This window comes from Pyxicephalus adspersus, chromosome 3, assembly GCF_032062135.1.
Source record: "Pyxicephalus adspersus chromosome 3, UCB_Pads_2.0, whole genome shotgun sequence".
Taxonomy (NCBI): domain Eukaryota; kingdom Metazoa; phylum Chordata; class Amphibia; order Anura; family Pyxicephalidae; genus Pyxicephalus; species Pyxicephalus adspersus.
Window position 1 is genome coordinate 11,014,929 of NC_092860.1, and position 113,202 is coordinate 11,128,130.

At 38.8% G+C, this 113,202-nt stretch overlaps 1 protein-coding gene and 1 long non-coding RNA gene across 2 annotated transcripts; one reads left to right on the plus strand and one right to left on the minus strand.

Moving 5' to 3' along the window:
- The first annotated feature begins 39,351 nt into the window (after positions 1–39,351).
- Positions 39,352–87,614, plus strand: LOC140325635 (uncharacterized). Its single transcript, XR_011919708.1, has 3 exons — positions 39,352–39,451; positions 47,488–47,551; positions 87,164–87,614. It is a non-coding gene; the product is annotated as an uncharacterized lncRNA (long non-coding RNA).
- On the minus strand, positions 79,029–101,247 carry LOC140325633 (heparan sulfate glucosamine 3-O-sulfotransferase 3B1-like). Its single transcript, XM_072403580.1, has 2 exons — positions 100,739–101,247; positions 79,029–81,771 (listed from the first exon to the last, which is right to left on the minus strand). Exons 1-2 carry the CDS (start codon positions 101,104–101,106, stop codon positions 81,153–81,155), a joined length of 987 nt encoding a protein of 328 aa, XP_072259681.1. The 5' UTR covers positions 101,107–101,247; the 3' UTR covers positions 79,029–81,152.
- Positions 101,248–113,202: the final 11,955 nt, after the last annotated feature.

The following is a 113,202-nucleotide window of genomic DNA, read 5'->3' on the forward strand; positions in this document are numbered from 1 at the left end:
TTGTCAAATTTAGTGCGGAGTTGTCTACACAACCAAGCATATAATTGTATGAGATAATTTTTAAACATTTAAAAATGTTGTTTTTAATGGTTTCGGAAAATTGTAGCAAAACATACAAAGAGAGTAGGGTAAGGAATGGGCATCATGCTTTAGCAGCACAGGGAATTGAATCCATGCACTTAGAAAGTTCAGAACAAATTGTCATATATTACGGCTTACCAGCCATTTGGATGTGGTGGCTGCAAAAGCTCTGTTTTGAGGCCTTTTTCCCACTTATTTTCACCTCTTGACTACAATATTAGCATGCGTCATGCATGTGTTTTGCAGCAGTTTTCCAGCCAAATGGCTGGTTTTCTGGAGCAATCAGGCAGGAAGGAGGGATTGTATCAGAAAGGACATTGCCCATCCCTTTCTTAAACAAAAAAAAACACCAACACCTAATTTGCAGTATACAAAAATAGAGTTACTGAATGACAAATAGTTATAAAGAAACTAAGATTTTAAAGTATCCCTATCTATTCTTTATGGCAATATACAGTTTTATAAACAAGTATACAAATTACAAAAAAGCAGATTTTAGTCATTGAGATCTCAAGGGTACTCTACACATAAAACTAGCACATGACCCTCTGATCAAAATATATATTGTCATATATATAATGTTTTTGAAAAAATGCAGGAAGTAGACAAATTTCCTCTTGGAGTTTGTTTTTATCATTAAAGGTTCCAACACATTTTGCAGATATTTTATCCTGGTTCCTCAGGGGAAAGAAAAACATTTAGGTATTGTGTTTAACTATAAAAGTAGGAGTAGAATTATCGAATACAAAATAAAAGTGAAAGCAGAATTACAAACAACATAATTTATTTCAAACAATACAGAGCCATATTACCTTTATGCAATGTATGAGCATCAAATGAAATAAGTGGGACTTCTCAAATGATTACTTTTTTTGAAAATCAATTAATAGTCAAACAGCCAAAGGGAGCAGGAAGGAAAGGTCTTTTCCTAAGAATGTAAAGCAATTATCAAGTATATTGATATACACCTTCACAATCAATAGTTGTTTTGGTAATACCTCTGCTGCATTCATAAAACCACCTTTTTGCAAAAATTTACGCTAGGCAAATGTTCCGAATTCAGTGTCTTTGCTTTCAAAAAAGAGAGATTAGAAAGAACTGAGTGTAGCTGTGCACATTGCAAAATTTGCTTTGACTGCCTTTTAGATTGAAGAATTTTTTTATATTCTGTTTTAACAAATGGTATTTAGATAAGTGCAGAGAACAAGCCTCCAAGCCGTCTCTAATTTATCCCTCCATTAGCTCAACCTCTGCCCTCTCATTGTCCGCATTCGTTACCTTCTAGCAAGGAACTTAAACAAGCCCTGTAATATGTTTGGAGATGGCCAGAGGCTGCATTTCTGATGTCCAGTAAATGGACAGATAATAGCCAGGGTTTTCAGGCAATTACAGCTTTCAGCTAATCCCACGTTAACTGGCACATTTTCCCCCCTTTTCTTCAGCATGTACTGGCTAGTGCCTACAAGAGGCTCTTTGTAGGATTGTAGGACTGCTTGATTACTGACAATTTAATCCACGGAAAACATTGTGTCAGGACAAGAGATGAGAAGAGTAAATGACACCTAAAGTGCGTAAGTGATATTCAGAATAATGCACTTAGAGGTCAGATTTTGAGTACTGAAATTGAGGGGCTTAGACAAAGGAAAGACATTCGCTCGCCGTCACTTGGGGCAGCAGAAGACAATGGTAAATACTTCAGAATTTGGCTGAAGTGAAGCACAATTGACTAAAGAATTGATCCTTTTCCTTCCTAATATGTAAATTTTGCAAAACTGAAAATAGGCAAAGACAGAGTTCCCATTTTATGTTATGTGTTGGGGGGAGGGGCACAGGTAGGATGGGATGCATGCATGCATCGAATTGGCATTCTACTGAACTTTGCAGGACTCTTGTCAAAATGATAATTCCTCAGATTACCCATGTTGACAATGTGATAGCTACCCAGCTCTGTAACATGTGTGCACAGCTGTCAAAATGGCAGTAGTTGTATTCTGCTGGGGGGTCAGTTCCTATTAATGTTAGCATAGCTCCAGAATATGCATCTCCCAGAAGTCTTTTCCCTACAGTGTGCAGGCACACACACATTCACATATCAGGACATGACAAGTTAATTTGGTATTTAGCAAGCCTTAAAATTAGGTAGGTATGACCTCAGTTAACAACACATGACACATCGCACCCTGTAATTTTTTTAACAAATCCAAAATGCAGAAGCTTTGTGAAAAATTAGGTACACCCTTACTACTTCCATGCCAATTAAGAAGGTAGGTAACAGCCAGGTTGTGCTAATCAAATTATTAATTGACTTGATTCACTGATCACCAAGTTTGACCACCTCAATAAAATCAGAAGTTTTTGGTAGTTTGCTGGTTTTGAGCATTCAGGTGTGTGTTAACACAATACACAAGGAGACAAAACCTCAGCAATGATCTTAGAGAAGCCCTGCCCATCAATCCTTGAAGTTTTTTTTTTAAATCCATCATTCTACAGTGAGTAAGAATAAAAACAAGTGGGTAACAATCGGAATTGTTGCCAAAATTCCCTTGAATACAACCCCAAGATTAAACTTTGTAATGCTCAGGGAAACGGCAACCCCTCCCAAAAAAGCTCCATCTCAGACTCTACAGGCATTGAGTAGCATCAGTCCATACGACTGTTGAGAACAGTGGTGAGGGGCTTGTTTTGCAGCAAAATGACCTGGGAACGCTGTAGTCATAAAGTCAACCATAACCGTCCCTATATGTCCAAGTATTCTAGAATGAAATGGGAAGCTATCTGTGTGACAGCCAAAGCTTGCCCGGCTTGGGTCATGCAACAGGACAATGAGCTGAAGCTTATCAACAAATCAACAACACAATAGCTGAAAAATTAAAGAAGAAAGGTGTTCAATTGGCCAGTCAAAGTCCAGACCTCAGCCTAATTGAAATCCTGTGGCAGGATTCAATTAAGTTGATAAAGTCATACAGAAAAAATTAACTTCATTTTGTTGCTGCTAAAGGTGCTTCTACAAGTTATGGGGTGCACTAGTTTTTCTCCATTTCACACCTGGGGTTAGTTTATAAAACATTTAGAATCCGCTAAGAACCAGATGATTTTTTATTAAGTCCTGATACATAAAATTAGAGTTTAAGTTTTTTTTTTTTCTACTGATATACATTACCTGTACTCAAAGATGACAGCTTGTGTTGTGTTGATAGGTAAAGTATCCATTGTCTCGTTCTCCATTGTATGTAACAATTTTAAGGTATTTCATACTTCAAGCAGCTAAGCAAGTTAGGATTGCTTCCAGTAATCTAAATGATGAAATCCATATGCTATCTATAAGTTTTGACATATAATCATACAATGTCAATCACAACCACATGGGTTGCTCCTCAAGAGGTTGAATCGGGGCATTTTCTCCCACCTAGACCCCAAAATTCACCTCTCATCACACAATCATCAAGCCTGACAGAACAGATTGAAAACACATTGTAATTATCTTGTATCCCTGCACACTATGTCAAATAATAATACAATCTATAGTTTGGAAAGGTAAGGGAGACAAAATGCTATACAAATTGTATTCATTTTAAATCATCCATACGAAGGAAGATATTTCATCTTTAGTGACAGGAGATCTAGGAGAAAGCTTCTTCTCATACAGAACACAAACGCTGAAATGTAAATTTAAGTATCTCCCAACCCAAATTATGTTTCCCTGCATGGAAAGAAATCTAAGCTTTATGGTTTATCTCTGTCTTAAATCTCTGTTTTTTGTGTTTTCCATACACTCATTGATGCATGATGGTCTGTTCATATACATGGAGACATTAAGGTTTGTTTATATATAACAGTAAAAGGTGTATGTGAAAGTTTGCATAAAGTATAAGAAGTTCTTGGGGGCATACTTAAAGCAGACCTAAACTCAACATTTTTTCTTTACATAAAAGGGTGGAGAAACCCTTATATGTAAAGCATAAATTGTATTTATTTTTTTAAAAATGTGTGACGTTGGTATTTTTAATAAACAGTATTTATTTAGCACAAACATATTTAATGTACGCAGCTCTGTACATTAAATAGGGGTTTCAAATGACAAACAGATACCGGCAGTGACACAGGAGGAGAAGAGGACCCTGCTCTGAAGAGCTTACAATCTAGGAGGTATCCCGGGAGGCTCTGGCTTCTCTTTCTTGGGCATGCGCAGAAGGGGTATTTTTTCCACTAAGGGAAAATAGATGCAAATCTCTTGCATGGCAGTGAGAATGTCTCTCTCTCTCTTTTTTTTCTGGGCTACATCACCTGATCTCGCACCTGTTCAGTGCAAGATGGGGTGACGTAGCAAGAAGACCAGAAGTGAAGATAGAAGATCGGGGCCCGGTGTTTCCTCTGTGCTGGGACGGCAGAGAGTTCTAGCACGAAGCAGGACTGGATCAAGGGAAGATCCAGCGCCATCGAGGGATCTGGGGGATTAAAGGTAAGTGTGCTTTTTTATTTTCACTTTAGTTCCACTTTAAATATCTCTGTCTTTTATTTACCTCAGACTAAAGTCTGGGCAAAGTAAAAACAAAACATTTCCAGGACATCTGTTGCATGTTGAGTACATCTGTGCATTATTGAATGTAATTATTATTATTATTATTATTATAAATAATAATAATAAACAGGATTTATATAGCGCCAACATATTACGCAGCGTTGTACATTGTAATGCCACCCTACAAATGTCGCAAGCAAGAAAATGATCTTAACCCTGGCCAAAATCATGTGTGCTTCCTATTAATTTTTTCTGCTGCACTGAAATCCAAAGGAGTCTTCTCAGCTTTGCCCAGCTCACTTTTGTGGAATACAGAACATCTCTTCCTATGCTGTGAATATAAGGAGTGTGAAAAGTGTTTTGTAGTCCAGTGGGGGAAAGCTCAAGCAGGTTTAAAATCATTGCTTGGAATTCCAGTGCAAGATAAGACACACTCTTTTGAATGTTACTGTGCTGGGCTTCAAAACAATCTCATGGCAGCAAAAAAATATGTGGAGCCCCAAATATCACACCTACAATATGACCAAAACTATGTGATGAGGCCTCGAAAATGCCAAGTTCAGGTTTTTCCAGTGAAGGGTGCTGTTCATGTTTCAGACAATTGTGTGCTTCAAACCTTGTGGTCACAGTTTAGTGAAGACCCCTTCCTGTACCAGCATGACTTTGCCCCGGTGTACAAAACCAGCTCCATTAGGATGTGGTTTGACTAGCTTGGTGTCAAGGAACTCAATAGTCCTGCACAGAGCCCCGACCACATCCCTAATGAACCTTTGGGATGAGTTGGAACATGAGCAAATTATAGCCAGTTCTCAAACAACAACAACAACAGCATGTTCTCTCCGTGCCTACGTAGGTTTCTCCTGGATACTCCGGTTTTCAGTCCACATTTTAAAAACATGCAGTTGGGTAATTGTCGTCCCCCCATATTGACTGTAGACTTTGTTACTGACTAAAGTAGGAACATTAGATTGTGATCCCCTTTGGTCATATAATCCAGCAGTCAGCTTCAGTTTAGGTCCATTTCCAAGCTTCCTAAATCTCTGGGCATTCTGATTTGCATGCAAGTGAAACCATTGCTTGGTCTCATTGATCAATAGTAAGGCTTGCATGGTGGGAGATGAGTCAGGGAGGGAGTCAGAATCAGGGATTTGCACCAGGAAATTGGTTTGATATTTGCATTTTTTAAGGCACACAAGATGTCTGCTATGTGCAGCCAGTGTGCTTATTTTTTTACAGCAGGTTTGCTTTAAGCTGATAAAATTGAGGTTTGGAAATAATGTTTTAATTAAAAGTCTAATTTAACGGGTACCATGAAATTAGTCAAATTGTATAAATTAGTGGAAAGTGTTTGATTGGAGCAGATTAATTAAAATTTTCATAATACTGCGTTAACATTTTTAGGCTTTCCACCGTGGACTCTGGAAACACTGAAATCCTCTTAATAATTTGGGATTTAATCTCTCCAACATTATTAAACAGATCCTAGTTCATTAATTTTAATAGGCCTGGGCCCCCAAACTGAGTTTGGAATCCCACATCACACCAGGTCAGAGAGAAGTATGTGGAGTCTAGTCAATGCCAGAGGTCTATGGGGGTCACTGATTCCTGATAAAGAAAGTTTCTTCATTTCGGGGAAAACACGACTTGCTCCATCAGGGATTGTCACTGGCTGGAAATGTGTTTCTTGCTGACATTGAACAGATCTAATCAATTTCATTTTGATACTGTAATCTGTTTTTTAATTGCTTTCCCACCCCCCCTATATCCATTGAAAAGTAAATCCTGGTAGTAGACCGGAAAAGGGAGTTCTAGTTACACCAAATGCTTTACAATTATAAATGCATTTTTTTTTTAATTGTCAATTTGTGTATCTCTTCTCCTGTACTGAAAATTCTTTCTGGGATTTCACTGCAGACTGTGAGTTTATTACACTTTGCATTAGATGCTACAATAAATAGAACCTACCATCTTTCTTTGCCGGACGTCCGTCATTTTTTAGTCCAATTATCAACATTTATACTGTCCCTGGCTCACCCCTTTCACTCATTGGTTCTTAAATCTTTTCAATCATGGAGACTCCAGGTCACATGTGGGTTGTACCTAGGGTGTTCTACATGCAATTTCAAAACATCCACTTTTCTATACTGACATCAAACTACCAAGGCAGTCTTTCTTCAGGTTACGTAGAACCCAAGGTTGCTAGGGGATTCCTGAGAAATTAGTTATTTGTGGTCAGTTTAAGTGACACCAATAAACTTTTTGGCTATCTGTAAGGGTGACACTGACCCCCATGATAAAATAATGTAAGCTGTGGATATAGTAATTATAGAAGGGGTTCCCTGAAAACCTAAAAGTTGTTTCAAGGGATCCTCCATGTTAAAGGTTTGAAAAGACTGCACTTAAATTTGCATCACTCTTGCTAAGAGCCAGCTCACTGCTTATATTGGGGCTGAGGGGTCCTAAGAGAACTAGAATTCAGTCTCATAAGAATATTCTGTCTGTTCAGGGTACAAATTTGCCCATTTACAAGGTTCCACTTTACCTTGTTACATTAAATCTAGACGAAAGACCAAATTTGAGAACCGTCTGTGAAAATCATCTGGACAACTTTGGTGCAAGTCGTTCTTATAATCAGTTTGATTGGTCATTGATCTGTATGTGTTCTCATATTCCAGTTACATCAAGAGACAGCCAGTTTGATAAGCAGGATCTCTTCAGAATCCACCCACATCTTCATTTGCTAGAATTTAACTTTACTAGAAGTGTTGAATTAAAATATATTATTTGAAGTCATTAAATTCCATCCATGGTAGATTTATCCCATGTCATGTTATACTTTGTACATTGTAAAATGTGTGATCTTTGCAATGATTCCTTTTTCCTGTCTTAAGTTCAGGCCATCAGAAGCCTGACAGGTACCGGAAAATCTAGCACTTAGTAATGGAAATGGTGGGTGACTAATAAGCAAATTTTTACGACTCTACCTCTGCCCACAGAGTGAGAATTTCAGCATATTTATCGGAAGAAACTGGAGGTGAAGGAAACGGTGGCCAAGTGCTCTCCGAGGCCTGCATTATGTTGTAATGAATGGAGGTCGTTACTCTGTCAGTCGTACTCAGCGTTTACAAAGTGCTGCATTAGCTGGGGATTGCTGGTCTTTTCAACTCTTTTCCTTCTAATTACAAGATTTGCATCGTCCTTGAGACTAATAGATTCTAATGACTTTTAAAGACCCTGTTTGCTCGTTTGAAGAGCAGACTGGCTCCTGCTTATGTATCCACCTATTAAAGGGAGACCTAACTTTACAATTATTTATCTTTTTTTTATATGGTTTACCTAGGTCATTCCTACTATGACTTTTACAATTGACATACTTGCTGTTCCATATTATACAGGCTTATACTCTTAAAGTAGGCGACAAGGAACCTGTAGTACAAAATTTTCAACCTTCCAAAAACAGCCCAACTAACAAATTCATGTAAACAGCTGGAATTGCATACGAAATAAAAAGCATCAGTGGTGCTGGAAGCCATGGAATTGGGATCGTACGAGGAGCTTCACATTTTCACCATGTTCTCTATAAAGGACCCAACTTGGTTTGCTTTATAATGACCTTCAATGTTCTTCCAGCCCCTTTAGCTGGGTGGTGCGCCCAGCTAAAGGGGCTGGGAGAACATTGAAGATGTTCATCATCTTTTCAGAGACCACCTAGCTGTTTTTGGGGGGTTATTGAAGAGCTGGGTCTCAATACAGGGGCTGTCACCCACCTACAGCTGAGGAAAATTCTGGGGAAAATACTGAATCTCTATGCGTGTGCGTAATAGTGTATCTATTTATTGGGATGGGATCTATATGACCAGTCTCCTGGACTCTTCACACCCAACTTTGCAAAGTGCCCTCAAAATTCTAACAATCCACTAATCCAAGATTGGCTGATAATGATATCTGAAGCTCGAGAGAATCAGTGTTCATTTTATTAATATTTTTTGACACAATAAAAATATAACATTTATTATCTGAGCATTCAAATAATCTAGTAGAAAGCCTGTGTTGATGGAAACAAGTCCATAGAAATGCAAAATCTAGCTGAAGCAGGTCAGGAGGAGGTCAACTGCAGTGCAGTGACCTCAGAAGTATTTCAAACTGCTATTAAAACAAACTGCATTTGCACCCTAAAGCCCAACACTAGATAAGAACACAGAAGGTTTCTTTCTTTTCATAGTGTGCAATAGAAGCTACAGCAAGTCACATAGAGCCACACTAATAAGCATTCAACAACATTTAGCCCTTTCCTCGCCAGCATGACTTGCTCTTTCATTTTTTGGGCAAAACCTATGCATGCAAATGCTGTCTGCCTAGGACTTCCACACCTATAGATAAGCAGGGCACCAACTGTCAACCTATAAGGTATGTAATTAGACATTAGACATATTAAAATATTTCTTCAGTACCCACCTTCCCAAAAAATATGAATAAAACAAAAAAGGCAATATATAGGAAGATCAAAAGTGTATGTATTGGTAAATGGCATTTACCAACAGTCATTAGTTTTAGATGAAGTGGGAAAGTGTTGGAATCTCTATTGGTATTATTGTCACCCCCTTTATTTGCACAGATGACCATGGTCATCAAAATAGAATGTAAGGGTGAATCTACAATGGTAAACCTGTCACCAGAAAATATGAGGGAACATCTTTTGTTGTGGATTTCTTTTCCTATGCAAATAACAAAATCACACCCCTCGCTTTGCAGAAATTTACCCAATGGCCAAAAACCATATGATTTTTACTAAACATATAGCTCAGTATGCACTACAATAATGTGACTTGTGTGATCAGTTTATCTCATCTAAAGGTAAAACCTTTGGCTTAGGCTGTTGCTGACATCCGAAACGGTATGCAACCCCCCCTTCTATTTACCAAGGACATTTTGGTAATTTCTCTTAACCATGGCTAATCTCTAGGTAAGGGTAGACACTGATACATTGTGTCTCGGGATCTCTATGATCCATTTCAGAAGGTAGGGTTTCCAGTTTGGCCAGCTGACTGTGAACATGACACTGCTCTAACCAGTTCAAAAACAAGAGAGAAAGGCGTACAAGGAATCTTTACAATACAAACAACAGGGGCTCTTTAGAAGCCAAAAACAGAACGAGACCAGAAGTGGTTGTGCTCTAGCGGTTGTCTAAGCTTTCCTCACCAAAGTAACAAACATGATGGAGCAAGGATAACATTTCTTTTCAGTGCCTTTGCAAGAGTTTTTTGTTTTGTTTTTTAGGGTCAATGCAGAGCTATAGAAGAAGCAAAACATAAGTATACAGTTAACACTGGGAGGCCTTACATGTCGATAGGGATAAGTAGCATTAGCAAATACCAAGGTACCCAGTCAGGAAGTTTTAGCCTTTTCTTGTGGAACATCTCAGACATGAAGAATGTACATTGTTTCCACAGAGCAAGCATTTTGAGTTCAAGTAAAATGGAGTCATGGATTAACTCTGTAAGGGGCCTGTGTCAGGCTTACAAAGAACAAACATTCATAAAGCATTGGGGACCAACTTACTGATTTTACAATATACTTAAAGATCAACTGTAGCTGGACCTCATTTTATTACAATATATTGTCCAGTATTTCGTAAAACATTAAACACAGTTATGGCTGCAATATCTCTGTTGCAGTTTCTGGCATTCAGTTTCTAATTCAATTTCGATTTGAATGATGCCTAGCGCATTATGTCTTCCTGCTCAAAAAAAGATTGCAGCAGGGAACAGCAACACATGAATGCTGCTCTCTGGAACACTCAGAAACCCTTCACCAGACCTAATCTATCCCATCCCCTTCATGAATGCATACTTACCCGAACCAATAGCTGCTGATAGGATAGGCTGCAGATAGGATAGCGATCCAGTGTTTACTATCCTATCAGCCCCTGTTTAATATTTGCTTACTGACTTCGATGGGGCTCTTCTGGTCTTCAGATAATCATGTAGAACTCTACAGGACTGTATTGTGTAGAGCAGCTAGGACAGGGAAGATTGCAACACTGGATATAAACATAGAGCAGATCAGCCAGATCAAGGTAAGTATTTTTCTGTGAAGTAGGAGGATAGATTCATTTAGAAAAGATTTTTCTCATGACTATACAGTATACTCTGGATGTATTTTGTATGGACACAATAGCACATTTTGTAACCACAAAAAACAAGAAGCTTGTTGCCGATATTGATATACAAGATTTCAAAGTAGTTACCAAAAGAAAAACATAAAAAAATAAATCCTTTCTCACGCTATCCAAACCTAAAGCTGGAGTTAGGCTTTAATAAAATACTTGTCTACATCTTAATGGCATTTTAATGACAGGTCAAGCTCCAGTTTACAGTTTTCTCAATTCCTCTCCAAATCCAATTCAGTGAAATTATGGCCCAGGTGTTCATAATGTGGATTTAATTAGCTGACCTTGCATTAAATAGCACAGGTGTGTCCTATTCACCTGCACCATTTACCGCTTATACACAGGTGATTAACTGACCCCACCTGGCCTGAATTACTGAATACCAGCTGATGGCACGGCTTCTTCTCTACATCTTAATAACCTGATGCCTGTTTAGATTCAATCACTAATGTCTGTATTATACAAAATTTCCATCTATATAGCTCAGAAAATGTAATAAGCTTGATCATCAATCGCCAACGCTTAACATTCTGCTACATTTTAAATACATATGTTTTTTAAAAGCCAATCTTTACAAATTTGTCAATCTATTTCAAATGTGTTTTTGGAAAGAAAAAGGACGGGCTACCATGTTAGGTTTGTTCTGACGTCTGTTTTCATGTTGGGGAGATTTCTACTCATTTACTATTGTACTAACCACAAAAAAGAGAGGAAGATAGAAATCTATCCAAATGAGAAGCAAACGGCAACAACCACACGTTTAGTTCTGAGACCTCATGATCTAACTAAAATATAATAAGGTTTTGGAAGTGGCTTTAGCATTTTATTTTCTTATATATTTTGGATAATTTACGTCCCATTCTATTTATGCTTCTGTAGACAGAAGGGGAGGGCAGAGATGAGGACCTAGCTCCAGATTCATAAAAGGGTACTTTAAAGTCCAGTCGCTGAGCCAGTGACACCAAAGCCTGGCATTACCTTTATGCTGTTTCATTCTTCATTTTTCAGACTGATTAAAATAAACCTAATATTATTAAAAAAAAATTGCAGCTGATTTTCTGCTTCTGTAGGTTGGAAGTTGAGAGTGTGGGAACATACGCTGCATTTAATAGTGGAATAAATGACATAGTCAGCAACCAGAAACTCGTTTTTTCATGTATAGTATGCCTAAAATAAAAATGCCTAAAAAAATCCAACTAAAATAACTCCTTGCCCATTTTCAAAGAGCCAGATTTATTTTGTACACTGAAATGCAGAAGCCACATCCAACGTATAATAAGGGATTACTGCTTGGAGAAACACTTTGCTAAATGTAGACATATTTCGGTGGTGACTCATGGGTCCAGGACCCCATTACAATCAGACAATAGCTCACCACAGCTAAGACAAATCCATGCTTCTCGAAACTTTCCTTTTTGTACAGGCCGTGGTTAGAGAAGATCTTCGCTGCTTTGAAATCCTTGTCCAAAACCAAGGCCTGTATGCAAAGTGTAGGCATTTTGTGGTGGCGGTATATCTTCATGGTGCCAACCTGAAAGCCAAGTCACATATGTCATTGACTTTGATTTATTGGCTTGCTTATGGAATGTAAGCTAGGATTTGAAGTTCCGTGACTTTGTATGGTTACTTAAAGTTTGCTAGGGAGGAGAAGAAGGTTGGGACAGACAGGTTTTGTGATGGATTTTCTGAAAAGACTCAAATTTGTAGAATACTGTGTTGAATGAATGACTCGGATAAATCTATAAAAGCCAATGATAAGCCGAGCATTCATGGGCAGAGGGAGTTGGACACCCAAGACTTCTAAATGTGAACAGCCCGATATACAACTGATTTGCCAACCTACATTATAGGCCAGATCTGATACATACTATTTAATGCCCAAAATATGTGGGAACAGTTGTACAAACAATACATCCATGTAAAGAACAATTACTGCTAGAGAAGGTCCATAATGACCCTTTTTGGATAATTTTTATTATGTAAATAAACATCTTAAGATATGATTTAGGTTTGGTTATAAATGATTTTTACCCAGCACAGTTTTAACTCAGGATATACATGTTTTTCTAATTTGGTTCCATAGGAAAAATGTGTGAATCTTATGTGAAAATGAAGTGCAAAGACCACTTTATTGTGGGGTTAACCACCTCTGAGACTGGGCCTGGAGAGCTGCCAGCCGCTGTGGCCCAGTGTGGGTCCTCCCATTCAAGCATTTGAGCTGCTGTCTCATATAAGGATACATTACATATGTACTGGGGTGCAATGCTGGGTTTGAGGAGTCAAAACATAAGGCCAGTGAGGAGGACAGGGTACAGGTGATTGTTATAATTTAATTGCATTACTGTCCCCCCTGGATGTTTAGCAAGCAGGTCTGAACGTGAGATGGGGGCGCACCAGCCAGGTAATTTTTCTCTGACCAACACTGCTTTAGAGCAACCCTTTTTTATTTTAGATTTAAATGGCAAAATGCAACACATCGGTCCAAAAATTCAGTATTTTTGGGAGCTCAGTGCACTGCAACACGATAGTGCATTATCATGCTGCAAGTGTGATGCGATGGTGCTTTTGGTACTTCATTGCCACAATGCAATAGTGTAAACGGGTCCTTAGATCTGTGTGGTGTGTTATTTGTACTAGATTATGGCAACCCAATAATAGTATACTATAATATGGCAACCCAATATTAATAAACAGGCTTGCCATGCACTGTGAGTTGCTTAATAATAAAAGCACACAACCCTTTTTGTTCTAATGCAACACACTACCTGTGCATTGCAACACACTATAATGCAAGGGTGCCATCTGAATAGGCTGGAAGAAAAATTTTAAGTGCCTGACAAGGACCATTAAATAAAAAGTAGGTGTTGAGCTGCTACCTGATTTTTATAAGATGTAGATACTTTGGGATGTCATTGAAAATGAATGGTACTGTTAATGAAGAGAATCAACATTATTTGTCTACTGAAAATAAAAACAATTGTGATGTACGAAGAAGAAAAAGCACAATGGGCAAAGTTGTGAAATTGCAATGTACACAGTGGAGTTTTGCTAGAATTTTAGCTTTCCCAGAGGTTGTTTAAGGATGGCATCAATAGCAAAGTGAATGGGATCTCAAGTTACATAACTTACCTGGTGTGATGAAATAAAATCTTTGAATGCCTTTTGAAATGGAGGAGGCTGGAAATGGCAGACACTGATGCTAAGTAGAGGTCAGTGTTTCTGTTCTGTATTCTTGATAGTAATCTGGAACCAGTTCTCGTTGCAACTGTCCTCAGATGCCCTGTTATACGGAGGCTCATGCAAATGAGAAACTACATTCATCCCACCTGCTGTTAGCAGTACTAAACTTGATGTCCCATAAGGGGAAACTTGCAGGGTTTTGGTGCACAATTTGTTTTTATATTTACTTGCACCATGACTACTCCTGAAAAGGCGCTTCCTACACAGCCACCCCTAATTGCCCTCCATGCTGGTCCAGCTGCTCTGCCCCTTTTCTCCCTATATAATCTTTTATGTACCTTCTGTGGAAGAAAAAAAGAAGAATACGACAGAGCAGGGGTCTACACAGGATTTTATACTCATTCTAGCTGCAAGTCACTGAAAATGCACAATTTTTTAAAGTATTTCTCATGAATCTTCAGTTTTAAGACCTTTATATACCACTGAAACTAAAAACAACAACATCTAACAAATGTAGAAGCAAAATAAAATTCAAACACACAAAATTTCCACCTGGTGAGAGAAACGTGAGCACTGCATAGTACTATATGTGTGAACATTATGCAAAATGGAAATAATTCTCTAGCTGTGCAGTTGTTTCACAGCAAAACGACATAATATAGAGGGGTCAAAATGCAGCCACTACTGATTTGATTAAAAAACGGCTAGAAATTGGATGTTTGTCAACTTTAATATTACTTCATTGTATGTGCTAAAGACCGGTGTGTGTTTGTCTGACATGACAACGATCATGGATTTCAGGCAGTGATAAAATAAAATGGCTTTGACATTTAGCACAAAATGTTACCTCAGCATTTGACATTAATTAAAAAGTAGGTTTCGGAGAAGGAAAAAATATGAAGTGATAAAAGGCAGGTTTGGAGATTTATTTTCCAATTTTTATTTTTTCCCCCACTTCCATCTCTTTCAGTTTTATTGATTCATAAAATATGGTTGCCCTGAAACTCTGACCTCCGCACAGGTCTCACTCTGAAGGCTTTGCGGCCTCACCAACAGGCTGTATATTTAGGGAGTTTCTGCAGTCACCGGATATGAGAAAATTCATTAGTTAAAAAACTAATACAACACAAAAGCAATAAAAGAGAGTGACCTGTTAACCACCTTCACCCACCCAACTGCACAGAGCCTCCTCCAGCCGGCTGCTTCAGAGCCACACACAACAGATGCAGCTCAGTTCGTTTACTGAAAGATTTAACTCTCTAAAACCCCTCTGCACCTACAAATCCTGCCTTGGATTCCCCTGTGCAGGGAAAAGATATTTTGACACATACCTGGGGTATGTGGAGGCTCCTTAAAGATGAGGTTTAATCTGCTTATACTTTACTAATCCTGGTTCCTTTCTCCACTTCCCATTAACATATTAAAAAAATGCAAAATAAACCATTTTAATGCATTAATATTATTATTATTATATTGCATACCTTATTTTAGACCCAGTAATTACACCACTCGATCACTTTGCTTCTCTATAAACCCCCATCTGCTCTCTAGGCTGCTCCAATGACCTACTCATGACTTCCTCACTCAAAACCTCGTCACATGCACGGCTCCAAGACATTTCTATAGCAGCCCCCAACTCTCTGGTCTTCCTTGTCCTATTCAGCTTGATCCTACTTTACGCTCCTTTAAAAATGCTCTCAAAACCCATCTTTTCTAACTTACCTACTTGTCTTCTTCTGTCTCCTTCACTACTTACCCACCATTCCATACCCCTTTTATTGTGTGATACTTCCCCCACCTACAAGATTGTAAGCTCTTTGGGGCAGGGTCCTCTCCTCCTCCTGTGTCACTGTCTGTATCTGTTGGTCAGTTGCAACCCCTATTTAATGTACAGCTCTGCGTAATATGTTGGCGCTATATAAATCTTGTTTGTTAATAATAATAATAATCGTGGCTGGTAGGAGCGGCCGTCAGTGTGCTGTACGTGGCTTTCTGAAAACTTCAAAGTGCCTGCTTTACTACTATTCTCAAAGCCCTGATGCAAGCAGGAATTAGAAAATATCAAAATGTTTCCATGGGTGTCAGCCTGGAGGAGTGTGAGTTTTTTGGCAGATTGAATTTGCAGTCAGTCCCCCTGGAGATAATGCCGATAATGTGATGCTGAGCCCCAGTGACTAAAAACTAAAGTCAAATGAATGGGGTGACACAGGGTGAGGAGCTCGAAGATGCTATACTTCCTCCAGCAATTAAATAAATCAGGATATAACAGATAGTTGGGAAGCTTTGCCAAGAATTTTACATTTACAAGTCATGATATGTGGATCTGCGGACAGTATGTTGATATCAAAGGATAAATACAAAAATAAGCTATGTGGAATACTTAATATATTTTACACCCAGGGCTGTCCTATCCATAGTAGTGTTAGTAGTAAATGGAATGGAGCCACAATGGTCGGAGAACACACACAATGACAATGTTACCTGGAGGAACTCTGGTGAATTCAATTTCACTTGAAAGAGTATGCATGCTGTCACTGCTATCCTGGTGTTGGTGTTCAGATTCTCTGCTTTCAGTATTAACCAAATTTTTCTCACAGAATGAGTATCCAGCTCAGGTGTTCAGTTAATTGTCACCTAATTTACACCATAGTTATCTGAATGCTTGTTTAAGGTGTGTGACCGAAACCAAAACATTCACTTTTACATTGTCATTAGCATTCTTTATAATTAGTTCAGTAATGGCAGCATAATGTTTGAAACTTTTAAGAAAGCATGGTCTAAGTGAAGAGTTTTTTATTGTACTTCTAAGAGAGGAAAAGTGATGGATTGCATCTTTTCTGTTCACAAAACTGAGAAAAATAATGGCTACATTAAAGTATAATATATGTAAAGACAAAACTTGTTTTACTTAGGATAGAGTAGGGAAGGAGCATGTCATTTTTTCTTTTTGTCTAGTCAGGAATATTGAATTTCACTACCTATAACAGAGACACGGCAAGAAGTAGTGGGTACCTTTTAAATCTTATTTTAAATTCTGTTTTTTAAAACTTTTCATTGCTTCTCTACCAGAGACAATAGAAACTATTTTGAGAGCGTAATTTACACCTACAGGGACACACACAGATAACTTGACATGGGTTTTATATCTATACTATATTGTATACAAAACAAACAAAATGTTTGGGCTTTAAATACACTTTATTACTAGCCAAGTCCTAAACCAGTAGATACGCATTAACTTGCTATATAGTTTAGGTATTCTTTATTTTCTTTAAGCCTATCCAAAAAATGTCTTTGAAATAGATTTCACAATCATGGTGTTGAAGCAGAAGGACTGTATTCTCGAAAGCTTATTTATTATCCAGAGTAGACAGCTTGAATGCGTTTTCCTCCTTCGCTCTGCATGAGCTGCATTTGTCAGGCAATGTGTATATAATTTTGTAGTAATTTGTTAAGCACCAGTGGCCCCAGGTCTCCTGTGTACAGCTGTCACTCTTGGAGAACACACAAATTTATCCAGAGGAGAATATGGCCGATGATGGAGCTGAGAACTGATCTATGCAGAATCTTGTTATTAAAAGAGCATTAAATAGGAGAATATGGGTGACCTGTCCACTGACTCCCAGTTTAATGATCACATTGGATATGGCTATGATATCCATCCAGAGCATTGCACAGGAAGATCCAGGGTATGTTTACCCACCCGACCGGTAAACCCGACCTTGGTTCGGGTTTATCGATTTTGCAAAAATCGATAAACCCGAACTTTTCTCACTGTGTAATTCCCAATCACTTACCTGGTCCCCGCTGCTATGATCCGTTCTGTCCAGCATCGATCGAAAAAAAAAATACTCACCTTCTCCCCGCAGCTCCTCCGGAGATGTCTTCTCAGTGTAACGCTTTTGGTACAGAAATCTAGACATCAGTGTAACGCCCAGGTGGTTAAATATACCAAACCCCAAATTTACCCTTTCTATCTTCACAACCTTTATCCTTTCTGGAAAAAATGCAGAAGGTTGTGCAGAGGGGGTTAACATATCTAAAGTCACAACTTTGTTAGTTTTGGATAGTATAGGGAAGAGTTCAAACCCTTATCACATGTAAACATTCATGCACAATGACAAACTCCATATCCCTAAATAGTCCATCTTTCTGGCATTAGATGAACAGTTTTTACCCGCAGACCAATCTTTGGTCATTTACACATGATGCATCAACCTCTGAACATAGCCACTAAAACCCAGGAATGCAGCACTAATCATTTAAATGCTGGTTACTCAACGTGTTTTCTTTTTGCTGTTAATTTTTCATGCCAGAGCCATCCATGTGTGTGAGATAAAAAAAAAAAAATCATGTCATGAATCTTTTCCATCAATACATTTACAATACATTAAATAAATACAGCCAATCTGCAAGTTTGCAAAGTTATCTGACCAATGGGCAGACGGAATCTATTATTATTTATACACACTATTTATATAGCGCCAACATATTACGCAGCACTTTACAAAGTCCATAGTCATGTCACTAGCTGTCCCTCAACGGGGCTCTTAATCTAATGTCCCTACCATAGTCATTAGTTGTTATCACAGTCTAAGGTCAATTTGGGGGGGAAGCCAAAAAACCTATGTGGTTTTTGGAATGTGGATGGAAACAGGAGTACCCGGAGGAATCTCACGCAAACACAGTGGGAACCTGCAAACTCCATGCAGATAATGTCCTGGCCGAGATCATCCTGACATTTCTGAGCAAACAGACCATAAGGTGTACCTGGGAAATGGCATCCAGAATTGGTCAGTCCTGGAAATAAGGCTGTAAAATGAATCTGTACCTGATGGCTCTGTATGCAGATTTCTTATTTAAGGACTCTTTACTAGCTGATGTTCATGGTTTTTCCACAATGGGTTTCAGCAACAGGCAAACTTTTTGTATTTTTTTATTTTTTCTGAATTATTCACATTCGGTGACAAAGCCGTGTCTATACAGATGTGATTCAACCAGTTTGTAGGGCATCCAATTTCCTTCACACCACAGAGCCCTTAACTACATTGAACAATTTTTGAACTGGAACACCATTTTTGAGCTGGGGCTTTACATCCAACATCAGTACCTGACCTCACAAACGTCAGGCATCTTGCCACAGGCACATAGAGTCTTGTGAAAATCGTTTTCAGAGGAATCAGATGTCTAGAACCTTTTGGCATGGTGGTGCACTAGCCTTACCTAACCTAAAGGAACCCGTGTTTCTATTAAATGATTGAATTGATTAAACTGGCTGTTTTATTTACATATTGTGGTCTCCTATCATGGACTCCTATCCTATCACCCACACATGGTTCAAAATGCCCAGTTGTTTTCTTTCTGTATCCAGATATCCAAACAAAACTATCTTTTTCGGTCACTCCTGTGGGATATGCAGAGTATAGTACTGGCCACCAAATGACGTATTGTTACTCTGTAGAAATTGCATTATTTCCTGCTTGAGGCAGCCCAAATATGCTGTATATAAAATAAAAAAAAAAACTCAAATGCATTTCTATACCATTTAGTTAAAAAAGTTTGGTAGTCATAGATATTGAAACTTTTTTTTTTGTCTGCATCACTCATTGAAGAAAAAAGTCCACAAATATTCTTTTCTATGTGCCTTTTCCTTGTGTCTAATTTGCAGTTTTGATATTGGCGTACATTTGATTGTTATTACACGGATATAGTGGATTTTTTCTTTGTGTAGTTATTTATATTTAGGTATTTGATTACATTTCCTCAATTTTGCGACTTAAAAGCTACTGGACCAGTAAAATAAAAGTGTACAGTAAAGGAATTTCAGAAAAAAAGACTTAGAATACCATCCAGTGTGCACTGTGATTCCTTCTGCTGACCCCTTTGTCCCCACAGGATACAGTAGTGATGTAGAGACGACGGATTGGTCTACAGCAGGGGTGTCAAACTCTGGCCCCAGGGGCCAAATCAGCCACCAACATCCTTTTTTTTGGCCCCCAAAGGAATCCTAAATATGAACTGCAGCTGGCCCGTCGCTGCATTGAAATAGCACTCCTACTACAATTCCTAGCATCACTCGCGTCTATAGACCAGCGAGCACTCTGCCTATGCATGACCCCACATTGGACTGTTTCAGAGACGCAAGCAATGAAGAGGGAGTTCCAGCCACGGCATTGGCCACATCTGGCATTTCCAGCACTCCCCCTCAGCTGTACTTTTCCTTGCTACTCCAATGCATGGTCTTTAATAGTTGGATTTTCATAAAATAAAAAAGTTAATATTATTTTTAACCTGTGCAAAAAGGTTACCATTTAAATTTAACTCTAATTTAAAGGTTGGGCCATGAGTTTGTCTAAGTTTTTAATTTTGGCCCTCTGTGTATTTGAGTTTGACACCCCTGTTCTACAGCAAACAGGAGACCAGAAATTTAATACTCTTTCCATGATGGCTGCATAGTTATTACAGTTTAATTGGGCATTAAATGGGATTTTTAAACAAAAAAAAATTAATTGAAAAATACCCTATTTGGATGTTCACATTTTTCTATGTCTTGACAGTGTTGTGCTACATATATGGACCGAATAAATTACCTGCCTGATTTATTTCCTGACCACGCAGTTCATGTTGCATGTGAATTCACACCTGGGGCATTGAAAGGTCAGATGAATGGTGTGCAATTGCATTGGGGGGTCATTACAAATTTTTGATGTACCCGAAATGTACATACAATACATGTTTCCAATATGATTGGACTCTAAGAAGGTATTTTTACCATAGGGTTTTTTTGTTTGTTTTATTTTGATTTTAGGCTGATTGTGGTGTTTCTGCAGGTGGAAAGCAAATATGAAGCTACAAAACTGAAAGCAGAGAAAGAGAGAGTCTAAGGGTTGGTAAGCACAGCCTGTGTTATATTTACTTTTAGGCTTTTACATTTTTTAGTGTGATATACTTATGAGCTCTAATATTCTTATTACCCAACTTTTCTCCAACACAGTCATTATCTAAATAATTATTTCTAACTAAACTGTGGGTGGCCTTGGAATTGTAACAAACAATTATATATAGCCTGTAATCAAATCATTTTCAGGTTTGCCCAAGTCCTAAAACTGCAATTATAAATTCATATTCTGGGTAGTAGAAATACAGGAATACCCAGAGTGACAGAACCCTCTAGATTCTCTTACTGATATAGGTTCTGTTGTCAAATAATGGAGGTGACCTTAAGAATAGCAATGGGTTCAGTTTTCTTTTCCCTCATTTTGATCCCACCTATGTATGTAAGCTGCTGGAGGCTTGGTAATTGTGCTGTCTAAAGGCTGCATAAACTGCATCTGGAGCGTTCATACTAATTTCCCCTCGGTATCCCTACAATTAGTCCAATGTATGATTGCTTCAACATTTCTAGGCCCTGATGAAGGGAGACCATTTCCTTTAAACCCCTAAAATGTGAATTTGTGTAATACAATAATTTGAACAGGGCTAAATCTAAACTTCTTACTTTTTGCTTTTGTCACTTTCCTCTGTGCAAGTCTTCATGTTGTCCTCAACCCTGTTTGAGCATCAAGTCATGACTTTAGAGTTTATAATTGGCTTGCTATTCCCTTGTGTCAAGTAGGCAGACAGAACATAAAGGGAAGTATTGAAAGCGCTGGAATTTAAGAAGAACCTGTTGCTTTTCCAAGCAGTCTGCAGTCATTGTAAGCTTTTATTCCGAATTTTACTGCCTCATGCTGGAAATGTGGCACTTGGAATACCTTATAGATTCCTTAACGTGAATGTTAGGCCAATGCATTCCCATGTCTCCATATTTTATCCTTTAAAGACCCTGCAGAGAGTCCAAAGACACACAGGATTCACAGCAATGGCGCCATCATTGTTTAGGCATCATTCAAAATCACCATCTACTTCCCCCTGCAACTAACTCCTATTTTGCCCAGAAATGCCCCTTAAACACAAACTGTGAACTGTCTCCCCTAATATTGAGGGCCAAATGCTGAGGTTAACAGGAGGAAGTGCAGACAGAAGATATTTCCAAGTGTAAGGAAATGCTCATCTGTCTGGTGACTCCGTGCGGTGCACCATTGTGGTAATAAACCCTCTCTGTTCTGTCCAGCAATGTCAATTGCGGCATCCAGGAGAACTGGGATACCAGCAGCCCCTGCTTTCCTTTAGCTGTGCAGCCTGATGTATTTTTTGGCATCCCCAGCATCCCTTGTTAGGCTGTGCACAGCTGAAGGGGATTCTAGAGGCTGATCAGCTCCTAACTCAGTCCTGCACTGGTATTGGCTGCTGGGACTTTAAGGCCTCTCTGCTCCCAGTCATTGGTACCTGTTGTAGCCTTTAGGTGGGCTAATCTGTGCTGGAGATTTATCATCTGATTTACTGTCGCTGACCTTGCCCTTTTCTGACATTGCCAGTTTATGCTGCCTGGACCAACCTTTGCCTGTGACCCCGACTCTGCTTGTGTTTTGTCCTTGTGTACTTTGTTTAGTACACTGGTATTCTGTGTATGACCTCTGCTCTGTATTCTTGACTTGGCTTTGTTGGAATTTGGTACTGCTATCTGTGGGCTTCTGGCTTGCTGCCAGCCCATTTCCAGACACCTTCCCTTGCGCAGTAAGTCCTGGGGGCAACCGAGTGCTGGGAGATGCAACCAGTCTCCCGAGGCTGAGCGGGGGCTTATTAAAGGTGAAGACTGCGGTGTAAGATTGGGGGACTGGTGCTGACCAGGGCCTTACACCAAGCCATTATTGCTGATAGACATTACCCTACCCGTCTCTGAGACACTGATAGGTCATATCTGCCCTTTGGCATTCTCTATTAAACTTCTGTATCTGTCTGTGCTTCTTTACCTCCCTATATGAATTTCATTTTATAAAGCAGTGCGAAGGGCAACCCATCACAAGCTGGCCATCATTAGATATTTTGGTAATGTAAGCCATTGTGTAGACGGCTTGATGAATTGCAGGTATACTGACCTCTCATACCCTTTTACCTCTTTATAATCCTGTACACATACATACATGGTATGATTCATGACTGCTTTATTTTTGCTTGGAAAATTCTGTATTACTCTTTGCCTAAGGCACAAAATTCTGAATTCTGCTTTCTCCTACTTCACTTAATGCTTAAAATGCACAGAAGAAACATCTACATTCTTCAGTCCAGGTGTACTCATACAGAAGAGAGGAGATATGTCTAACGCTGTTACTGAATGCTGAGTGAGTGCAATGGACCTAACTCAATGGTGCCCATTGGACGACATTTTTAGACCAAACTGTTGTAAAGGGAAAGTGATGAGAACTCTGAAATTGGGAAGTTTGTACAAGATATTTTTACATATTTACCCATTTGGTACCTTTTTATTCTTCACTTTAGTGCTTGCCAAAAACCCAGGATCCTTTGGTTGCTGTGTCAGCCTCCAGCTTATAAACTTTAAGCTCTGGTCCTCGCACCCACATTTCCTTTATTGGAGGGCACAGCTTTATATTTCTGGTTGATTTAGGGGGGCTACCAGTGCACTCTGGAAGTTTATGCACGCTTTATAGGTGTCTAATTGTAGTATCTTCTCTTATTTTAATAACAGAAGGCATTTTATTTTTAATGTCTGTTCACTCATCTGAGTGCAGATGTCATTTGTTCAATGTAGGTTTTCTGCTGCTCTCAGTGTTTACAGCAGTATTTTTGTATTAGAGGATTCAATGTTGAAATCCCAGACACAGAAACTTCACTGCAGAGCAACAAGAAAGGAGACTGACAACTACACAGAGCTGGATCAGTTGCGGCTGACAGCTTGACAAAAAATGACTTATAAATGACAATAACTGGATGTTTGAAGTCCATATTAGGCCCGTAGTTGTTTAGTTATTTGGATTGATAAACCAGCATTATATGTAAAAACTGGCTTGTAAAATGACGTGTGGAGCAGGACTTTTACTTATTTTCCTAAATTCTTAAAAATAAGCAATGTACTTAAATCTAAATGATGTTGGTCATACTAGAGCTAGATTTTCACTGATAAGATCATCAACAGTTCCAACATCCAAACAGGTGCAGAAGCAGCAGTGACAACATTGCAGTGATTTCACTGCAGAAGAAAACATGTTGTCACTCAATCCTAGGTAAGGACCTATCCAGTGGTTCTTCTTGCAGACTTGCAGGATTTTATGGATATCAACACACACTTATTATTAACCCCTATTATTAGTTAATATTACTTATTAGTACACATATTAGTAACCCCTTTTAGATTTCTTGTAACCAAAAATGTCAGCTTTACATGGAGCAACAGCAAAGTGACATACAAAAATGTACACTAAATATGTTGTTCTGAATTTGGGATATTTTATCTTTTCAAATCTAATTAGTATTGACCTAAGTAATTTGAACCCAACTCAAAGAAAAGCATGTAAGACAATTGCTTGAGCTTTTCACTGGCTTAAAGAAATTGTTGTGCCAACTTGTTTTTGGAGAATAATCCTGTTGTCATCAGTCAGGTCTCATTTTAATATTGTGCAGGATGAGTCATTAAAAATAAATAAGCTTACAGGCAATTTAACAATTAGGTGCGGCCAATCTCCCAACCTGTATCAAGGGATTAAAATAACACCAAGCTCTGATAGACTGTTTGGAAAATAATTATCTGCCACTCTGGAATTATTCATGTCAGAGCTGTCCTTTACTGAATTAGTTGGCAAGGAGAGGACAAAAGATATTTCCCAGACTCCAACTATAACAAGCTCTGCTTATCAATGAAATGCTATATGAATGTATATTCAAGAAAGCAACAAGATTAATTGGGACGTTAGGGCACATGCTCTGGATAAATATACCATTTGGTTTACAAAAAATGGAAAAATGTATACTTTATTACATTACAATAACTTCATTACAATCAACAATACATAAATAGTTAAAACCATACATACATTTGATTCATTAAAAACAAATTGCTCATAGCAAAAAACATACAAAGTTCATACTTCATCTCAATGGACATCGACGCATTTGCGGAAGCTATATGTCTACTTCTTTAGGATACAAATGAGACTTTAGCCTGGATAATCCTTAAAGTGTATAGAGCTTTTCTAAAATTGAAATAGGAGGCAGTTGGTTGTCAGATTTGTAGTCAACCAACCAACAAACATATGGAATAGCAGTTTGTTTGCTGTTTGGATGTTGTTCCAATGTTTGATGCCATTTTCAGACCTGGGAAAGCTCCATACACTTTAAGGATTATCCAGGCTAAAGTCCCATTTGTATCCTGAAGAAGTGGGCATAAAGCTTCCTCTAAACACATTGATGATCATTGAGATGAAGTATGAACTTTGTATGTCACTGTTTTTTGCTATGAGCAATTTGTTTTTCATTAATAAAATGTACTATTTATGTATTGTTTATTATGTAACAAAGTATATATTTTTCCTTTTTATTTAGTATATTTATCCAGAGCATGTGCCTTAAAAGTCCCAATGAATCTTGTTGCTTTTTTTAATATTTGTATTTAGGGATGTGGCACTTTTTACACTATAGACTAAGTAGCTGGAAAACGTGCTATGTTATATGAATGTATAGTCAGTGGAGAATTGGTACATTGGTATGTGCATGCTGATAACTGCAAGTGAGCAGATTTAATTACTGATTGCTTTTAGAGGATGGCAGTCCTATATAGTCTGTGCATGAGAATAAAAAAACACCAGGGATAAGTGACCTTGGCTGTGCTTCCATCAGAACCCTCACTAAATACAGAAAGGAAAACAAATTACTTTGTCCTGAATGGGAAAAGTTACAAAGTCTCTTTAAAGAGACCCTATCTGGTCTCTAAAGACATCTCTGCCATGTACCTGCAAAAGATGAGTTATTTCTACTCATCCCTCTTGTGAGTTGTGTGTCTCCTACCTTCACTGCCAGGAATGTCAGATGCCTGTCCTTTGGTAAAAGCATCCTCCTTAATTTGTCCAGTAGAATACAAACTACCAAGGTACAGTGCTAAAAAGTAGTTAGAAAAGTAGTAGGCAACTGGGTTGGTGAGTATGATGGCTCTTCATTTGCAGGGAGCTGACGGGCTGATTTCTTTACAGATCTCACCGAAAAAATTATCTATGGATTCCATTTAAAAACATCATGAATCTGGTGAAGAAAGGGGTCATTCATCAGTAGTTAAAGGTGGTTTCATGCCTGATTTGATATTTGCTAGTAATATGAGTTTGCTTTTTGGAAGTTTGAAAATTATTATAATTTTTTGTATACTACCTGTCCCCTGAGACCACCAAACTCCTTAAACCCCTTGTACACGCTCCTATCATCTCTCGTCTGGACTACTGTAACCTCCTCCCCTCTGGTATTCCACTAACCCGACTCTCTCCTCTACAATCTATTATGAATGCTGCAGCCCAATTCATACATCCTTCCCATCGCTCCTCTCCCACTGCATCTCTTCGTAGATCCCTTCATTGGCTTCCATTTCACCTTAGAATCAAATTCAAGCTCCCGTGCTTTGCCTTAAAATCCCTCCACAGTTCTTGTCCCACTTACCTTTCTGACCTGGTAAAAAACTACCCCCCAGCCGCTCTCTCCGCTCCTCCAATGACCTACTAATGATTTCCTCACTCATAACCTCATCACACACACGGATACAAGACTTTTCGAGAGCCGCCCCAACTCTCTGGAATGGTCGTCCTCGTCCTATTTGTCTTGCTCCCACTTTCTGCTCTTTTGAAAGAGCACTGAAAACCCATTTTTTCACACTTGCCTACCCATCTTCTTCTGTCTTTTGAAACCGTCACTACTTCCCCCCACTACATATCTCCCCTCCTATTGTGTGTTACTTCCCCCACTTCCTAGATTGTAAGCTCTTCGGGGCAGGGCCCTCTCCACCTGTGTTAACGTCTGTATCCGTCTGTCATATGCAACCCCTATTTAATGTAAAGCGCTGCGTAATATGTTGGCCCTTTATAAATCCTGTTTATTATTGTTAATATTAATAATGCGTGCAAACGTGCAATTTTCAGTGCAGTTATTGTTGCTGAATTCTTTTCCACTGATCACTAGTCTAAAAACAGCACAATACAGCATAGGGTATTAAAAATATTTCAGTGTTGTCACAGCACTGCTTATCATAGAGAAACAGAATGGACATGTGACTGATCTGCATTCTTTGAAAAGATGGGACATTGTTTAGGATAACTAGCAAAGGTAGATTTAAATTTCTTTTAACGATTCAGCTTCTAGATTTTTTTAAAATCATTCCTGAGAATGCCCATCTACTTGTTGGAATAAGCCATGGCTGTTGCATTGTCTTTTAAGTTTCAGAGGAATTTATCTGAAACATTTCAGGACCAATCGCATATTCCCAAATAGCCCTCATCTCACACTAGTTCCGTGGGCAAATATTCCTTGAAGGTGTGCCACATCCCCAAAATCTGGTAAACAAGGAGAGCCTAAAGGGGGTTAAGATTTGCTTCTCTTTTTCCTCATCATTCATCATTTTCTGTTCAACCATCCTAGATAGTTTTTTGTTGAGCATTTAGTAAAAGGGCAAAAAGAGTAGGCCGTCTAAGTAACAAATATTACGAATATCACTCAATGACTAATGCCTCTGCATTCACTCTGGCGAAAACCCAATGGATTGAGAAAAGGCCAAACAGGAAAGCTCAATATAGATAAATGGATAATGTTCTTTGAGATCTATAGATACCATAAAACAGTTTGAAATATGAAATCCATCTAAAATCTCTTGTAAATTGGGTCATTGGATCTTAAGTTGTCCTTGGGGCTAAAATAGTATTCCCCCTTAGGTTTTTGTTGACCATGATCTCTTTTTATTCGGTTCCCTGTTCTGACTTTAGGGGTTGGTTACAAAAAAATGTCTGGCTGAGACATTCCTTTAAATACAGTTAAAGGATTGTTTTGTATCTGTTGACCTGTCTATGATTTTCTTGAGCTTAGGATCAAATAGTTGGTCACCTAAAAAACCCAAAACCACACATTTGTGTCTTAGAAGCAGATCCCCCTTGCCAAGTGTTTAACCACAGTGCTCAATAGGCAGAATTCACCAAAGCCTTATATCCAGCAGTAATCCTAACAGATATAGCAGAGTCATCTGCCAAAGAAAAAAAAACCTATAGCTTTCAACAGAGTTGGACATGATTTCCTCTGTATGGTTACCTGAAATTATTTTCATCTGGGACAGCGAAAACTCTGCTGCAGACATCACATGTGGATGTAAAGGTCTGTTTGAGGCATGTAATATTAGATTTCCATCCACGTTTGGGGAGGATATCCTTTTTCTTATCAGCAGAAGGTGGGTATGGGTTATAATCAAAGGGAAACCAATGTTAAAAACCCTTTGAAAAAAACATTTTCTTTTCTGGTTCTGACCATTCTTTCTTTATGGACTTAGAAATGTGTTATCTGAAATGGGAAGTTTTTAGCCCTTCTATACAAAGTTTGTGGCCACTCAGCCCCCTCACACACCCCTTGCAAGCAATATTTGTCAAAGAGCATCCACAGATATTCACGATTGACCCCATAAAAGGCCTGCGTTTGATCCAATGGTGAACATTAAATTTCTCCACTCCCTACATTACTTCAGAGCCTCCTGGACAGCTAAGACTACTGCAAAAGTGATCCTACTTTGAATTGAACAATGCCAATGATAAGCAATAAAAACACTTACCACCATGGACAACCACCAGAAAAGAATACTTCAATCTTTCTATCAACTTTAGGAATAAAATTTTTAATCACCAATAAATCCTTTTGCTTTTAGAGAAAGAATAAAGCTGACCCCCGTTGCATGGGGAGGAAAAAAAACTTTTGTGGACAGTTCTTAAAAATCTACACATTCTTATGTACTGTAAATTGAGGACTACTTTATTTCTTTCTTTGTTGACTTACCCGTTAAATGTTGATTATTCTGTAATATTTTTTGAGCTTTCAAAAAGTTATCCCATTGGTTGGGACTAAACTGGATTTCACCAATCCTCTCACAGTGTTCACTTTGTAATTTCAACTCCAGTTGTTTCCCCTCCATTCTGTAAGCCTGTTGTAGAAACTATCCTGTATGTCATTTTTATACATTTTACTTTTATAAATCTTCCTATTTATGTATATCTCTTTTTCAAGCTGTAAGTAGTTTTTCTTTCTTTTATCGTTATCAAAAATAGATTTGTAAAAAAAAGTTACAGACAATGTTCTGAATGCCCTTTATAACATTTTTGTATACTCTGGAAAGGACAAAGACTAAGTACTTCTAATTCAGTGGGAGATAATTCATAGCTACACAAAATAATAACACATAATAGTGTCTTTCCTTCTCCTGCACATATTTGTTCAAAAAGTGTTTCCAAGTTCTTCTGGCTATTGGGGTTTATTGTAAAAAAATCTTCATTTTTCTTACAACTACTTCATCTTCCACAAGTGATTGATTCACTATATCCCATCTAGCCTGACCTATGATACTTGGATAAAAGCAGACACTTTAGAGTTAGCAGGTGTTTTTTTGCTATGTGCATGCTCTGCTTTCCTCCTTCACCTACCATTCTTACTCTTTTTTTGAATGGCCCCATCTTCTGAACTCAATTATGACCTTACTCATTGGACCTGTCTTTTGTTCCTTATATAGTTTACGATGCACTTTCACATAGGAAACTATTGGGTTCCTTGATTGTGCCACTTTTCTAAACATCAGAACCACATGTCTCCCAGGGCTACCTTGTTTTACCACAAATAAAACCATCTTAGTCATTATCTTTATTGCAAAGATTCCTTTCTTGTACCAGTCTGAGATCTGTTTTTGTCTGCCTTTGAGGAAGCCAGTTATTAATTCTCTGCATATGACTATGTTTTCTGCATATGACTATTCAGTCATTTGGACGATAATAACTTTTTCTGAGGGTCAGCCTCACTTCTCATTTCATTTTGCACATATAATTTTTTTTCTTTGCTACAACAGCACAAATCTTTCCTGTGTCCTAAAAGCCTCCATAGTAGAAGTACTGCACACACTGTTATCTTCCTTTACGACCAAACTTCAATCTTTTCTGGAGTCTGCAGCCCAGATTGTTTCACCTCAGCCTGAGCCTGAAGATATGGTGGCTCCCCACACTAGGCAGAGGCAACTTTGGCTCATATATGCACAAAAGCGGTGGGTACGAATTTAGTACGACTCCAAAACAAACGTCATGGAAAAGGATGCATCATGGAAAGGAAAAAATACATTTTTTTTCAAGGTTTGGAGCCTAATTACAGCAAAATCCAACAGTACAGGTGGCAAAAGTAAAACATTAATATAATGTGATGATGTTATGTGTAAAATCCCACAGTTTTCAGGCTAATAGACCAGATTCTGAGAAGGCGCAGGTGTTTGTAGAGCGCACAGATTTTAGCTAAAACATGTCATTGTAAGGTAAAATATTCCATCAGAGCTGTCTATGTTGAGAAATCATGAAGAATCATACAGGATGGCTCTGCTGTGTTTGCCATTTTTTATTGCATTATTACTTACCTGGCAAGATTATATTATACAATTGTTAGCTCCGGGTACCATTCTTTTGAGTGAGCAACCTATATTCGCTTGTGGGATAAAGTAGGGCAGCCTTTCCTAACTGTTTTACATGGGGGACCCCTTGAAATAACTCAGGTCCCAGGGAACCCCTCCCATTGTTTATGATATACCCAATATATGGTACGTTAGCCTGGTGGACAGTGGAATGAATGCTTCTTACATTGGTGGCCATTGGGAAGAATGTCACTCCAATGGATATCTAAATAAATCATTGGTGTTAGAGATAACTGACCTGAGAAGCACAAATTGTTCAAGGCAAACTCTGGAGGAACCCTGGGGGTTCTGCAGAACCCCGGCTGAGAAACATTGAAATAGGGAATAGTAAGTAAATACCAATATAGTTGCCCAAGGTAGTACCTGATGTTTCTACTGCCTATTGCCTAGAAGCAAAATACCTTTGTAGAAACATATGCAATGACTTTCTATATTTCCAAATCCAAAATGGCTTCTGCGAGCCATTCCTTAGGACTGGATGGAAGCCTTGTCTGTTCAGGTCATCTTTATAGTGTGTGAAAACTCTTTTCATTTAATCATTCGTGGTCTAATAATTATATAATCAAAAGGGTTTATGTTTTGACAAGTGCAAAACCTAACATTTGAATTTGCCAGAAATCCCTATGATCTCTTCCTAATCTCTTTGTCTTTGCTGCATTCTTATCACTTACATTATTCCCAAATATATCTGAGGACTATAGAACACCCCCCTGCTATGGAGAAGTGGAGTTTTCTACGGTCCTCTCCTAGGGAGACAATGCTGCTCTTTCATATTACAATATAGTCTATGAGCATTGTCAAGTTAAAACCAAAGTTTGTTACTGGCAGGATTACTACAAAAACTAATGCTACCACCACATATACGAGACTGGTAAGCTGCAGTATATTACATGACTTTTGGGATCTCAATATTTTTAAATTCTATATACAAGTTTTTGACCATTAAGCCTAAATTTAAATTGATTGAAAAATGTTTGTGATAGCCTGATAACATCAGAAATATTCCCTGAACATATTTAGCTGTAAAATGTATATAAAATGAAGGTTTCAGTATACACATTCTAACACACCAGGAGGCCATGTCTGATAATCATATTATAGGTTTTCAGTCACATTCTGTATCCTTTACTGGTGCTCAAAGATATTTTTAATAGCAGCTAAATAAGAAATAGACGGCACATCAAATCGCAGGTTTTTATGACAACATAATGTCATTAGAAACTTTGTTTTTACATGGGTGTTTTGCTCCTTTAAGCAGATCTTGCCTGAACTCCTATGTTTTGGGGATCCCATGGAGGTAAGAACATAAAGAAAGCTCCTGGAAGCTTGAGGATAAGAATATCGGAAAGAGATTAAGACACATTAAATACAGCATTTAATTGAATTAACACCCTTGCTCCTTTGAAGTTAGTGCACAGACAGGGTACCAGATCTAATCAAACCGCCTTTTCCTTGTGTTTCAAAGTCTGCAAATGTTAATCCTGGGAGTTCACCGTCTCCTGTGTTATAATAAACAGTTAGGAGACAGAAGGGTGTCTGTAAAAACATCAGATGGGAGAAGATCATAGGTTGGTGAAGTTTACCCAGTAGGCTAGGGTGGCAATTTTATATCAGGGCAGCCATATAAAGCCTAATTTTATAATCAAATAGATCCTTATAGCAAGTAATCCAGATGTAGTGTAATAGAGAGAATTGAATAGCAACACTTCCTATTCTGTGCTTTGCATCTGAATACATCATTCCACTAGTGATTGCATTTATGAACAGTTTTTGGAAAAAAACTCCAGAAACATACAACATAGGGTCTGATTTATTAAAGCTCTCCACTTTCATCAGTGAACCAGGTTTGCTGGATCACCCAGGTTCGCTGATGAAAGCACTAAGGGTCGCCATCTTCATTCTTCACTTCCTGCTTTTTCCTTCTTGGCACGCCACCCGATCTAGCACACTGTTCAGGGGAGTAATCGGGTGACTTAAAACGCTGTAAAGGGGAAAAAAAGAAAACCAGTTTACTGCTCTTGCATGAGATCAGCATCTCTTTCCCCCAATAGAAAAAATGCCCCTTCTGCGCATGCCCAAGATTGGGGCATGCCCAAAAGGAGCACTCAGAGCCTCTCGGGATGTATGACGTAGGTATTCCACGGTATTAAGAAAAAAACAAGAGTATTGCAACATTTAAGGGTTGTCCACCCTTTTATGTAAATTGAAAATTTTGAGTTTAGGTACGCTTTAAGTACAGAGCTGCATTCATTTTCTATTTTTCAAATCTACCTGGGGTTCAGCTTTAAATCACAACCTAACCCACAAGTGAAAACTGCAGCACTGTTAGGAGTTAACATGAACCGGTTTAAACAAAGGGAGTAAATATATTCATTATTTGTTCTAAAGAATATCCAGGCGCCGGTTTGGGTGGATGAATGTGGATTAAGTTTGTCACATGGTAATCACTGGGTATCGATATCTGCGGTGAGTGGCGTTTCACCAGATTTGGGTGGGGCGATTGGAGAAGTTGGGTTCCACTGGAATTCTGTGTGGTTTAGAGAAGATCCTTGGGAAATTGGAAGAAGACTGTATTTACCAGTCACGCTGGATTATCAGTCTTGGAACACATAGTTGTATAGAGATGCAATTCAAGGTTTGGTAGGAATGCAATAAACATGCCTGCTGTCACTGAATGCACCCACAGCCATTGTTGTAGAAAGTTGCTGTTGTACCATGTGAGTGTTGTGTTTACAAACGTGATGTACCCTGTGTATAAAACTTCTGTAAGGTATGAAAATCTGTAGTATAGGTTGTGTATTATTTTTTTTATAATTTTATTATTATTTTTGTATGCATTGTTTCTCTCAACCTTTTTAACATGGGAAACTCCTTGAAATAACTTCCAAGGACCCCCTTCTATAATTACTATATCCACAGCTCACAACACATTAGTGTGGTGGACAGTGGGAAGAATGCCTTTAAAAGTTTCGAGTTGTCTACAGAAATATGATATGTATATATATATATATATATATATATATATATATATTATATATATATATATATATACATATCTATATGTAGTTTAAATTAGGACAAATCTATTAGGGCAAGCTTTAGAACGAAAATTCCTTTCACTTTGGCAGGTTTCCTCTCGTATCTCTGAGATCAGAAATTATTATTATTATATATAGCACCAACGCATTACACAGCGCTGTGTATTAAATAAGGTTTGAAAATGACAGCCGGATACAAATTGTTGGGTTTCGTTAATTCCTGGGCAAATAGCAAGGAATTGGGTGAAAATATTTTTCAATGGCTGCATTTATGTCATACCTAATAAATACAAAGAATGATACTGGTAAATTTTTATATGAAAACTGGGAGGGAGAGAACCAGATGGGTCAGTGTACATCATCTCAAAATTGACAGGTCCTCTTTAGTTCTGCAACTGATGACTCCTATTAGACAAATATTTTTTTTACTGTACTGGAAACCTCCCGTTATTACAAATTGCTCTGAAATCAAGTAGTTAACATTGGACGGCATAACATTTTCTTGACGTTTTTCTTTCTTGAATCTCAAATATCATTCCATGATCCTCGAGACGTGCTTCGTTTCACGAAACTGCTGGAAAGCGAATGGAAACGCGTACAGCAAAATAATAAAACTTGCACTCCCCGACTTCCAACAGGTTATTGAAAGCCTTGTTTTGGGATGTTTGTCTTCCTGTGAGCGCTCCTCACATCCCCTGACATATGTATGTGGTCCTGTAATCCCAGATCTGAAATTGGCGGAGATTAATGTTGAAGCAGGCTAGTCTCTTGCGATCCGTGCATATCGTATGACCAAAGCTCCAATTTCTCCTTCAAAGACGACTGTAAAAATATACCACAATGCATGTGTTTGTAACCTATTGTGGCACATCACATGTTAAATGTAAAAAAAAATAAGGCAGACACACATTTTTCCATTTGTATGTTATCCTAAAGCTTTGTATTCATCACTTTGTATGGTGTTGTATTTGAAGATATTGCTATTATTATTAATGTTATTATTATTAATAATAAACAGGATTCATATAGCGCCAACATATTACACAGCGCTGTACATTAAATAGGGGTTGCAAATGACAGACGAATATAGACCGGGATACAGGAGGAGAGGTATAGTTCACTTTATATAAGATCTATATCCACTTTCAAATCCATTTGTAAGCATATTTTAAATTATGTTAATACAGTTTATTTAAGTTATTTTATTGTTACACATTGCTAGTGTGTTTTCCTTTCATTATATAGACATGATCAATGCAAACCCTTGCTGAGTGACTAACTGTATTTTCATAGCGCCAACATAATATGAAGCACTGTACACTAAATAGGGGTTACAAATAATAGACAGATACAAACAATGACAGAGGAGGAGAAGACCCTGCCCATAGGAGCTTGCAATCTAAGAGGTGAATATATAAATATGGTCAGTACGGTGGTTCAAATATTAGCACTCTGACCTTTGCAGCTTTGGGTCCCAAGTTCAAATCTCGTCCGGCACTATATAAATACTGTGTGATATTAAATATATATATATATATATTTATTTATTGCAGTTTTTACATTTTAATCCTTTCACCCATCCTAATGCCACTGATATCCCTCGGCCATTTTGTTTTCTAAATCTCAGCTCCTTTAGCATCAACTGCACATCTTTGCCCCATACCAGCTTCCTTGTGTCTGTTTTGGTACAGCTTTTTGCTGTACCAAAACGGGGTGAAACTTCTCCACCAAGGTGGCGGGCGATAGGGAAACAACACAGCAACACCACTGGTAAAAAATTGACATTCTCCTAACAAGAAGTGAAGCATTATAACTGATTCTTCAGGGATTATTTTGTAATGAATGTACAGCGCTGCATAATGTGTTGTAGCTATATAAATACTTTCTAATAATAAATAATAACGATAAATAATAATGTTAAAGCCCAAAATTGAATAAGCAAATTCTATCAGCAATTTATATTAGAGTAGAAATCATTTGTCCACATGAGGAGGTAAAACTTATAGTTCACAGAAATAAATGGTGAGCAATTGTAAAATCTCAATCTGTTAAAAGAAAGCTAAAAGGCAGTAGAGGATCCAGCTACGTGATCAAGTACACAGTTATATATTTTTAAAAAATTTTTTTATATTTAGTTTAAAATTTAAAATTTAGTTTCAAACCCAATACTTATAATTTTCACCAATCAACATGATTGCTTTGGGAATTGTTGGATTTTTGCTTTGTTCGAGCTTTAAAGCTTTGGTGATAAGTGATTAGTGCATGGGTTTGGATCTAGTTTAATAATTCAATCCACACCACATTCTATGCTTTTGGTTTAGGCTTCTTTGTCTGAAGCAACACAAATACCTAATTGAAAAGCCAGGTGTACCAGATGAATGCCAAGGTCAAATTTATGACTTGCGTTATATACTGCTGAGGGTAGAATTTTCCTGTGTACCTTTAAAATATTGGTGCTTAAAGTGTATTAATAGTAATTTGCTACGGTTATAAAGCCTTACTGTAATAGAATTCTGAAATTGCCCTCTAACTATCCAATATCTTGCAGGATGTTGTGTTATTTTATTTAAAAAGACTTTAGGGAAACAGATTCAATGACACCGTGAACTGGTTTTACAGCCCTCATAAAATCTTGGCACAGTTTTAATGACTCTCAGTTTTTACGAGAAAGCTTTGACAGGATAATATTCCTCTGTTTGCATTGCGTTATCTGCTTGAACTCCGGAGTTTTTTTCCTTTACAAATATTAAAGGTCAGAGGCGAAAAGTTTTGCCAAGGGCCGTGACCTCCATGTAAGTTTTGGAGATGAAAATTTAAACTGTGGTTAAACTGTACGGAGGCTGAATGAATGTTTAGAGAAGCTCATCGTAGAGTCTGAGCTGCACATTTAACTAAGAAAAAAATAATTAGATTTAGTTTTTGTTTGATCAAATGTGCTGCTGTTCTTTTGTTGTGGCTCTGCTAGAAAACTGGACACCATGCCAGATCTGCAGACACAAAATTTAGGTGTTTCTGGTGTTCCATCTTACCATTGTGCATAACCTTCCAAAGCTAAAGTTCATTATTTATAATTACGCATACATTAAAAATTGGCAAGTTTCTTCAGGTTTCACACCTGTATACTCCCAATGGCTCAGAGAAACACTAAATAAACTGTAAATTGTATTCTATCCCGTGTTCCTTTAAAGGCAACACTAAAATCATTAATTTGGTGTACAATTGCAAAATTATTTACAAGTTTTTTTAAATTTTCGGTGTGACACAAAAATTAACAATAAAAATGCAAATGTTAAAATTGTTTAAAAATTATTTCCCCCCCCAAAAAAATTAAAAAGGATAATGTGATGTGATTACCATTACCAAGAGTTAATAAAGAACTATTTAGGAACAATTTGTATGGAAAAAAGAAAAACAAGTGATGGTTGCAACTTTTTGGTTCCTTTTTTTTAATTGTTATTATGTGGCAAAACAGCTCTTGGTCGTGTCATAGCAAACCACAGAAAGAATTGTTGAAAAGTCAGTGAAAAAGCAGATTCAGTATGCAATTTTAGTTAGGTTCACACGCCTACAGTTCTACATTTTTAGCATTAAATCACAGTTCTCACCAGGAACATGCAATTTCAGCCATTCTTACAATTATCTGCAGTTGCAGTTTCAATAATTTGCCACATAATAATAATGTTTTTGTAAGAGTATTATTGTTTTTCAGTTTTGGAAAATTTATTAGATTTTTTAAGGAATTTTAGTAGATTAGGGTCACTCCCCAGCCCCTTTTAGCCGGATGGTGTGTCACCACCCGGCACTTTTCAGTAGCCACCCGGATGTTTTTTGGGAGGTTACTGAAAAGTTGGATCACAATACAGGGCCTCCTACAATTTCTTCCCACCCGGCTTGAAAATTTCTGGCTTGAACACGGTATATATTTTTTTCCCTTAAACATACATTTGCAAATACACCAAAGCTCCAAGACATTTCTGTAATATACAGCCCCTAACTCTCCTTAACTCTGAATGATTTGAAATCCCAAATGGAGCATACACAAAATATATAAAAGCAATCTTTCCTACAGGAAGCTCCACCCACAATAATTGCCGAACATTATTTAGAGCAACTGAAGACCCCAGCATTTGTCTATACCAAACCAAAAAAAAGAAGAGTAGCCAGGGCTGTTTGTTAGGCATCAGTAGCATACCATATGTTAAGGATGCTGCTAAGGCAAAGGTGCTAATGTAATGTAATGGTATGGGATATCCCAGGTTGCTCTGTACCCCAAATGTCTTCATTAAGTCTCTGCATCACAAACTCTGCTTACTATTCAACATGCTAACTTTCTCTCCTCTCCATCTGATTGGCTGCTATGGTAGGAAGAGGTGATTGGCCACATCTACAGCCTGGGGAACCAGAACCCCCCCTAAAGAGTGGGCTACTCCTGTAGTCTGCACTAACTACACATTTAGGGGCAAAGGGCACCCAAGAGCAATATGCTTACAGCATTAAAATAGCCTGAAATGGCCCTGCACTAAATCATACAAAAAAAATCTCACCCTGAACTCTCTTTTCCTTGCAAGGATATTCAGGTTCTTCTAAGCCTTTAGCTTCCATGGTAGGTACTTAGTGCAACCCTGATTTCCAGTTTTGGGTGCTATGAGAGGAGCTACAATGCTCCTCCTCTGTCACTGTATCTCTGTCATTTGCAACCCCTATTTAATGTACAGCACTGCATAATATGTTGGCGCTACGTAACTCCTGTTATTATAATAATAAGATATACAGAGGTTTTAGACTGTCTAAAGGAAAAATATTAGGAAAAATATATAATGACTGTTCTGTAAAGTCTGGATTTGGGCTTAAAATTATTTTTAGGTTAGTCTAGTAACCTAAAAATGCCTGCCAGTCTTTATGGGCCATTTGCTCTCATTTTTAAGGTCTTCAGATTTTTTCATTTGAGTGATAATCCATTTAAAGTCTTCTGTTTTATACTGCCTTATTACAGTGTAAAACAAAAAATTCTAAAAACATTTTTATTGATGCCCCCCCCCCCAATTCACCATCAGTGACACCCTAGATAAATGCCTTCTTGGTAAATATGATAACCTTAGCACTGATCAGCTGTGGTTGATGTTGTGTTGATGACAACCTTTGTGCAGAAACTCTTGATACATTTCCGCTGAATAAATAGCGGTGAATATTTCTTTTCGTACACAGCTGAATAGTAAAAATGAGTGCATCTGTACATGAAAGCAGATTTGATCTCACCTGGGGGGGAGTCTCCTAATCAATTCAGTTTTTGAAGTTTTATCTTTAATCTGCTTTGTGTCAAACATGGATTCTGTCTGAGTGGCAGCACAATATATGTCGTATGCAAATAGCGCATGACAAAGCGGCCCCACTTCAGCGGCAGCAGCAGCACGGTTTTACATTGCAGCTGTGTAAATACCTTGTGATGTCGCAGGTATCAAAAGAAAGCCGGTAGCTGCCTGCATTCTTGGCCTCAGATATGTGTGCCCGGAGGGGCTGCAAGCACCGAGAATAATATGCCAGTGACTTCACAACAGTGAGTGATCATATTGCACAACAATGGTTGTTCATTTTACTGTGTGCGTTCCTTTTATCACCTTCAAAGAGGACATGTGTCGAATGAAGGATGGCTATGCCAATGGCTTAGACCATGCCAAAAATAAAGCTAAACTCCAGGTTGAAATAAAATGAAAGATTAATGTAGCCCTGTAACCAATCTGTCTTTAAATTCTTAATTATTATATTCATTTATATGAAATATTTTTAATTAAATCTTGCAGTGTAATGTACCATAGAGCCGAGACTGGGAGAAACATCACAGAAGGCCAATAGGTGCGCTACAAGCAAAGAACAGGCAGATTGAAGGAGAGAGACCAGAATGACAGGTGAGCTCGGCAGTCTGATGCTTCTTTTTTACTGTCCAGTAACAAACTAGGGTGGGCAAGGAAACAACAGGTCAGATGGAAACTGCAGCAGCAGAAGTTCCCATCTCCACCCTTGCCAGACAAGACTGTGCTGCATGGTAGGACTGTATATTTTACACCTGGATTGATAGAAGTACAAATTTCATTTAACTTCCACCAGTTTTCTCACTCCGCAATTAGATTATCTTTGATATCAATGATTTCCTATTTACGTTGGCATTTTCCTGTGGGTTCACTGACAGAAGGACATTTCTACCCAATCTACCTTAATAGCAGAATACTGTACCGCAGAGTCATCTCATCTACTACAGCAGGGGGCCTGTCACAATGGTGAAATTGTCAAATGCAAAGAAAAGTCAGCACACCGTGTTCTAATTATTGACATTTTATTGGCGTTCCTTAAAAAACAAACATTTTCAGAGATACAGCAGCTGCCTTTCTCCAGGCAACGTACAGAACCAATCTACCTGACAGCTGACCCCAACGGTGAAGCTAGGACAACCATCATTCTGAAACATAGATAAGAAGTGAAGTCCATTTTACAGTGCGCCTGTGTCCATACTATGGATACTTAAAAATTTACAAATGATTAAAGCCCATTTCTAAACAAATATTACATCTGAATAATCATCTGAAGAGCTTTTAAATGAGACATCCTTGACCTCTCTAGCTGCGTGCATTGTAATGTAATTCATTCTTAAATATCACAACCAAAATTCTGAAATCATTTGCTGTTTCCTAGCAACTTAGAAACAATTGTTGGTTATTTACATTAGATGGCTATAATGAAGAAGAGAAAGGGAGGTTTATCTATCCTTGTATTTACAATTTTTTGCCTACCCCAAATATGTCAAATAAGTAAAAGAAGAAAGAGAAAAAGCCGGGGTTTTGTAGGCAAAACAATAGTTATTATTGAAATAGTGGGTTATTTCAGCTATTTCAGCTCCAGCTTTTTCTTTTACTTCTTTTATATACATTAGATGGCTGCAAAATAAACTCTGTCTTGTGAAAGAAATAGGAACAGCACTTTAATTCTGTGTCTATATTGTGACCTTTAAATTGTGTTTATCCTCTTAATCTATCTGTTTTGCTGTACTATGCTTTGCTGTTTTTAGGTTGCTTCTGTTGGAAAGTATTTTAGCTGGAGATAGTGCCAGTAAATTCTTTTGTTGCAGACTGAAAGTGCTAAGCCATTGCATCACATATAGCAGCAGCATTGTCGGTCTGCCGCATGCACTACTTCAGAAAAAAAATAGATTTGTTTTACTTTAAAGACACCTACACAATGCCCGAGCTACAGATATGAAACTATTAAAATCCTAATATATCCACAGGGGTTCTTTCTACAGAGGTGCCTAAAGTGTTTTAAATATTTTTCAGAATATGAAAATACTTTAATATGCATAGTCTGGGCACATTTCAAGTACTGTGATCTTCTTGGCTGCAACAAGCTGTAGATACCACTGATTTTTATAAAAGCTACCAGGAGGGAATAACCTAAGGACCATCGAGCTAACAAGGCCAATAGTTATTCCCATGCATTATCCTAATTGAGGCCTTCAAGATACTCTATCTGCTAACCGAGCCAAGTCCTAACTTCTAACCAATTGTGCGTTGGGTTCCAAAAACTTAGCGGTTTGAGTTTCTTATTAAATTTTCTCCCACACATAACTAACAAGGTTATAGGTTGGGTTAAGTGATAATTTACTGGCAGTATGTAAATGTTTATGCAATTCTCTAACAAACAGATCATATCATATAGCTGTAATGATTTAATCAACCGAAGCGTGTTTACACATAGGGGAGGCTGAGGTCTTTTCTGCTCCATCTTATAATTAGACTTTTTCTCTTGTTTATGAAATCCGCTGATCTCTTCATGCTTGGTGTATTGAGCAACACTGTGCGAGTTTAATTACCATGCTCGTCCTATACAAGCTTCACATTGTTCTGAAATACAAAGGTTACCCAGCACAGTCGCCATTCTGTAAGTGCAGAGGAAACCTGAAATGTTCGTCATTGACCTGGTGTTCCACTTGCGTCATGGAAAATGTGAAGCTAAAGAGCCACGTGGAACATGCTAATGATGATAATGAAATGTATTACTTTTGTTTGCAGCTGCCCACCCACTGTAAAGATTAGAGCAGCCTTTCCTAAGCTTTTTAACATTGGGGAACCCCTTGTAATAACCACAGCTCTAGCTATATCCACAGCTCACAGTACATTAGGATGTTGGTAAGTCAGAAGAATGTCTCTTATATTGCTGGCAGCATATGTATATAGCCTGATTGTTAGAATTCTATTACTTTCCAATTAGACATCCATTATTATTATTACACAGTATTTATATAGCGCCATCATATTACGCAGCACTGTAAGCCCAAAGTCATGTCACTAGCTGTCCCTCAAAGGAGCTCACAATCTAATGTCCCTACTATAGTCAAATGTCATTAATGTAGTCTAAGGTCAATTTTAGGGGCAAGCCAATGAACCTAACTGCATGTTTTTTGGATGTGGGAGGAAACCCACACAGACACAGGGAGAACCTGCAAACTCCATGCAGATAGTGTCCTGGCTGGGACTCGAACCTAAGACCTAGCGCTGCAAAGGCCAGAGTGCTAACCCCTGAGCCATCATGCTGCCCCAATGCTTAAAAGGGCATGAAAAGAGAGGGTAAATTTATCTAGTGGCCACACGGTGGCTCATCATTTAGCACTTTGGCAGTGCTAGGTCCCAGGTTCGAATCTTGGCCAGGAACGATCTGCAAGGAGTTTGCGTGATCTCCCCGTGTTTGAGTGGTTTTCATCTGTGTACTCCAGTTTTCTTCCACATTCCAATAACAGAGTTAGGTTAATTGGTTTCCCCCCAAATTGACATTAGATCGTAGTAATGACATACGACTATGGTAGAGATATAAGATTGTGAAGTTCCCCTACTCAAAAACTAGATAAAAAAGTTTGGCTTTACATAGACTTTAAAACTGAACTCTTTCTAAACAGCTATACAAAAAGAGTTGGTATTTATGCTGATCCAGTTGTGAGATTTGCACCACTCTGGCCCCTGGCACAGCCCTGTCTGGCAAAAAAAGAGAGCTGGTCTTTCTCTGCTGGAGTTTTACTTTTATTTAAAGCCCTCCCCAACCCTATGAATGGACAGTAAATGGAGAAATAGCACTCTAAACTCATAAACTCTTTTTTTGTCACTTCACTCAGCATTCTCTTTGCACAGTTGATTGATGTTTTATTCTGCTTGTCCTCCCCCAGTCTGAACTCTCCTGTACAGGGAATTCTAGGAGGCTGTCAAGCTCGGGTACTTTTCCCACATGCATTAAAAAATGCATTTTAATAATCTATTAATAATTACAGAATTGCATTCATGTTTTCCCATTTAGACCTGCCTGGGGTTCATCTTTAAGTTTTTAAAGCTTTCATGCTTTGCTGCTTTGTACTCAGCTTTTCCAGGCTGCGCAAGATTCTTTGTAAGCGCTAATTGATGACAATATACCGGGGCAAGAACAATGGACGACTTTTACTCCTTTGTTTCGGCACCACATTAAAGAGACATGAAACACCTGCTCCTTTGTTATCAGAAGTTCCAGATCTGCACAGCTGCTTATTCATGTCTCTTCTCTGCTCGTGTGACAAAAGCAGAGGGTGAAGCTCTTGAGAATCGACTTCCTCCTCTCTACTTAAAAGTGACGTTTTAAATTCAAAATTCAACATTGCACCAGACTCTAGGAATTCAGGGGAAGTACTCCGTGTCTAGGCTTGAGGATGAGTGGCTCCTGTTGGGCATCATTTGTAAACCTGAAGTCTTAGAACAATAACATCCGTGAATACGCTGTTTGCTTAGGATTTTTTCAGAGCCGCTAGTATCTGGCAGAGATCACTTTCTAGGTTTTTCCAGTTTGCTGTGGGAGGGTATGGTAATTCCATGTAATGCACCATTGTTTTTGTCTACAAGCTCCATTGCACAGACACCCGGAATGAGCTCTGATCTTATAGCTTTGCAATAGCTAGAAATTAAGGTGGAACCCTAGACAAATTTTTAGTCCATTTTAGGTTTTGCTGTGTATATCACTAATACTAGATGGTAAGGTAGTGACGAGACATTGAACCTACTGGGGCAAAAACATTTTTTAGTAGAGCAGAGGGTGAATTGAAACTTTTTTTCTTGCATTTCACTTTAGTCCTTATAAGTCGTAACCCAGAGTTAGAATGCTGTATGATCTGCCTATTACAGCTCATAGGCGGGTATAATGCAGACTTTTGTTTATTTGCAAACCCAAAACAGCTGTTCCCACTCTACCATCCACAATAGACACCTTTAAATTGGAGGCTCAACATTGGGTCCCGTCTCCTCACATCCAGACACAAAGGATAATGACAGATCGCACATTGCGAATCGATGTCAAGCTCCAAAATTTAGTGGTTCCTGGTGAACCAAGGTGATCACCTTGAACATTCAGAAGTTGTTATCAGTAAGGGATGTTATCCCACACATAGAACGCAGGTACATGAATGTAAAGCCACTTTACTTGTCATATGGATATAAAAGAGTACAAGTAGATATAAAAACTTGAAAAGGAAGTTTGTTATTTTTTTTACTTAGGTTTTTTTTATACTTTTCAAAAATAGGTGCACTGTACATGAAGCCATTCATTTCCCAAAGTTTACAAAAACTGCCACAGAAGGTGAAGCTAAACCTTCCTATGACTGGCATATGCTTTTATGCTTATTTTAGATCATATCTAAATGAGAAAGCCGTGCCCCAATTACCCTATAGAGATAGAATTGTGGAATGTTTTAATAGAGGGATCACCAGCAGGAGGAAGGGAGGCCTGATTCTTCTTTATTGTTAGAATCCTGGGGTGTATCACTAAATAGGTGTTTCCTAACCATTTTAAAAGGGAAACCCTTGATAAAATTTCAGGTATTCAGGAAACCACTGCTATAATTACTATAACTGCATCTCACAGTATTAGTATTAGTATTAGTATTAGTAGGGTAGTCAGTAGGAATAATAATTCTTACATTGCTGGCCATTGGGAAGATAGCCAAAAAAAAACTGGTGCCAGTTAAACTGACCTGACAGACACAGATTGCTCAATGAACCCATGGAAACCCCTGGAGGAACCCTGTTTGAGAAACAACTCGACAAGAGAGATCACCAACAGGAGGAAAAAAGTCCTGATTCCCCATATCATTAGCTAGACTTTGTTTAGAATATAGTGTGCAGTCCTGGAGACATTATTTACAAAAAGACATGTACTGCCTGGAGAAAAAAAAGCCAAAGTGGTGACAAGAATGGAACCTTTAAATACACGTTTGTGTGAATAAGGTTCACAATAGCAAAATTTTCAATATAAAGCTGTATTAATGCAATAAATTCCACTAACTTCCAGCTAACTTTTGCAAGTACACTTGAAAACCGACTTACAACAGGTAGTGAGTTTATTGACAATAGGTGATTTTTTTAACATGCTTAGGAAAACAGATTTATACAAAAAAAATTAAAAATAAAACAAAATCTCAATGGACCACTTTTGTTTTTGCTGCGACTGGTTTGGTGAATCAACGCTATTTGTGCACTGGCCGGGAGCCATTAGAGATGTACATGAGGCTTAGCTGCTGACTTTTGATTAAGAGTCAAAATTTGCATGTTAGCAGCAATCCTATTTAATTGGCATAGACTGCACAAACTGAGAAGAGGAGTGAATCTTCTACAGCTGAAAGAATGAATTTCTGTTTTCAGTGTTGGGAACCTGCTAGCTTAGCAAAGGCTGCTCTACATTAATGTGTGGTGAAATGATTGCATATAAAGAATTACCACTTGGATCCTAGGTTTGGATAACTTTACCAAGATCCTTCATTTGTACAAAAGAAACCTAAAAATTTATATGTGATGTGATTTTTGGCAACTAATCTGGTACCCAGAATTGTTTTCATGCTCTTAAAAGTAAAACCTCTTATTACATGGTTATTTTATACATTTTAACAGCGATTTTTTTACCTAGCATGTTTTCTTTCTTCTGTGACAAGGTAATTGTTTTTAGAACACGCCTGCTCATTGTGTTAATTTTCCACATCTGAATTCAAAATTTGGCAGGGTGTAGATTAGGCAAAGGGCCGCCCAGACAAAAACAGCAGCCCATGAAAATAGAAAACAATTTCATAAATCAAGTGTGAAAATTTGGAAACAAACTTGCTAAGGAATACAATAAAATTTGTGGTGCTGAAGCAGGGTTTGTTTCAGTCACTGTGGGTTTAAGAAAAAGAAATGTAGCAAAAATGTCTCAAGTTCCAAAAGTTCAAACTTTTATGACTTTCTTTTACATTTTTAGCTTTCCATGAGATTTTCAAATATGTGACAATTCAGGCAAAAGAGTATTTGTGAGGTCGGGTACTGATGTTGAACAAGAAGAATTGCATAGCAGATTGCATTCCAAATTATCCCATAGATGTTGAGTAGGGTTGAGTTCAGGGCTCTGTGCAGGACTCGTCAATGTGCATTAATGGCCTTCCTTACACGGTTACTACGCTGTAAGGGCACAAATATCTTTTATATATTCAAAATGTCTTTGTATATACTGTAGCATTACAGCCCTTTATTATGAACATGAACTCAATATTTTGAGGGGTGTCCAAATACAAGTGATTTGGTAAGGTGCCTATACATTTTTGCTATAAACTAGTTACAACATTGTGATCATCTCCTACTGTCCATGAGGCCACAGCTAGAATTGTAGGAGAGGTCCAGAACAAGTTGGAATTATATTATCTCCATGCAGGTTAATGATAATGTTGGCTTTCTACCCATGATGAAGTTTGCTGTCTGTCATCTGTTTATTAGTTGCACCATGATGGCAGTCAACATTATTACTATTGCATGACTTTTGATATATAGTCTTCTGACTATGTAATGCGTTTGATTTTTCTTGGCTGTAGTTTTGGCCAAAACGCCCATCCAGCACTGCTTCTCTCCCCTCTAACTTGCAAAGTGAGGCACTTGAAGCTGCTCAGCCTAGCGAGGCATGACCGCAGAACCCGAGCCGCCTGATTGCGACATCATGAAAAATTGGAGAGGGCTCAATCCGGTCATATAAATACCTCACATTGTGCAACTCCGCATATCCATTTACAGCTCCTAATGGAAAAATTTCAGCGCCTGATGTAATAGGTCTCATGTCATCATCGCATAGGGTATGTAATCCTCCTATCTTTTCCGCACTGGGCAAGATGCCGACCGGGCATCAAGATGCCGCTAGGAATGTGGAAGGCAGATATTATGTACAACTTCTCCACATCTGATGGGGCCATGGGCGAAGGGTAGAGCATAACCCAACGCTAAGAATATCCTCTCGATAATGGGGCTCAGGCTAATGATTTCTAAGTGTTTTCTTTTCAGCTTAAGAAAACCTCTTTCAATTTGTCTTTGGAGTCGAGTTTGTTGCCTTGTTGGATCAAGAGACGTTCCATATGGACAAATATTTCCCTCCGCCAAACCATAGACAGCCTGGGAAATGACATAAGGATACTTGAGCACCACAGGCAGTGCTTCTCAAGTGTCTTCCTCTGTCTCCCATCCCTCTCTTCTGTCTGTAGGAAAAAAAATGAAGTTTTAGGGATGCCAAACCACACTCCAAATCAGGATCAAGTTCAAGATTAAAAAATTCTCTTGATGAAACCATGGACAATTGAAGTATTGTTATTAAGACGTTCTTGGAACTCAAAAGGCAAAGGAGTGAAGCTATAAGTGTCATTACTAATTTATATATATATATATATATATATATATATATATATATGTCCCTGTATTCATCTGTATAAACAAGAATGTAGTTTAGCAGATTAACAGAGGTCAACATTTGCTGTTGGGGATAATTTTTATGGTTCAGGCAGTGTTAAGATTGAAGAAAAATTCCACAGTAAAAAATATTTCCCAATTAAATAAAGCATCTGACTTCTTAATTTGTATTGTAATTTGTGCATTTATTCTAGATTCGTGCAGTGTTCACATTGCTTCTATGTCGGAGAGTGCTGTAAAATTGACCATCACCTCAAAGTAAGTTGAGCGACTAGTACCTTGGGTTTTACATAAGTGGTGTCTAACAAAGTCATTGCATTTTGCGCTTTGGGTGGCTTGATGCCTGAGGTTCCTCACAAGTCCCATGGATGATTATACTGAAAATAATGATAATAGGATCAAAAGATCACACAGTGAGGTTTTACAAAAATACAATGTAAACTGAATATATTATCAGGTAGGTAGTAAAAACTGATAAACTAATGCATTTTTGGATTGACAGTCCCCCCATCTCCGGGTCTTTTGTAGTAAGGAAAAATAAAGTATAAAGAAAACTGCACCAAATAGGAATCTTAAAAGAACTTCTGTCTCGGTTAGCTGGTGGGAACCCCTGCTGAGCTTGCAGTTATTTATTTTTACAGTATAACTCTACTTTAAAATATTTGACTGACAGCAATGTGAGGCCAATAACTATTCTCAGAATAGAACACTTACCTTTTCTGCTGCACAAGAGATTACATAAAGTTAAAATAAATTGTGGAATAATTGACATCCTGCCCCAACCCCATATATACCAATCTGGGTACCCAGCACTTTGCCTTCTAAAAGACCAGATTTTTTACAAACTTGGCATTTAGACAGAATTGCAAAAAATTATATGTATAATTATTTACAGTTCAGGCACACTGGGTCGTATTAGAGAAGATGTAAATATATTTGTAAAATAAATATTTAAATGCTAAATTAAACAGATTTGTAAACTAACATTTAATGTTATTAGGCAGCCAGTTCAGAAAATTACGGTATCTAAACTTCCTGCATCTGGCTTTAAACCTTTTTCTTTGTCATGTTTAAGAATCTTTTCCACCTTTCCTGATAAAAAAGCATCTAGTTCTTAAATAAAATCTCTGTGCTGTGTATTCATACAGCTGCTTTGATACCAAGAAATTACCTGCAGTGAATTTTTTTTTACAAAAAGGGTTTTTGGGTCATGTTATAAGTCCTTACTTCCCAAGGCTGGTCTAGGATTAGGGCTTGGTTTTACTCTAAAACTAAACTCCAGGTTAACAGCTATATACACAGATAAATACATAAAACTGAGTAGTTTAATCTGACAAAGAATATATATTTTTTTTCATCCAGTCCAAGTTTTACACCATTTTTAATCAGCCCATGGATGTGATTTTCTTTTCTTCAACAGTAAGTAGTTACAACTAGATTTGTCCTTCTCCCAGTCAGCATGTTACAGGATAATATTATTATTGCTTTTATTAAACAGTATTTATGTAGCGCCAACATATTGCACAGCTCTGTACATTAAATAGAGGTTGCAAATGACAGACCGTTATTGACAGTGACACACGAGGAGGATAGGACCCTGCTCAGAGTCCACCACTGGCAGGTAATACAGGATCTCCATAGTCGTTGAATCTATATGGCAGCTCTAGAGGTCCTGGGACTAGTTTGCTGCACCATATCACCCCCAGCAGTTGGCAGGAACACGGAGGCTTTAATACAAGAACAGCTTGACAGCGAATAGAATACTCAGCTTTAAGCTGAGATTGGGGCAAGAATGGATAGTCAGGTCCTGGCAGTTGTCATAGAGGCAATGGTAACTGGTGATGCAGGTAAATCCAGGCAGTCAGGGTTGGCAGTGAGAACAACAAGCTAAGCACACTCAAGGTAGCTGAGAATATCCAGAGAGTGGCATCTACCACAATGCAATGCAAGTGATTGTTTATATGTTTTTCTTGAGAGCAGTAAGTTTATATATTATTATTACGCTGACTGGGTGAGGTACATGACCCTTTTTTGCTTCTTTCAATAGGCACATAAATAACCTTACATAATAAACTTCGGCCATTATAAATTATATGCAATTTAGATCATTAGAGCTTTCACTGTGATTAATTACCTATACATGGATTTAAGGTTTTAGATGCAAGCTATTCAGAAAAACTAACCATTGTGACAAACTTTATACAAACAGGGGTCAGCTTTTCTTTATACCTTCTTCCAAAAAAAAAAAACTATTAACTATTTAAAATGTGTTAGCTTAAGTTGTGCTTTATTGTATTTTTCTCTTACCTAAAATGTATCTAAAAGGACATATTACTATAGGACTACACTGTTCATGGGTCATATTCTGCGATTTCATTGCATAATACATTCTCCCTTTTATTAAACAAATACAGATCTACTTGTAAGATTAACAGGTTACAAGAATATTTCAAAAAGCAAAAATTGTATTGGCAGACTATCATATATGTCATTTTTGTTTTGCCCATAGCTCTACTTTAAAGTAAGATTTCAGCCCATATATACACACACACACTTACTGGCCACTTTATTAGGTTCACCTGTTCAACTTCTTGTCAAAGCAGATATCTAATCATCCAATCACATTACAGAAACTAATGCATGTAGATAATGTGAATTCAAACTGAGCATCATAATGGGAAAGAAAGGTGATTTAAGTCACTTTGAACATGGCCTGGGTGTTGGTGACAGCGGGCTGGCCTGAACATTTCAGAAACTTCTGAGCTTTACACCCTCAACCATTTCTTAGGTTTATAGAAAATGATTCAAGAATAAGAAAATACCAGCGAATAGCAGTTTTCAGGGTGAAAATGCTTTGCTGATGGAAGCTTAAAGTGAAGCTCTGCATTTTAAGAGATCATTATTCTTCTCTAGGGCAAATGTATATGTCACAAGTATTTTTTAGTAAACATCATTACTTCCATTTTGTGTTCACTGTAAACTTAGGTATGTCATTGAAGTACCTTCTGAATGCTAAGTAGTATGTCAAGCTAAGAAAAGGATAGGTCCAAAAAATGTGTGGAAGACATAAAGTGGAGGTGTGCAGTTTCCAGGATTCCACTCTTAGTTTCATTCACAGGTCTCCACAACAATTTGCAGAGTACATGTATATATAAACCTCTGCAAACCTGTGTACTGTAAACCATGACTTTGACTTTAGGGTCCCTTGTGATTTTTTTTTTCTTTTTAACTAGAAAACTGGCTGCCGAACATAGAAATTAGCTGATAGTTATGGGCACATGACATCCATTCCAATCACTATTGTTCCAGATTTAAATAAGTAGAATGGTTAGACTGTGCTGCTTACCCCCTTTTACCTTCTGTCTGAAAACAATGGGGTAAATTTAGCCACAACTAAGCGGACGAGAGGACTTTTGCGCAGCCATATTGTGCTTTTACATTCTACCACCCATTATGTCCATGGGCTTCCTTAAAATTACTTCCTTTTTGGTCTGAAGACATCCCTGGTTCCTTTTCTTGCTCAGTGACAGTGCTGGTTGCTAATTGCTATTGGTGCTTGCATAATGACTTGTGAATATTGTGCAGGTCAATGTGAGCATAGGCTAGTATGATGATCACCTCCAGAGAGTATGTTCATGATGTTATCTGGGCTCACTGAAAGTGGTGTACTAGCCAACAATAAACCAAGAAGTGGGTGGCAATAATGATATTTGATAATATAAAGGGGAGAGGAATGGGGCAAATGAATAAAAAAAAAGTTCTTTTTTAATCCACTGTTGTCTATGAACATTGTAAATTTAAGATGACCAGTAGTGCACAATTCGACCCAGGTTTTTTTTTTCTATTTTAAGAGGCTGACTGACCATTGTTCAGCCATTTTGATCACGTTACATTTGCTCACCAGTCAATTTGTAGAGATATTTTTTTGTATCAATTACGGTACATTGTGTCAAGTTTGTAAAAACAAATTCCTTTTAGTTTTTAAAGAAACTTGTAACAAGTATTTCTGATGTTAAGCCAGTTCATCATATTTTGGCTGGACCTGCACTGTGGTATTCAAGAGGTACGCCTCAGTCTACCCCGAGGTCGTGTATTCTCTCAGGGAGTGCCATCATTGGTCCGGAGCCAAAATTGGGCTGGCTTATCTCGTGATCTCTCGAAGGTCGCCCACGCTGTGCAGCTGCAATATAAACAAGGTCTACTAAGGACACAACCGTTTACTTTTCACATCTGCTCACCCCATTCAAACAAGTTAAAGGAACTAAATACAATGCTTCAATTTCTGACAACGCACCCTTAATTACAAGGTGCTGCCCCTTTAAATCTGGTCCTTGGCTGTGGCCCGATGTCACAGACTGGGTTATCCTCATATCAATATTTGTTTTTGTTGCTCAGATTACATAAATCATACGTCTACCACAATGGATGTTAGTTTTCATTTGATCATGCATAATTTCATACATGCAGTGCTTGTTTCCTGCCAGCTAAGGGAACATTTTTATCATGTATTTCTGGATAAAATTTAGATCTGATTTTTTTTCTATCTGCTTGTCACACTGAAAAAAACATTTCAACCACTTTGCATATTTAAACGATGATTTCAGTCAGTAAGAACCATGTTGCATATTTTTAAAGTTCTGGAAGTATTTTGTAAAAAGAGAAAGGCTCCCCGCTGTTGGCACCTTGCTCTGCTTAGTCACTTGCAGTGCAGCATTGGTTCTTAAAGAACCAGCATCTGCATATTTGGCAGCTGGCGCCAATGAGCGGTACTGCTCACTGCTCACTGCCACCTTTATTCATTCTCTTTTAAGCTGTCGCTAGGGGAAGCTATATGTAGTACCTGTCTCCATTCCATTGCAGGCCGCTGCCATCTTCTTTTTTGTTTTCTTCCACATCCCGATCTATGGCCCTCTTCATTGGCTAGACCAGGATGATATAACTCTTGCACAGGTGTATGGGGGTTCATTTAGTCCTGGCATGTGCAGGGATTGCTGGGTATTCTGGCAACCAAAGCTAAGCTGCACATGTGCTTTTAAGCTTTTTTTTTTTTTTTTTTTTTTTTTTTTTATAACAAGTCCTCAGTGCAATCTGGCAGGTACATCAATGGCAAGGACATTGCATGTCCCTTTCTGCAAAAACAACCTGCCTAATAATTTTTTAAAGCAGAACTTTGGTTTGACTTTAAGTTTAAACCTTATCTTGAAATTAAAATTTTCATCCACACCACTTTAAGCAACACTGTACTATCTTTTCTTCAGCTTCCGTAGGAAATATTTTTTTTTCCTATAGGTATCTGGAGCAACCATTGTTTCCTGCCCCAGGAGCGGGCACAATATACTGAGGTAGGCACTAAATTTACCTGATCCTTTGCACTTTCATTTCATTGCTCAGCTGTTTGCATAGATTTTCTTCTGGTCCTGGTTTAGGAGATCCAACCATTCTACAAAAAAAATCTTTGGGCTGGAGTTGGGTTTTAAAACCTTTCAAAACCAGACCAGAAATTCCCTTTGAGATTCTTCGTCTTTCTCACAGTGAAGTGATGGTTAATGAATGTCCCATTAAGCGATAATACAGTGGAATCCAATATTGTGGCAGTGTTGGAAAGTTTTGGGGTCAGTGCCTCCTCTTTGTAGTGCGTCCTCCTAGATGTACATAATGTTTCCTTTAAACGCGGGGTCATCAAAGCGCCCCTTGTTCCAGCGGGACATGTGCGAAGCATGAAATACAAACAGAACAAACACATTAGTGAGATTTGCTTTTAACAGAAGCACACAGTGACAGGAAGGGTGAAATCGGAGCCCTTTTGCTCTGTGACAGAGCAAAATAAAACAAGTGAAGAGCAGGGTACACGGAAATGACTCCTTTACTCTCATTTTTTTTATCCTGAAATGATCAAATTATGTCACTCCATTTCCCGTGGGAAGATTCTTTTAGAAATTCCTTTTGGTAAATTTGTCAAACAACAAAGTTTTGGTTGATTTATTGATGCCCGGGACTTTCTGACAGCATGTCAGGCTTGCATGTGCATGTGTTGGTCTTGTGTGGTAGGGAAAACATATGTTTTAGGTGAGCACAAAATATTTTTTCAATGTAACTCATTCTTGATGAGGAGGAAACTGAGTGTCCTGCACAGAGCCCTGACCTCAACCCTACTGAACACCTTTGCAATGAATTGAAACACAGATTGCGAGCCAGATCCTCTCATCCAACATCAGTACCTGACCTCACAAATGAGCGCAAATTCCCAGAGACACAGCAAGGGCTGTGATATCCACAAGAAGGAGGGATATTGACAGCCATTCCTTTGGAAAAGGAGGCCCAAAAATCCCTATAGTTTTTAGGTTTTCATGCACTTATCACAGCAGAAGTACATTGCTTTAAGAAATGACTGAAAAAAAATTTGTAGATCTTAATCAATTTTGTGAGGAGAAATACCCTGTATATGTGAAAAAAATATAAAAATATGTCTGCCCCATTTATATTAGATAATTGGAACAGGAAGTGAGAAGATCAATTCCTACTTTTAGGAAGCCACCAGAATCTATTTTCCAGGACCACTTCTCATAATGACAGACTCTTCTCAAGTTGGCATTATTTTACTGTGAAACAAGTATTTGTGGGGAGAGAAACAGAGATTGGTGGGTAGGTGAAGTTATGTAGTCCAGCAGGTAGGGCTCACAACTTGGAAATTTCCAACTCACAAATTGGAAATTCAATGCAGCTGGTATTTTTCAATGCTTGTGGCAATTTTTAAATAAAATATGAGGATACATTGTATTTCCTTTTTTTACCCATCAAAATCCTTCCAGTAACACACTTCCTACCTAGGGCTAAATCACTCGTCCACTGTCTACAGAGAAACGATTTAGTCCTTGGAGATAACTGGGGACAATGTAACTGCAAAAGAGGAAGCATGGAAATTTATCAACTCACTAGGTTTCTGGTAAGATCAGAGTGTTTTTTTATTTTTTATTTTCATCAAAAACATATAAAATGCTTTCAGTTGTATATGCCCCCTCTGCTTAGAACCTTTTATCATCCATGGCTCTACTGCTGTGACTCTCTGGAATGGTCACCCTCATCCAGTTAGGTCATCACATTCAGTAAGGCTCTTAAGAAGGCTCCCTTCACCTCTTGTATACTAATTTATAAATCTAGAACAATTTGTGCCCCTTATTGTACATCATTGTGTAATATACTGAAACTTTTTAAAAAAATTATATATATATATATATATATATATATATATATATATATATGAGTATAATAAAAATTATAAAGTAAGTTTATTAACCAAGTAAGAAAAGTTACTTGTTAGGACTTACACTTTAAAAAACTGTAACTAACTCTGAACATCTGTGCCTTGTGAAGTGCTTTTTGTTACCTAAGGCGTTTGATGGCCTCTGCACTCAAAAGATCTTTCAGGACTTTATTAGATAATAAGAGATTTGTCTCTTTTATTCCTGGTTTATCACTGAGGTGACCTGTAGTGTGAAAGAATCTTCCAATGGACAATGGGATTCCCTCCTACACCCTTCACAGATCCAACCATTGTCTTAAGGAATTGAGCCAGTAAAGCATAGGGCTCATTGTTGTGAGGGCTCAGCATCAGTTATACCCTCAGGGGCTCTGACCCTTGAAGCTTGCAATTAGTTGAAATTATTGAGTTGTGTCCCTGGTCTCTTTCTAGAAAACACCTAACTGTGCTAAAAAACAATGTTCTCCTTTTTTCACCCTCATCCTCGGAGGACTTTGTGCCCGTCTCCTCAGCATGAGTCCATCTAATGTCCCCTTCCCACTTTCTTCTGAATGATGGCTTCCATTAGTAAACCAGGGCTGCTCTATTTCATCTCACTCCGTGTTTCTCAACCCATTAGCCTTTAGAACTGTTCAAGCGAAAAACACAAAAGCAGGACCCAAAAAGCGAGCCTAGGCCATCACTATCCACCTGCATGACCACGTAAGACCTCCTTCTCTTCCACCCCATGCTGGTCATCTTTTTAATAGCTAAATTTGGCTTGCAAATAGAATGTAATATAGACTAATAAATTCCTGCAACTGTTGCCTATTTGCAATAGTTGCTCCAGACCAGTGGTTTCCACCAGAAGCCTTCAGTCATTCTGTAGGTTTGTCACCATATGCCTTGCCTGAGATTTTATATGGCTATATTTAGGAAATTGGTCATCATATTTTATACACATTTTCTGACAAACAGCCCATTTGTAAATATGTTCGTTAATCCAGGTTAGCTTCCTTCTGTGCTCTTTGGCCATGTTGCTTTATTTTCCAGCAACAGTGTTTATTTCCAGAAATGCAATGTAACCTTCTCTAAAAATTTATCAGAATTGTGTTTTAGAGAGCCATGCATGTATTATTTGTATTGAAGGGCAACTGAACTAACATGCAACTTTATCAATGTAGGACAATCATTTATGGGAAAGAAATTATTTTGGAGTAAAAGTCATGTGATTTGGGGACTGTAAAAGTGCACAGTGGGACACCTTTCAACAAATTGCTGCAATTTTTGTGTTTGCAAACATTCTTAAGCTTGTACTAAGTTTTTGAAGCAGACTCACTTGAAAAATAAAGTCAAACCCATGCAAATATACTGATAAAATACATATACAGGAGCTGTTTTAGTTGATTTGTATTTCTGTCCTTACAGTTCCATAGCTGTGCCACACAGCTATGTTTTTCTATTTTTATTCATTGCAGATTTGTAACCTATTTAAATCCATTGCCTACCCTGAGACTAACCAGTCTGCTGCTGGTGCCCAGGATTTAGCCATAATGCATGCAGCATAAATATGCCCAACATTTTGGCAAATTTTACCTACCAAATGGCCGCATTAAAACACTGTAACATCATTCTGAACCTGTGATATCTTTTTTCAGTCTTCTTCCAGATTTTGGTGTCTTTGGCCATCTTCCTTTACCACTTCAGAATAACGTAATTCCCACACAACTGCATATGGAGCTGTGCATGCTCCAATCAGTGTATACTGTCTGAAAAAAAATGCCATCAGGCTGGTAGAATCATTTTAGAAAGAAGAGACTACATCATTTCTATTGTCTTAAAAAAAAATACCTGCCTCTCACTACTTTTTATTAAGCAGATTTAGGAGGGAGGCAAAACCCTTGTAATCTGTGCCAAATAGTATTTCCTGATCCTTAACAGAATTCAAATAAACACCTGCACCTACAAGCTTGTAGGTATCTTTATAGATCATTTTAATAAAAAGTAAATACCCTTTTCCTGCTATAATTACTTTTACAACCCTTTATTTGATGTAACTAGCACATTGTTTATTGGTTAAAAGTACTTTGTTACTTTATCTTTTTTTTCCCCTCTTATCGCATTCCCACCCTGGCACAGCGATCGGACGTTAGTTGTTTCATCACAGGCTTTGCCCTTACATGTGTAGTTAACCTGTGAGTTTGCATTTGAACTCTTGTTAAAATAATGAAAGCACGGGTGAGCCTGACCCTGATAACCCCAGCCTGTTTTTGATTGGCTAAGAGTGAATGTCCCCAGTTCTTTCGTTTGCACACAGTGTCTGAGTCTTGTTCCCAGAGATAACAAGAACATGATCTTGTAGTGATTGCCTGTCAGTGGTGTTCTTGTTCAAATAACCACTAACCACTCAGGACGCTGGCAGAGAGCGTATAAAAATCATTTAAATTCAGTGATCGATCTACAGGATTCAATGTCTGGTTCAATGTGTGTCTTTTCCATACAATTACAACAGGTGAATGAAAATAAATATATTTCAACACCAGATTTCTTACTGGGTAAAGCAAGTGCAGAACACGTAAAGAGCGTAAAAAATGTAGATAAATTGTACAAACCATTTAAAGGGTCTGTTCTCCCAGACTAATATGCTAGATTTAGAGCAGTGTTTCTCAACCAGGGTTCCTCCAGAGGTTGCTGGGGATTCCTTGAGCAATGAGCATTTTGTGTCTCATTGGTAAATTTTACTGACACAGATGACCTTTTGGCTACCTGTAAGGGTGACAGCAATGTAAGAAGCATTCTTCCTACTGACCACCAAGCTAATCAAGCTAATATACTGTGAGCTGCGGATATAGTATTTATAGCAGTGGTTCCCGAAACCTGAAAGATGTTTTTCAAAGGTTTCCTCATGTTAAAAAGGTCAAGATAGGCTGTTGTAAATACATGTTGTCCTATTGAATAATACAAAAAAAAAACCCAGTACACAGTGGCACCAACCAGTTAGCACAACAAAAAGCTAATTAAATAGTTTTAATATCATCGAGGACTGATAAGATGCAATTTATATCATATTCCTTATTGTGTTAAGGTATTTTTAAACTTTCTGGATGGTGATGTTTTGTCCTTAATGAATTCCTGCATTGTCACCATGAGCAAGCAAACACAGACACTGAACTGCTGCTACTGTCATTTTATCCTTATGAACATTTGTGCAATAATTTTGTGTTCTGCAGCAGGTTCTTATATACTTTTTATTCAAAGACACCTACTATAAATAAAAAAAAAATACTTACCATTTTTACTTCTGCAGAGCCCTTGATCCCTCCACACTTGGCTTCCATTTGGTCCCTTGCTGTCCTGATTTCTTCCTTCATCCCGACATCTTCTGTCTTCTTCTTTCCTCTGCCTACGTTACCCGATCGCGCACTGCACAGGCACGAGATTGGGTGACGTATCCTCCAGTAAATGAGTCCTGATCTCACTGCACGTGAGCCCCTATGCACATGCCTGATCACGAAGCAGCCCAAGTAAGCCTAGACCAGAGATAGAGCAGCCTATAGCCTCCTGGGATATGTGACATAGCTGTGTGCTGTCATTAGGTCTTACTGGCGGTAAAAATGAAAGGGGAGGGCCTCTTTTTTTTTTCCTTTAATGTATTTAGGAATAAAAAAATATATATTTTTGCTTTATATAAAAGGTGATCTACTCTTTTTATAAAGTAAAAATTTTGGTGATAGGTTCCCTTAAAAGTGGAACTAAAGCCTGCAACTCACTTATTTACGTTCCATTGTAAGGCTATCCTCCTTTTTTCTTCTTCTTCCTTCTTCGGCCAACTTGATTTTCGGTGCTGAGATGATGTAACATTCATCCCTAGCACACAAACATCAAGCCAGGGTTTCCCTGGCTGATGCTGCACATGTGTAGCTCAAAGTTTTTGCATTTCACCGACGCAATCAGGCAAGTAAGTCTGAGTATTGCAATATTGACATCACCTGCTCCTTTCTGCAATAACCACCTGCCCGATTTTTAATTTTGTAAAGTGGGACTTTAGTTTAAAAATTCAGAAACTTTGGCTCCTTTGGTCCTGCACAGGCTACACATTACCTTATCCCAATCTTTTGGTTCAAGACACGATTGCCATGTGCCGTGCCTGGTTTTTCATTACGCGTTGATAAAGTATAACCAGTGTCCGGACATAATTCCTTTGATCTCTTAACAATGAGACCCTCCGAACACCTCGAGTCATTAATTTTCAAATCACACGGCGGCTGGATAATTACTTGAGTAAATGTGTACAGAAAAGGCTAATTTCTACAGTTGGAGAGTTCCCATCCGGGGCAAGCAAGTTGTGTGATTTGATAAAATTCTCCGGAAGAAATAAAATTAATTTGTGACAGAAATTGCTGAATGATTGTTAGGCATTTTGTGAGAACTATCTTTGGGGGAATCATTTTTATAATAAAAAAGACATATATTTTATGAATTGGCGGTTAATCTCGGCTCCCTTTTAGGTCTACGGAATTTATTTAAGTGCACCTGTCAGCTGGTTACGAGATACCACAAACAGTTATAACTGTCTTCAACTTTTCCCTGGGTCCTGGAGCCCCAAAACCCGATGTGCTCCAATTCAGGAACTTTTTAAGTTCCCCCTTAATCTCTATGTTCTCATACCTCCTTTACCAGACTGTCCAGCCATCAATACCACCAGTCCTGGCATAGAATGACTTCACAAAATGTCCATGGATTTACTTTACACTCGAACAGAAAAGCTGAAATAAAGCAAAATTATATATATATATATATATACATATATATATATTCAAACAAAAGGCGAAAACTGAAAATCATAAATGCAAACTCTAGCTACTCTGGGTACATTTTTGCGTTTGTGCAATCAAACAATGGAATGGAGTTTAGGTAACTGACCATGTTTTTTGTGTATCATCTGAAGGCATCGAGTTCATTTTTTTAGTTTGTTTTCAGGTTTAATAATGTACAGACACACATGTTTAGTACACACGTCAGGATATCAATGCCAGTGATGAATGGTCCCGCTCCTCTAAGTTATGAATCCGGCATGTGTATTATGGGCACCCAATGTTGTTCATTGATTTCTCATGGCTGATCCATTAATGGTAATGGAAGAGAGCTTACTCGCTCATCCTCCCCGCCCTATTCTCCATAGAACGTAATGGGCGGTGTGTGTACAGTGCTCCTTCATTCATCTGTTACTGGAAACGATCATGCAATAAAAATTGAACGTGTGTATGCAGCCTAATACCCCTATTATTTGATACCTTTACCCCCTAAAAGAGAATTCATACTCCTGATTAAGAACCTCTTTGTAATTTGCTAAAATTTCATGGCATTCATTACCAGGAACCCTCCATATATTGCTGGGACCCACTTGACTTTGATTGGTGGTCACTTGGAAGGTGCAGAATGGGGCAGACCAGCTTTTAACACTAGCAGTAAGAACTATTTGCATATTAGGGCATTCCGGGATTCTGTGTTCCAGGTTTAAGTAAAAGGTTCTGCGATGATAGAATCAGCTTAAAGCAGGTTGAATGCTGGTCAAAACAAGGTCAGATGTACCTGTCAAAGAATTCCGAATGATTTGATCTCAAAAATAATCTGCACTGCACATCCACCCATTCCTAAGGCCTGTGGATTTAAGTCCTAAAGGTTTAGCAGGCAACAGTTTGACTCCTGCATTGTTTCATGTCACCAGTATACATTAAAGTGATGATAATACCATGATAACTTCAAAATGAGAAAATATTAAACTTCTCTTGTGCTCGGTTTATTTAGACCATTTCGTTAGGCTATACAAAATGAGTATAGCTGATTTAGATTCCAGTTCGTAAATATATACTATTTTAACCCCCATGGCATGCACCTAGTTGGCACAATTCACATGGTATTAGATGGACTCTACAATTACAAATGTTACACAAGTGTTTGAATAATAAGTTACTATTAGTTGTGAGATAGAAATATTTATTATATACAAAACGTTCAGAAGTATTTTGGTGGTATGTTTGTTTATTTTATACAATATCAACATGCAAACGTTCACTTTTACTTATACTACAAATGGCAAATGAAACATAAATAATTTCTTCCTATCATAATATGCACAAAATATTTATGAAAAGTCTGTCTGTAATTTAAAAATCCCAAACCTTTTGTTTAAATTTTGGGCAAAGAATAGATTCCTTTAAAAAAACTTTAATTTTTTTTGTTGATCTTTTAGCATCCTCTTTAGTTTTTATATAAAAGTTAGAAAGTACTTCTACGTTTATTAGGAGGATTCCTTTATTTTAAGCTGCAGGACAAAGGTAGTTCATTGGTAATGTTCCCACGGGATGTCGGCAATTCCAAGACAAAGGGCTGGTTTAAACATTTATGAGACCTTTACAATAGCTACCATTTGAATGCCCCCCTCTTTGTACAATGCATAGTCAAATATAAAGCTCTGCAGAGTTTGACTACCTACAGGTGATCGAGCTTCTGCTTGATGAAGGAACTGATCCTTCAATCTGGAAAAGTATTAAATTGAATAATTATAGGGTTTGCCCTACAGACTGTAGAGCAGGGAAAGTACCCATGCTGATTTAGCTATTGTTTAGAAAAGGTGGGACAATAGAAGAGGATGCAGCGTGTAAAGTGAAACGTGTTGTGTTTGTGTGGGCAGGAAGTACAAAGCTGCAGACGGCAATTAGGGTTGGGTGAGCATTCAGGATTTGTCATGGGACATGCAAGTAAATACCAAATATGTCAACCTATAGACCCATCCCTGCCAGAAATCAGTGGAATGTTTCAGAAAATGTCTCAGAAAGCCCCTTAGTGACTTTTCTAATGCTGGAAATAAACTACATGGATGAACAAAACCCAGACTCATGAAGCAATCATGTTGTTATCCTTACCTTGTTCTTTTCTCTTTTAAATCCCTTTCTTTTCTACATTTGTGGCAATAATTTATATGTTATACTAACCATGTTTTATGGTTTTTAATTCCAAGAAAATCATTAGACGTTTCTTAACCAGGGTTCCTTCAGAGGTTGCTAGGGGTTCCTTGAGCAATAAGCATTTTGTGCCTCTCAGGTCATTTTAAAGTAGACTTAAACTCAAATTTTTACTTTACATAAAAATATAATGTAAAAATATCAAGGGATCTACAAAGTTAAAGGTAAGTGTGATTTTTTTTTTTAGTTTAGTTCCACTTCAAGTGACATCAATTGTCTTTTTGGCCTTCAGTAAGGGTGACATTCTTCTAAATGGCCAGCATTGTAAGAATTTAGAAGGCATGGTATATTTTAAATGCACATAAAATCCCATGGGTTTCCTGCATTGAATGGTCTGTTGACAAGTTTTCTCTAAATAAATATTCCAAATTCCTAAAGATTTTTGTGGTTTAGAGTACAGGTACTTCACCAGTAGCATTGGTAGGCCAAAACATGTCGCACATCCCCAAACCTTCATTGAAGTATCCTGAATGTAATAGATAGCGGTGCCTTAGGCTTCTCCATACCTGCAACTGCACCTGCACAGCAGGAGGGCTGGTATCCCACGCCTAACACGGCCTCTGCTCCATCAACTGTCCAACAGCTCACTTTGGTGTGAGGGTGGAGTGACAAATTTACTAATATGGCAGTGCCCCAGGAAACTTCAGAGGCATCATTTTCTTGCCTACCTCCCCACTTGTTTAGCTTTGCCCAATTTACACATGTATTTGAGCCTTGGAGGAACGAAGGTTTACTGGGCACCTTGGTCTCATTGACATGTTCTGCACCACAACAACTGACAAGTGGACCAGTACTGCTATTTTGCAGAACATTATGCGCAGTATATGATTTAAGAAAGCAAATTTGAGGGACTGGGTGTTGTACATTGCTAGAGTGGAGCACATCAATTTTTATTTTTGTCGACTGAAATATAGCACATGAAAAACCTCAATATTGAAACATGGTCAGGTGGCCAACATTCAATACCAGACTTTAGCGAGATCCTTCAAGCATCTTATTTCTGCCATGATAGGAGCACCAAAGCATGAAACTGGTGCATGCGCCAATATTATTACAGGGCTTCCTACCTCTAAAGAAATTTAAGCTGGTGAGACTGAAGTTCTACATTCATACAAAGAAAATGGAACTGAGATTTGATAAAGGATGCATTACCTCCTGAAGCCCCTTCTGAACCCCCTTGGAGGTTTTTCATGCACAGTGAATCAATCTTTGTTTTACTAACTGTTGGCCAGTTACCATCATCCATTCATGCATTCTGTATGGATAGTGAAGCTGAAAACAGCGACCCTCATAAAATATTCATACTTAAGGTTGCGTTGAACCGTAGATGCACAATTTAGCGCTTGAATATTAATTTTTTATAAGACGGTTCTTAACTCTTACAACTTATCTAAAGCATTGAGTTACTGACCCAGAATTCTTTAAGACTTGTCCCTGAAAAAATGAACATTTGCTGAGCAATATTCAGCTGTAAAAGAATATATTTTACTGTTGCTTATAATTCAGTTCTTCTCTTTCATCACCCTTAATGTGACTGTTTAACAGCCCCTCTGCTTTTATTTCTATTATTGTGTGACATTTGACATGGTGCCATGTATTCTTGCTAAACAGACTACCATTTTTATGGTTATTTGTGCTTTTGGTATTGTTTTAGCTTCATGTTTTTGTGTTTGGGCAGAGATGTTGTTTTACATCGCCCAGGAAAGAAACTAAAGGCGAAATACCACCTTCAATGATGAAATTGTTGTTTATAATAATACCATGAAATAATAACTAAAAGCTCCTGTGTGATAGTCTAAACAAGTCCTAAATCCATTTCCTATGTGATGCAAAAGCTTTATCATTTAAACAAAACCTTTCCTTACCTTTCTTGACTCTTTTTTTTTGTGTCTCGCAGAGGCCATTTCTGCTACAGACTCACCACTCTGTGATCTAGTAATGTTCTATTTCCTGTGAGCCCAGAGCATCAAGGATCCACCTACTGGGGGGTTTGTTTTTAGGAAACCCAAAGGTCACAACAGAATGTTGCAGTGAGTGTTGCTAAACCTGTCCCAAGAGACCACCAAACTCCTTGTACACCCTCTTATCGTCTCTGATCTGGACTATTGTTACATCCTCCTCTCTGGTATTACACTAACCCGATTCTCTTCTCTACAATCCATTATGAATGCTGCAGCCATCTATCTATCCATCCTTCCCACCACTCCTCTTATGCTGCATGTCTTTGCAGTTCTCTGCAGGCTCTGACACTGGCTTCAATTTCAATTTTTTGCTTTCGTCCTTCCTACCATGTAAGCAATCTGCACATGTAAGGCTATTGTACAGAATAGACCTAATCGAATTGTAAATGTTACTCATGCATAGTGCAGCACACTGGAAAAGACATGTATGCAGGGAAATTTGTATGATGTAAAGACATGTTTGATGGGCCTGGCTGCATTTATATGAATATGAAGCGTCTCTGTGATGTCACCAGTCTCTAGTGATCAGATAAGCTTCAACCTCTTCTGCTGCATCTCTTTGCAGTTCCTAATCATTGGTTTCCATTTCACCTTAGAATCAAATTCAAGCGCCTGTGCTTTGCCTTCAAATCCCTCCACAGCTCTTGTCCCACTTACCTTTTTGACCTGATAGAAAAATACACCCTAACAGCTCTCTTTACTCCTCCCATGACCTACTAATGACTTCCCCACTCATAACCTCATCACACACACACGGCTCCAAGACTTTCCTAGAGCTGTCCCCACTCTATGGAACTTTCTTCCTTGTCCTATTCGGCTTGCTCCTACTTTCCGCTCATTTAAAAGAACCCTGAAAACCCATCTTTTCATACTCACCTACCCGTCCTCTTCTGTCACTTAAACCCTCACTACTTACCCACCATTCCATACCCCCCTGCTATTGTGTGTTACTTCCCCCACCTCTTAGATTGTAAGCTTTTCTGGGCAGGGTCCTCTTCTCCTGTGTCATTGTTTGTATCTGTCTGTCACTTGCAACCCCTATTTACTGTCCCGCTAGTAATATGTTGGCACTATATAAATACAGTTTACCAAGGTGTCACTCTCTTTTTAGGAAGAAAGAAAACCACGACAAGGCCCAAGGAAAAAAAAAAGTCTACAGGAAGTTTTTTTTTTGCATTGGGGGCAGCACAAGTTGTCCCTAAATTAATTTTGTCTGTTTTTAACAAGAGGATACATCCGCAAACTGTCCTTTTTAAAGTGATATTCTGACCCGACATGTTTGAGGACCTTGTATTTAATCCATCAACATTGATGAATCATATAGCTAAAGTTTCCATGGATTGAAGTGGCCTGGAGAAAGTTTGTCATGCTACAAAGACACTGCCTCAGTTCAGAGCGTTAAGGGTGGTTGAAAACTTGATGACAGGACTGTTCAGTGGGAACTTGCTCCGAAAACAGGTTGGGATGAATTGAACCTTTTTATGGCTTTGCTAAGCTCCTGCCTCCCTTCATTTCTCGATTCAGTAGCCCCCTTGAAGGCAAGAGCCTCTCCGCCAACACCTGTCCAAATCTGATAAGATAGATGAGCGGGCCTCCTTTGGACATGTGTGCGTGCTCCCTTGATCAAAGCTCAGAGGCACAAGAGAGGCCTTTTTTTAAAAAGATTACACCCCAGTCAGTTTGAAAACACAAGTGAGCTATGAGCTCAGGCATCTATAGGAGAAAGAGAGACACATTTCACGGGGCCCCTTCGTCTGGGACATCTGGGATAATTTGACGTAAACGTGAATGAGTCACCTCATAATCCGGGCCAAGCCATCACGTCAGAGAAACACCTGTTCTAGCCTGGAGAAAGTCACTGTTAATGAAGGTAGAATGTGAAAAGGGACCGAAAAACACTAGGCTCTAACAGCTTTTCTGCACCCTTTTGTATGGACCCATTCAAGGAAAGGGGCCCACGCTTTATAGTTAGAAAGTAGTAAAATAAATACTGATACTTTTAATTACAAGGACATGAAATGTTGCTGTAATTATCTCAGAAGGCAAAAGTGACGGTGGGCCTTCATGGAACAACTCAACATACCTCTCTTGTGAGGTTGCAGCAGCCATAGAATGTTTAATTGCTTTGCCATTATGACAAGCACTTTAGGCCATCTTTAATTTGTTTTTGAAATAACATATATAATTTTGACACAAATGATAAGACAAAATACGGTTGTATTCAGCATGGCCTTCACTTTATAGTAGCATGTGGTTGGATAAACCAGGAGTCTTTGCTTTTTTTATCTTTTCTGATTCTATTCCCACCTACTATTATTCTACATCCGGCTTATTACCTGCATAGTCTCTCCCCAAATCATCAGAGTATTTTGTACCTTTGGTACATGCATTGGCCTATTAGTATTGGGACAGAAGAAAAATAACACAATATGCTATATAATTGCTATGAATAGTAGAATGAATAGATGCAAATAATACACGGGGGCTATGCATTTTATGTATTTCATCATGCTGAGTCCATGCATGCTGAGTGTATGTGTCGATGTAATGCAGGTCCTACAGGGTTCGATCTTTCCATTCATTTAAGAAGTGTATTCAATTGTTCTACAGAACTGATCATCAATTTTTATTAAATTATTTATTCAATACGGAGTATGGACCTATCCTAATTGGCCATTTAGGAAAGTGTCTGTATCTGCATATAGAGAAATATCATTAATTTATTTGTATGAATGTAATAATTGCCATAAGTGAGATTCTCAACAGAGAGGGCAAATCTTTTGGCAAGGGTACCTCTACTCCTCCTGTGTCATTGTTTGTATGTTTGTCACTTTCAACCCCTATTGACCATACAGCGCTGCTTAATATGTTGGCGCTTTGTAAACACAGTTTAATTATATTAGTGTCCAGGATATATTTCAGGATTGCATAAAGGACAATAGAGTGAAAACAACGTGGACTACATATGTGGATAGTTGGGATCACTATATGATCACATGTACTATTTCACTGGATATCTCTAAACTATGATTACCTGAATGCAGCAAGAATTTGGGAACGTATAAAGGATATTTAAATCCCAAACCAGAAATGCAATAAATTGCAACTTAGCAGTCAATAATTTGCAGTGTCTGCGTTTTTCCTGGGGCTTTTTTCTTATTTTTCACATTTCAGTAACACCCTTGCTGTCCCAGGGTGACAGTGCCCACCTATTGAATTTTATCTATTGAGGACACAGGCTTGTCACCCTAGGACAGCAAATGTGTTATGGGCATTGGAGGAGGAACTTGGTGATGCTAATAACACTGCAGAATATCATGCAGTAGTATGACAATCACCCAGTCCCACCTTCAATGACCGTAAAATATTTTTTTTCTACTTTGTTTTCAGTGGTTTACTAATCACACCATGAGAAGGCACACCCACATTTTAAGCCCAAATCCTTAAAGCTTTAATGTTCATTTTGCTGGACCCTGCACACATGGGCATGGTTAAGGGGTGCTTTGCATGTGTTTCTTAAACCCTTTAGGTGCTCCCTGACAGTGTTGAACAAGCCAAACTATTCTCCCCCTAATTACTACTGTGCTGAGAGGACTTTTTTACCACTGTAATTAAGGACTCACAAGGGCTTGTTTTTGCCATAACAGATTATCTGCAGGGTCAGTCAAACCACAAGCAAAAATGAGCAACTGTGTTGGCAGACTAATTACTAAATTTAATTCCTTATCTGTGCAGATTGTTGTAAGGTCATAGATACAGGGAATGTAATCAGGGATAAAAAGGAAACTTCTCAAAAGTTCTCAAATCAAGTTAAAGCAGAATGAATTTCAAGTGGTGACTGCTAACAAAACACTTTGTGTATTTTAGGTTACAAGAAGCATGCTGCAATGCCCAATTTTAAGGAACCTTATCCTCATGCAAACAGCATGCTGCTCCACCTGCCCATTGAAGCTGGCGTCATTTTGGATTGATACATGTGCACACCTGGTGCAATGTGGTTACGAGTAGCTTGGCAGGTCACAAGGAAGAAATGGCAGCAAAGGCACTGCAAAAACCAATCCGTAATATTAATATAATATATAATACTTGGCCTATATGTATTGTTTGAAGTATTCATTCCTTCATTCTTAGGTTCATATTATCAGCTAATTATGCCATATAACATATACTGGAACCTCTTTTTGTTTTTTTAACTATTACCCAGCAAGACCTGAACACACACTGACCGAGAGCGCTATCATCTGAGGGGAAACCACCTATATATATAGTAAAGCAGAGAAAGAGCAAAGTGACATTTCTGTGCAAAGTTTACCAATTACTCTTCTTCTCCCAGCAAGTTTCTGAATCAGCATGCGTGCACTTAGAAGACCTGGAGCATTTTCCTCCCACCTTACTTGTAAAAAATAAAAAGTGCTTCATTATATAAGAGCCTGGAAGAAGGTTCCCATATTAGAGGAAAAGCCTAGTGAGGTTTTATCCACAGCTGCGCTCACTCCATGCCTCCGCTTCAGGACATACTAGTACATTATTAATTTAGCCATACTGCTGCCTAATTCCGACCGGCACTAAAACACAACTTAGATTTAACCTCATGAAACTTTCATTCCCCTTTCAAAATGCAGCTTCATGGAGATGAGACAGGGGAGAATGGTTTTAATCAAGTTAATCAATTTTACTGCTGCTGCTAAATGCATGTTCAAGGGTGCATATTACTTTAAAGAGGAAATTAACTTTTATTAAAAAATATAGACAAGTGATGAATTTATATTGTGATGTCACCCGTCTCCATTGATCGGATTGGTTGCTTTCGCATGAAAATGAAGCGTCTCGATGATGTCACTGGTCCCCAGTGAGAGGATTGTCTGCATTTTCACGAATATGAAATGTCTCAGTGATGTCACGGATCTCAGTGATCTGATAGGCTTCTTGGTGATGTCACTGGTCTCTAGTGATTCGATTGGCTGGGTTCCCATTATTATGAAGCGTCTTGATGATGTCTCTGGTCTCCAGTGATAGGATTGACTGCGTTCTTATGAATATGAAGCGTCTCAGTGATGTCACGGATCTCTAGTGATCAGATCGGTGATGTTCTCTTGAATAGGAAGCGTCTTGGTGATGTCACTGGTCTCTAGTGATCGGTTTGGCACCAGTCACCAGTCAAGGCATTGATGAGGTAAGTAGTCTCTAGTGAATGGAAAGTTGTGTTCTCATGAATATGAACTTCCTAGTTATGTCATTAATCTGCTAAATGACTAAGCTGCATGCTCATGAATATAAAATGTCCCTGTAAAGCTGATTCTCTCCTATGCATAGGTTGGCACACAAAATGGCTACTCTTGAGGATATCTGATGGATCCCGTTTAACTTTGTGCAAATAGACCAGACTGTATCATCCTTGATCTCTGAAACAATTAGAAAATGAGCAGACACAATATGTATTACATATCAGATACATGCCGCGGATTACCCGCAAACCACATGAATCCTGGAGCCAGGGAGCATAACGGGAGCCGGGAAGGCAGAGCCCATGTGTTTCCAATGAAGGAACCAGTCATGTTCTGTGTGGTGTCAGACAGAGATTAGACCACAGCATACCAGCAGTCTACATGACAGGCTGAGGCTTTACATCAAACTCTACGGTTTAGCCATGATTCACTTGCCACCAACAATCATATGGCACTGGGAAGGCCTAATCATTCTGGCATTCAAACAACAATGTGTGTCACCCTGTCTGCTGGTAACGACTATTAACTAAAATTACCCGTAACAGATTTATTACACATTTTTCACTTTTTGAGTGGTATCTAATTACCGCTCTTGCTTTTTTCACATTTTTTACTCTTGCCGTCTTTTTTTGCTACATTTTCATATTTTGCAGGATGCCATTGCCAGGCACACATGGAGCCCTGTATCTACAAAGCAGATTGGCCGTTGGAATGACTGCATGCTGATTATATCACCTAGTCATGCACCGTTTAGCTCACAGCAGCCTTAGGAGTAAAGTCTTGTTTGCAGGAGCCAAACCAAAATGATACCTTAATCAGAGAAACATTTTAGTTTTGAGTCCTAGGGAAAAAAATGTTCGGTGGTTAAACTTAGATACATTTTTGGATTGACTTATCCTCATCTGAAAAATGCTGCCTTTAATATGCTAAGAAGTTGGGATATCTGATATATGCATGGCTGTTCCAGGTCAGTGGCTCACCTAACTGTGAATAAGGGATAAAGGTGATGACCCCAGAATGTCTTGAAAAAGTTGGCGATGGTTATTCGTAATTTTTTTTCCTGGATGCCAAGCTGATCTTTAGGGTTCTGAAGCAAGAATGCAGCTAATTGCGATACAAGTTGTACTGCAATTACTGAACACCTGAGCTACAAATTCTTTCTGGGTCGGTTAAAAAGGCAATAAAGGCAGAGGAATGCACTTCTTAACTCCATCATTCTAACCCAGTCAGTATAAAGAGCACAGCTCAGTCTAATCTGTTGGTGGCAGGGATGGACACCAGATTACCAAGTAAGCCCAAGAGTATCACAGGTAAAACATGCTGTTAAAAAATATATATTGCTTTTACCGGCATAGAACATATCTAAAAAAATATTTTGTTGCTTGTAGTTGTTTTAATGTCTTTTCCGAGTTTCCAAAGACTGGCCATGAAATTAGGATATGTCATGCAATTATGATCAGGCAGTCTCATTGGAGATTTTGGTTTATGGTGTTTGCTGCGTCTGTGCCAGTGTTTCCCAATCAGGGTTCCTCCAGAGGTTTCCTGGGGTTCCTTGAGCAGTTTGTGCCTCTCAGGTCAGTTTAAGTGACACCAATGATCTTTTTGGCTATCTGCAAGGGTGACATTCTTCTCAATGGCCAGCAATGTAAGAGACATTCTTCCTACTGACCACCACACTAATGTACTGTGAGATGTGGATATAGTAACTACAGCTTATTTCAAGGGTTTCCCCCAAATAAAGGTCAAGAAAGACTGATCTAAACTGATAAATCTTATACAACCAAGGCTTTTTTTTAGTTCGGGGTCTGGGGGTCCATACAGGTGCCAGGTTACACACCTGGCTTGATGCTATTATCCGCACCTTCAAAGACATCAGATTGTCTCTTTTTCCTCCTGAGAATGTTTAGACTGCCTTCTGATATTTTTGGATAGTTAAAATTTTTTACATTTGGTGATCCTTTATTTTTAGATTTTCTAAAAGCAGCGTTGCAGATGAATTTAAGGCACGGAAACTCGTGGATAATGAGGAAAATGTGTGGTATCGTGAGGTGATGTTGTTCCTGTTGCTATACAAATCACTAATCTGGCCTTGCTCTTTGTGCACATGGTACTAATTATAAAATAGTCAACATGTGAGACTCCAGATAGGCCTACCTGTGTGCAGAGCCTTCCCGGTAGTAAGAACGCTTAATGTTCGCCTGCTTTAGGATCACCCATGGGTAAAGTATTCCTGGAATATAAAAAAAAACAAAAAACAAACACTTTATTTTTAGACCTTTTTTATTTTAAAAGGGACAAAATGGCTACCATAGACAGTCCCTTTTTTAGGTCAAGCTTGTGCCTTGCAGTCTGTTTCCACAGCTGTTTTGTTCCTTGAGGCTAGAAACACCCAGAACACTTAGCAAACTCAATTCAGCTGCCAGAGGCTTTTTGTTCCATTTTTTTTACATTTTAAATCAGGTTAACATGAATTTTAGAAGACAATTGCTGTAAAGTTTGCCAATTTGTTTTTGATTGGTAGAAGAGGGAGATACTAAGATGGGCTTACTGGAGACAGTGAACTCGGAGTATGTGTCACCATTGTGGTGATGATTACTGGCAGACCAAATAGAAAGTCAGTGTAATGGAACCTGAAAAATGGCTCTAACAATATGTGGTTACTATTATGCAGAGGGAAGCTAGAATTACTGATTTTGTGCTTGTTCTCAGGTCAGTGGCTCACTAAGTAGTAAAAGGAAGAATAAAAAGGACTTTTAACTCTTCAAAACCAAGTTGTCATTTTAACAATAGCTGCTGCCATCATTATATTCTTTGCAGAATCCCATTATGTTCCAAGGTGGCACCAGGTGCACAAAGTGGGGACTTTCATATAAAAAATAAAGCTAACCCTGGCATTGTATTAGATTATTATAGTGGGCCCCTCTTAGTCCACCTCTAAAACAGGCATGGGCAAACTACAGCCCGCGGGCCGTATACGGCCCAATAGGTATGTTTCTCTGGCCCTTTGGGTGGTCCGCAGCTCAGGCCGGTGTTTCTTCTGACACTGCACAGGAAGGCACCGGCCAGAGCTGCGGAACACATCGACACTGACACTGCACACAACCCGCTTACTCTCCCATCGCAGGCTCAGATCAGATGCCATCATGACGTCACATTCAGTGGCGTCATGATGGCATAACCCCACCCACTCCCCCATCGGCCCGGCCCCTCTGTCAAATTTTATTTCAGATTGTGGCCCCTGACTAAAAAAGTTTGCCCACATCAACAGAACCTTTAGGAAAGATAGCTCTTTGTTTTACCTATACTAAAGAGATAAAATGTGGAGATGCATAGGGCTCATTTGTCATGGTCAAGACATACTGGGCCTGATTATCAAAGCTCTCCAAAGCTATAGAAGATCAATTATCATGGGTGAACCTGGAATGTATCTGGTCCAGGATTGAAAACATTTGCCAAATAATAGCAAAAAAGTTTAGATAATTTATTCCAGGAAAATCCTAATTCTCCCATAATAGTCTATTCTCTCAAGTTTTGTAAAGCTTTAATAAATCAGGCCCATTGCAGCAATGTGGCCGTGCAATATTTGTGAATTGGAGTGTGCTGAAATAAAGAGCTATTTTTACTTTAAATTGTGATGATTGGCTGTTGCCTATTAGGAATTTTGACTTAGAAATCCGTACCATCATTATGCTGGTAATAGTAAAATATCCTGTTTCTGGTATGCAGCAAAGACCCTGCAATGGCAATTACCTCTATACCAGATGTAGGGAGACTCAACCGAGGCCACTACCTTCTCCCAGAGCTACAAATAATGTTCTGTATATGCACTACAGAAATGATCAGTGACTAGGGTCATGCCAAATTTATAATTAGAGACTTGTGACAGGAGACAGAGGCTTAGACATGTTTACATGAGACTTCTAAAGATCACTGCTATTACAGTCTTATTACATATCAGTTCCCCCTTTCCTAAAACTGTCTGCTAGGTGCCCAAGGACCACACAAAACGTTAAAAAAAATGTACTTCTGATTGAGCACCAAAGCCCCTTAACTTCCTATTGGCCAACAAAGCCTCTTTCTAATGGGAAGTAGCAGGAGGTCCGTTTTTGACCTGGAAGTGATGGAGTTAATATTTTTAATGGAATACCTGAGTTGCAAGCTCTATGGACCTGAAACTATCATTATAGGGTAAGGGAAGCCTGAAGGAATTAGGATGAGCTTATAAAGTTTGGCTACTTGCTGACATTACATTCTGAGATGTTTTCTTAAATATAGTAGATAATACATCGGTGTGACAACTGACTACTGCCTTTGCTTTAAAATGATCTCTTTCTTTAAAGTTAAACAAATGTAAACAGATCTCTCTCTCCTCCTCATTCCTCGTAGTTTATGGCCAACCTTACCTGTGGACATAAGATTGTTGTCCAAATGTTGTGTAGATCACACAACACTCATATCTATGGGTTTCTGTACTTATTTTTGGAAAACTAGCAATTGGCCGGTAATTAGAGTTAAAGCAGGTGCTTGGAATATCTGCAAATTTTTCCAAATAAACATGAACACTCCTCCAGTATAAGCACAAAATATTTCGTAATGCTCATTTGTGCCTCAACAAACCACCTTCATCTAACTTCTTTTATTTTGAGAAACCCTTTATCAAAGAAATGCAATGAACTTGTATCTTTGAATTCCTTTTGTCAGCAGGCCAGGATTTCAGCCAAATATCTGCTCAATGTGATATCCACAGGCCTTGTTTGTCCCTTAACAAACAACTATTAGGCCCAGAACAACAGCCCGAGGCCCTTGTACTAATGACAGGCCAGAGAACCATGCAGCTGTGATAATGAGACCCTGGACCACAACAAGTGTTGACACAACGGGTTTTGTGCTAATGTTTCCTCTTGTATCATTAGCAGTTTGTTTTAAGTGGTCAAATTAACCTTTTCCTGTTGGAAGACATCATAAACAAACAGAGGAGAGTTAGGCTGAGCTGAGTGAGGTACCTTGAAGTGAAACTGTGCTGAATTATGGATTTGCTTACCTTCAGCTTTTACTTGCATTGCCTATGTTTTTATATTGATTATGGACCTTTATCTGTAGAAAAAGTTAATGTGACCCCAATTTACCCAGACTCAACTTGATGTGTCAATATGACAAGGTCCAGCCTGTTTAGGACTAAACAGGTGATAACGTTGTGTTTTTGCTTTTTTGGAATTCTAAGTTCTGACGAAATTTACCACCTATTGTTCAGTTGCTTCTCTGAACTTTAAAGTCATTAATTTTCTTTCTGGTGCATAGTATTTTTCAGCTTGCTCTGGACAGTTATGGGTCTCATAGACTGCTGCACCAATATCAACCTTATATCCTCCTCTCACCTCATAGCCGTTTACATAGCTCCAAATGTGTTTCTGTGAATGTCAGGATCTGCTTTGAATATTCCTAATAGATATATATATATTTTCAGGGTATGGACACAATGGCCTATCATCACAAAAGTTGGAGCATTATGCTTGAAGTATAGGACACACTTGCAATCTTATCCTGTGTACAGAGAACAGTAAAAATAAAATTGTGCAAACCGTTTTGATGGTTTCATTTGATCAGTTTGGAGCTTTTGCCTACCTTTTTGCCATTCAAAATTACATGAAAAACTAGCCAACCTAATCAATAGTTAGCTTTAATTTAAGTCATGCAGAAAAAAGCTGCAGGATCACTGAATTTTTCCCCCTCCTTTCACCCCAGTGTTTTAGAAAAGCCCCATTTTAGTTGCTCTGGATACTGCTTACACAGGGTTTAGAACCCTCTTCCCATGTTCGAGGATCGGTGTTTAGTCTTGGAAATAGAAGGAACGGGGAAAAGTCACATGCTTTATGCCCCAAGAAGTTTTTGATAATTCTTATTGCCTGGGCAGATGATGTAAAAACAAGGAAAGAAAAAAATTGTGAGCATATAGGGGGGAGAGGGTACATCTAATGGACCAAGAATTGCAAACTCAGGGCCATTTTTTATAATTGCAAAAGCCGTGGTTTGCATTATTGTGGTAACAGGAGAGGATGCACTAGGAAATCCAAAGTTTCACAAATACTTTTAATACCATACTTTACTTTTTTAATTCTGTCAGGAGGTAAATATTTCCACTTACTTTTGTAGTTGTGGCAATGAAATCTCTTATGTGAAGCTTTGATTCAGGCCTCGCAGTTGGTCAAACATTTGTTTGTTTTGCCAGACTGGCAAGCTCAGGTGTTTACTTCAGAAAGTAGGTCAATAGTGAGTCTTTGCTGGGAAATCCCGTCAGAAAACACTTATTTAAAATAAAAACCAGTTTCAGAAGATGACCCATGTTTTTCCAAGTGCTCTACAGAGGACATGAGATGCTCTTGACAGGATTTGGCATGTCATTTTATTTTCATGTGACTGCTCCTGAGACCTGATCACTTAACTTCATGAGCAACACAGAAAATATTTATCACAGTCTGGAAAGCATTGAACTTGTGCCCACAATGATCCACACACCTTCATTCTGTAATCCGATTTCAGCATGTAAAATAAAACTTTATGTTGTTGTCTATATGTTCTTCAGAAAAACATGTTAATGTTCGCTTTTGATGTTCTATTCGTATGTGGAGAAAAACAGCTTAGGGTTAACTTTACCTTTATATCAGGGTACCCAAATTCCTTCAGATATATTACTGTAGACTTTTTGGTATCAACTTCAGTTTTATATTCCAGGCCAATTCACATATTCCCACAGTGTGTTGTTTTAAAAGCATATGCTTTAAAGTGAAACTAAAGGTCCATTTTTAAGTTTCTATGATCAGATGGGTCATTAATGTAGAAAGGGGTAGGCGATGTCCCCTCTGCAATACCATGACTTACCTGCCTGATTGCTCTAGGTTTCTGGCAAGAAGCTGAGCTGCGTTAGCTTTAGGTGCCAGGGAAACCCAGCATTCCCAGTTTCCCTTGCATGTGCCGAGATGGCATATGTTTATGTCATCCCTGCTGGGCCAGATCATCCCTGCTGGGCCATCCCTGCTGGGCCAAGATGGGCAAAGATCATCAATGAAAGGAAGACGGCGGTACCCGGTGCAGGAACAGACAGGTGAGTTGACAGGGTTTAGTTTTGCTTTATTGTGTGTTTACCTGTGGGTAAGGAGCATTGTTTTGTAGTTGCCCATTCATAAAAAAACTTTAGGATTAGTAAAGAGACTGATCATGTAGATTCCCTCAAATTTCATAGCTCTCAAATTTGAAAAACATCCTCCAACCTACATTGCTGTCTGTACACTGCTGCCCCAATCTTGAATGAGGAGGAAGCCATGTTTGGAGTGAAGCACAGAGTAAGATAGAGAGGATAGCACTATCTTTCCACCTTTATAAACCCATCTCTTTGATTGGATTGAGTGAAGAAGTATAATTTCTGTTGGGTTTTTACTGCTGTCTAGAGCACCAGTAAAGATTCACCTTCATTTTCTGTCCTGTTAACAACATTTTACTATACTGGAACCAACTAAAGCTGTTGTATTGGTGGCAAATTTAAATACAGCTTGCAGAAGAGTGAGTTGGCCATTTTTGTGTCCTTCTTTTTTATTCAGGAGGAAACATCCTAATTGGTCATAACAAAATACCAGCATTTATAATGAAGTTATTATATTGTAGAGTTACAACCTCTTTTAAAGTTCTGCTTAGTTGTTGGATGTAGCCATTTTGTGCTAAGAGAGAAAAGTAGGCTGGCATTGCTGACCTTCTTAAAAACGCTTTAGTAGATGAATTCACATCTCCCCTAACAGGTGTTATTTAAGCATAAGATTGAGCTTGCAGTGCTGGAACTAGGTCACATGCATACTGGCTGTATGTAGTAATGATTTAATCATGCGGGCACCTTCGGGACTGGTTTCTAAGCAGCTAGAAAGCATATTAGTGCATTTAGCATACATTATATGTTGAGCTTCAGCCTTATCTTTTAACGAAGAACCTGCATTGAAAGGTATGGTATTTAAAGAAATAATCATAAAGAAATGTTCTTTTCTTCGGTTAGGGGGATCATTCTTTTAAGAAATGCTGTCCCCTTCGCAAAACATCTGCTCCTTCACTAGATGACTCTTTTCTTTTGAATTGAATGACACCCTGCAATATTTCACCAACTTCCTGAAAGCCCAGGATGTAATGGAGATGCCCAGATGAAGTGTGTCATCTCCTTGGCTTAGATTTACACTACTGCTGCACAGATTGGCCACCCTGGTGAAAAAAATGGAAGGATCTGTCATGTGACCAAAAGACTTCTGCAGTAAGGATTCATGTCCTTGGGCCTTGTTTTCCTGAGTTTCATGTGCACTTGGAATACACATCAAATGTAGGTCAGCAAATAGCATTGGCATCAAAGGAGCTGCACAGATGGCCTTTTAGAAGCTGCATTTGACCTGTTTGCATAGTTACATAACCCCACTGACACACTTTAAACACCTCCTGGTGGTATTATCTGAACTCATACTGGTCTTTATGCCCATTAGTGGGCAACCTTTTCATAGGAAAGCTATGGTATATGTTTATTGTTTAGGTTTTGCAATACCAGTGTATTATCCATAACCTAGTGGATGGGAAAGGGGTACCTGAGGTGTCTGATTGGGCTTACCAAATAGAAAGGGTAAATATCACCAGTGTGTCTACTAGGAGTCCAAAGGGGAAAAAGTGGACAACTTCCGTACAGTCTGCTGACATAAAACATGACAGACAATCGGGCTCTGCATATTACATTTTTGGTAAGGTAAAGTTGTTCTATTGTTTGTGTTTCAGCTGTCTGTTCAGTAAAGTTTGGCCAGGGTTGCAGATTAATGCTGATTGGGGGCTTGCAATTTATTTGATATTTTTGTATTCTGTTTAATGCAAACCTGTTGCAAAAATAAACAAGGAGCTGTAGGAGGCAGATGTTGGTCTAATACAGTGTTTCTCCTTGTTATAATTACTACATCCACAGCTCACATTATATTAGTGTGGTGGTCAGTGGGAAGAACGCCTCTTACATTGCTGGCCATTGGGAAGAATGTCACCCACTGATAACCAAAAATATAATTGATGTCAGTAAAACTGAACTGAGAAGTATGCTGCTTAAGAAACCCCTAGCAACTTCTGGAGGAACTCTGGTTGAGAATTACTGGCAATATCTTCTTACAACCTTTTCTTTTCCATTTTGTAATATCCAGGGTCTAGAACTCCTCCATGGTCCTCAATATTCTTAAATATTCTCCTCCCTTCACAACATACAATAATCCTATTAGCAGTCAATTGCAATATTACATTGATGACTGCCTATGGCTATGCAAACACCAGCTATCAGAAAGTCAGTATTTGCAAGAACACAAAACAGGAAAGAGAAGTGTGCAGCTTATACTGCTAGCTGCCTTCTCAGTTTGCTGAATAGTTTGATTCTACAGATTTTTTAAAATAATTTGAGCTTTCCGCAGCCAAATATTGGACACCTGACTATCCCTGACCTGACCCTCCAAATTTAATGGTCATATACATCCGGGGAGGAGTACTTAGTTAATGCTGCAATGAGTGCCAAGAAACTTTGGGCAATTGTATGCTTCCAACCTTACAACAATAGTTTGAAGAAGTCTCTTCTCTTTTTAAGCATGAGTTTGACCAGTTTGGTGTGGAGGAAGTCAAGTATCCTGCAGAAAGCCCTGATCTCAACCCTTTACAACTCTTTTGGGACAAATGGGAAACCCAAATATGACCTTAAGTCATCACGTTCTAGGTGATCACGTCCAACATCAGTACTTGATCCCACAAATGGCCCACTAATTCCCAAAGATGCACCCTAAAATCCTATTGAAAACCTTTCTAAAAGAGTGGAGGCTGTTAAGGCTGGAAAGAGGATAGTAATGGCCAGTAAAGAGGATAGTAATGGCCATGCCTTATTGACAGTAAAGGGGTGATCTGACATTTTTCTCCCTCTTAACATGAGCTGTTGCCTGATAGTATCGTCCATTACTTTCTGCCTTATCAACCCATTGGGGTAATACACAAGGTGTGGCAACCTCCAGTTCTGTGATGCTCAACTTTTGATCATGGGGACACCATAGCTCCCTACACTTTCCATGGTAGTTTTGTGGATACATTTTGTGCATTGTGGTTTGTCTAACAAGATGACTGGGGTCCCCCACAGTGTCTGATCACTGGAAATCTAGTGGAACCTCAAAGGGCAGCTTGCTGTGGATTGACCCTTTAAAATTCACATTTATAGGATAAAAACCTTAAAATTTGGTACTGCAATAAAACATAACAATCTTTTTTATCTTGGTAAAATATAGTTTTATTTGCTCATACAAAGACATAGTATGAATTTTCAGAACACAATCTTATTTATAAACATTTTCCTGTGTAAAATTAATTTTGTATGGTACATACCACAAAATACTTGATTTTACAACGTACACTCTTTTTTTTCTATTTTGCAACGTGTTTCATATTCTTTTTCCATATATATATATATTTACTTATATATTTATATAAATTTGCTATTTCTAAAGTAACAGGTTACAAAAGGGAAAAAAAACAAATAATAAAACGCATATGGCTGAATAAAACTCAACCACTATGTCGTATGTGCGAAATCTAACCACGAAACCCTCTTGGTAGGATGCGAATCTGGCAGCACTTTCGGCACAAACCAGTCACTAGGCCCGGTATCCATGGCAACCAAGGCATTCCTGCTAAGTAGGCCTCATATTGGTGTCATGGTTGCATCCTAAAGGGCAAAATAACATATTTTCATTCTGTTAATTTAAATACTTCTAGATATCTGCATAGCCACTTCTTTATTTTTTTTAGCAGCAGGTGTAAAAATTACAGCTTACATCCAAAAAAACATAAAACGTTGTACCTTTTACACTTAGTACACTGAACAGCTGACCGGCCCTAGGATAGAACTCGTGCAAGATTTCAGCAGGGGAAGCAGCTTCGGAAACGACATCGTTACTCTTACAATCTTGGGCTTGACACCCACAATATGGCTGCCAAATTAGCAGCAAACAGTCGTCATGGCTTAATTGAGCTCATCCTATTATGTTAAAAAACGCTGTCTGAAAATGATAAATGCCCTGAACGTTAATTTGCTGTGTTGCAGTAAATATTCTTAGGGTATTTGAGTGAAAGATCTTTAGAATATGTCTAAACCTACAGAGAATAGCATTAAATGTTTGGATATGAACAAATTTTAAAATACTGAATGTTTTTGATGTTGGTAAAAAGGTAAAAAAACTACAAAAAAGCAAAAGCTCCAGGGAAATTGTGCAAAAACAGGGAAGATTGCGTTAATTTCTATGTCCCAGAAATGGCCATTTCTGAAATGGGAAATATCCCCAACGGGTACTCGGAGAGCAGTGAAAACCTGGCAGAGGTTTTATCTATTCTCCTCAATCCAAAACTGTTTATAAAATGTGAAGACACAACTAGGGAAAATTCTGAAACTATACAATATGCGAATTGCTGTTTAATTTCATCCACTGACAGCAATAGTGCAATTGGAAGTTATGAAATTGATTGTAATAATAAAAAAAAAAGCTAATGGATGGGTTTCCTTTCCTATTGATCACAGGATGAGGCAGTTGATTAAATAGTATGGAAAATGTAAAGATAAAACACATTTTTTTAATGATGCATAGTAGTTTTGTAAAGCTGGAAGACTTGGGGCATTATTGATTGCCACCAAATGGACCACAAATGATTGACTGTGCAAACAAATTGTTGTAAAAAGACTTTGAGGTGCATAAAAGTGTCTTCCTGAATACTGGCTGTGATTGCTTACTGAAGTTTTTTTATTGTATGTGATGTAAGTTCATCTTTGTTCAGGAAAAATAAGACACAAAGTGATAACCAAACAGCCACCATTTTGTTTTGTAGCTGTACACATTAGCCGTCTGAACAAGTTATTTTTTTTTCCCTTGGATTGTGGCACCATAGTAAAAAGGTTTCCAGTTACCTTCCACTGCCAAACATCTGGACCTTTCCCATACACGCTCAAAAGAGATTAAACACAAGAGTTAAGCTGAAGGCCATTAAACCAACAAGCGTGCAAGAAAGATTTCAATACCCGTAAACATAAAATACCAAGATATTGTGCTTTTCATTCCCCCCCCCCTAAAAACATGACTGCAGCAGGAGCACCATTAACAGATATGTAATATGGGGATGGATAACCCTTTGATACCGATCTCTATATATGCAAGGATTATGCATGATGGAATGTTAACACTATGGGCAAACGAGGAACCACGTGGTTAGGCAGCTTAGTGAATTAATTGCTTAGGAATTACAAATAAATTATAATAAAATAGATCTCTGTACATTTATACAGGCATACATATAAACCTATGTTTTACTTCGCATAAAGCTAGGACCTCCGATGAACCTTCAGTCCCAGCCAAAGTCATGCCCAGTCATTTGGTAGAACTTCATATTAAATGGCCTGTAGAATTCCCGTAGTCTCTGGACCACTTCAGGGTCAATGTTGGGGTGAGTCCTGCCCTTGGTTTTACCCAAACAATGGGGTTTGCTGCTCCCTTCCGCCTTCTTTAAACAAGGAAAACCTTTAGTCTTATTGAAATAAAAATGTTTGTCCGTAATAATCCTTTTAAGCCCCAGAAAATCCTGAACGCGTCCTAGTTCTCCAGCGGGGTCCGTGATCAGTCTTTCCCCGCTGACAAACAGAATCTGGCTCATGGGAAAATACTGGAGCCAGTTCTCCAAGTGCTTGGCATATATGCCAATCTGAATGGCACTCCATGAAATATCAATAAGACCCGTAGTCCTGTTTTTAAATGTCAAGCTCTCGAATGTAGGGATGTCCGGTCTCTTGGATAACGTCTGGGTATAGTCTGATATTACTCGAGTCACTGGGTCCCTCACCACCACGATAAGCTTGGCGTCCTTTGACATGGCCGAAATACGGGCTGGGGCCTCCTTGGTCACAAAATAACTGGGAGTTTTTTCCATGGTAATCTGCCCATCGAGTGTCCGTGGCATCAAGTCCCTGCCAGAGAGAAAAGAAAAGACATTAACATCAAACCTCTGGAATATGAACACAACGATTACACATAAGTTTCAAATCAACTTAGACAAACAGGTTGACATTCATTCATTCAATCATTCATATTGTGCTCCATTTATACTGAGCACCTAATTACTTAAGGTCAAGGCTCAGTTACCCTTTGCATGAAATGAAGACACTTTAGTGCAGTGAATTAGAAGAATCTTAATTATCAGATAATAGAATCTGTTGGTTTATTATGTGGATATGTAAATATAGTTTCTGTAGTTTTTTTTAAAGTATATGGTATGTAATATATATTGATTTACATCATCTGTAGCAAAAGCATGATTTTCTGTATATTTCAGTAGGCAGTCAGGCTGGGCAATAGGAATGTAGTAGTTAAGTGGTTAAAGCTGCAGGCAAGACCTATCTTTTTGACAAATGACACCTAGTTAGAAGCTTTGAGCTAATGTCTGCCTGACTTATTTGCACAGCTTCAAGATGGATTGACCCATTTAGCTAATTAACTGCTGTATGGTGGGGTGGAAGTGTGGTTCTTTTTTCCACTCTTCACTAAAAAGTCGAGAGGTTCAGAGAGAGGACTGGCATGGTATGGGGGTCATTGGGATGGGATGAGGTTTTGGGACACAGCTGCAAACTCACATGGCTCTGGTTGGATTCATAAGAGTCCAACATCCTTTTGTGTGTGGTAGAAGCAGCCTGAGGCGTTCTATGCTCCCCATATAGGCATGTGATGGAGGCCTGCTTAGGCAAGAGGTTTGTCTTTCCTGATTAGCTTCTAATTATTTTGTTCTAATTGCAGAAATGCGATACAAAATAGTACCAGTAATAAAAAAAAAAAATTTGCTTTTCTTCATGGAGTGTAAAGGGGTAGAACCTCTGTAAAATCCTACAGATAGAGTGAGATACAAAGGATATAAAAACATAAGCATAATCCCATATTACATTTAACATTTTGTATGAAGCGGACTGTTATGAAGAAGAATTTAACATAACCTCCTAGCAGATGATTTGGTGCACGTTCCACACTTCTGCTCCCGTGACAAGGTCGTCTATTGTGGGGGAGGAGGAGGCCACCTGTGACAGGTACAAATCGTCTGTGGGGTGGAGAAGTATTTTCGTACAATTTACACCTTAATCCTGAAATATCTTCACAGAATTGTTCAGGTGTTGACAGTCATTTATGTAATTATCCCTGTGAGAAAATTGTGACAGCAATGTCACATTTTTTTAAAGGCTGCTATTTTTAGTATATTTTGCTGCAGCACAAGACATCCGGAATATTGAGTTCTAGGATTTTTGTAGAACCATGGATCACTCATGTATGATTTTACAAACTATACACTGGCCACGGATGACAGAATGCAGGTGATGCCCGTGCTTACTGTCTTTATAAATTTGTGCCTTGGCTTAGTGTATAGATTTGCCTATGGAGGCGCAGCCAGATGTTTTTTCTTGTTTTTGATCTTTGTCTGTATGATCAGTCAGCTGGAGGTGTTTGCGGGGTAATAACATTGAATTTCTCAAACGAGAAAAAAATGATGCTCGCTGTATCAAGAATACGCGGTCAAAAGAGCAGAGAAGTAACATTTGTATTCTAAATATGTGCCATACTGTGATCTTCTATTATGTTCACATTACAAAGAAGGACCCCCTAACTTTCTCTTGTAAATGATAGAAACAAAACCTATATAACAGTAAGTTAGAAACTTGAAAATGAAGCACACTTTCTGAACCACATAAAATAACCCCAACGCTTAGAGTAATACAACTCTTTTATGTTAGAATAATAGAAAAAGGCCACACACAGATTTTCTCAAATAAACAGAGAAAGAAGTGCTGCAAAAAGTGCAGTAACCTTCAGGAACTCATCAGAATTCACTTGACTCAAACCAGGCTTGGACAAGATGATTTCCAAATAGTTGATTTGGGTGCTGCCCTTTTGTCCTCACTGGTATGATCACCAGGTGAAAAAGCTTGGAAAAAAATTAATGCATCCACCATATTTATAGACTGGTGAGCTGCAGTATATTACATTTTTGGTTTTAAGTTTAAAGTTTTTACTGTATAGGTGATCTCCATCAAGAGACAACTAATTCTTTTTAGTGTCTGATGTGGAGATCATTTTTGTAAAAAAGCAGCCGGGACCTAATGAATAGATTATCTGGAGAAGGAACTATTAAATAAAGGATTTGTTTAGACTGGAGTTCCATGAACAAGAACACCACCATAAAAAAAACATTACACCTGCTTCACTAAGTGCCTGCATCTCATGCCAAAGAGACCTCGAGGAAAACGATTAGACGTCCCTGGCTTTGTTCCCTCTCAACAGTTGAACACACAAAACGAAGATGGCAATAACACATAGTAATATTCTTAAAGCAACTCCAGAAGTCCACTATCACCACACTTAAATCTAGTTTATGTATCGTCCGGGCATTTAACAGAGCGATTAAATAATGAGGAGCCTCTTATTGGCGTCATAAAAAGAGAACAATAACAGCCCAGGCAGGCAAAACGGCACTTCGTCTCCTTGAAAATGCCACAAATGAAGCCATTTCTTCATCCAATTACATCTATTTTACTCGTCTTCCCTTGGATAACGGCGTAGAGCAGATTGCTAAATTGCCTCAAATTACTGTAAACTCTCTGCAGATTGCCGGGCCTCATTTTCCAAATTGTTTGCTAACACAAGCATTAACCCACGCTGCTTGGCGTTTAAATTAGGCAAAAACACCAGCTGAGATGGAGATGGCGGTGCGGCATCTATCATTTGTGATGGATTGTAAACAATTCTGCTGTCTCATATTTTATAAGCAGTGCCAACATGCTGGAATGGTAAAGTAACACCTTGAGCCCAGCAGCCGTTCCATGTGCTTACTGCTAATTTACGAACACTGGAAGTCTTTATTTTTTCACAATGTGAGTAACCCCTTGTAACCAGTCCGCTTTCTTTATCGTGCCAATTAATGGCAATGTAATAATAAGTGGTTCTATATCAATTTGTAACTCAATTTGTAACAATTTGGTAATCTCGCAGGTCCTAATAGATGGTCTTAATTAGGTGTAAATGTTTACAGTTATGTATACATTAGTAATTCTCTATGTACATAGGGGCCATCTATACAAATCCTATCACTTGTGAGATCGTTAATGAAGAATTTCAGATGTGATCGATCGGACTGAAAAAAAATATTTGCATACCATAACAGGCGACCTTCTTGTGACCGAGGATAACCCCCAAACATAACTGCCTTGAGTTAGAGGTGATTGGTGTTTGAATTGAGTGAGAAATAAGACACCTCCTTGACCAAACAGCAGCCATAATGATTTATTTCCAAAAATGTGGTTATCTTTAACCCTCTAGCTCTTCTCATCATCCATCAGGCTAATTACTCCAGATGTCCTGACGTGTTTGTATTACCTCACTAATCCACTGAGAGAGCCTCTTCCATCACAATACACCTGACACTTGATAACCAACATAAAGCACAAGGGCCCATCCCTCTTCCATCAGAACAAAGACCGGAATAAAGAACAAAAGAGGAAAGTGACTCACCTAACTGGATGGGACCTTAGAGGGAAAATACTGAAGGCTCATTTAGAAAGAAGCATGTTCAAAAAGGGATCCTCTCTAGATTATATTCAATTGCCAATCCCTTCGCAGATGATTACTGTGATCCTAAGGAACGACTAAACCTGGAAAACCAATCAGATCCTTTTTCTCAACAGGAAAGGCAATATTGGGTTGCCCATTGGACCTTATACTGACCACCAATGAAGGCTGTTGCAATGGTTGCCAACTTCTGAGGTCTTGATAGGTGTCCTTGGCATCACCAAAAGACCACACCTAATTATAAATGCATATAACATTATGCTAAAGCGGGCCATCAGCATGCAAATGTAAAAGAAATAGTGGTCAGACAAGAAGAAACACTGAAAACATGCAACTTGAGGCAACTAGGGGTCATTGCTATTGGAAATTATTTCTCCATCTCTTATTACAGACTGCTGCAGTTCAAGGGCTGCAAGTGTCCCTTGGACCTCAGGTTGGGCACCAAAACTTTAATGTTGTTGATGAAACAGATGTGGCTCATTGTGTTTCTGTTACACCTCCACTGGCTATTTCTTAAAAAAATTATAAGGAAAAATGGTAATCCGGGACTTCATTAGTCCTCGTTTACAATATCAAGAATAGAAATAGGATTTAAATGAGGCATTTTCCTTAGAACTCTCCAGCAATGACTAGATAGGCAGACTGTATTAGCAGTCTTTTAACAGCTTTGCACTTTATTTTTCAATCCCTCGCCAGACAGTAATTAACAGATCTGTATGGGTCAGTCATTTTGCTTTTGCAGAAATTTGCAATTCTCCTGGAATCAGCATGAACGGTTCAGAGTCACACAATGCAGCCATCCTTGTGTGCAAAAGCTTTTAGCACACATAAAAGACTGACATGTTGGATCCTGCGGGGACGAACCGTGTTTTGTCTTTCCATGCAGCAGGAGGTTCCTGTCCCCCACAGTTTTGTTTTTTCAACTGTTGCTAGTTGCATTCAGCCAGGCCATAGCTGGCGCTCCCTCCCAGCTCACCCCAGTTACTTATCCACACTACCATGGCCACCCCCCTTCCCCCTTTAGTTTTCTGTCTTTTTACCTTACATGCTCCCCTGCACAATTAGCCACAGTGGTTCCCATTGAAAACCACTACCTTCCATTTTTGTTCTCCCTACAAAAGGCTTTGTCAGGCTCCACCACCCCCTCTGTCCCTAATCATGACCACTTGAGCCATTGTGCCCCATCAAGAAGCTGGAACGGGATTGGCTAAGCTTGATTTGACCTATCCTGTCATTCCCTACTGTTCATTTTCCAGAAAGGCTCCTCTTTGTATGGACGGGATGATGGAGTAAGCTCATCTTTTAATGGATAAAAAAAAGGATTTGATTAATAGTCCTTGTTGTGGCAAAGTTTGTGTCTGCTGATTGTTTGACATCACCTCACTTTCTATGAAACATTACACAAATATAATAAAACTTCCAAAAAACAATAATTCTCAGGATGGATAGGGTGATAATAATATATATATATAAACCCTAACTATTGCCAGGATTTTATACGTTTCATCTCAATTCTGCTGATTACCTGTAACCATTTTTACCATTTTCTATCTATTCTCTTGCTCCAGCATTGGCTGTCATGGTTCCTCTGGACTGGCTGTGGACCAAAGCTGCACACCTTTTGTAGTCTCCTACAAAGGTTCCAAAAATCTCCCCACTCTACCTGAAACTAAAAAAGTTCTGTTGCATTATAAGCAAGTAGCTATAAAGAAAATTAATGAATAAATTAATATTTTGTTTGTCCTTCTGTTGCAGAAGAACATACTCTCCACAACCAGTGACTTGGAGTATTGCAGCCAGACGATCAGCAGGAAAGCCAGGCAGATGGCATTAGCAGGTAAAGGTCAGTAATAAAAGCTTTAAATTTAAGTCTCTCTGCTGAGGTTTTTTTTAAGTACAAGCAGGCTCCACCCTCAGAGCCTGGGAGGCGCTGTGCCTAATAGTGGCCACATGACCACTTTCCAAAATTTTTAACATTGTCCTATGTTTACCAAATGCAATTGCTAAACTAATATTTCCATACATTATTGAATGTTTTTTATAAATGTAAGCTGGGTAAGTCTATGTACCTGATTTGGTATCAGTCTCTTGCAGTCCCCGTATACCAGAGCTTAAACTAGCAGAGGGAGAAGCAGCACTAGAAGCCAATCAGTTGTGCTGCAGTGCATATGTGCCATGGTGACATAATGATACAAAGAGCAGAACTGTATTTATCTATATAACTGGAGCTCTGTACTGGCCTATAATTAAAAAATAATAATACATCATCAATGAAAAGATTACAACAAGCAGCAGCCATCTTGTTTTGTCTCTGCATAATTACAATATTTATATGAGTTCCATCTTAACTAATTACTTTTAATAATTTACCAAAATGACTAGCACATTATAAAAGCCAAAGTGCCCAGAATATCTTATACAAGATGATGAATTCCCTTCATTATATCACCCATTGCTGCCGTCGTTACCTTGTAATTTCATTAGTACAAAATCAGCTCTCAAAGCGGTTTTTCGCCTACGGCCCCAGACGTCAGTGACGATTTGGGATTTCCTTCTGTGCTTTTCTCTGCTCTGCCGTGAGATCAAAAGCTCTTTGCTGTAATATCCAGATATTGCTATTAAAACTTTGTTCATATTGGGTCAATGAAAACCTCAGGTTAAGTCTGACAATTTCCAACAAGATCCTATCAATGGCTGATAGTTAACAAATTCATAAATATTGATTTAAGCTATCGGTTCTTCCCACCCTTGGGGTCGTACTCCTCCTGTATTATCTATAAGAAATGAAAAGTATCCGGAATGTTGGTAGGATATTTACTGCCAGTGTCCCCAATCCAATCTGTAAAGGTTTCTTTGGACAAGCTAGTGGTTTGGACAAAATGGAGTTGCTCACAATGGCTGCACTGTGAGCTATGGTGTGATGGCAAACCAATTGAGTCGTATGACAGGGTGACATCTCAGGAGCCCACAGGGTGTTGTCGCCTTATAACAAAAATGTCATATTTTAGAAACAGCTACAAATGGAAATAAAATGGAAATTTACTAATAGCGCATTATGAAGTGAAAGCTTGTGAGTGAGCTCTGTGTGATCAAATATTTGCAGGTCAAAGGTTTGCAAGCTCGGGTTAAGACACCGCAAGCTGTCAAACAAAAAAATGATTCAATAGGTTGAAAAATGTCACCTTACACCTTCCAAAATCGTCCTGCGTCAGAGGTATCAGCACACCCCCTCCCCTCCTCTTCCTGTGGTTTTAAAAGATCAGATTGTTCCTTTTTACATCCAACTGTGTAGCATCTAAATGATATCAGATTGTCTTTTTACACTTTTTCACCTATTAAATAACAAAAAAAAACCACACATCCGTGGCAGCTTCTGGATCTTTCAATTTAGCAAATGCTAAATATTTTTTTTCAGCGCTTCTATTTCCTGAAATCCTTGTTTGGTATGTATTAATTGGGGGGGAGGGCTGGTGCCAGGCTCCACGGGTAACGATTTTGGCTAATTACAAGTCTGGGATTTTAATAAGAGGTTGTGTGTTTTTCTCCCCTTCTCGTACAGGACAAGGTTCAGACACACAAAATACAGACTTGTCAAGATCCTTTGCTCGAATTTGGTTTAGATTAGGACTGAGAAGTTGTTGGAGGGGGTCAGTCAGAGCCGGCTAATTATAATTATTATGTTTATTTGTTATTTTCCTCTGTACGTGTCTCTGATTCCCAACAGGCCGCACGTTCGATCGATAGCTCGTTGTTTGTTACACAAAGTCTCGCTTATAATATGATTCCCGGATGTGACTTTTGCGTTTTTGGCTCGTTCGGCCGTGATGGGGCGAAAAAGTAAATTTTTAAAACCCCCTAATGCGTGACAAAAATGTACATCTGATATCAAGTTGGCTGCATAAATAGGTTAAATCACAGCTAACCAGCTGTTTTTATACACATGAGAGGATTCACATACTTGAAAAATGCTCAGTTTAAGAGGAAAATAAAATTATGAATGCTTAAAAAAAATAAAAACCAACACAACCACTTCTGGGACTATAAAGAATGAAATGGTGGGGGGAAATGAAAAAAGTAAAACCACAAACAACAAAATCAACAAGTTATAAAGACTACAAAAGTAACCTAACTTCTTCTATGTAGCATATTAAACAATTTTACAAGTCTGTAGAAAGAAGCAAGCTCAGAGTAAAGCAAGAAGGAAGCTCAATGAGCACCTTGCATAACACACCATTTGGAGTTAAACAACAAAATATGATTTCTGCACTGCACTGAACTCTAGGTAGTTTGCTACATTTTGTAATAAAACATTTTTTATATTTCTTTTTATAAGCTATGTTGTGATTTAGGTGTACTACTTTAAAGAAGTAGTACACCTAAATCACAACATGTAGTAGTATTCAGCAGAATAATCAGAATTAGGATCTGTTGGTTGGAAGCACCTAAGGCTATTTGGTTTCTTGAGCGGAGTTATGTCTATACTCCATTAGGGTAATGCCACTGCACACCTCTGGAATAATCCTTCAAAGTTGTGGTAATGATGTCCTCTACGCTAGCCTTTGCCCTCTAATCACAGCACAGATTGTTATCCAGTGCTGCAGCAGGTACCAGGCCCAGGCCTTTAATTACAGGGTCGGAAATAATAGGACATGCAATTTGTTGAGGATTAGCTGCAACTGGGATGGAGCCGGACTTGCGCTGGTCATTACAGCCAGCACTGGCAGAGCCATAGGTCACGCATCCTGTTAACCTCAACTGTGCCACTGGGCAAAAAGTGCATAAAAGTCAGTCGTCGTAATACAGTGCAGACTGCAAACAAAAACTAAGTTATTATAACGGTATAAAGCCAGTGATTGCACTGTGGAAGGGGGTGATGAGGTGATTGGGATGTTGGATGACTTGATTTGGGGGTTGGACTGGAACCTTCTCAGGTACATGTTTGCTCTGCAGAGCTCACATTAATGCATATATGTACGATATCAGCATACTAGACAAAGTCTAAGAACCTGATGGCCAGTGAACTTACAATTTGTGTCTAATATGCAGCTTTTTTTATTAATATTTAATATCAATAAACACACAATTGTTTGTGCTCCATGCTGAGGATTACAAAATAAGCTTTCAACTACTTAGAGCCCAAACTTTTCTTTTTAGTATTGGATAGACTAGGACAGTTGTTAAATTAGATCTTGCTGTCTGTGCCCCAATAAAGAGATTTCCCTTCACATCCTGTTTTAGAGATTCAGCAGAAAGTGAGAATGAATCCTTCCAATGTTTAGGGGATTCCTCCCTTGTTTGGAATACTACCTCTCACCTCTTTTCCTGGTGACTACTTTAAACTATTGGAACCCTCTATCTGATCTACAATCGCCATCAGGACAAATAAATTGGAAGAACCCACCTAGTTGGGACAAAAAGTACACTTTAAATATTTTCACTATAACAGAAGCCAGAATGAACACTAATGGTGTTTTTTTGGATTTTACAGCTTGTAATAAAGTTGTTTTATTTTAAAGTGCAATTAATGGCACATTCAGTTGTAACCTTTGCAGCGAGACTGATTGGCACAGCTTGCGACAAGTGTTTCCCAATGACAAACAGCCTCAACTATTTGACGTTGTTCAATGTCCAAACAAATGAAATGTTTTTTTTTTTTTTTTTTATAATACATCGGGCGTGATGTTCGTCTGATCTGCGTGTGTCAGTCTTGGTCACGGGCATTGAAATAGCAAAGGCACCACCCAGCGCCACGCGGAGATATGCCAGAGATTCTGGACAGTTCAGCAATGCAACAGGTGAGGGGGGCCCAGAAATACGAGCCAGGGAGACAATCTCCTATGTTTCTAAATAGTTCTCAATAGGGGCAGAAGGCCTTCTTGGGTATTGCTCGCCCCATCTATAATATGGATTATCTTTGCCATCTGTGCAAATATCTGAGATTGTCCTCTGGGGTCAACCAACGATTCCCATGAGAGTCCCATCCACTTCACCAAACGGGCTGTCTTCCATCTTGGGAGCAGCATGGCTGATGGAAATCTTAAACTTTTAAGTAAAGTTGGATCTTTATTTAACTATGGACTCCAATGGTCTTTTTTAGTTCTGAATAACCTTTTCAAACCTTGGACCTTTTCTTTGCATTGTCTATTGAAGGCCTAAAACCTACAAACAATTGTTGGTTCCCCTTTGAGAACTAGCAGTCTGTCAATGCGAACCGTACAACTGCAGTAGTCTCTGGAGATTATCAGATTAGATTATTTGAAAGACAATCAATTCACTTGCAATTAAGATGACAGAAGATTGACAGTTGTTTTAATTTAGCTGTCGTCTAAAGCTTGTGAAAGGAAAAAAGAAAAAATACTATTTTTTATGGCTGCCATGTACTCGAGAACATTTAATGGGATACATCATTCTCCTGTCTGATGAAAAGTAATCTTCTCGTCACATCATTTGCCAAACTGGTAAAATTAGCTTTAGAAATGCAATGCCATGGGATGTGACTGTTCATCCTGAAAATCACATGACACAAGATGGCTACCGTAAAGTCAAGCTGGCCAGAATGGGCTTTAAATGGTTGCTGATCAGTAGTAATTAATAAACAAAACAAAAATTAGAAATATAAAAAATATTGGTAAACCTTAAAAATTCTTTCAGCCAAAGTATTGGAAGTCTTTTGTTACATTTTGGAAAGGCCAACTAAACATCCTGCATCAGCGGAAATGCTCCTAATTCTCTTAAATTTTTTTTTGAAATGTTTTACGATCACATATAAATCGCAAACTTTTCCTAAACACAGAAGAACCCACAAGTTGTAAGCGTGCATACTAAAAATGAAACATGAGAAATGATACATAGGTTATTTCAATACCATAAGATGAATAAAAGTAACTAAACTACTTTTGACAACTTTTACTTTTCTAACAACAGGTGTAAAAAAAAAAACAACAACGTGTTTTTTCCACCTAGCAACGATGCCAAAAATAACGAAGTGGGTATACTTTACAAAATAAAAGACACTCGAACGTCCTATAAGATTGTGGCGTTATAAATGGCTCATGCCGTAATGTATCTACTTTCCCTCAGTCATGGTAAATATGAGAATTTCAAGTGGGTGATGTTAGAAGAGTATAGCCGACACTTGAAGGGGAGAAAAAAAAGAAGGACAGCATTCTCATGTGCACTCCGGGATCAAGGAAACAGCAAAAGAAGAACTTTGCTTTGAATATTTTTTTTTCCTATTGCCAAAAAAACTGTTACTAAGTTTCCAAAAAGTAAAAAAAAAATATGTTTACAGATTTTTTATTTGCTGCATTTGGCATAAAGAAAAAAAATATAAAATTGCTGGAATTGTAAACTAAATTTATACAGCACAGAATATTTAAATTTGAAATGAATAAATTTCTATTTACTTACTGTAAGTCTTATGTGCAGGATTAAATTATTTCTGACAACAACCCTATGTCATAGTTTATATTAAACTGGCAGTACTGAGAAATGTAAAATAATTATTTTGGCACATAATACGTATTTTTTTTAAACAATGTTGATATTATTTTAACAAATGTAATTTAAGAAACCCTAAGAACTGCTGAATAATGTAAAATAACTATATGATTAAATATTAATATTTAGTTTAAAAAGAAAAAAAAGCATTAGAAGAGGGAAAATGAAAAGTGTAATAAAAAAAATGGAAATGTGGTATGAATTTAAATGGATGGAAAATGCATAAGTAGATAGACTGAAACACCTCTTTTTAGTCCGTTCACTTTTTGTCAACTGTTTAATGAGAATCAGGAAACTTTTGGCACCGCGCAAGATATGAATTTCCAAAATAAATATTATGGATGTTAAAGTGAAAAAAAAACACTTTGTATAGTTAGGTTAAGAGCCGGTTTATATTCAAATCGTTTGGTTTATGGCAGATGGAATTGGCGGAATTTGCCATAAATCACTAGGTTTAATAAAATAGTCCGCCTTTTGCCCTAAACTGTGAATAATATGGTTGAGGTATGTTTAAGGTTAATACAATAGGTAATGTAAACCAGACTACAATAAAACCAGAAAAAAAAAATGGAAAAAAGTTGAACAAGAAATCTGCAACATACTACGGGCTAATCTTGCTACTTTTAAATATCTATTAGCTACATAAACAGGTTTAGGGAGCCAGACATTGAATGATCTCCTTGCATTGTATTAAACTATAGTCTAGTTGCTATAGGTTGCTGCACTTTGCTCCATGCATTGGCCTATTAGGTGGCCCCAAATGCTGTCAGATACAAATGTACTTATTTTGGGTTATTGTAAAGCTTTAAATTTTTAGATTGAATTTTGGTTCCTAAAGTTTGTCGGGGACAGGACAAATACTAAAAAATGTTTGCTCCTTTACATGCCACATACTGTAGCATGGGCAGCAATTGGGGAGTTGGGAGGAAAAGGAGCCTGGTGTTGTCTTTGCTCCTACATAGGCTTAGCTCCTACAATGACCTTACAATATGGTGGCAGCCATATTGTATGATGAAATTATACAGCTGCAATCAAGTCAGGATTCATCTAATTCATCTAATGCCATTGTCATATTGCTTAATTTCTAATATTTTGTGTTTTGTATTCTGGCATTAGTGTATCACAAAATGCCCAAAAAGTTAAGATAATATAGGAATATATAGGAAGACTATAAGATATATAGGAAGGCTTTTTGTGCCTATTACAATCCTAGGGTTGACCCTGATAACTTGCTTTTTGAAAATGCAGGTTCCAACGGGGTCTTAATGTTGACCAACTGGCCATAATATATACTTAGTGACCAGTGTGTCTAAAGTCACAATCCTATTGAGGGTGTCATGGATTGGCATGACAGCAAGGATAGTTCCAAAAAATTGCTGGATCAATGAGCCAGTCAGCCCAGTCTTCTGGCTGCCATATTTTGGAACCTATGAGCTCCATCAGAGGACAAGATTGGAATTTTCCAGACAGCGGTCGGCTGTTTCACAGAAGATATGGTATACCCAGGAGTGAAGAATACACTGGGCATGTAGTAAAAGATATTTTTTCTACCAAGAGATGATCAGCATTTTATTTTCATGGTGGCCATACACTGTTCTTGGTAGGCGTTTGAAAATACAAATGATCAGTTGTGAACATACCTGCCTTTGGCAAACCTCAGCATCAAAACAGAGGCGCTGCTACAGACCATGTGACCTGGTGCCCCCTAATACTTGTGGCAGTACAGTGCGGTGCCCATTGAGTGCCATGCTGTTTGACTGTTCTACGGCCTAAGACAGCAGGGAAACATGACGTTGGTTCCATTCACTAATACTAATAATGGTTTATTGGCTGCAACAGACAGAATGTGTTTGTGTGGGAGAACACAATGGTAAATTGCAGATAATTCTGCATGAAATTATAGGAGTTTTATGAACACCGCCATTGTAGCTGTGCATATAATTGTATAAATACAGAGCAGTTATTGAGTCATAAAACACAACCTGCAGGTTAAAGTACAGCGTGATGCAAAACCTCTCAGCCTCTATTATCTATTAAAGATCTTTGGATTACAGTGTGCTATTGTCTATGTTATGCTGAGACTTGTAGTTCTAGGGCAGCTGCTAATATTTTCGAATCTCTATCACTCTGAGTGTCTCATAAGCAAAATCTGCTACCCAAATCTGGTATAAAATATAAAAGGGTGACGTTTGTTGTTAGCAGTGCACAATTTGCATTTTAGACTACTTCTGAGCTGAACTCCTCCATCAGAAATACTTCAAGAGTGATTTCTCATGGATTAAGCTGGAGGATCTTACGTTAATAGTTTGATTGGTACTCTTTGGTTTCAAATCTTACACAGTGCCAGTTATACTGAGAATGTACGGCGCAGACTACGGAAACCCTGATCTGACTACGGAAATCACTGATCTTTGTATTTAGTTTGATCATTTACCATTATAAAAAAGTTTATAACTGAACAATACAAATACAACTAATAATAATCCATTTTGTACACCTTTTGGGAAAACAATTCAAAACAGGACTGGAGATAGATTTCATTTCCTCGTTCACAAATCTCTGCTTTTGGAAACACATCATAGTGGATCTTTTCATCACTTTATTAAATGTATAATATAACTCTTTCATCTTCAGATAAGTCTGCTCTAACTTTCAGAATTTCTATTACTCCACCTTGCACCACCCCATTCTCTTTTATCCTCACAACTCTGTTTAGCATTTCTGTCAGATATTTTGCATACAGGATGACTTAACAATCCATAGATTTTGTTTCTGTACTCTTTAATTAGGTTTACAAATTTGAAATTCTACACCCCGTCTTTGGCAGCCCCAGCTTATGCTCAGGTGCAGTTACAAAGCCGGCAGCTTATTGAAGCCAAAAATAGGGATGGCAAAGGTTTCTCTCATAATGTTCTCCATGCCAATTATAGATTGAGTAAAAATAACTCGCTTTTATAAAAGTTAGTAACGCTTTAATCGAGCAAAGATAGCAAAATGAACATATATTGTTACACTCTTTTCTTTTATTTTCCTGGGAAGAAACATAAATTGACCAACCTTCCTGCACAGAAAACATTGGCTGACATACATTTTCCATCATATATATATATATATATATATACACACACAATATGAGAGAGATTATTATTTATTGTTGGGGAAAAACCTAATTAAATATTTTATAATTGAAAAGAAAAAAAAGTCACTTCTCTTGCAAACCTAAACTTTGTATGAACAAGAAAACTTCACTTTAAAATAAATACAATCCTCACTTTTGCTTTCTTAAAAATAAAAGAGAACAAACAATCCCAAAATACAACACTGGTGTATTTTCCCCCCAACTTTTACTACCAAGTTAAAATAAATTTAGCACCAAGATCATCTGTTTTGCTATAGCGTCCTGTTACTATCACATTATAACCTGCATTTAACCAAGGAAAATCCACTACTGTTTTATTTCAGATAAATGAACCTTCAGAACACCATGCTGATTTAAAAAAAATGATATATTTGACCCTAATTTTTTTTTGGTCTGGATTATATCAATGAAAATAAAGTTAGATTAAAACAAAGTGAATTCAGCTCAAACAATGTGACTTAGCAAAGTTCTGAGCTGTTGTTTCCCATAAAAAAGGGAGGGAGTAAAAAAGTTTGAGAACAAAAGTTTCAAGAGCAAAGGGAAGAACAAAACATTATTATGACACAGAATCTTCCCAAGGCATTTTTTTGTGTGTGGTAATGTTCACATCCCTGTCGTAACAAGTCTCCCTTTTTTTTTTTTTTTTTTGAGCCTTTTCTTTTGAAGCTTAGATTAAAGACGAGAGATGGAGAGAGAGCCCAGTGAAAAATTGTTACTTTAACACTATTCTTTTCATGCAAAAAAAAATCTGAAAAAGTAAATAAATATTTATACACTTCCCCTTTCAGCTCTACAGACGATACTTCATGCATTTCACAATTTGATCTCTGTCAGGATATTGGGAGTTCAAAAGACGTTAGGAGAATATTAGGATGCTTGCACATGGTAAGAGCTCATTATTGGGGAGAGTAAAAAAAAAATGACATTTTTTCTGTCAAAAGAGTCAGTGTGTAAAAATTGAAAACAAAAACATCAAACATTCCACAGCCAATGAAGAAATGCTCAATATGCAATCAAAGGGAAACCTGTTCTTGAGGGAGGAAAACCTGATACAAAACAATGTAAAATCTCTGAAAACTATTCAGATTTTTAAAAAGAATTTTAAATTGCAGCTTTAAAGTTTGCAAAGTATAATTAAAAAAAAAAAATTCCCCAAAATTATCCCAATTAAAATAAAAACAGAATTAAAATTAAGGTAACTATATTTTCTAACATTTATATATTCTAAGCTTTTATTATGGCAGGATAAAGATTACATCTTTTCCTTAATACATTCAATTTGTGATCAGGTTAGCAAGTAACAAACTTTTCTAAGTTTCTTCAAAGCATTCTTTCTTTTATATGACTACACTGAAGTTGATTTACTAAAGGAATCCAGCAAGTTAAAAGGGAATTATTTATTTAAAAAAATATGGTAAAGCCAAAATATAAAAAAACAATTTGCAAAAAAACTTCCAATGCTTTGCAAAGAAAATAAAAAAAAATTGCTTAAACATGATTGGATGCCTAAAGTGGAAACCAACTTTGCAAAGTGACTACATTGCACTCCTTTAGTAAATGAACTTTGGATTATGTGATATTTAGATTATGTGAGTGTAAACATTTCGACATTTGCTACGCGTCCTCGGGATTCTAGTTGTCCCAAGGCGATAAATGTTCTGTAGAGCAAATACCGTGAGGCTGCAATGCCCCCTTATTCTCAACAGGGATCACTGCAACTCTATCCTTGGAGTATGAACAGCTCGCTGTGGTACAACATGCAGACTATCATTAATATACAACTATACAAAATAAAAACCCTAGAAGACTTGAGCCGGCTCAGTAGCCCCTCCAAAAAAAATCTCAGATATATTTTTTTACAAAAAACAAATTTGATCACTTAACAGGAGAGTGTAAAAGCAACAAACCAGGACCAACAAACACTCCACAGTTACAGAAATTGACACAGATATGGTCTACCCATAGCAAGTCTATTTTGTCATGATGAGTGAATCAGTCATCAAGTGAATTGAAACATGCTTGGGACAACAGATAAAAATAGAATATAAAATACAAAATTGCCAAGCTCAATGGACCAAACTGTCCCTTCCTGCTGCGCCTCTTTTATGTTCTATGTCCCAACCACACCACAATTTATTCTTATGGAACTTTCAGGCTGCATTTTGTCTTATCAGATTAGGCCGAACCTTACAAGAAGCGTACTTGTGTTGTAAGTGGCGCTTACGGTCTCCTCCATCTATAATGTATGGGGAAAATGCATTTTGATGAAAGCACAGCGAGGCCACACAAAAGTGGTCTGGGCATAAAGAAAAGGGAAAAAATCAATAGTTTATTGTTGCCTAATTTCAGCCTGCAATAGAAATCCCTGAGGGTTGTAAACCACAACCCTTTGCCCAAATTACAGATTAGCATCAAAGCACAGCTTTAGCTGTTCTTTTTTTTAATTTATTTCGTTTTACATTGTAACGTGCAGGGCCATTTCATCGTTTAGATAAAAGAAAATGCTTTCAGTAGGACCTTTGCTGCAATCTTCTACCAGGCTGGGTCTATTATAACATATCTAAGCTCCCGGATCAATACCATTTGGGCCATGTCTTGCAGGGTTGCCTGTGACCCCCTCTCAGAGTGTGTGTGTTACATGGCTCTGCTGATAAATTATGAATCTTTACAAAGCAATAGCTGACTGCTAAAGGAAAAGCCTATTTTTAAAGGAAAAGCCTTTTGAGACCCCCCTCTCCTGCTGCCAGCACCCTTATCTTTAGAAAAGAAAGGCTTGTAGTAGCTAAGGCTTGACTTAGGTAAAATATCCACATGGAGTGTGTAAGGTACCAGGAAGATGTGGGTTGTGAAGGAAAGGGAATGTGCAATAAAGAAGATCACCGGACACAAAGCCAGCTATCAATAAGCCTCCTCAAAACTGAACGCTCTACCTACGTGGCTTTATCTATATGGCACTTTCTTAGCATGCTGGACAAGTGGTCAGCTCCTATTTATCCAAGTGCTGGGGTCCTGGGAACACTTCCCACTATACTCATAGAATGTTTTGTGGGGGTTCCCTGCATAACATTTGGAGAAAAACATCCGCACGCACAATATTGAACTCAATGGTTCTCTGTACAATATCTCAGAATATGTTGGTGCTATAGATTCAGGAAATGACTGCACTAGGTATTGATCCGAATCCATACAGATGTAGACATTGTATAACCTAAGGCTTTGGTTGCGCTCTACCAGCCATGGACTGGATTGATGATGTTGCCTATCTCAATAAAGATTTGAGAATCATTCCCGATTGAATGGGGAGCTTCTGAGGAAGCACAATCTCTCCTGATGTTGTTTTATATCCTTATGAGCTGGAAAGACAGCAGCACAAGACTTATAAAATATCTAAAGAATTAACTGGATGGATGATGACTGGGTTCTGGGATATAACCAGAGAGATTCTGGAAAATCAGAACCATGAATAGCTCAGATGATTGGAAGGTAACAATACAATCAGGAGGATGATATTGTTCAGTGACCAAATCCAGAGTACAAGAAGAACCATTCTGTGTTATGTTGTGTGTAGGGGCTACAGATGAGGGGTCTGTGATGAGTGATTGGGGGAGAGAAGAGGAGAGAAAAGAGTATGAGAAAGAAGAAAATGGAAGAGAGAAAAAAAGGAGAAGGGAAGCCTGAGTGAAGAGAGAGAGTAGTGAATGGGAAGATTAGGAAAATGAGAGAAAGAAGGGAAAAAAGAAGAGAATGAAAAAGAGAATGGGAAGAAGAAAAGAAAAGGGAAGGAGAGAAAAGCAGACATACTGAGAGAAGATAATAGAAGAGGCAATGCAGAGAAGGGTCCAGAATAAGGGGAAAAGAGAATGAGAACCGGAGAAGAGACAGAAGAAAGAGAAGGGGAAAGAGAAAAATGATAGAATGAGAAAGAGGAAAATGGAAGAGAGAAGGGAAGCATGAGTGAAGAGAGAGAGAATGGGAAGAAAAGGGAAGAGAAAGAGACAGACTTAGAGGAGAGGAGAATAAGGGAAACAGAATGAGAACCGAGAAGAGACAGAGGAAAGAGACGAGTATTAGAATGAGAAAGAAGAAAATGGAAGAGAGAAGAAAAATATAGGGAAGCATGAGCAAAGAGAGAGAAGAGAATGGGAAGAATAGGAGAGAAAGAATGAATGAAAACAAGAAGAGACAATAGAATGAAAAAGAGAATGGGAAAAAGAAAAGGGAAGAGAAGAATAGGAGGAGAGAAAGAATGGGAGAAGAGAATGGGAAAAAGAAAAGAGATGGGAAGATTAGGAGAAGGAATAGAAGGAAAAAAAAAGATGAAAAGAGAAGAGAATGAAAAAGAAAAGAAGGGGAAAAGGAAGAGAAGGAAAAAAAGCGGACAGACTGAGAGAAGAGGATATGGAGAGAAGGGGAGAATAAGGGAAAAGAGAATGAGAACCGGAGAAGAGACAGTAAATGTAGAGAAGAATGGAGAATACATCGCAGAGAGATGGGCAATATAAGGAATATATATAATGTGTGTATAGAAGTACATATATACAGTGATAGTTATATAGAGACATCAGAAGGATATAATGTGAGGACATATACAGAGAGATTTTAGTGTCGGGAGGTTGCCGCACACACCTGCACCCCGATCTCTCACACATCGCACACCCGATCTCTCACACATCGCACACCCGATCTCTCACCTGTACCAGTCCAGTCCCTTGTCGTAGTTCCGATCAAAGAAGTGGGGTTCGGCCCCCACAGCCCTGATGTCGGGGTGCACCCTGAGGAACTCCAGCAGAGCCCGGGTTCCCCCTTTCTTCACCCCGATAATGATGGCCTGGGGCAGCTTCTTGCTCCCGGATCCGTTGTAGAAGGTGGAGATGGGCCCCCCGTCCTCAGGGCCCCGGGGCTCCGCACGGAGCAGGAGCTGGGACAGAGGACCGGGCTGTGCGGGCAGGGAAGCGCAGGATCCGGCGCAGGAGTAGAACATATAGAGGCAGAGGATGAGCATGGTGCAAAGAGGCAGCACAAGCCTTCTTCTCAGAGAGGACACGGGGCTGGCATCCATAGGGGCATCATCATCATCCAGCACCCCCAGCCAAGGGAACCTACTTCTTCCACACAGCCATGACAATCCACACAGAGCCGTGCTGCCATAGATCCAGGATGGACTCCCCTCTCCTCTCCCAGCCTTCCTCCTGCAGCTCCTACTCCCTTCTGCCTGCCTGCAGCCTTCACACTCCCATCCATGGCAGGGGGAGGAGAAAACCTGGGACAGGCAAACCTGCTGTCCAATCACAGCTTAGGCTCTCTATGCAAATTAGCCATTTGTTGATAAAGGGCAGCCAGTAAGCTGAGGGAGCCTGGCAGCTGGCTCTGCCTTCTGATTGGCTGTTGATCATATATAGAGCGTGGATGCTGCAAGACTTGATTCAATTGTTGCATGGAGTGAGAGGACAGAGAGCTCATTCAGAGAAGTCTGAAAATAAATATATCAAATGCTCCACTAAAGCGAATCTTTAAATAGTGAGAAACATTCAATTAGTGTGAATATATGAGTGAAAAATAGGCTGAATGCAGAATTGCAGAATTTCTACAAAAACCGAAATCCCTGAAAATTCACTGATGTGCTCCAGTATGGGTTGGATAAAGGAGAGGAGTGAAAGATAAAGGGGGGGAGGCAGATATATTTATCCAGACCCCAAAACAAAAATGTCACATAGCACCCCACTATCCCACCCCGCTGACCCCCAGAGCACTTTCAGCCCATTTACAACATCTACCCAGTGTTTGGTGATTCATTAGGAAGTTGTTCCTATTAAAGTCTATGGAAAGGGTTAAACACCACTAAAATTCCATATGGAGCTGCAGGAAAAAGAAGTTGCAAATGCAGCACCTTCAAACACCTGTGCATGCGGTGACACCATTCCTATATTTCCAGACTTTTTCTCCTTTATATTCCACAAGTGTCAGTAACTTCCTAACCTCGGTGACACCACTCACTTACTGTACTGTATCTATGGAGGAGCAGCAAAGGGTGGAAGATGTTCTGAGGGCCACAAAGATAATTTAGAACAATTTAAATGAGAAGGCATTAAACAGAGGAAGTAATCATCTGAAACTTCCCTGGCAGGATCAAACAGGTTTTATTATACCTGAACCCTTTTAATTGTATATTTAATGGATGAAAGGGGAGCAAATAAGAGAAGTTCATTTTTGGGGTTTACATCAATTTTAGGATCAGTTGTAATTTATGAAGTGAAGGCTCCACGACAGCCACAAGAACAGCCAATCAGAATTAACTTGAACTAAGTCTGAGCTGTTCTGATTGGTTAGTACACATTTTTTTCAATCTTTCTTACCTTCTTCTGTCATTTTAAACCATAACTACTTCCCCCAACTCCATATCTCCCCTCCTATTGTGTGAAACTTCCCCCACCTCCTAGATTGTAAGCTCTTCAGGGCAGGGTCCTCTCCTCCTGTGTCTGTATTCGTCTGTCACTCGCAACCCCTATTTAATGTACAGCGCTGCGTAATATGTTGGTGCTATTTAATAATAATAGTAGAGGTTAATAAATGTCTCATTTCATTAAATGATATCATGTATATGATACAAATCCCCCCATGGTCCCCCAGTACCCCAAGTGACAGATCATCAAAAAAAGCAATATTTAATAACAATTTGCAGCAATAAATTATTTTTTTTCTAACTCATAACTAAACTCATTTATAAGTCGGTGCATTATATACCGCCTGTCCGCAACCATCGTCATCACCGCCGTTCTCCGCTGAGTTTTAATTCAGCTCAGCATGATCAATATTGTTCTCTGTAGAGAGTAAAAAAAAAAGTGAAATAATTTAATGTTGAGATTTTAATCTGAGTAATAAATTCGGGGGCCAGGAAATCCAATAATGAGCCGAATAATTGAAATGAGAGAGAGAAGGAGAGACAATGACTTGTTTGGTAAATGCGGAGGATTTGTATGCAAACTGAGCTTTAAGTGCAGGGGATAAATCGCTCCATTTAATAATTTAGTGCCGAGGTCGGCCCTCTAAGTGAGTTTAGTGCTGGCAATCAATATGCAAAAGGCTTTTTGTTTTTTTTTTTTTGCCCCCATCGCCTTGTTTTTTTTTTTTGTCTTTTCTGTCTCAAGGGCTGGAGAGCTTTTTAAGTTGCAGGCTGGGTGAGTGCAGCTGCCCCACTCAGAAGATGGATGTCTTTAGAAATGTACAATTATTTATCTAACATGTCCATTGAGAAGTGACACGTTCAATATGCTGCATGCATGGGGGGCCAGATCTGAGGACCCGGGGGTGTTTATGGAGAGAGACGAGTATTATATGGCTGGACCCCCTCCTTTCTCTAAAATGTCTATACATATACAAGCAGCACGGTGGCTCAGCAGTTAGCACTTATGCCTTTGCAGCGCTAGGTCCTAGGTCTGAATATTGGCCAGGACATGATCTGCATGGAGTTTGCACATTTTCCCCGTGTCTGAATGGGTTTCCTCCCACATCCCAAAAACAAGCAGTAAGGTTAATTGGCTTCCCCCCAAAATTGAACTTAGACTACATTAATGACGTATGACTATGGTAGGGATATTAGATTGTGATCTCATTTGAGGGACAGCTAGTGACATGACTATGAGCTTTGTACAGCGCTGTGTAATATGATGGCGCTATAAAAATACTGTGTAATAATAATAATACATTGGCTGTATATTGGCCAAATATCTGCAAAGCCTTCTGTTGAGGTTCAGAGCAATAAAATTTGTGGCTGAAAAACCCTAAAACTAAAATAGTTTTATTTGCTCACTTTGATCTTTTAACAATACAATTCAAAGTGTTAAACCCATGTTACCTACCTGTCCCCATTGCCTGTCAGAGTGCCAGCATCTCCGCTATCTTTCTTTCTGATAGATCTTTGGCTACCTTGATTGGCCAGATTGCGGTGACGTATCTGCCGCGTAGGCGTTCATTCCCGGCATGTGCAGGGGAAGCCGGGATTGCTGTGTATTCTGGGACTCCCTGTCCCTTGATATATTTTTGTATGTGAATCAAATATAACACTGGGAGATAATTACTTCATTCCTCACATAAACCGGCAGCATAATATCAGACAAGGGCAGGTAATGGTTTTTGGAACTTTACTGGGGGCAGACAAGGAGCCATTCACCAGGTGAAGGTGAAATCTTTTGGTTTTGTTTCATCTTTAAAAGGAGGTGAATGAGCTGAACAAGATCTTCTGAAAAGGATTTTTCTGAGTTTCTTGTAAGGAAACTTAAAAACACAGTGTGTGTGTTATCTGTCTGCCCCATGATCTCACATCTGTCTATTGGTTTTATCTTTTGTGGGGGGGTTAGTGATTGGGGAGGAAGTTGTACCCCACCAGTAAGTGGACGTAGATTTATTGTGGAGGACAAAACTTTTTAGCTTTAGATGGAATGGAAAGAGTTAATTCTCCCCTTCAACCTTCTCTTCATTCAAAGCGCCCTCCAGCATCCCCTTCATTAACTCTGCCCTCCCCTTCATTAAATTTGGCCCCCAACCTCCCCTTCAATAAATCTGCTCACCCCTTCATTAAATCTGCCCCCCAGCCTTCCCTTTAGTGTTGCACACTTGACTGGCTCCTCTCCTGTACTGAAATTGCTTACTCTGATTTCACCACACACTTACACACTCACACAATGTGCATCAGAACCTGCAGCAAATCAGATAGAGCCCTCCTCATTTCCTGGCTGGAGGATGTCCAGAATCATCTAGCCCCTCCCCATTATGACTTCCATGACCACGCCCCTTTCATTCATTGGCTCCCTATTCTTTTAATCATAGAGGCTCAGCATCACATGTGTTACACAGCTTCCTATTTTCTGGAACAACCCCCTGTTGGCCCCTCCCACAACCATGATCTGCCCACATTGCATGCAGAAGCAAAGAGACCCAGTGATGTCAATGAGTGTGTAATGAAAACAGATTTTATTTATTGTCATTCCATGTAATCAGGGCTGTTAAGAAAAAGAAAATATATAATCAGTGTCTGTCATGGCTTGGTGAATTTTCTGATGGACAGGGTTAAAACTCCTGGCGGGTATACTTTTCCTTTCCCTTGTTACACCCCCCCTCACTTTTTCCTACAGGATATTTTCCTAAAAATAAGGAAATACTCATAGAAGATCCATAAAATATTTTTCTCTTTATAGGTCACATAAAATATCGTATTTGCGGTCACGACAACACAGGAAGCGTCTGTTTTGCGCGCGGGAGCGGCGGCCTCCTTATTTAAACCCATAAACGCGAACACGTTTTATAGTATTTGTGAACGTGACACCACTTTGCAGACAGAAGAAAAATACGTATAAAATAACCACAAAGCGCGTGTTTTCCTAAACCTTTTTCCTTCTTTTTTTCATTGCTGAGGTGAAGGCAGCGACTCGCCGTGAAACGCGCCAGCCTTGCCACTCGGGGGCCAGCAGGATGAATTGCGGTGTTTTTATAACCAGCGCCAGAACCCTGCTGAATATTCATATTATAAAAATGTAAACACTCCGCTGTAAAATAGATGCGCTCCACGCCGTTCCATTAGTGTTAGACAGTTCTATAATTAGATTATGCCGCTTTAATTATTGCGTTTTTATGTCCAGATTGATGAAGCGCTGCTCAGTTTAAATCAAATTACTGGCAGCTTGAAGAGGGAATCCGCACAGATGTTGCTGGCTCGAGCTTTGTAGGGAAGGATTTGGGATACGGGGGCCGGGATCACACCTGGCCACCTCCACCTGCGTTAGGGTCACATGACTGGGCTGATGTTGGCAAATCACCCGTCTGGTCTGTGCAGCCATTACCCCATGCCAAGGGGTGAGGATCATCTCAGGCTGTGCCCTAATGTTATTATTATTAGTATTATTATTATTAATATTAATAAACAGGATTATTATAGCACCAGCATATTACGCAGCGCTGTACATTAAATAGGGGTTGCAAATGACAGGCGAATACAGACAGTGATACAGGAGGAGGAGAGGACCCTGCCCCAAAGAGCTTACAATCCATTGCTATTAGATCTTTTCTTTTTAGATTGCATCTCTGAAATAGCACAGAAAGTCAGCCTGGCAAATTATAAACTAATCATGTATCTAATCTCAAAGCAAAAAATGTCAAATGTTGCAGCTTACTGGTCCATAGATGTGGCATCTGCATTCGTTTTCCTTTTTTCCCTTTATATTTTCCTAGTTATCCCCCCAGTAACACACTTCCTGTCCCGGTGTGACAACACCCACTTACTTTATTGTATGGACCAGCAGCATCGTCACCCTAGGACAGGAAACATGTTAGGAGTACAAAACTTCCTCCCCCTTCATATCCCAATAACATAGAGGGGAGGTGTTCTATAGAGCACCAAGGTAAGTTCATAAGTGGTTCACAAGAACTTTACTTTTCTTTTTCATTTAAAGAAGGGATATAACAATTCCTAACAGACCATAAAAGTTGTGAATAAGTTCAGTAAAGTGGATTTCTATGTCCGTGCACACTGCAAGGGCTATGAAGGGGATAATAAAAGAGCATTCACCTCTGGCATGTGACAGGTTCTCTTTACTAGGACAGATTGACAATAAAGGAGAAAGGTGTTCAGAAACCACAAAAGGAAAAAGATTTTATATATGTATATACAATATATATATATTATATATGTTAAAAATTGTTACAAAAAAGTGAAGATTGTGAATATGGGTGATCAGTGGTGGGCATAGCCGACAGTGGGCCCCTGTGCAGAAATGACATTTTGTGGCCCTTGTGCAGCGGCACACTTTGCACCTCCCTGTGGGCTGTTGAGGCTTCTCTGAGACTTTCTAAACCCCCCACAAACACACTGTAAATCTTTCACACATCCACGTAAAGAAAAACAATACAGCTCTAGAGAGTGAGAGCTCTGTCAATACAGAGGGGGGTTATGGCGGCCATATAACCCCCACACAAAGGGGCATCAGGACAATTAAATGGCCATATTATGTCACTAATTGTCACATGAAGCCACTTTCTCCAGGCTGCCTCTCAGCAGGACTCTTCTCACTTCAAAAGGATGAATGGCTTTCCTTTTGTTACCCCTCCACCTCCCCTGGACACCCTATTGTAACCTTTACTTCTATCCATGGCTCCAGAGCGCCCCCTTTGTGTGCAGGACATACACTGCAGAGGAGGGAGCTGAAAATAGAGTGTGAAAGCAAAGTCTGTGGTGGCTCCATGGTTGAGCCCTATTGCAAAGTCAAAGTCAGTTACCCTACAAAGTATATAAAAAAAAATGTTATATATCTTTTATCCCAACATTAAACAACAATAAAGAGGTTCTGCAACAGGAAGCCCAAAATTTATGGCCAGTGGAATAAAAGAATATTGACTTCAACTCAATGGACAAAGTATGGATAACAGGGATGAATTCAGCTTTGAAAATATTGAATGACCAGGTACGTCCTTATTGCAAATTAGAGAATGTCGATGTCCCTTCAGCAAAATAACATTATTATTATTATTACACAGTATTTATATAGCACCATCATATTACACAGCGCTGTACAAACTCCATGGTCACGTCACTAGCTGTCCCTCAAAGGGCCCTCAAAAGGCTCACAATCCAATGACACTACCTTAGCCATATGACTTTAATGCAGTCTAAGGTCAATTTTGGGGGGAAGCCAATTAACATTGTCTTTATTTATCAGTAAACTTTTTCCCATAGCCTCAACATAGTCCCAAAAGGGAGCAAGGAGATGGTCAGACCACACATTGTACAATGATGTTATTGGAGAGCTATAGTCATGCTTTTCCCATGACCAATCATGTTACATAAAAGTCAGGGTCCCAAAAAATATGATTATTGTGCATATATATCACACATGTTGGAGGAGTTATAACAAAAGCTGAACTTTCTGCATGTTTTCCAGGATCAGCAGGTTTTTTATGTACTCGTCAAAAATGTTCCTAGGCTGAAAAAAAGCTTAAACTTCTTTTCCTCTAGACACAAAGAGTGCCCTCTTGTCCTCTGTAATGACCTTATAGTGAATAATCGGGAGGAGAGTTCTCTATATGGACCATTTATATATTTATACAGGGTGATCATATCCCCCCTTATACGTTTCTTCTCAAGGGAGAATAGATTCAGGTCAGCTAATCTCTCCTCATAGCTGAGCTCCTCCATTCCATTTAGTTGCCCTTCTCTGCACTCTCTCCAATTCCACAATGTCCTTTTTGTGAACTGGTGCCCTAAACCTGGGCCCTAAACTCCATCTCCGCAGTCTATTCCTCTTTTAATACAAGAAAATACTTTACTAGCTTTAGATATTGCAGCTTGGCATTGCATGCTGTTATTAAGTCTATGATCTACCAGATCCTCCATCACAGACCCCCCAAATGTATTTCCCTAGACAGTATGAAGCATGCCTGTTGTTAGCCCCCAAGTGCATAATTTTACATTTATCTATAATAAATGGCATTTGCCACTTGGCTGCCCAATCAAACAGTACATCCAGGTCTGCTAGTAGATTATAGACATCCTGTATGGACATAATTCAATTACATAGTTTGGTGTCATCTGCAAACACAGAAATGATACTTTTAATCCCAAACTATATATCATTTATAAAGATGTTACACAGTAAAGGTCCGTCTATTGGTAAGTTGCTATATTTACATTTTTATTTCTGGAGTTTAGTGATTTTAAACCATAACATATCACAATGTAACACTTCCATCATAAATCCCAAATATTAGGGGTCCCAACACTTTTTTCCAGACAGTAGACAGATCAATGCATTTTATTCCTTTTTGCCCTTAGGGATAACTGTAGATCCAATGACTTCCTGCACAGATACAGCCTAATATTTTACAGCAATTTATCCCACTCCACATACAATAGTTTAAGACCAGCAGGCCCATTTGTGTAATAAAAACTCACTTTACAGATAACACATGGTAATTGGGACAATTGGTCTACAAACACAAAGACAGAATTGTAAGAGTTCTTTAATTTGTTTAAACAACAGCAGTTGATTTTCATTATCCTCTCTTCCTTTATTGTTTCCTCTTCTTTTCTGCAATGTTTGTCTTCCAGCCTAGCTCTCCCTGGAGTCCCGTGCTGTTTGTTTCTGCAGTGAAGTGCTGTGTACACAGAGGGGACCCTCACTATGCAGCCTGGGCCCTGCCCAACATGGCCGCCCTCTTGCTCAGACTCACTAAGCCATGTAATGGGCTGCAGTTGGTTACACATGAATTACCAGGAACAGGGGCTTCCATGTGCAAGGATGAATGTTTGTAATATGTGAAAGGCATGAAGGTGTAAATAGTTTTTTAGGGCACCACAGGTACAGGGTAATATGAACAGTATCATTGCACACACTATTCGGTGACCCCTCGGTGCAGCCAGATGTGGAGGAGACACATCTGCCAAGTGACGGTTATACAATGCATTCATGGAACATAGGAGCAGCTGGGATAGAAGCAGAAATGTGATACGGGCTGGCTTACAAATGGTTAAATGGCGCTGTTAACTCCTCACCTGTCAGTGGTGCAGTGGGTGCTCTCGGACATTCCGCATGCAACTTGGCATGCAGGATGCATTTTGTAACATTTTTTTTCTTACCTACTTATTTTATTAGATCATTTTAAAAAAAAGTGGTGCTGTTGGTTTCTGATTAAGTATTTGATGTTATGGCCCAGGTCAGTAGCTTTGTATAGACCTGGGAGGGGATAGCATCTCTGTCCGTTTTTATTGCGCTAAATGATAAAGCAGTAAAAGTGCCACTTAGCCTGAGACAGTCCAGAATAAAATATAGTGCAATGCAAGTCAATAGGATTTGATGGAGGTGACATTTACTTCAGAGCTACAAATTAAATCAGAAAACTCCTGAAAACCTTAAGAAAATATCATCACAAATTAATAGAAGCTAGTGGAAATATAAAAAAAAATCTAAGATCCAGTCTGTGGGGTTAGAACCCGGGGTATTCTCTCATTCTAGGGGTCCGGAGGTTACCATCAATACCAATCAGTCTGTCACCTTCTAAAGCAATTTCATCTCTAGCCAGTCTAGAGGAATTTAATTTCCTCCTGCATAATACTGTTGTGTGGCTAAGAATAAAGAGAAGGTGGAGAAAATACATGGACACAGCTTGACACAAAACACCCATCATTGGACACATGGACAGACCACAACCAGAAATGGGGACAGGTCACCTCAGGTCACATGGATAGACCACCGCCGGACTGACCATCAATGGACGCTGCTCACCATCATCCATATGGAGTGCCAACTGCTGAACCCAGGAACATGGGCAGACCAACACAGGGCACATAGGTCACCACTGCACCAACCATTGGACACATGAAAAGACCAACACCGGACATGTGGACAAGCATGGACCACTGGACACATGGAGCTCTGGCTACTTAACACAAGGACAGACTTTCATAAGACACATGGAGCACCACTGGACAGATTATCAATGGATACTTCTCACCATCTGACAAATGGAGTGCAAACTCCTGAACCCTGGGACGAACAATCACTGGACACATGGAGCACCACCATTGGATACAGGGAGCTAAAGAGCACTACATGCCAAGACCAAATACTAACAGGCTCACAGAGTGGAAGTAAATGAAGTAATCTCATTACAAAATATTTACCTCTATCTAAGGAGAACCACAGAAACAGCTAAAAATTACCCGGAGACCAAAAATCAGGAATTGACCACTACATGAAAGGAAGCCAATACAAAGAGAAACATGGAGACTTGTTCCTTCTGCCTTGCTGGTTCTCTGCCCTGGCAGCCTTTAATTCTTTGGTCCAGGCCTGGGACAAGTATTAAAAGGAGGAAGTCTGACTTTAATATTTTTTGTCACCTGCATGTTTGTTTTTGGTTAGAGACTCCATAATAAAGCTACAGAGTAATCACCAATGTCAGACATTTGCATTTTTACAACATGGTCAGGCACGGCTTCCCTGGTCTTCCTTTTAGGTCAGGTTATCATCATTTTTTGTCTTCTTCTTGTGTGTGACTTTATTTTTGCATGTCTTTCCATTGTGACTTGCAGAATTAAATTGCTGCTTTTAATTTACAGTAATGCCGGACTGCCAAGTTCTGCACTTGTAGCAGCTGTTGGAAAGGTGCGGAGCTTTTCCAGATAATCCTGACAGTGTTTTCTGTAACCCCTTATAAGCTGGTCGGATACAGGCCATTCCTCTGTGGCTCCTCACCTACATCATTGTCAACTTGATTCTCCAGGATCTCTGACCAATCACATTACACACTGATTGGCAATAAGTCTGGCAGTGGCACTTTTACTGATAAGATAGCGGAGCCCACCCACTGTGTGTTTGAAACCTGGTGTCAAGTCTGTGACCTCAGGTGAACTTTGCCCTTGTCCATAGTGTCTGCCATCTTTCCTTCAGTCTTTTCTGCTTTATTCCCAGTATGAGCTTCAATATATTGGACTGTAACATTACCATATAAAGCATTCCAGATGATGAAAAGTATTGTTATTTATTGTACTGACATATTAATCAGATGCTATTGCTAAGGAGCTTGCACTCTTTTATGCCACCTATGTGCCCCAATGCACTGCGCTCCAGCCGTGAGGGCCGATACTGGGCAGCACTGTGCAGAAGGGACTTCCTGGTTTTAACACACAAAGTCCATCTCTCAGCAGCCAAGACACATCTGTTTGGCCTCTTGTCTCCACACCAGGACCATTAGCATGACAATGGGCCCTTGCTTGTGCCCTAAATGGCAGGTCAGGGAGGATGAAGAGGGCAACCCGGCTAGTGAACTGCCCGGGTTCAACGGAGTGTCAGCAGATGTGTTAACATTGCATGATTGGGATTGGAGGGGGGTGGGATGTGTGTAGAAGATGAAGCTTGGTGGACACCAAAGCTTTACAAAGCTGTTAGATATTTTCTAATACTGTATGATTCAGGGTTAGGCATATCTATCCTCCAGGACAAAAAAACTCATCCACCACACATCACTATTTCATATTGATACAAAGCTTACTAGCTGATGTCTCAAATGCCGACTTACCTAACAATATTCTCACAAAATGATTGGTTTCTGGATGATGTAAGCAATCTGTACATGTGAGGCTACTGTACAGAATAAAAGACCTAATGGAATTGTAAATGTTACTCATGCATAGTGCAGCACACTGGAAAAGACATGTATGCAGGGAAACTTGTATGATGTAAAGACATGTATGATGGGACTGGCTGCGTTTTTATGAATATGAAGCGCCTCGGTGATGTCACCAGTGTCTAGTGATCAGATAAGCTTCAACCTCTTCTGCTGCATCTCTTTGTAGTTCTTTTCATTGGTTTCCATTTCACCTTAGAATCAAATTCAAGCTCCTGTGTTTTGCCTTCAAATCCCTCCATGGTTCTTGTCCAAATTACCTTTCTGACCTGGTAAAAAAAAATACTCCCCTAGCCGATCTCTTTGCTCCTCCAATGACCTGCTAATGACTTCCTCACTAAAAACCTCCTCGCACGTACGGCTCCCATACTTTTCTAGAGCCGCCCCAACTCTCTGGAATGGTCTTCCTTGTCCTATTTGTCTTGCCCTCACTTTCTGCTCCTTTAAAAGAGCACCGAAAACCCATCTTTTCACACTTGCCCACCCATCTTCTTCTGTCTCAATCCCTCACTACTTCCCACCACTACATATTGAAATCTGCTCCTCCTGTGTCTGACACTTGCATTCTATTTAATGTACAGCACTGCGTAATATATGTTGGCGCTCTATAAATACTGTGATGTCACAGGTCTCCAGCGATCTGATAGGCTGCGTTCTCATGAATATTAAGCATCTCAATGATGTCACCGGTCTCTAGTGAATTCTGTATTGTTTTGCAAAGGTATTCAGAGCACTGAAGGGCTTTCTGACCTCATTGTATTTGGCTGGTATCCTGGCAAGTAACAACATCCATAAATGCCAATGTTGGACAATGCGTCCTTGTTAGTTGATGTAGTGTGTAGCATATCTGTCGCTTGTGCTCAGCGGACCATCCTGCTTTCCATTAACACAGCTACAATACATACTCCACTGACTTTCCTGGCATGACAGCTTGGCAGCCGAGCATTATAGCGGTATGCTGGCATAGTCTGCCACCAGGAATACTAAT

Coding starts and splice junctions, on each gene's coding strand:
- LOC140325633 (XM_072403580.1), bottom strand. CDS start 101,106: ATGGATGCCAGCCCCGTGTCCTCTCTGAGAAGAAGGCTTGTGCTGCCT. Junction 81,772..100,738: donor AAGGGACTGGACTGGTACAG/GTGAGAGATCGG, acceptor TCTCTCTGGCAG/GGACTTGATGCCACGGACAC.